This window comes from Nycticebus coucang, chromosome 8, assembly GCF_027406575.1.
Source record: "Nycticebus coucang isolate mNycCou1 chromosome 8, mNycCou1.pri, whole genome shotgun sequence".
In the NCBI taxonomy this organism is placed as follows: domain Eukaryota; kingdom Metazoa; phylum Chordata; class Mammalia; order Primates; family Lorisidae; genus Nycticebus; species Nycticebus coucang.
The window spans coordinates 45,160,848-45,305,026 of NC_069787.1; the positions used below are offsets into that span (position 1 = coordinate 45,160,848).

Sequence of the window (144,179 nt, forward strand, 5' to 3'; positions counted from 1 at the left end):
CACACACCACACAGGGTGGGGAGGGGGTGGTACTCAAGAGGGTCTTAGAGAATAAAGCATGGCAGATGTCCCCTGCTCCAGTGCTACTGCACGTGAGGCCCAGGGACCAGGAGCCTCAGCATCACTCAGGAGCTAGTTAGAAACGCACGCTCACAGACCTCCTGATTCAGAATCCCTGGGACTGGAGCTGAGAACCTATATTTTACCAAGACTGCCAGTGGTTCTGATGCATGCTAAAGTCTGTGTACACCTTTCCCCACCAGTCAGATGTCACAAGGTGAAGAGTAGGAGTTTTCCAATGAGAAGTCACACCTGGAAACAAACATAAGGAGTCTCAAGATTCTTACAGCCTTTATGAAGGCTTTTCCATACTCTGGTGATCGCTCAAGGGACCCTACTCTGTGTCAGGCCCTGAGCTAGATTCTGCAGATCTAGAGACAGATGTGGAGCTCCCTTAGTCATCAAGAACCAGGGAGTTTCAGTCTAGAATGGGCTTCCTACATGCATTACCATATTCTGTTGATGAGACTGTGAATGGATACAAGGCTTCCAGGAGAGAATCAGAAAATATCTACCAGGAATCATGAAAATATGTGTTCTGTAACAAGTCCATTTCTAGAAAACAATCCCATAGGAAGTAAACAGTGATGTAGATGAAAGTTCATGTCCAAAACTTGGTATCATTACTCATCATGGAAAAGAATGACAGCAATCAAAATAGCCGATAATATGAGAAAGGCTAAATAAACTATGATTAATTTACAAAAAATCATGTTCTGGCTGTTTTTTTATTATCTGGGGAAAATGTTACCACATAATATAAAGTTTTATGGACATATGATACAGGCTCTGTCTCAGTTTCCACCTCCCAGAACTCTTTGCATTATTTACTCACTGCTGTGTAGGGAATTACCCACAGACTTTGCTGCTTAGAACACCACCGCTGATTATGTCACTGCTGCTGTGTCAGGAATTCAGTCATCTCAAGACTCAATGAGGGCAGGATCAGCTTCCAGGCTTTTGCTGTCTCTGTGGCTATAGGCCAGAGGCCAATTTCAGTTCCTCATCACGTGGGCCTCTCCCCTGAGCTCAGGTTCACACCATGACAGTTTGTGTCATCAGAGCAAGCAAAGGGCAAGGACGAGTGTGGGTAAGATGGGAGACACGGTCTTTTAGAGCCTGAATTTGGAAGGGACATCTCATAACTTCTGCCAAATTCTATTCACTAGAAGCACCTGCTAGTGGCTGTCCACCCTGGGAAAGTCCTTGTAGGCAGTGTCACAGGTCCTTCCTGGGACGAAGGGTGAGCCCACTGGCCTCTGGAGCCACATTAGCAGATTATACTTGGGATCCACATGAGCTTGCAGAGACCCCTAGATCCAGCCCACATGAAAGAAATGGAGATTCTAGAAGGATGTGAATACCAGTAGGAGGGATCATGGGAGCCACTCCGAACAGCTGCTTCACATCAGTGGTCAGCCGGAGGCCAGCAGGGGAAGCTCACCCAATTTTGCCCACACCTTCAACCATGATTACAAAACAAAGCAGACTCTAAATTGGTTTTCATGGAACCCAAGGCCAGTGAGCATGGGGTAGCAGCAGATACAAACAGTGAAGAAAGAAGGAAACATTTAGGAAGGGAGTCTCGTGTAAACACAGACCAGAGATCACAAATACTGGGCACAGACTAAGCAGCTGCAAGAAATGCAGGTCCCTGATTTGAGGTTAAAACTCCCAAGAACTGGCCAGGCACATGGCTCACACCTCCAGGCCCAACACTTTGGGAAACTGAGGCAAGAGGATTGTTTGAGGCCAGTTCTTCCAGACCAGCCTAGAAACATAGTGAGATCCTGTCTCTACAAAAATTTAACCATTAGCCAAGAGTAATAGTGTATGCCTGTAGTCCCAGCCACTGGGGAAGCAGAGGGAGGAGGATGGTTCTAACCCAATATTAGGAGGCTGCAGTGAGCTACGATAGTGCCACTGCACTGCAGCCTGGGCAACCAAGAGGACCTTGTTTCTGAACAACAAAAAGTCACTAGAAGCAGGGGCTCAGGGCCAGATGACTTTTTCATAGAATACCACAAGAAAGAAAGCAGACACTCAGCTTTGCTACTCAGGTGCTACTCAGAGGCTCTGTGGTGCCCACCAGAGCTCCTTTTAAGTTAGGGACCCCCCCTTGCTCCACCATCGCACACTGCCCACAGGGTGTTTTGCCACTGATGGTAAACAGTGGCCCCTCCTCTAGAGAGTTGTACTCAAGCATTACAAGCCAACTCTCCCAGAATGTCGCATGCACACCCCCACCCAGAGGTGGCTCCTGCTGGGCAGGGGAAAGCACCGTAGTGTGAGTCTAAACCAACCAGACCTCCATCCTTGTTCAGCTCCTTGCCCTCAGCTGTCATGCTAACTCCAGAAATCACACACATCCAAATCCATCTCAAGCCCCAGGAAAACTGAAGTAAGACAGTGAAAAAAGAAGACACCAGGTGCTGTGGAAATGGCTGGTCCTTCAGGACGGAGACCTAGTGCTGGAACACTTGCTCACTAGGATTGATAAAGGCACAGCACCAGGGGTCAGTGCGGGGCAAGGCACAGAGTGGTCCCTAAGGAATTCTTGTTACTGATCAGTGAATTGGGATTATAATCTTGGGTAGGAAAAGAGGGAAGAAAGCTGATCAAGAATGGTGCCACCTTTCTTCTTAGCAGTCCCGAGATGGTAAATAAAAGGACTGATGGATTCCAGAGTATCCAATGGCTGAACAGCCAATGGCTGCCTAGAGCATCATGGCAATATAGTCTGGTCCTCACTTTCAGAGCAGGAAAAGAACAAAAGGTGGAATCAACAGAATAGATCAGTGATATGTGACCTCAGTGCAGTGGGGAAGGCCCACATCTACATGATTTGAACCAGTCATGTCTGCCTGTAGATGTGAGAACTTTGCTGAAATCTGGGAGAACAGCTACTTCCTAGCCCTGGGCCTCAGGCAAATGTTTCTCTCCTCTGTGTTAGTGTGCTCTTTACTATAGTTGCCCGACAAATTCCTGCAAATTCAGTAGCTTAAAACAACACCCAGGTGCTCTCTTACAGCTCTGGAGGCCAGAAGTCCTGAAGTCACAGATCACTCTAAAGTCAAGTCACTGACAGGCAGGGCTGCCTGGAAGCTTGACATAGAATTTCCTTCCTTACTGTTTTCAGGCCCCAGCACCTGCTGTATTTCTGGCTCCTGGCCTCTTCCTGCATCTTCACAGTGCAGCACTCCCATCTCTGCTCACATTGCCTTCTCTTCTGTGCCTCCCTCTCAGAAGGACACGTGTGATTTCACCCATAGACAATCCAGAAAATCCAGGCTGTTTGCCACAAGATCCTTATTCACATCTCCAAAGTCCATTTTGCTGCAGGAAGTATCACTTACATACTCAGGGATGAGGGGGCCTGCCGTGCTCACTTTACTCCTGGTGGGCAGCGAGAATCTGCCCGTCTCCTCAGAGTTGTTGTAATGATTATCACTCTCAAACATAGGCTCCTCTGCCTCCTCATGGGATGAAACTTTGTTCAAATCCTAGCCCCACCATTGCATAGTAAAGAACGTAGCCTTGCCCGGACAGGCTCTGGCCTCTGTCCTTGGCATCCACTTGAGCTCCATAAACAGCAGCCTTGGATCTGAGTCCAGGGAGAAATCTGTTCTGGCCAACAAGCAATAACCCCAAAAGTACAAATTTCTTTGACAAAGTTAAGTGGTCTAATGTCCAGTGTCCAGTATCCAGCAAGTGCTCAATGCATACTTGTTGAAATAGCATGACCTGGAAGTCATTTTTAGTCACTCAAACTCGGGAGAGGAGTGGTTCCTGCAGGGCACCCACCTTGAAACCAAAAGACATTAATTAATTAAACAGACCTGTGACCCAAGCAAAGTCTAAAAGTATGAGTGGAAGTGCATTTTCTATCATCTATGGTTTAGAAAGTGGCCACAGTGAGACATGGAAAGAAGACTGTACTCAGGATAAAAACCTAGGACTTAACCCAGGGCCTTAACCAAGGGGAAGTGCCCATCCCTCAGGAGCACAGAGTGCAGAGGCGAGTGCCTTGATGTGACAGAAAGGCACAAGCCCAAGTTGGGCAGAGTTGAAACCCTGAACCCTGCTGAGGCTTCATGGCCACAGTAGAGTGAGCAGAAGCACGGCCTGGACTTCACCTACCCCTCTCCCCAACCATGGGACAGCCATTGAGCCTGTATTGTGACTCCCGGGCATTTGTCCCCTCTCTGCCTTTTCTTCCATGGTGTGGGGGGTGGGCAAGTTCTTAGTCATCCCATTCCCGTTTCTTACAAATCAGTACAAATAAATGTCAACACAGAAAGCTGAGTCCTGGGTATTTTGCTGTTTTGGGTCCTACCTGCTCAGCTGGGGCTGTGCACACCCTGTTGTAGGCTGCAGGAGGAGCTGAGTAGTTGGAGTTAATAAGAAACACTCAGTGGAAAGGGGCCTGGAGGGAACTACCAAGGTCACCCCAACAGCCACACAGGAGTCTCTGGGCCGTGTGCAAAGCCCAGTGCACACACTCGTGGGTAACCTTTTCACCCTGATGTCACCTGGGTAACATCTTCACAAGGAACGATGGGGACTTGAGATCTTGCTGGCCTGTGTTGATTATCCTAAGTAGTATAACAAAGTTGACTGAATCAGACTGTTTAGGGATTCAGATAGTGACATGGCTGTGGTCTCCAAAGTGCCCTAGGGGATCACTTGTCCTGCGGTTTTCTGACTAAATAGTGTAAGACTTGAACTTTTCTCTGTGATCTTTCCTCCTTTTTATAAAAGTAGCACAAGTGGGTCCCTCTAAGAGGCCTGAGCCAGGCATGGGCCTTTGGTCCCACATAAAACCATTCTTCTGTGTTCAGTCCTTTCTTTGCAAAAACACATTTCCATATTCATAAGCTGTTTTACCTCTCTTTTTATTTCTTTCTTTAAATCCATACATTGAATCCATACATTTGAAACAACCTCTAATATAGATGGTATTATACATGTATTTCCTCAAAAGGGGCATGCTTCATGCCTTTTTCATAACACATCCTCCTCCTTGGTTCACCCCATATGCCAAACCACGTGTATCCATACTCCCAGACTTTCCATCGCCAGTAAGTTTAAAGTACAGTGAAAACTCTAAGAAAGGACATTCTCAATTCTCCTTTACAGAAATTGTTGTACTCATTTGCCACCTGTAAGAAACACTCGGACCCCACTTCATGTATAAATCACATGATGATTTATTACACCCATGTAGGCAGACTATTGCCCTAAAGGGCAAACAGCCCCAAAATGAGGAGTAGGCTGATTTTTATACCATTTTTGTGCTGTGTTGGCAGGCAACCTGGCAAGCTCAGAAGCAGAACGTGGCCAGTTAACCTAGGGACTGGATTACACAGTTGGTTCAGGGGGAGCTACAGCATGGCGGTTGGCACTGGGACAAACTTAGCTTGTGAAACTAAGCTTGAGTAAGCCTTCACCATTGTTTCATCTGTTGCTAGGGGATTTTGAGTACTCAGTGAAGTTCCTTATTCTATTCTGAAACCTGTTCCCAGATTTTGCAGGGAGGAGGGTGTTGAGATGTGCGGGGACTCAGGCTGAGACAGTTAGGGACCTTTAGGCATCCTTTTGCTGGGTATTACATTCCCCACTGGTATTTTGGGGAATCAAATCCTTGATTCATCTCAGAATAGCCAGGGGACAAAGTTGGAGCAGGGACATCCACACATTCATTTCACTCTGTGAATGCGAGTGGGGGGGATCAAAGCCCCCCATTGTTACCCATCTCAGTATTTCTTTAAGCATTTACGTGTATACAATCCCAACCCATTTTTTAACCAGAGCAGCCTCGATTTTAACTGAAGCTGCCAGTTAGCCATAGGAGGCAAACTAACACTCTCCTACATCCTGTGAAGGGAGGTCTAACTCCACCCTCAGAGTTTTCTCAGTCACACCACACCTACACACTCTCACACACTTTTTAACAGACCTGCCTGTGGTCTACTGTGCAAGGAGTTGATTTAGGGTCTTCATATCAGCTTGTTTCTGAAGGTGCTGATATTTTAGCACTGAGGTCTTAGGGACTGTGACTCTTCTTGGGTTTTCTACTTAGGCCTTAATAGTACTGTGATGGTGGGCTTTTTACTTTTTTATATTTTTTATATTAAAAAGTTTTTACTTTTCCATGTGACATTTCCCCACCTTTCCCCAAAGTGCAAAAGTCCAATTAAGACAAGTCCCTCAAGTAGTATCCTCAGGCTTCACTGTGTGTTGGCCAGCCAGCTCTATGTGGCCGGAGCAGGGCAGGTTGGCTGTCTCTGGATGTCATCCTTTAAGTCCAGGCAAGTGGGCCACTTGGCTTCTACTAGCAGCAAACTCAGCAGAGTATACAGATTAGGCACAGTAGGGTGCAGTGTTACAGTTATACCATTAACATTTGATACTATACAAATTCTCCAGTGTAGCTAACAGGTGATCTTAGTTGAGTCTTAAGGTCTCAGAGTAAATATCACTACTGTATATAATTCTATACTCTTTGGCCAGTCTCTTAGCCCCATTGAACAGAATAGTTTTGTAAAAACAATTATGTCTCATTTCATGAGTTGACATTACAGACAAGGCTGGCATTTAATACAGGTGGGTTACAGCCTTTTCTCTCTGAGCTATATTTTTTTCTCTCCAATTTTTCTCTTTACTAAAAACAAAATATAGCATAACTAACTTAGTTGCTAAAATAAACTGTACCTTCAGTATACTAGATTTAATTATTTGCATAGAGTGCAGTAAGAATAACTAATTATAAGTTATCTAGGCTCTTTTTATAAATTTGGCTTTGCTGGAACCTTTTATAAGAAATCTCAGTTGGACTTGAAGCCTTTCACGAGCCCAGGTTTCATTTATGCCATTAGATACCTGCATGCATTGGGTAAATTTCTCTTCTCTTGTGGTCCCCAAGCATATTTGATTCCTGGACCCGTCAGCAAGTGACTTTCGTCACTTACTACAGATCAGGAAATGTTACTGATGGGTATCTGGCCAGTTCCTTTTTTCAAAGGGCTTTTTTATTGGCTTTATAATGTCAACTGTAATTCCTCAGTGCAGTTTGGAAACTTCTGGAAATGCTATTCCAGACAAAGCAGTGGTAACTAGAGTCTTCATTATTTTATACAACAAAACAGATTTTTTTGAACTTATGCAAATAACTGTATTTCCAGAAATTAAGAATACTTAATAGTGGCTTTTAAATTTTGGAGAAATCAAGGAGAGAGAAAAACTACACGTTGTTTCAAACTTTGCTTATAGGTACATACTTGAAAAGCTGTAAATAGCTCAAAAGTCAGAAAATTATTTTCTTGACTTCTAGAAAACAGAACATAGAAAGAATCAACCATATTTAAAATAAAAAGCCGTTAGAAACTAGTCCAGGTCCACATAACTGATTTCTGCTCTGTTTGAAGTTAGGTTAGCAATACTCATAGACATGTTATTTTTCCAATGAAAATTAAAGGAAATACATAGTTAACTGGATTACACGAAAACTTCTTTATAAGTTTTGTTTAACATGCACAGACATTGTACAAATATTTTAGAATTTTTGACCTTTGTCTTGCCTTTAAAGAAGTTAGGTGTTTAACTTAACCTTAACATTCCATATGAACACTATGGGAGGGTAGTTAAACTTTATTTTCCTAGGGGTGAGGAAGTTTTGGAATACACAGGGGGTTGTATTTTACCTTTTACTTCAGAGATGGAGTTAACAAAAGTAGGTTTATTGTCAGAGCCTGATCTTCCTCTGCATGTTCATTTCTCTATTGGTGGGCTGCTGTCACAGAGGACTACCATGGGACCTTCCTGCCACCGTGCTGGGGCCCCCTCTCCGTGTAATTAGTAGGGGAGGGCTCTTAGGGAATGGCGTCAGTCAGGGTGCTGGGGAGTACTCTCATCAGGGAACCCGATGTTACAGGGAAACAGTGAATTAAAACAGACAAACATTTATGCTAACAATATAGAGGAAAAAACCTCTAATTGCTGACAAGAACTAGAACTCAGGTGTCTCAAGTTATAAAATGCTGAGTCCTAGGGAATCTTTTTAAAACTCTTTTATACTTTTTTCCTTTCTTTCTTTTTTTTTGTTTAATACAGGATTGTTTTAGGCTGAGACCAATCTTTTAAGAAACACTGAATAAATGCAATAAAATGACACGGTAGACAAGGGACTGACATGAATAATACCTAAAAGTTATTTTTTTAAAATAAACCAAAAAGTAAAAAACAAACACTTCAGCCTTTAAAATATATTGCTCCTGCTGTTTATAAAATGAGTCTTTTCTTCCATATCCACATTGAGATTCTAGCACATTGATTAAATAATTAAGACTTAAAAAAAATAAATAAAAGATCACATTTACTCTTACACTCTCATATTCTCAAAACTAGAACCAGAACACTTTCTCATATAGTTTTTAACAGGTCTATGGGTGACTTAACACTGCAGGGGTTGATTGGATGCCTGCTTTCATTTTAATGGTGTTTTTGGTGACAGGTGCAAACATACATTTCTGGGAGCCTCCAACTGGCCAGTAGGGTTGAGGCTTCTCATGCTTCTAAAAACATTTGACAGGCTAATAGCCCAGCAACCTGAGGTCCTGGTCTCTTTGGCCTTCCCTCAGAGGCTCTACACAAATTATAACAATTGAATTCAACAATCAGTTACATATTTTTCTAAAAATTCATAAAAAACAAGCACAACAAAAATACCCTGAATAATTAAATTAATGTCTGCTGACACTAGTCAAAATTAGACTTTAAAGTGCCTTACCTCTGGAAGTGGACTCTCAGGTGAATATAGGAGTGATCCTCAATCATTGTCCTGGGGGCTCCAGGTTCTCTAGCGACCCTGGGATGTTTCCAGATGGCACCTCCCATAACAGGGACCACAGCCTGTTCCCCTTCTTGAGGCCACCTTACCATCGGTAGAATGTGTGCCAACTAGAGTTATGCCAAGTGGATGCTGTATTAAAAGGTAAAGAGGACTGTGTTTTGTTTTGTTTTTTCTTTGTCTTTTGTTCTAAATGAGTAATGGACCTTGGGTCTTTTGCTGAATGCTAGCACCTTATGTTAAGACTATTTGTAACATAGCAACCATAGTTTTTTAGCAGTCAATAGGAGGAACAGTTTTACTAAACTTTGTAGTCACTCTTTAATTGCCAGAAAGAGAGGGTTTAAAATGCAGGTGGGTTATTTACACTATAATGTCAATTTAAAGTGAGCAAGTACAAAAGGGTCATGTAAGAAAGATCTAACTCCCACCCGGAAAGCGATGTCAAGAGCAGTGGGAGACATAGAGGATGTAAGAGAAGGTAAACAGGCTAGTTGGCAGGGTGAGGGAGGGGGACAGAATCGGTCTTTCACCAGGGGCTGAGAAATTCTCAGCGGCCATCCCCAGGGTGAAAATTGGCTCTTGTGCTCTAGCCACAACCAGTGGCCATAGCCTGGGTTAAAACAAATTGTACATTGACATGTTGACAGGCAACAAGAAAACAGAGATATTGACACCTAAATTTGGAATTGGCAAATCTTTGAAAGGAATTCTGACAAACCATTGGAAATGGCAAACACAAATTTGACAAACAACTCACACATACTAGCCAAACAAACCGAAGACCCACCCTCCGTGAGTCCTAAGACGACGACGTGACAGACTAGGGAATCACCCTCTGTGAGCCTACAGAAGAGAAAAAAACAGACAAAACAAAAAACCTTCTGTGAGTCCTAACAGGAAGGGCTGACAGACTAACAGATCTACACTCTGTGAGTCCAAAGAAGAGAAACTAACAGACTGGGTACGGAAAAGACTGACAAGTTTCACACAATCTCACTGACATGGAAGAGGGTGTTTACCAAGAGATAGAAAGACAAAAACAAATACACAGTGAGGACTCACATCTGTGAGTCCCCCACGAGACCCAGAACTCACTCCTGTGAACCAGACACAAGACCCAGGACTCATGCCCCTGAGTCAGAAACAAGACTCAGGACTCACTCCCATGAGTCAGACACAAGACCTAGGACTCACTCCTGTGAGCCAGACACAAGACCCAGGACGGGGAGAGACATCTCACCCCCATCTGAAAACAGACCATGTAGTTGCGTCCAAATGGTTTAGTTTCCCCAAAAATACCTCTAGAGTTCCAAACAAACTTATAAAACTCACCTGGATGTTACTGATTAATCACCAATTTAAAAGTTTTGTAAAACTATGTCCTGGCTCCACACATCTGAGGACTCAGGGGTCAGAGGAATGTCTCTCTGAGGACTTCCCCTGCAGATGTTGGGCAGAAGTAGCCTAGGTGGGAAATCTGGCTGGGGCCTCCAGAAATGTTGTACTCATTTGCCACCTGTAAGAACGACTTGGACCCCAATTCAGGTATAAGTCAAATGGTGATTTATTACACCTGTGCAGGTGGGTCACTGCACCAAAGGGCAAACAGCCCTGAAATGAGGAGTAGGCTGATTTTGATACCATTTTTGTGCTGTGTTGGCAGGCAAGCTGGTGAGCACAGAGCAGAACGTGGCCAGTTAGCTCAGGGTTGGGGTTACAGAGTTGGCTCAGGAGGGGGCTATATCGTGGCAGTTGGCACCGGGAGAAACTTAGTTTGGGAAACTAACCTTGAGTAAGCTTTCACCATTATTTTATCTGTTGCTAAGAGTTTTTGAGAACTGAGGGAACATCCTTATTCTATTCTGAAACCTGTTACTGGATTTTGTCATGGCTGGGGAGTTGGAGATGTGTGGGGACTCGGGCTGAGACAGTTAGGGGGCTTTAGAGGTCCTCTTGCTGGGTATTACAAGATAGGTACATGAATTAATATGGACTTGTAATAAAAAATTAGCCTAGGCCCAGGAGATATTAGCCTTCATAAAAATACATTTGCTAATAGAAATCAAGGATGAAGCTGAAAGCTTATGTATGACCCTTTGCTTTCTGTTTTTTCTGACACTTCGAAAATGAAGGTAGCGCTAATCAGTTCTGTCTTCCATTGAATTGTTTGAACCTAATATGCTGACTTAGGACAAATAAGGCCAATGAGTGAGTGCAAGATTTTGAAATTACAAAGGATCTACCTATCAAATAAACTGCTGTGGGAAATGCATAAACTGAAAATTATTTGGGGTTAGCTGTGGACTCAAGCTATGTGTATCTTCCTGTAATGCGTGGTTGATAAATCCATATGTTCAACAAATATTTATTGAGCATATATTATATTCTTGAACTCAAGCATTTGGAATCCTAGGAACATAAAAGTGAATGAAATAGACATGGTCTTCCTAAGGCTTTCTGTATACTTTTAAACATGGGCATTCAGAATAATAATTACACAAACTTTTTGTTACAACTTATTAAGTGATATAAAAGTTGAAAAAATAATGTTTTGAGAATTTGGTGTCTTCATGCAATAGAAGATAAATCAGACTGGCTAGAGAGATAGTTAGGAGAAGGGCCACCTCTGTATTTTCCTCGAATAGCATACCATATGGCCCTCACTAGCAGGGTATAGAAAAATCTGAAGACATTGTATCAGTTTTATTTATATTTATCCAATTCATTAACCTGTGACCTAGGAAATTAGTCATTCACACTAAGAAGACCTACACAAGTAAACACACAAACATCTTTCTCAATGCATACAACTCAGATGACCTGGCTTCTCTCACCCAAACAATGATAGCATAAATAGTTCTACTTATCAAAGATCACACCAAGACAAATCCAGTGTTTTACCCCAACTTGCAGTCAGGAGACATAAAAATGAGCCATTTTTGCCCCCAACCCTTCCTAACCATTCCAGTTGCTCAGGAGGCAGTCTAGTGGGGAGTCCAATGCAAAGCTCCACTATACCATCTTGAACTGACATTTTGTCAGACATTGGGATATGGAAGCTCCTAAACCTCGCTGAGGACTATTATGTTTCCACCTTCCCTCCCCCCTCTCACTTAGCAAAGCAATAATGTTCAAACCCAGCCAAGTCAGAATTAGTGCGGCTAGAAAACAAACACAGAGGCTTGCCCAGGAAAGTTCCAAGACACAAATGTCACAATATCCAGAGGACAGCTTTTTCAGTTAGGGAGGAGGACAGCTGGGAAGCACCAGAGAAAGAGTGAGCTGAACTCAACCAGAGAAGCTGTGGAATCCACACAGGCTTGTAACTTACCTTCCCCATCTCAGAGGTAAGAGACGGAGATTCTACCAGTTTAGGGATCGAGCACAGGGAAACAGGAATCAGGATGCCATAAAAACAAGGTTGTTCAGCCTAATTCCACAAACAGAAAAAGATGGTGTAATTTGAGAGTCAGCTGTACTGGAAGAACCCTTTTCAGGCTTCCCTGGCTTCCCTCTGCCCAGGTCCCAGGGTCCATGCCCTCTACAACTACAGGTCATTGTTGTTCCCTGTTACAGCTGTCTCAAGGGCTGCTCATAATTGTCTGGGGTTGCAATTGCAATTGAGGCACAATTTGTGTAAACACAATCTTTGTAACAATTTCATTAGATCCTCTGAGACAAGCAGAATTTGGTAGCTGAATAATAGTGCTTTCCCAACTACATAATAACGTGGGGTATAATGCGTCCTGCTGAGGCACCCATCAATGTCACAGCTATACAATGAGATGGCAGGGTTACCCAGGGTTCTTCATGTGTGATTTGGAGGGGATGAGTGGGAGCCAGTGTGGAACCCTGCCACTTTAGGCCTTTTCCTTTATGACCATGGTCACCGGGATCTGGACGCCCCCCCTTGGTCTCCCCATGATCGAGGGACACTCCATGCCCAATAACCATGAATTACTCGTTTGGGACAGGGCCACTAGTGCTTCAGGGCTTTCCCCTCCTCACCTTTGGCCTTCTGGGGCTGCTGTGACAGCTGGTGTGAAAAGTGTTCAGGTTTCCCACAAGGGTGGCAGGTCTTTCCACCATCCTCAGGGCACCTTGGAGTGAGTGTCTGGGGAGGACATTACTGCAAAAGCCACTCCCAATGATCTGGCCTTTTGGAACTCCCCTGTGTTACGTATCCTGGCTGTTGAGGACAGAGGACGACACTGACAGTATCTGGGACCTGTCTGGGGGCCTAAGGCCAACTTCTGGAGTTTCCTATGGGTTATCACAATCAGAGGTGTCAATCGTGGATCAATCACTATTTCTGCCTCGGCTGATCTGGCTCCGTGTTGTCCAACTTCTGACAGCTTCAGTGATTCTTTCTCTACATATTGTTGGGCTTTCGTCCTTTCCCTGAACCCCTCTGTTACTTTGGCAAAGTTGAGTGGTTTCACCTGAATAGCTTCCATGTCCTTATAAAACACACTAGCATTTGGCTGTGGAGATGGCATCCTCTTTGACACAGATGGAGATTCCACCCTGGATCCCCTTGAACTGTTTGATTCCCAGGCAGGAGCTTTGACTAGGGCACGGAATTGGTCTCCTTAGAGCTGACCAGCTGTCCAAATCCTGTTTCTCTCATCTACAAACATCAATGTGAGAGTAAGACACACTCATCCTTTCAGGTCAAATCAAAAACAATAGCCAGGTATTCACATTCCTCTGTGAATTTCCCAGGGTCAGCAGATAAACTCCCTAACTTTCATTACACACCTCTAGATCATCCATTGAAAATAGAACACGAACCCTCACAGGATGTCCTATGGGTCCTGATACCTCCTGCAAATGAAACATAGAAGGAAAGCTAAGAACATCCAGAAAGGAAGCTAAAGAGAAGGGGTGGGATCCTATGCTGGTGGGGCTGAGCCTCGCCCGGGGCTGCAGCAGCAGCCACAGTTCTGATCACTCCCTCAAAGTCTTAGGCCTGTTCAAAGGCAAAGAGGCACTCGGATATCTCCCTGCTCCCTTAAGCCAACACTTTCCGGACAAGATTCACTATATTGGGTTTCATCCCTAAGGACCCACCAGCAGAAAGTTTCAGGACACATGTTGTCCAGAAGCTTTCCTCTTCCATTTACTCCAAGGAGTTTTATACTGTTAACTCTTGACATTTAAGTCTTGAATTCACTGGGAGTTAATTTTCTGTATGATATTAAAGAGCACCTGTTTCTCTGTCAAGTGGAAAAGGTTTTTTCACCCATATAAGGAAAGGAAAACCCCACCCTGTTATCCCCAGCCCTGATTGGTCCATTTCCCCCTGCCTCTGACCTCATAGAGAGCCATTGAGGCTGACACCTATATAAGGCCGTGTCTGGGCCTGGGTCTTTGGTCGTTACAGCCCAGGAAGCTCTTTTGGTGACCTGCGGACTTGACCTCAGATAGCGTGTTTCCTTGATCGTAGTTCTTGCAGTTATCCCAGTGAGTAGTTTAGCATAGCGTAGATAGAATTCTTAGCATAGTGTTATTTGTTTTGTTAGCATAAGTTCACCTATTATTTTTATCCTAGTTAGCTTTCATTAGTAGTGTTAGCCTATTTAGTGCCCCAGTTAGTATAGTTTGTTATCTTTTTTAGCATAGTGAGCATTAGTTGTTGTTGTTTTTGTTGATTACTTAGTAAGTGTAGCTTATCTAGCGTAGCGCTAGAGTAGTCAGGCTCCCCATGGCGCCTGGGGTGGCCTCCGTGTCTCTGGACAAGGAGGTCCTCCAGGACTACGAGTTCTTGAAGACCCTTGGCCGGGGCAGCTTCGGTGAGGTGAAGCTGGCTCGGCACCTTCCAACCGGGACCAAGGTGGCGGTGAAGATCATCAGCAAACACCATGCTTGTGCGTCTTCGGAGCCTGAGATCATGAAGTGCTTGGACCATCCCAACATCATTAAGCTGCTGGAGGTCATAGAGGGTAAGGATCAGGTGTACCTTATCATGGAACATGCAGGTGGTGGTGACCTGGCTGACAGAATAGACACATCTGGCCAGATGGAGGAGGGGGAGGCCCGAGCCATATTCTTGCAGATACTGAAAGCCGTGGAGTACCTACACGAAGAGGGCATCTTGCACAGGGATCTGAAGCTTGACAATATTTTGTTAGATTCTCAAAACAATGTCAAACTAGCTGACTTTGGTTTGGCCATTACCTTCACCGAAGTTGAGACGATCACAGCCTTTTGTGGTACAGCCCGGTATTTGGCCCCAGAAGTTTTCCTGAGGCAGAACTACAAGGGACCAGAGGCAGAAATCTGGAGCCTTGGCGTCATCCTCTATACGTTGGCCGCCGGGACCGCCCCATTCTTCGGAAGGGATTCGGAGGAACTGAAAAGGTCAGTCTTAAGTACCACCTATACGACACCTGCTTTCACTACCCCCGAATTAAAATCGTTTCTCCAAAAGATCCTAAACCCTGACCCCAGCAAAAGGCCCAGCCTCCGTCAGATGATGGAAGACCCCTGGATCCAGGCTGGGCAAGACAGCCAGAGGCCACGCACGGCAGTGGCAGACATGCCACCAGAGACAGCCACTCCGCCAATTCCCGGTGCCACTTGTGCCCCCCAGCCTGGTCCGGCGTCCTCTCCCTCCCCCAGCACCAGCCGCCTTAGGGGAGGCCCAGAGGGAGACGCCGGAGCTCAGGCCCGTCCCGGACAAGAGCACTCCCTCCCGGCGGCTGGGCAGGTAGTGGTAGTGGAAGAGGACAGCACTGAAGCGGTCCAGGGCGGGCGGGGGTGCGCGAGGAGGATTGCCAGTTTCTTTTGTAAGATGTTCTGCCTCCCGCTGGCCCAGAAGATCCGCCGCCGCAACAAAGTGGTGCCTGTGACCAACCTGGAGACCTGAGGCCCAGACCAGCCAGGGTGGGGCGGCCAAGCTTCCTCCTTTCATGTCTTACAGTTTTAGCAGATTTTCAATAAACTGACATCGACATTGTATCTTTCTCTGTGTGTACATGGGTGGGGCGCAAGGTGAAGTTCAGGTGCGTGTGGAATGGAGACATAAAGCTAACACCCCCAGCGCTGCAGGCAGATGCAGCTTGCTCTCAGAGATGTGTCGCCTCTGAAGAGCTGACCTCATTGATTGTGACATGAATGGTGCGCGGCATAGGCAGGGATTGGGGGTGGGTGGTCATAGGGAACCAAGTTTCAGAAGTCCTGACATCCAAATGGGAAGGGGCCTCGAAGGAGCTGCCAAGGTCACAGCAACGCCAGAGTCTCTGGGCTGTGTGCAGGCCCGAGACGCACACTCCGTGTGTGGCCTCCCCACACTGATGTCACTTGGTTAAGCTTTTCAGAAGAAACAGCGGAGACTTAGGTTCCAGTGGCCTGTGTTGACAGCCCGCGTTGCACAACAGGGTGACCAGGTTAAGGACAATGTAGGGCACATTTCCAAATGCCTGAGAGCCCACCTTAAATGTCTCCTTGGAGGGCAAGAAGGCCCTGAGCTTATGGGATCCTGAAACACGGTGTGGGAGGTCAGGCAGGCAAGGAGTCCCAGATGGGTGAGGGCCCAGACAAGCAGCCTGAGGCCTGTGGAGGCCCCCTAGCCACAGTGGACTGAGCGGAAGCACGGCCTAGACTCCCCCTACCCACAGCCACCTGGGACAACCATTGAGCCTGGACCGTGACTCCTGGGCACTTGTCCCCTCACTGCCCTTCCCTGCCTTTTCTTCCATGGTTGTGGGGGGCAGGGCGAGAGGGTTCTTAGACATCCCACTCCTCTTTCTTCCAAATCTGTACAGATAAATCTCAATCCGGAAAGCCGAGTCCTGGGTATTTTGCTGTTTTGGGTCCTCCCTGCCCAGCTGGGGCTGTGTACACCCTGGTGTAGGCTGCAGGAGGAGCTTAGTACTTGGAGTTAGTGAGAAACACTTAGTGGAAAGGGGCCTGGAGGGAACTACCATGGTCACCCCAACAGCCACACAGGAGTCTCTGAGCCGTTTGCAGGGCAGTGATGCACACACCCGTGGATGGCCTCCCCACCCTGATGTCACCTGGTTAACATCTTCGCGAGGAACCATGGGGTCTTGAGGTCCTGCTGGCCAAAGTGCCCAAAGGTCCCCCAAGGGGGACCACTTGTCCTGCTGTGTTCTGACTAAATAGTGTAATACTTGAACTTTTCTCTGCCATCTTTCCTCCTTTTTATAACAGCAGCACAAGTGGGTCCCTCTAAGAGGCCTGAGCAAGGCTTGGGCCTTGGTCCCACACAAAACCATTCCTCTGTGTTCATTCCTTTCTTTGCAAAAACACATTTCCACACTCATGACCTGTTTTACCTCTCTTTGTAGTTTTTTTTTTTTTTTTCCTTCCAATGCACACATTGAATCATCTTTGAAAGAACCTCTAACTTAGATGGTAGTATACATATACTTCCTCACTAGGGGCACGTTTATTGCCTTTTTCATAACACTTCCTCCTCCTTGGTTCACCCCATCTGCCAAACCACGTGCATCCAGACTCCCAGACTTTCCATCACCAGTCACTTTATATAGCGGTGAAAACCCTAAAAAAGGACAATCTCAATTCTCCTGTACAGAAATAGGTATGTGAATTAGCATGGACTTGTAATAAAATAGCTTAAAAAATTAGCCTAGGCCCGGAAGATATTAGCCTCCATAAAAATACATTTACTGATAGAAATCAAGGATGCAGCTGGAAGCTTATGTGTGACCCTTTGCTTTCTGTTTTTTCCTGACACTTTGAAAAGGAAGGTAACGCTAATCACTTCTGTCTACCACTGAGTTCTTTGAACCTAATATGCTGACTAAGCACAAATAAGGCTAATGAGCGAGGGCAAGGTTTGGATATCACTCACAGAGGACCTACCTATCAAATCAACTGCTGGGGGAAATGTAGAAACTTGAAACTCTTTGGGGTTATCTGTGGACTCAAGCTATGTGTACCTTCCTGTAAACCGTGGTTGATAAATCCATGTCTTCAACAAATATTTATTGAGCACCTATTATATGTTTGGATGCAGGAATGTGCAATCCTAGGAACATAGCAGTGAATGAAACAGACATGGTCTTCCTAAGGCTTTCTGTTTACTCTTAAAGATGGGAGTTCAATGAATAATTACACAAACTTTTTGTTACAACTTATTAAGTAATATAAAAGTTGAAAAGAGAATGTTTTGAGAATTGGGAGTCTTTGTGCAAGAGAAGATAATTCAGAGTGGCTAGAGAGATAGTGAGGAGAAGGGCCACCTCTGTATTTTCCTCGAATAGCATACCATATGGCCCTCACTAGCAGGGTATAGAAAAATCTGCATACACTGTCTCTGTATTATTTATATTTATCCAATTTATTCACCTGTGGCCTAAGAAATCAGGCATTCACACCAGGAAGACCTACACAATTAAACACACGAGCATCTTCGTCAATACATACAACTCAGATGACCTGGCTGCTCCCACCCGACCAATGATAGCAGAAATTGTCCTACTTGTCACAGATCACACCGAGACAAATCCAGTGTTTTATCCCAACTTCCAAGCAGGAGACCTAGAAATGAGCCATTTCTTCCCAACACTTCCTAGGCATTCTAGTTGTTCAGGAGGCAGTCTAGTGGGGAGTCCCCTGGGATGCCCCTCAACCCCACCTTGCACTGACATTTTGTCAGACATTGGGGTAGGGAAGCCCCGAAATCTGGCTGAGAACTACTATGTTTCCGTCGTCCCTCCCCCCTCTCAGTTAGCAAGGCACTAATGGTCAAACCCAGCCAAGTCAGAATTAGTCGGGCTGAAAAACAAACACAGAGGCTTGCCCAGGAAAGACCCAACACAGTGATACAAATGTTGCAATATCCAGAGGACAGATTTCTAGTTCGGGGGTAGGGCAGCTGGGAAGCACCAGACAAAGAGTGAGCCGAAGAACCAGAGAAGCTGTGGAATCCACAGAGGCTTGTAATTGACCTTCCCCTTGGTAGGGGTAGGGGAGGGAGGAGAGAGACAGAGGTTCTGCCAGTTTAGGCATGGAGCACAGGGAAACAGGAATCAGGATGCCATAAAGACAAGGCTGTTCAGCTTCCTTCAACAAACAGAAAAAGATGGCCTGGGTTGAGAGTGGCCTGTACCGGAGGAACCCTCTCAGCCTTCCCTGGCTTCCCTCTGCCCAGGTCCCAGGGTCCACGCCCTCTACACCTGCAGGTCTTTGTTGTTCCCTGTGACAGCTGTCTCAAGGACTGCTCCTAATGGTCTAGTGTTGTGATTGCAACTGAGGCCCAATTTGTCTAAAAAGATTCTTCGTAGCAATGACATTGGAACCTCTGAGACAAGCAGAAGTTGCTGGCTGACTAATAGTCCTTCCCAACTACATAATAACTTGGGGTATAATACCTCCTGCTGAGGCACCCATCAATGCCACAGCTACGTAAGGGGATGACAGGGTTGCCCAGGGTTCTTCATGTGTGATTTGGAGGGGATGAGTGGGAGCCAGTGTGGGACCCTGCCACTTTAGGCCTGTTCATTTATGACCATGGCCACCAGGCTCGGGACACCCCCCCCCTTGGGCTCCCTGTTATCGGGGGACACTCCGTGCCCAATAACCAGGATGTCCCCATTTGGGACAGGGCCACCAGTGCTTCATGGCTTTTCCCTCCTCAACTTTGGTCCTTCTGGGGCTGGTGTGACACTCTCTAAAAGTGTCCCGGTTTCCCACAAGGGTGGCAGGTCTTTCCACCATTCTTAGGGCACTGTGGGGTGAGTGTCTGGGGAGGGCATTGCTACAAAAGGCACCCCCAGTATTCTGGCCTTTTGGAACTCCCCTGTGTTACATATCCCGGTTGTTGGGGACAGAGGAGGCCACTGACAGTATCTGGGACATGTCTGGGGGCCTAAGGCCAACTTGGAGTTTCCTATGGGTTATCACAGTCAGAGGTGGCAATCGTGGATCAATCACTATTTCTGCCTCGGCTGATCTTGCTCCATGTTGTCCACCTTCTGACAGCTTCGGTGATTATTTCTCTACATATTGCTGGGCTTTCCTCCTTTCCCTGAACCCCTCTGTTACTTTGGCAAAGTTGAGTGGTTTCACCTGAATAGCTTCCATGTCCTTATAAAACACACTAGCATTTGGCTGCGGAGATGGGATCCTCTTTGACACAGATGCAGATTCCACCCTGGATCCCCTTGAACTGTTTGATTCCCAGGCAGGAGCTTTGACTAGGGCACGGAATTGGTCCCCTTAGATGTGACCAGCTGTCCAAATCCTGTGTCTGTCATCTATAAACATCAATGTGAGAGTAAGACGCACGCATCCTTTTAGGTCAAATCAAAAACAATAGCTAGGTATTCACATTCCTCTGTGAATTTCCCAGGGTCAGCAGAGAAATTCCCTAACTTTTCATTACACACCTCTAGATCACAGGCTGTCCTGTGGGTCCTGATACCTCCTGCAAAGAACATAGAGAAGGAACGTTAAGAAAGTCCAGAAAGGGGTCTAAAGAGAAGGCGTGGGATCCTATGCTGGTGGGGCTGTGCCTCTCCCGGGGCTGAAGCAGCAGCCACAGTCCTGATCACTGCCTCAAAGTCTCAGGCCTGTTCAAAGCCAGAGGCATTCGGATATCTCCCTGTTTCCTAAGCCAACACTTTTCCACACAAGATTCACTATATTGGGTTTGATCCCTCAGGACCCACCAGCAGGAAGTATCAGGACCCACGTTGTCCTCGAGCTTCCCTCTTGCGTTTACTCCTACGAGTTTTATACTGTTAACTCCTGACATTTAAGTCTTGAATTCACTGTGAGTTAAGTTTGTGTATGATATGAAAATGTCACTGTCCAGAGAGAACAGCCCAGATCACAAACTCCCAAAGCTTTAGACGCTGACCCAGATGTGGCGAGAAGGGAACACTTTTACATTGTTAGTAAGACTGCAAACTAACGCAGCCTCTTTGGATAGAAGTATGGAGAGTCCTCTAAGAACTCAAACTAGACCTTTCCTTTGATCCTGCAATCCCATTATTAGGCATGTACCCCGAACAAAGAAGAATTATTTTATCATAAGGATATTTTCACTTGATGTTTTATCAGAGCTCAGTTTACAACTGCCCAGACGCAGAAACAAACTAATTGCTCATCAACACATGAATGGATTACTGAAGTCTGGTATGTGAGTATCATGGAATAGTATTCAACCATAAAAAGGTGGAGAATTTCTATCATTTGTATTAACCTGGATGGAGTTGAAACACCTTCTTAGGAAAGTATGTCAAGAATGGAAAATCAAGTACGCAATGAACTCCATACTAATATGAAGCAGTAGGTGAAGTAATACATGCCCAACCAAGAGAAAATCTCAAGTTATGGGGAAGAAGAGGAGAAGGGGAGGCGGGGATTGGTGTGTTCCCAGTGAATGGGCACAATGTAAGGGTACGTGGCACACCTCCCGGGTGTAGGTCACTATTACCACAGGGACTTTACCTAACAAATGCAAACATCATAACTTATTAATCAGAAATAAAAAAAATAAAACTGAAAACCGAGTCTGCTGAGGTCATGTGAACTATCAGCCTTAACAAGCCCTGAACAAGGTTCCGGGAGGAGCTGAGATGGGGGGAACGCACAGACTCAACTTTTGGTTCTGGGGGTTCATGGACGTGCCTTGGTACAAAGTAGCACAGGTCCCAGAGCCAGACAGATGTGCTGCACACCCTGCCACTGGAGCCTTTCCTGCCTAAGACTCTAGGTCTGACCTCCCAAATGTCTGTGCAGGCTTGAAGGAGAGTGGTGAGCTCACAATGAGCAGTGCTCAAGACTGGCTGCAGAGCGAAAAGACACACGAACCAGCAAATACAGGTGGCAGCAATGGCTGTTAGCTGCCTTCCAAGTTTCCACACGGCCCTCTTCCTTAAAAAAGGATCCCCCACTTTTTGGGGGGTATAAGTGTTCCAGGGAAAACATTTCTAGCTTCTCTTGTCTCCTGGTATGGATAATGGGCAATCTTCTGGTCAATGAGATGTAGAGAGAAATTGTTCTAAGCCCCTGGCAAGGCTAATGACAAACAAGTAGGTGAGCTAAAACGTGAGCTTTTTAACTTTGAGGCTATGTGGAAAGAAGATGTGACAGCTGGAACTCCAGCAAGCATTTTAGACCCCGAGTCCCCTAAACTATATATGCCACGTAATAGCACGATGACATAGAAAGACAAGTCTGAACCCCTTATGAATAAGGAACGGCCAAACTACCCCCGTATGAAATGTCACAGGTGACAGAGAAATAAAATTATTGGTTAAGGCGGGGCCATTTTGGGTTTTGTTCCAGTAAGTTGACTTAATTCATCTCTATGTTCATCCAGTCAGGAAGCTGCTAAGCTCAAAACCACAACTACCTTTCTTTCACCCTTACATCCAGATAGCAACAGTGAGCTCAAGCTTGGTCTCTGCTGCTTCAGCCAAGCAGCCAGAAAGGGCCCCGACTCCCTCCCTCCCTCTCCTGGATCCTGGTGAAAAGCTCCGTCTCTGTAAAGGTATGGCAAGGTGTTGCCTAAAAATGACTGCTGGCCTAACTGGGATTTCTATATCCACATGGTAGTGTCTCTCTCTCTCTCTCTCTCTGAGTCGCAGATCACAGGACAAAGGTTTCTGTGTGTTTTCTGCTCTGGGGCATGCCCTGATCTGGAGTAGGGACAGGGAGGTCTCACAGACACGCGCTTCATGAGTTGATGGAGGGTCAGGAGGAGCAGGGTGGGCATCTGCTCAAAGCTGCTCAAAGCTGACACCTGCAAAGGGCTGCTGAGTTTGCTCTGGGGGTCAGGGCGCATTGCTTTCAACCCTGCTGGGTGACGCTAGGCCCATTTCCTCACTTATTCACCCTAAAATCCCTGACATGGGAAGAGAGATTCACAGACATCAGGCAAGGGACACCCTTGGCTGGACTCTGTTCTGTATCTGGCACTATGCCCAGGGCTACAAGTGCAGAGATGAAAGGTCCTAAGGTCACTGAACTGGCCTCCAAAGGGAACACAGGGAAAATAAACATCACACACCGTGGGGACCAGCACTGTGTCACCCTGGATGGCAGGAAATGTGAGGGCTGCCCGGCCCATCCAGGACCTTGGGGGCTCCCCCAGGAGAAGAAAATCCCACCAGCGCGGCCCCTCTGGGCCTCCTGTGGATTAGGCAGGGATCAGACACAGGCAGGGCAGGTCTATCGAACCGCCTGCTGTGCGGGAACCCTTGTGTGAAGACTTCACAACCTCCCTCGGTGGGAGGGCCAAGTCCTCGTCCTCATGTTTTACTCACTGACCCTCACTGAGCACTCACTACCTCCCAGACTGCTTTCTACACCCACTCTGCTTATCAGCTCAGTAATCCTCACCACAGCCTATACGGTAGCAGGGACCTGGAGGCCCAGAGAAGTTCAATGAGCCAGAGCACAGTGCTGCTGTGTGTCAGACCCGGACGCAGTCTTGGGGCTGGCGTGGAGCTCAGCCCGTGTGCTCCACCCTGCACATGCCATGGCCACCTCCCGCCTCACACGGGAACAGGGATTCACAGACACCAGGCAAGGGGCAGATTCCACCCCAGAAACAAGTCTGTAGAGGCCTCAGAATCTAACACACCAAAGACCACTGCCCCGGTTCTGGGTCTCTGTGGGGATTCTGAAGGGACTGGAGTGGACCAGAAGAGCCCCTCTGCCCTGACCCCTGTTGGAACCTTTTCCAACTCTTTGGAGTCCACATTACTGCCGTGGTCACGACAGCCAGGCAGGTCAGCACACTTTAAAGCCTGCCAATCACTGTCCATGTGAACATGTGGCTGTCAGCACCCACTGTCCCCTGCGGGGGAGGCTCTGCTCCTCTACATCAGTTCCTGCTGTCAGCCAGAAAGTCACAGGCAGCGGGAGGCATGCCAAAAGCTATTCTGAACAATTGGGGTTTTCTTAGGAATTCATCAGAGCAAATGAATAATTCACCTCGAGGAAGGAGATGGAAGGAGGTATGGGAGGGGCAGGGCCCCAGCTCACCTTGAAGAGCAGATAGGCAGTGATGGTGATCCTGGCACTCAGGTGGACGTGGCCACGCCGTAGTTCACCAGGAGTGTGCTGGAGCCCTGGCCTCGGCTCTCACCTTGATGCCACTGCAGTGCTTAGAGCCCGGTGGCAGCCTCCCTGCACCAAAAAGGAGAACTACATGGTCACCGTGAACTTGCCCTTGGTGAACAAGGCACGGCAGGCTGAGGGTCCCTCTTTCATTCTAGGCTTGATAGGAAATCTGGTGATTTTAACAATCATTTTTAATTTAAATATACTTCACTAGAATATACAACTTGCACTTTTTATTTTATACGACTTACTTTTTTTTTTTTTGCCACATATTGAACACACCCTGTATCCAGCACTCAGATCAGGAAACAGATTATCAGTACCCCAAGGTCTCCTGGAGACCCCTCTGATGTCTAGCCTGTCCCCTAGGGAAACCCCTACCTTGACTTCTACCATCAAAAGCCTAATGTTGCCTGATGCTATAGTTAAACTCTTCCATACCTGGCTTCCTCGGCTCCACATCGTTCATGAGCTTCCTCATCTGTCACACATTGCAGGTCCCTATGCACATTTCCATATATCACGCCATTGTATGGACACAGGGCAGTAGACTGACCCATGCTGCTGTGCACATTTCCGTTCCTTCCAGTCTGGGGCTCAGATCCACGGGACTGATAAGCACCTTCCTTTCCGAGGGCACGCTTAGGAGTTTCTGTTGGGTGTCTCCCCAAAAGTGAGTCTTCTAGGCCATTAAGCATGCGTTATTATTGCAAAATAACTCTCTCAAAGTGGCTCCACTGATGGATACTGCTCCTAACAGTTGCCCTATATCCTTGCCTTTGTTTTCCATCAATGCCTTAATGACATTTTTAAAACATTCTTTTGATTCTGAAAAAACACACATGACATAGTATCTCCACCTTGCTCCTTTTCCATGTACAGTTCAGAGGTGTGAAGGACACTCACACCGTGTGCTACTGTCACCATTTCTCTGTACAACTCTTTTTGTTCAAACTGAAGCTCTGTACCCAGTAAACAGTAACTCCTGAATTCCCACCACTCTCCCTGCAGCAGTCCTGCCCTACAATGCAAGGAGTCCTTCTGGTTGGATAGAAAAGACACTAGATAGGAACTCACAGCTTGATAAAGAAATAAACATGTCTGGTAAGGCAAATACACCATTTTACATTCCCTCCTCCACCAGTGCACAAGAGTTCCACTTTCTCCACATCTTCACCAACACTTACTGACTTCCGTTGCTGTTTGGATAGGAGCCATCCTAAGGAGTGTAAAGCGGTTTCTCCTTGTGGTTCTGCTTTGCAGTACTCTGATGATTAGTGCTGTTAAGCATCTATTCATGAGCATCTTGGCCATTTGTGTACCACCTTGGAAGGGATATCTATTCAAGTCCTTCGGCCACTGTTACCTTAGGTTATTTTCTTTTATTGTTGTAAACATAGGAGTTCTCTAAATATTTTCCATCTGAACCTATTATCCGGTATGATTTGAAGGTATTTTCTTTTGAAGCACACTCTGTTGGATATTGGACTCTCGGTAGACAGACCTTCCCCCTCACCCCATGATTTTGAATATTTCAACCCATCGATATCCAGCCTCCGAGGTTGTTGGTGAGAAATCTGATGTTAATCATGTGGAAAAATGATGATGAGAATCATCATCCTCACAACTCCTTGACGTTAACAATGGAATTTATTGTGTATCGCACACCCCAAAACACTTCTGCATCGTATTGTGATGACAGCTATTTATGGCATCTTTCTGACCACAACCCAAATTTAAAGAAAAAACATTCAACACTTCCCATATAGACATGATGAGGTCTCTAGAAACATAAAGTTTGTATATATTTTCAAATGATAAGTGATAAGGCCACTGAAATGTTGCACAGGTTTTAATTTCTAATAATTGATTCAAATATCAATCTCTATAATCCATGTAAACAAGAAGCCCATGTTTCACTTTCAAGGGGAAAATGTTTTTGTGCTCATAAAGGGAAAAAAAGGAAAGAAAGAAAAAGAAAGAGAAAGAGAAAGAAAGAAAGAAAAAGAAAAAAAGAAAGAAAGAAAGAAACCCACTCTGTGTTATCCCCATCCCTCATTGGTCCATTGACCCCATAGAGAGCCATTGAGGCTGAATCCTACATAAACCTCTGTCTGGGCCTGTGTCTTTGGTCGTTACAGCCCAGGAAGCTCTTTTGGTGACCTGCGGACTTGACCTCAGATAGCGTGTTTCCTTGATCGTAGTTCTTGCAGTTATCCCAGTGAGTAGTTTAGAATAGCGGAGACAGTATTTTTAGCATAGTGTTATTTGTTTTCTTAGCATAAGTTAACATATTATTTTTATCCTAGTTAGCTTTCATTAGTAGTGTTAGTCTATTTAGTGCCCCAGTTAGTATAGTTTGTTAGTGTTTTTAGCATAGTGTTAGTTGTTTTTGTTGATTCCTTATTTAGCGTAGCTTATCTAGCATAGTGCTAGAGTAGTCAGGCTCCCCATGGCACCTGGGGTGGCCTCCGTGTCTCTGGACAAGGAGGTCCTCCAGGACTATGAGTTCTTGAAGACCCTTGGCCGGGGCAGCTTCAGTGAGGTGAAGCTGGCTCGGCACCTCCCAACCGGGACCAAGGTGGTGGTGAAGATCATCAGCAAACACCGTGCTTGTGCCTCTTCGGAGCCTGAGATCATGAAGTGCTTGGACCATCCCAACATCATTAAGCTGCTGGAGGTCATAGAGGGTAAGGATCGGGTGTACCTCATTATGGAACATGCAGGTGGTGGTGACCTGGCTAACAGAATAGACACATCTGGCCAGATGGAGGAGGGGGAGGCCCGAGTCATATTCTTGCAGATACTGAAAGCCGTGGAGTACCTTCACGAAGAGGGCGTCTTGCACAGGGATCTGAAGCTTGACAACGTATTACTGGACTCCCAAAAGAATGTGAAATTAGCTGACTTTGGCTTGGCCACAACATTCACCGAAGTTAAGATGTTCACGAGCTGTTGTGGCACCCCTGCGTATTGGGCCCCAGAGATTTTCCTGCTGCAGCCCTACAAAGGACCAGAGGCAGAAATCTGGAGCCTTGGCGTCATAATCTATACAATGGCCGCCGGGACCATCCCATTTTTCGGACGGGATTCGGAGGAACTAGGAAGGTCAGTCTTAAATAGCACCTATACGACACCTGCTTTCACTACCCCTGAATTAAAATCCTATCTCCAAAAGATCCTAAACCCTGACCCCAGCAAAAGGCCCAGCCTCCGTCAGATGATGGAAGACCCCTGGATCCAGGCTGGGCAAGACAGCCAGAGGCCACGCACGGCAGTGACAGACATGCCACCAGAGACCGCCACTCTGCCAATTCCCGGTGCCACTTGTGCCCCCCAGCCTGGTCCGGCGTCCTCTCCCTCCCCCAGCACCAGCCGCCTTAGGGGAGGCCCAGAGGGAGACGCAGGAGCTCATGCCAATCCCGGACAAGAGCACTCCCTCCCGGCGGCTGGGCAGGTAGTGGTAGTGGAAGAGGACACCACTGAAGCCGTCCAGGGCTGGCGGGGGTGCGCGAGGAGGATTGCCAGTTTCTTTTGTAAGATGTTCTGCCTCCCGCTGGCCCAGAAGTTCCGCCACTGCAACAAGGTGGTGCCTGTGACCAGCCTGGAGATCTGAGGCCCAGACCAGCCAGGGTGAGGCGGCCAAGCTTTTTCCTTTCATGTCTTACAGTTTTAGAGGATTTTCAATAAACTGACATTGACATTATATCTTTCTCTGTGTGTACATGGGTGGGGCACAAGGTGAAGTTCAGGTGTGTGTGGAATGGAGACATAAAGCTAACACCCCCATCCCTGCAGGCAGATGCAGCTTGCTGTCAGAGATGTGTCACCTCTGAAGAGCTGACCTCATTGATTGTGACACGGATGGTGGGCGACATAGGCAGGGATGGGGTGTTGGGGGTGGTCACAGGGAACCAAGTTTCAGAAGTCCGGACACCCCAGTGGAAAGGGGCCTTGAGGGAACTGCCAAGCTCACAGCAACACCGGAGTCTCTGGGCTCCCCAGAGATGCGCACCCCATGCGTGGCCTCCCCACACTGATGTCACTTGGTTAACCTTTTCAGAAGGAACAGTGGACACTTAGGTTCTATTGGCCTGTGTCCACAGCCCGCGTTGCACAGAGGGTGACCAGGTTTAGGAAAATATAGGGCACATTTCAAATTACCCGAGAGCCCACTTCAAATGTCTCCTTGGATGGCAAGAAGGCCCTGAGCTCCCAGCATCCGGAAACACGGTGTGGGAGGTCGGCCAGGCAAAGACTCCCAACTGGGTGGGGGGGCCAGAAAAGCAGCCTGAGAGGAGTGAGCGGGAGCATGGCCTGGCTTCCTACCCCTGACCATGGGACAACCATTGTGGCTGGACTGTGACTCCTGGGCATTGGTCTCCTCACTGCCCTTCTCTCCCTTTTCTTCCATGGTTGTGGGGCGGGCAAGAGGGTTCTTAGTCATCCCAGTCCCGTTTCTTCCAAATCAGTACAAATAAATGTGAATTCTGAAAGCTAAGTCCTGGGTATTTTGCTGTTTTCCGTCCTCCCTGCGCAGCTGGGGCCGTGCACACCCTGGTGTAGGCTGCAGGAGGAGCTTAGTACTTGTAGTGAATGAGAAACACTCAGTGGAAAGGGGCCTGGAGGGAACTACCAAGGTCACCCCAACAGCCACACAGGAGACTCTGGGCGGTATGCAGGGCCGGGATGCACACATGCATGGGTGGCCTCCCCAGCCTGATGTCACCTGGTTAACATCTTCACCAGTAACAATGGGGACTGGAGGTGTCCCTGGCCTGTGTTGATTATCCTAAGTAGGATAACAAAGTCATGTGAACCGGACTGTTTAGGGAGTCAGATAGTGACATGGCTGTGGTCCCCAAAGTACCCTAGGGGACCACTTGTCCTGCTGTGTTCTGATGAAATAGTGTATGTAACACTTGAACTTTTCTCTTTGATCTTTCCTCCTTTTTATTACTGTAGCACGAGTGGGTCCCTCTAAGAGGCCTGAGCCAGGCATGGGCCTTTGCTCCCACACAACACCGTTCCTCTGTGTTCAGTCCTTTCTTTGCAAAAACACATTTCCACATTCACAACCTGTTTTGCCTCTCTTTTTATCTTTTTTTTCAAATCCATACACTGAATCAACTTTGAAACAACCTCTAACTTAGATGGTAGTATGCATATATTTCCTCACTAGGGGCACGTTTATTGCCTTTTTCATAACACTTCCTCCTCCTTGGTTCACCCCATATGCCAAACCATGTGCATCCAGACTCCCAGACTTTCCCTCACCAGTAACATTGAAGTGCAGGGAAGACCCTAAGAAAGGACATTCTCAATTCTCCTTTATAGAAATAGGTATGTGAATTAGCATGGACTTGTAATAAAAAAGCTTAAGAAATTAGCCTAGGCCCGGGAGGTATTAGCCTCCAGAAAAACACATTTGCTAATAGCAATCAAGGATGCAGCTGGAAGCTTATGTGTGACCCTTTGCTTTCTGTTTTTCCTGACACTTTGCAAATGAAGGTAATGCTAATCACTTCTGTCTACCATTGAGTTGTTTGAACCTAATATGCTGACTTAGCACAAATAAGGCAGATGAGTGAGGGCCAGGTATGGATGTTACTCACAGAGGACCTACCTATCAAACAAACTGCTGAGGGAAACGCATAAACTTGAAATTATTTGGGGTTATCTGTGGACTCAAGCTATGTGTACATTCCTGTAGCCCGTGGTTGATAAATCCATTTGTTGAACAAATATTTATTGAGCACCTATTATGTACTTGGACTCAGAAATGTGGAATCCTAGGAACGTGGCAGTGAATGAAACAGACATGGTCTTCCTAAGGCTTTCTGTTTACTTTTAAACAGGGGCATTCAATGAATAATTACACAAACTTTTTGTTACAACTTATTAAGTGATATAGAAGTTGAAAAGAGAATGTTTTGAGAATTTGGGGTCTTCATGCAAGAGAAGATAATTCAGAGTGGCTAGAGAGATAGTGAGGAGAAGGGCCACCTCTGTATTTTCCTCGAATAGCATACCATATGGCCCTCACTAGCAGAGTATAGAAAAATCTGAAGACATTGTCTCTGTTTTATTTATATTTATCCAATTTATTAACCTGTGATCTAAGAAATCAGGATTCACACTAGGAAGACCTACACAATTAGACACACGAGCACTTTCATCAATACATACAACTCAGATGACCTGGCTGCTCCCACCCAACCAATGATAGCAGAAATAGTCCTATTTATCACGGATCACACTAAGACACATCCAGGGTTTTACCCCAAATTCCAGTCAGGAGACATAACAATGAGCCATTTTCTTGCCAACCCTTCCTAGGCATTCCAGTTGCTCAGGAGGCAGTCTAGTGGGGAGTCCCCCGTACCCCATCCTGAACTAACATTTTGTCAGACATTGGGGTAGGGAAGCCCCGAAACCTAGCAGAGAACTTCTATGTTTCCATCTTCCCTTCCCCCTCTCAGTTAGCAAAGCACTAAAGGTCAAACCCAGCCAATTCAGAATTAGTGTAGCCAGAAAACAAATGCGGAGGCTTGCCCAGGAAAGCCCTAACACAGTGATACAAATGTTGCAATATCCAGAGGACAGATTTCTAGTTCGGGGGTAGGGCAGCTGGGAAGCACCAGACAAACAGGGAGCAGAACTTAACCAGAGAAGCTGTGGAGCTTGTCATTTACCTTCCTCTTGGCAGGGGGAGGGGAGGGAGGAGAGAGACAGAGGTTCTGCCAGTTTAGGGATGGCACACAGGGAAACAGGAAATCAGGATGCCATAAAGACCAGGCTGTTCAGCCTCCTTCAACAAACGGGAAAAGGTGGCCTGGTTTGAGAGTCGCCTGTCCTGGAGGAACCCCCTCAGCCTTCCCTGGCTTCCCTCTGCCCAGGTCCCAGGGTCCACGCCCTCTACACCTGCAGGTCATTGTTGTTCCCTGTTACAGCTGTCTCAAGGCTTGCTCATAATTGTCTTGGGCTGCGATTGTAATTGAGGCCCAATTTGTCTAAAAAGACTCTTCGTAGCAATGACATTTGAACCTGTGAGAGAAGCAGAATTTGGTGGCTAATTGTCCTTTCTCAATTACAAAATAACGTGGGGTATAATGCGTCCTACTGACGCACCCATCAATGCCACAGCTATACAATGAGATGGCAGGGTTACCCAGGGTTCTTCGTGTGTGATTTGGAGGGGATGAGTGGGATCCAGTGTGGAACCCTGCCACTTTATGCCTTTTCCTTTATGACCATGGCCACTGGGATCTGGATGCCACCCCTTAGTCTCCCCGTGATCGAGGGACACTCCGTGCCCAATAACCATGAATTACCTACTTGGGACAGGGCCACCAGTGATTCAGGGCTTTCCCCTCCTCACCTTTGGTCCTTTTGGGTCTGGTGTGACAGGAGTCTCTGGGCCATTTACAAAGTGGTGATGCACACACCTGTGATGTCACCTGGTTAACATCTTCACTAGGAACAATGGGGATTTGAGTTCTTGCTGGCCTGTGTTCATTATCCAGAGTAGGGTAACAATGTTGTGTGAAGCAGACTGTTTAGTGTGTCAGAGAGTGACCTGGGTGTGGTCTCCAGAGTGTGTTAGGGCTGCTTGTCCCTCTATGTTGTCTGAAAAGTATAACACTTGAACTTTCCTCTGTGATGTTTTCTCTTTTTTATCACATTGATATGTAAGGTTCTTCTCAGACGCAGAGTGAGGTGTGGGCCTCCAGCCAGCTGGAGGTAAAAGGGTGCTTCTGGGCCAAACAGACGTCCTAGGGGTCAAAGGCAGAATGGATCCTGGGAGACCACAGTCCAGAGGAATGGCAGGTGGTGGGAAGAATGGCTTTCATAAGACAAGTTACACCTTCTCAGGGCCCTGGTATTTCCATGACAGGTGTAGATCTGTGGTTTCAGACACTCCTGAATCAGCTGCCTCTTGAGGTCCTAAGAATTCTCAGGAATGTGTGGGAAGGCCCCAGCCCTGTTGCATGGACTGGCCCCATGGTGTGAGCAGTCTTTAACATGCAGCGGCCCTGACCACTATAACAGTGAGGGAGATGACTCTCCTGTACCCCAGCAGTGCAGGGCCAGGGGAAGCAAAAAGGATCTGAGGACATGGTGGGAGTCTTGTGGGTCCACTTTGTCCCCCAGAGAGGAATTTCTTTGTGCCTCACAGCCCAATTAGTGGTCACCCACTGTTGTTGCCCTTAAATTCCCCACTGGCTCTCACCCCTTCAGGGCAAGTCCCAGTTCCTCAGTCGATTTTCAGGTCGCTCCATGTTCTAGCCCCTGTTGACTTTTTTCCTGCCCCAGCCCACCCTTTCCACTACACACAGTGAGTCTTCCAGTTTGCCACAGAAGTCATCACACCTCCAGCCTCTGCCCCTGTGGGTTCCTCACTGTTCAGCCCACATGCCGGCCATCTGGCCAAGGCCCATTGGGCTGCCAGAGATGGATCAGACACAGATGCCCACACTGTGAAGACCTTGCTGCCCAGCTGGGAAGATGAGACAGGGACCTAACTAGCTACATACAGCCACCTGTTCACAGGTATAAAAAATGGATGTGCACAGCCCCGCCCATGGTCACCTGCTGTTGAGGGATCAGGGCAGCTTCTGAAGGAGGTGGGTCTGGGGGCTCCTCCACAGGAACTGTCCAGGAGGTATTTTGGGCAGAAGGAAGCCAGGATGGTTAGGACCCCCAGGGCAAAGGTGGCAACAATCCCAGACTTTAGACCACCTCCCCTCATTACTGAGACAACCCCTGCATGGGTGCATTTTGCTTCGGGCCTACACACTTTATCCATCCCCCAGGAGGGTCCTGATGACTGGACATTCTGCTGATGAGACCTTCTCTCTGCTGCTGCTTCAGGCTGGGCTGGGTGCTCCAGTGGCAACCTCTCATGTCCCTCATTAGTTCCACGCTTGGCTTTATGGAGAGTAAATGGTGGCAATCAGGCCCTAAAATAAATCATTAATTTGTTAGGTAACTTGGCTTAAGTCAGTCACAACAGTGCTGGGTACCCAGTATTTACTCCATAAACACTACTTGTCACTCATCCCCCTTCCACCTAGACAAAGACCTAAGCAGTTACCACCTTCAAGAAATATTACACTGTAGGGTGGCGCCTGTGGCTCAGTGAGTGGGGCACCAGCCCCATATACCGAGGGTGGCGGGTTCAAATCCAGCCCCGGCTGAACTGCAACCAAAAAATAGCTGGGTGTTGTGGCAGGCGCCTGTAATCCCAGCTGCTTGGGAGGCTGAGGCAGGAGAATCGCGGAAGCCCAAGAACTAGAGGTTGCTGTGAGTCCTGTGACATCATGGCACTCTACTGAATGCGGTAAAGTGAGACTCTGTCTCTACAAAAAAAAAAAAAAAAAAAAAAAATTACACTGTAAAAAATTATAAACAGAAGAGAAACAAAAATACTAATTATGTAACCTAAAATACATAATAAAATCCTCAGGTGAGGTCATATGTATGTTTTTTTCTTTTAACCTCAGGTATAATTACAAGTAATCTCCCAACCTCTTTCCCACCCAAAATAAAGAGCTAGAGAGTATGCAGATGGCAGAAAAATTGGAGTGCAAAGGATTTAAATACCACATACTTGTTTTGAATGCAACACAACCACCAAACAGCAAATATAGCCTGTGAACTCCTATGTGCTGATGTTTGGTTCCCAGGTCTTACTCTGTATGTGCACTTCCTATAGTACATTGTGTTGACTTGTCTCATATAATCTCTTGTGTCATTCCCTTTGAAAAGAATTCTGCTGCCAAACAACTTTGAGAAATGATTCATAATATATATGTCCCTCAGAGAGTCATAATACACAGTGCAATGCTGAGGACTCTGAGAAGTTCTATAATAAAGGAAAATGGTTGAATGCATTTAACCCAGTTTATTTAAAAAGGGGATACGCTATGTTGCATATCTTTTGATAGTAGAACTTCTGGGAGATATCGCCCTAAAGCACACAGCAAGGTACTAACGGAGACATAGGGAGGAAGAAAGGAAGCACATTTAATCATCACCACAGCCTCAAACGGTAGATATGACTGCCTTTTTAAGAGTTAAGAGTCAGGCTCAGAGAGGTAGAATGTCTATTTCAGTGCTGTTGACCAGCTGGAAAATGATGGGGTTATGACTTGATGTCTTCTTCCTGGCTCTAGGAAGTTGCTGTTCAATCCACTTCTTTCCACTCATTCTAAAAATTTCTTTCAAGTTACTTGAAAGCCTGGTTTTCTGCAGGACTTTCCCCATGTCTCCAGCCACACCTGCTACCCAAGCACCCTCCTCTTGTTCTTCACTCCATTCTAAGTCCCTGGTTGTCACTTTTCTTATCTATTGCTATTAGTTTTGATTTCCAGAGTTCCCATATCTAAGTTGTAAAGAACTTATATATAGTAGTATATGTATAATAGTAGTCCCTATTATGCATAGTTTTGCTTTCCTGGTTTGGAGAAAGGGAGAGAGGGGTTGATGTGGTGGGGGTGGGGAAAGAGAGAGAGAGAACAAATGAAGGCACAGCGGGCATCCACATGAGTTTTATTCCAATATACTGTTATAATTGCTCTATTTTGCTTATTAGTGATTATTGTAACCTTATGCAGTCTGATTGTCTGACTTACATTTAACCTTTAATATAGGTATGCATGTAAGGGGAAAACAATAGTATATATAAAGTTTGGTACTGTCTGTAGTTTCAGGCATGCACTAGGAGTCTTGGAATATATCCCCTACAGATAAAAGGGACCTATGCATTAAAAATTAAATCCTATAATGTATAAAAATGACTCCTAGACAATAAAAAATTGAGATTCATTCATTCCAAGTGTGTAAGGCTTATTCAACATTTCCCAATCAATTAATACAATCCATCGTATCAATAGGCTAAAGGCTAAAATTCATATAATGTAGGAATAGGTACAGAAAAGCATTGACAGCAGCCAACATTTACAATAAAATGTCTCTATAAAACAAGCAATAGAGGGGTATTTCCTCAATCCAATAAGGGAACAAATACAAAATATATGTATTGCTAATATCATACCTACTTAATAGTACAAAACCAAATGTCTTTCCCCTGAGATCAGGAAGAGGTAAGATGTTTATTCTTATAACTCCTATTCAGTATTTTACAAGAAATACTAACCAATGCAATGATATACAATGGAGGGTGAAAAAGAAATTATATGTATACAAATTGGAGTGGGAAAAAATAAAACTGTCTTTATTTGCAAATTACATGATTGTTTATAAAGAAAATAAACAATTAACAAAAAAACCCCTGTATATAAAAACCAATCAAGGCCCTGAGAAGGGCTGGTAATGCTTATAGCCCAGTGACACAGGTTCACTCAAAGACTGAGACCTAATTATAAGATTATAGATGGTTATATTCGCTCCACACCTTTCTACCACATACTAAAGGCCTATATACTACAATTCCTTTACCTGGTCTGCTGACGATGTCTGCTTTTCAACAACATAAATCCACAAAGCATTCTAATGGGTAAAATGCTAAACAAAGCAAAAGAAAAACACATGGTTTGAACATACAGAGCAAGGACCAGAACCAGACCTAGACATGGTAGGAATGTTGTAATTATTAGACCAGAAACTTAAGTTAACAATGGTTAATTTGCTAAGGGGACTAATGGAAAAAATAGACAACAAGAAAACACAGATAAGCAGAAAAATTAAAATTCTAAGAAATAATAAAATAAAATGCTAGAAATTTAAAGCTGTTATAGAAATAAAGAATACCTTTGATGAGTTCATTGTTAGATTGGACACAGCTAAGGAAGAAATCAGTGACCTTGAGGATATGTCAATGTAAACTCTCTGAGGTGAAAAGCAGAGAGAAATCATACTAGATAAAAAAGCAATGGGATTTGCCAGAATTGTAATTGTGACATAACTACAAAAGTTTTTTTTTTATATAATGTGAATTCCAGAATGAGAAGAATAGAGAAATGAACCACAGGAGATGTGAAGCAATAGTGACTCAAATTTTCCAAAATAATGTCAGACTCAAAACCAAGATCAAGGAAGTACAGATAAGACCAAACAGAATAAATGCCAAAATGGTCATAATATTCAAACTGCAGAATATCAATGATAAAATAAAAATTATTAAAGAAGTTTTAGAAAATAAACACTATATCTATGGAAGAATAAGAATAAGAAAATAATTGCCTCAGAAAAACTCCATTTTGTGCTTGCAATCTTCCTCTGCAGACTGACTCACTGCTATAGTTTGGCTGATTCCTGGACCTGCTACATACCTATCACTGGGGATTCTTCTAGATTTGGTCTGCTTTCCTTGGATACTGTGTATTCTCTTTCTTGGATTCATGTTCTATTTGCCATGTATATTTGAAGCAATTTTCCCTGAGATGGCCTATTGATTGGTCTCTGAGTCTGTGTCTCAGAAAATGTTTATTTTGCTCTCACACTTGATTGGTAGTTGGGCTGGGTATAAAATCCCAAGTTAAAATCAATTTCCTCAGAACATGGAAGGGTTTGCTCTATTTTCTCTCTATCACCTAGTGCTGCTAATGCTAGTTTGATTCTTATTTCTTTAAGGAAGTCAATCTCTTAGGAGGTAACTTTGTTCCTGACCAGGGTATTTCAGAATCTGCGGTGGAATATAATAATGACCCATCTATTACATTCTGCTCCAATCGCTTCACCAAAAAGAGAAAGTTGAAGCCCTTACACTACTAGTTTTAAGACTTATAAAGTAAAAGTAATCAAATCAAGTGTTTATGGCATTAAAAAAGACACACAAATAGATAGAAGAGAGGCTAGAAGTGGACTCACATGTAGATGGCCAATTAATTTTTACAAAGATGCAAGGCAACTCAATACAGGAAAGGATAGTATTTCAAGAAATATTGCTGGTAACTGGATATCTATATGCAACATAATATACCTCGACCCATAACTCATAGTAGCTACAAAATTTAATTAGACTGAGTCATAGACCTAAATGTCATAACTAAATAGAGAAAACTTCTAGAAAAAAGATTCTTAATATTCTTAAGCTTGGAAAAGATTTCTTTAATATGAAACTCAAAGCATAAACTCTAAACAACAAAATCTACAAACTGAATTCATTACAGTAAAAAAAGTGTTCTTCCAGAGATGCTGTTAAGAAAACAAAAAGGCTAATCATAATCTAGGAGGAAATATTTGAAAACTATATATCTGACAAAGGACTTACATGGAAAACATATAAGAAACTTTTGACTCAATGAAAACCAGATAAACAATGCAATTCAAAATAGGCAAAAGTTTTGAACAGACGTTTCACCCAAGAAGATGTATTAATACAAATGCTGAAAAAGCACAAAGAAAGAAGTTCAAGATCATTAGTTGCTAGGGAAATGCAAATTACAAACATAGGGGCCTGGCTGATAGTAACATTTGGCAAGACATGATTGCAAGAGGGACTTTACATAACAATTGCAATCAGTGTAACCTGGCTTATTGTACCCTCAATGAATCCCCAACAATAAAAAAAAAGCAGGATTTCTCAATTTTGATTTATAAATCTTTTCCTTCCGAAAGCAGGCCCACAATATTCAGACTATATGGAAAGATCCTCAGGTGTACATAAACATACAAATGTAATATAGGTTGAGCATCAAATTCCAAAAATCTGAAAAGGCCCAAAATATGAAACTTTTTGAGTACCCATAGGAGACTCATCAGAACATTTAGATTTGAGATGCTCAATGGCAAATATATTGTAAATAATCCAGTATCTGAAAAAATCAAAAATTTGAAACAATTTTCTGATCCCAAGCATTTCAGATAAGGGATGTTCAACCTGTAGTGATGAGATAAAGTGTTTTTTTTTCCTTTCTAAGTAAACTCAAAAAAAAAGGAAAAAGGGGAAAAAAGTATTAAAGTAGGTAAGTTCAGCTTAAATCATAATTTTCTTCTATCTCTGTCTTATCAATCTGGTGATTGATAAGAGTATCTATGGTGGCTAAAGTAAACTAATGAAAAAATACTACAGCGATATAAACTAAATGAGGCATAAAGAATTTTGTAATTTTCAAACAGCACCTTTTACAAAGTATTATACTCAGAATCTGACCACTCCTCAAATAGTCATAGCTTGTTTCAATTTCCTGCCAGTTTTCTATTTTAATAATAGTAACTATCAAGTATTGTACCTCCCTCTACTCTATGTTAGTCTTTGTACTAGTTCTAATTCTACATCCTAATATGATCTCATTTTATTCTCACAAAAAGCATAATTTAGGTCTAACTTTTATTAGTAAAAAAGAATAAACTAAGGTGCAGAGCTTGAGAAACTTGCCTGTGGTCACACACCACTCATAAAAATCAAGTAAGCCTAGCTGCAAAATCACATCCTTTTAAACTCTCACTAGTATTTAAAGTAGGGTTAGTATAGTAATATAGGTAGTTTCCTACTGTATGGCATGTAAGGAAAAAATAAAAAAAGAGAGATAGGCAGAAGGATGGCAATCCATTAAGAACTTAACTGGGAAACTGCCTGAAGCTCATTTGAAGGCTGATTTCTAGAATCAGGGAACGTTTTAAAAACACCAAAGTTACTGTCATTTACCCAAATGTGTCAGATGCAATAAAGTAAATTTACATCAAAAATTAAAAAAAAATAAAAGCTGTGTGACAAGTTGGTAAAAAAAAAAAAAAAGATTGAATTGTAGTGAATAAATGGAAACATTCTAGAGGAAACTGAATATTCTACTTCAGAAATTAATATATTCAACTATGTGAAACATTAAAATCTAATCAAATGTTGTACTATCATTACTGCTCTCTAAATTTAAATATATATTTTTTTCTTTTTTTTTTTTTTGGCCGGGGCTGGGTTTGAACCCGCCACCTCCGGCATATGGGGTGCCCTACTCCTTGAGCCACAGGCACCACCCTTAAATATATTTTTTGAAACCATAAAAAAATTACAAAAGGCCCAAACACAAAAAGTACATACTACAAACTGAATTTATTACCAGGAAGCATCTCTTTTCAAATTACTCTAACTGGTCAAGTAGTTTTAAGGACCTAGAAAATGGTTTTGTTTCATTAATATAATGTACCTCCTCCATGCTATGATTAATACCATATTAGTTAGCCCTTACTACTGCAAGTTATCCAATGGCTCTTCCTCTTACCTTGGTATCAGGCTAAGTTTCCTGAAGAGAATCAACTAAGTCTGGCTTGTGTTTTATTTACCAGAACCATATTAAATAGATTATTCTTAATACTCTTACTAAATTCTATTCGATGATCCCTAACCAACAAATTCTTTCTCTAATATGCCAAGTAGAAAACTTTGTATATAAAATAGTTGCATGGTGCCATATAAAAATTATGCATGGAATTTTATTTTAACTTAAATAATTTAAAAACCCGCCCAGGAAAAATTCTGACTGCCTTGATTTCAATAACTAGCAACATTAGAATAGAGAAACTGTGTTTGTTTTTTAAACATGTGATCTTTGACAACTCAAAAAGCTGAACTATGATGAAGAAAAAGCCCCAGAATTAACTTCAAGCTCTGCTGAGTAAGAACATTTACTGACTTCCTCTGAGGTCTTTTTCCTTCTTTGTGATTTTGAAATTTCATTCAAATCCCTAACAGCTCCTATCAAATAATATTAGATTTGTGACCTTATCATAGGAATGCCTACAGACAATTCTAATTAATCTTAGTTTGTAGAATGGATTAATGAATGCATTTTGTAGCTCTTTGCATAGGTTACACATATGTCCATTAATCCATAGTGAGAATCTAAAAATAATTCCTGGAAAATCTACCAAAAAATCTAATGGATGGAGATGACAAGAACCTTCTGACACAGTCCTTTGAGAATGAGCAACCAAGCTAGGCTCTGATTGCTATCATTATCTTCAAAAAGTAAGGTATCAAACAATAGCAAGGAAGAATATATTATTTATTGGCCTCTTTTCCCTAAAGTGTTTAATTAAAAGGCTTTTCTCACTTTTTTTTTTTTTTAACATTTGGTCATTTTATGACATGACAATACACAAAGAAACTGTAAATCTAATGGCAGTACTTATAACTTACAGAAATTCAAACTGCCTTTTTTTGTGATTCTGGACAAAGCTCCCTAACACTCTTTCTTTCCAAAGACTACATATGTGACACTTTTTCAAGTAAAATGTAGGACAAGAAAATAAAGGGGGGGTACTTGGCAACACAGCCACCTCCTAACCTTGTTTCTCCCTGTTATCTCCACAATAAGCAATGGTGCTCTGAGGTGCTTTCATGTTCTCAATGCTCTAGTAGTGTGATGACTGAAAGGCCCCCAGGCACCTCAACCCAACACTGTCACTTCTAGTCACTGCTCAGCCCAGCTAATGCCATGCACGTCATGACAAGCACCAGCCACCTAAAGGCACCACACCCCTGCCTCCACAAAACATACCTTTGAAAAGGTATGAGCCACAGAGGGAACCTGTTTCAAGAGTTGCCAAGGGAAGCTAGCCTTGTCTATAAACAGTAGAGAGGCAGAGAAAGAGAACCCAAAGCCGCAGATACAAGATGACTGTTAGCCCTGAGTGCAAATAATTGTTCTACTTCCTGTACGGATTTGGGGGGGGGGGGGTGGGAGGAGTAAGAGGTGGAGAAAACTACATACTAAAATACAGTTTGACCAGGCCAAAGTGGGTTTAGTTGTCAGCCTAAACCTGCCATCTGGTGTTAAGATAGAGCAGATCACACCCCAGATGTGTTCCTTCAAACAAATCACATCTTTTTTTCTTACCCTCCCCCTTTTTTTTCTTTCTGTAATGAGAGAGGTGCCTGGCAAAGATACAAATCAGCTGAAGTTTGCTTCAAATTTAACACATCTTGTTAATTTAATCAGCCAAATGACTAGGTATGTCATTTCACACACTCACACCCTAAAAGCAATCACTTTTCAAAATGGTACCTATAGATCCGGAGCAGAAAATCATTTGTTTACTGCTCATCAACCCTCAAAGTTGGAGCTACTCTTAGTCATCCACATGCCAACTCATCTGAAAAACAAAATTTACTTCAATGGAGTTCTGAAATCCCTGTCCTCTTCTTTATATTTGTCTTAATATCTCATTCCACGATTGGGGTGGGGAAGGGTTATGCAGTGCTATGATTTGCACCTCATTACATTTGGACTGGAGCTTTGAGAAAGTTGATATTTTCTTTAAATTTTTACAGATGCTTCTAGTTTACCAGTTCATGACTGCACTACTAGAAAAGACTTCCTGCCTCTAAACTGCTTGCTGGCATGTATGCTAAATTTCAAAATCCCTGAAAAAAGTAGACCTTTGTGGTGTTCTCTTAACTTTCTTCCTGAGGGAGGAGGAGAAGAGGGTCACCAAAACCAAAACCAAACCAAACCAAGCAAAAGCTTTTTCTCCCATACAGTGAGACCAAATCTTAGAAATATTCCCTCCTAACTACTGACTGTTCATTTTCATTTGGAAACCGCCTCACAAAAAAAAGTTCATTAACTGAAAGGTATTTGTAGAAGGCATTTTTATCAAATTATGACTGTGACATATTCAGTAAGTTGTGGAAATAATTCAACCACGGACCGACCACCTTTCACCTGAGTATATCTGTGTTTCCTTATATTCGTATGTGCCATTTGAAAAATACTTTGGGACAGAGAGAAGGGACACTTTCTAAACAACCACTTCCCTTTGTTTCATGGCTCCTGGGCTTCTCAAAGTTCAGAGCAGGTGACACCGGTCTGTTCTCAATCTTTACTGTTTTAGCAATGTTAAGGCTGATGATGAGGGACACAAATCCCCTGATGGAACTGAATGCATTCCAAGCTCTCTGACCCACTCAAAGCCATAATCCCCTGCAGCTGGATCTTACTTACCACCATGCACAGCTAATACATTTTTTAAAAGCTAGTCACTGGTGACAAATGTAAACTGGACAGAGCAGCTCCCCCTTCTCCCTGCCTTACTCCCCCACCCCTCAATCTTCCCCTATAACCCAGAGACTTGCTGTTTCTGTGATGGATTGGACCTGCCTTTTAGAACCACCAAGCCTGGATAGTATAGCTCTACCCTAAGTGACTAGAAGGTTTTAAAAGCATCCTCAGCTGTCAGACTGTAACAAAAACAACAGAAAAGTCATCCTTAACACAAACATTTCACAACTGGGAAAACCCTATAAGTTGAGATTATCATTGCTATACTGAGTCCACTATTTATTTAGCTATCACATGCAGGGAAACTATTCTGGCACCCTGGCTATTTGATTGAATTAAGCTGGTTGCCATATTCCTGGGTGTAATAAAATAAACACAAAATAAAATTTTAAACTTAAGATCTTTTCAGATATATTCCTTGGACCCTTTCACTTTTATTCTTTTGGCAGAAACTTGGACTGAAATATAATTAACAAGTACCCTTTTATATTGGGCAAGTATGTTTTCACCATGGATTTTGACCATCTACTTAGGGAAACTGAGTAAACCAAGTGCACAATAGCTTCGCGCTAGGCTAGACAGAATCTCCAAAAACCAGGTCAGCAAACTACAGAAAATCACAACCTAAAGATGGGTAGAATGATGGATGGATACATACACAGAGCTATCTAAATTAAGAACATAAAGTCATAAATAGTATCAAAATTCCACATAACAGATTTTGATAAAGGGACAAGATCACTTGATGCAGAAAAACCAAGGGTTAACATATGGGACTTTTTTGGTTTATTCTCATTCCCAGATAACTGGCAATAAGTGCTGTGATTTAAGTGATATTACCAATTAGACTTGGAGATAGCAACCACAACACTGACTACAAGCTTAAACTGCATTAGGTTTAATTACTGTAAAGTTACACCTGGAGAAGGAAACATAATTTTATACCACTCTCAGCATTCTAACTTGAGCTCAATCCCTGCATGATACATACTCGCCCAAGTAATTGAGGCGCTGAAAGGCACCACAGTTAATCATGTGTAACTAGCAAAAACACAAGAGAGGCGACAAGCAGGTTTCCATGAATTAAATTCATATCTAATAATATGAACTTTCAGTATCCTTCCAGTATTCCTAAGAGCAGGAACTACTAAACAGTCTGGTGACCGGCATCAGTAGAACCCACAGATACGAAATTTGACTAGGAGTATGAGAGGGAAGGGGTATTATACCAATGGAGAAAGATATTAAGAGGCTAGGTGCAGTGGCTCACACCCGTAATCCTAGCACTCTGGGAATCAGAGGCAAGAAGACTGCTTGAGCTCAGGAGATCAGACTGACAAAGAACAAGACTCCATCTCTTCTAAAAATAGAAAAAATTAGCCAGACATGGTGGTGCCCACCTGTAGTCCTAGCTATCCAGGAGCTAAGACAGGAGGATGACTTGAGCCCAGGAGAGTTGAGATTGCAGTGTGCTGTGATGATGCCACTGCACTAAGCCTAGGCAACAGAGGGAGACTGTCTTAAAAAAAAATAAAAAAAGACAAAGTGCTTAGAAGAGTCCACTTCTGATTTTCCTACTTGTCACCACTGTCATATTCCCAGAATCCAGACAACTCAGTCAACGTGTGAGTAATTCAATCAATAGGGAAAAAAAGAAACTCAGTTGTTCACAGAGACTTTAGAGCCTTGAGGCTAAACTTTAAAATGAGGTATGTGCAAGGGAGGGGAGTTTGTGGGTGTTGGTGAGCAAGTAAGAAAAGGAAATTAAGAGAATACTATGTACACACATATGTAAAAAACATTTTGTGGTACATATGTAGAAAAGTGTGTAATACCTATAGTCAGCTACATTTTAAACACTGAATTAAAGTGCAGTAATACCAAAAAAAAAAAAAAGAAAGAAAGAAAAAGGAAATAAGCCCATATGATTTACAGATTTCAGAGTCATGTTCAATGGCAACACATGTTTAGTTTGAATCCACATGATATGTACATTCATTAAAAAGGCATTTAGTAAGGCACGTCTGTATTCTTCATAGAGTAATCAAAGATGGCAGAGCTTTACAGTGTTACCTTAAATATCTATTATAAACTGCAAGGAGTATTTCACTTCAGAATACAAAATGGTTTCAGGTCTAAATTCCCATGTCTGCAATGATATGTTCACACTATAAAGTTGTCTAAAAAGCTACACAAAATATAAAAGACTAAGCCTCGGGACACAAAACTGAATCATAACCAGACGTCTGCAATGTTACTTAAAATGTGATAAAAAATGGAGTTCCTTAATTAATCAAACTTTTTAGTATTAAAATATTATATAATTGTGCCCAACAAAAAAATCACAGGTCCAAATAAATTTATACCTAATTCAGTGAGAAATATTGATTATATTTTATAGGAAAGCCACAAATAACAAATATTTCTCTGAATTTTCAGGAACCAATCCATAGTACTTACAAAAACCTAACTGAAAATGCTAGTCTTGACTTAGCATAAGTCCTTCCAAAGAAATGCATCTAAAATGAATACTGTCTCTTTCAGTTGAAGGATCTGCTATAGTTAGGTAGTATGAAGCCAAGAAAAAGTTCTGAAGTTTAACTCTCAGGAGCAAACAATTTCTACTTGTGAAGTGAACTCTGTTAAAAGACAGCAGACTATGGTCCTACCAGTAAAAACAGGAAAGTTTTCAGCCAGTGACAGCTTTGCCTACAGAGAAAAAAAAGTGTCGTAGACTCACTTTATTAAACCATATGCTCATTGCCCTGTGAAGAAAGCAGGGTCACTAATTAGTTCATTCTGTGAAAGAAGCCCTTCCTGATCCCGTTGACTTTTGTCCCCCTGGTTAGCTCCAGCTATATCTGTCATGCAACTTGAAAATCACTGGAGGCCAGCAGGGTCACTAATTAGTTCATTCGGTGAAAGAAGGGCCTGATCCCGTTGACTTTTGTCCCCCTGGTTAGCTCCAGCTATATCTGTCATGCAACTTGAAAATCACTGGAGGCCCTCTCCTCGCTCAGTTACAACCTAACAATAGGGGGAAGTGGGAAAGGGATGGGGGGGGTGGTGGGTAGAGGGAGGGGGATCGGTGGGATCACACCTGTGGTGCATCTTACAGGGGTATTTGCGAAACTTGGTAAATGTAGAATGTAAATGTTTTGGCACAGTAACTGAGATAACGCCGGAAAGGCTATGTTAACCATTGTGATAAAAATGTGTCAAATGGTCTATGAAGCGAGTGTATGATGCCCCATGATCATATCAATGTATACAGTTATGATTTAATTAAAAAAAAAAAAAGAAAATCACTGGAGAGAGGAAGATCGCCATAACAACCACTGAAATGATCTTGTGGAATGTGTCTAGTGGCACTGGAATAACCTGAATATGTGCTCCAGATGTGTCAGCTGTCGGGAAAAAAGTAAACACATCTGATGGACAGCGTATGACTAGACGGCCTCGAAGCAACACCAGAGGCCTGGAGGGGGAGGGGCCCGCATGTGTGAGCAGGGGGGTGGCGGGCTGGGCAGGCTGGGCAGGCAGAGCAGAAGGGAGGCCAGTCCTGAGCAGCACCAGGCACGGAGGACCTGGGGCCTGAGAGGACAGAGCGCGACTGTTCCGCCCACATCCCTCCCCTGAGTGGCCTCTGCCGGACTGCAGCCTCCTCTGTGAATTTCGCCTGGCATAGACTTGTGAGCATTTGGGAGCAAACTAAAACATAAATGCTGCGAGGAAAGGGGAAAGGAGAGGAGCGGGTTCAGAACACTTTCTGTCTTAAATATTAATGGCAACATATTTTTAAAGAATTCTATCTTCAGGGGAGGGCTGCTCCCTGCCCCTACCCTCCCACTACCAAATGAATGGTTTTGCTTTTTTTCCCTCTATGCATTGGCTGAAGCACTCTTTTTATTAGGTGCCTGAGTGATTACATTCCTGATGTGAAAATGTTGGCTTTTTTGATGGTGGTGGTGTTCCATAGACTTTCACAAGTTGCACAAGTGGATTGGTTCCTAACCCAAAACGTTTTTTAAAAATATTTTTCTAATGAAATATGTAGAAATGACTAGAAAACATGATATAGGCCAAAACACATTTTCACCTTAGTTCCTATTCTCAGGGGTGTTTGCAGAGAACAAGATTTAGACCCATGCTCAGCGCTGATGTTCACAAACAAAACTGTACTTCTACAAACATGTACACACAGTAGGCACTTGTTGAGTATTTGCTAGATGAAATTAGTTTTTGATGTACAGGACTCAACTACAAATGCTACTTGGGTTCTACATATAAAAAGTGGCAGGGATTACTTAAAAAAATAAGTAGCCAAGTTTAAAAATATTTAAGAAAAATAAATGGGAAGTTTATTTCCCCACAGGAACAAAAAATGTCCCCCTAAAGAAAATAGGAAACATCATATTCACACTATGGTACACAAACCACCTACTTGTACATGAAAACATTTTAATGCCTGTTCCTGCTCCAAAAGTTTGTAAAATGAATAAAAATATTCACTACAGCCCTCTCAGAAATGATTACATCTATGAAAAGGCTACAAAGGTCTGTGTAGAAATTTAGAATCTATGTTAAAATCTTTAAGCAACATATTCCAGATTTCCTTTTAAAAACTCCACACAATTGCATTTCAGTAACAATTCTAATGACATAATATAGCAGAAACAAAAACAAAACTTCATTGGTGGGCAATTATTTCTATTATATATATATAATTAAGATATAAAATTGCTTATTTAACATTTAAAATCCTTAAAATTGCTTATGCTTAACATTCATTAAGACTAATTATAGCACCTTGGCTAAGACAAAGCAACACTCACTTGGAACCACTGTCCTGACATATGGAGGGGTGGTTCTAGGACCCCTACAACATTCAAGTCCCTTATATAAAGTGACATAGTATTTGCATATAACCTACACACATCTTCCTGTAAACTCAAAATAATCTCTAAATTATTTATAGCACTTAATACAGTGTAAATGTTATATAAATATTTGTTCTAACTGTATTGGTCAGGGAATAAAGACAAGAAAAATGTCTGTCTGAAACATCAGCAATAATGTAACATTTTCTGGAATTTCTTTTTCCACTATTTTCATCCATAGTTGGTTGAATCTGTGGGTTCTGAACCCCTGGATACAAAAGGCTGACTATACTTTCATTTGAGGTGATTGCCAACTTAAGAATCTCATTTCAATTTCCAAGTATCTAAGTACATTTTCCTCCTTTGATAAAACTCATTTAGTGACTTAGATTCTGAATGTAGATGACCAAAGGAAAAAAGAAAACCGTGAGAAATCATTATTTGAAAGAAGGAAATGGAACAAATCTTCAACTCACTTTTTATTCTGTTATTCACACATTTAACCTGATAGAGGAAAACCCTAAGGATGCTTAGAGGTTGAAGGATTTAAAATTTGAAGAAATCGGTTAAATAACAGCAAGGGTGAATGGCACTGCTTCTGCCTTCTAGAAATTGGATTCCACTGGCAACTGGGTGAATGAAGCCAATAACAGATTCATAGTCTTGGAAAATGTTTCATCCTCTAAATGAAACATCATTATTTCCTTGTAACAGAAACTATACTTCTTGACAAGTTAGGCAATCTAAAATAATCAATGCCAAGGTCCAATTTATAAGATTTGTTTGCAACTTATAAAAAAGAAATAATCTGGGTATTTGCAATTATTTATATAACATACTTTATCATTATTCCAGCCTAATACAGTCTCCCCCAATTAAAAGACTTCAAAAATGGGTGATATTTCTAGATAAAAAGCTAAATAATTTAAAACTTCTATAAGCCAAAATTATAAATGTGCAAATTTGTACAATGAAATGCCAAATATATAAAAGAGCTTCAGTAACCATTTTCTCTTTCTTTTCTTTCCTTCTTTCTTTCTTTCCTTCTTTTTTTAGACATAGTCTCACTCTGTTGCCCAGGCTAGAGTGCATGGCATCAGCCGAGCTCACAGGAACCTCAAACTCCTGAGCTCAAGGGATCCTCCTGCTTCAGCCTCCCAGAGTACTAAGATTACAGCGGGAGTCACTGTGCCCCATCTTAAGTGACCATTTTTATTTGCCTTTATCTTAGTATTCAATCAATAAGTAAAAACCTCATGTAAATTCAAATAACTGGAATGTATCTGTGTTTATGTGTTGTCACTTAACCATCTACAATTTCTTACAATGAACTTACATTTTATAAGAAAAATGACAAGTAAAACATTGTATCTTATGTCAAATGCAGAGTAATGGTTTTTTCAGTTTTTTTTGTTTGTTTGTTTGTTTTTTGTTATCAGGAACATAAAAAAAATTAGAATAGAATAAAATCTGGAATTAAGGTAAGAAGTATTCAAAGACTCAAGAGTTATATGCGAAGTTGCCTGAAAGTATCCAGCCATTATTAATAATATTCTTCATATTAATATTACACAGCTGGGTATTTTCCAGACAGACTTCATAATACCTATATGAACAGATTTGGTGGCTTAACTCTACATAATTAAGCTTGGGCTGAAATGAATCTTCATGTAGTACTCTGCCCTTAGTCTACTGTATGTTTTAAAATTCAAGGCCAGGCACAGTGGCTCATGCCTGTTATCCTAGCACTCTGGAAGGCCAAGGCAGGTGGATTGCCCTGAGCTCCCAGGTTCAAAACCAGAGCAAGAGACCTCTTCTCTAAAACAAAAAAAATAGCCTGGCATTATGGCGGGCGCCTACCAGCTACTTTGGAGGCTGAGGCAAGAGAATTACTTGAGCCCAAGACTTAGAGGTTGCTGTGAGTTATGAAGCCATGGCACTCTACCAAGGGCAACAAAATGAGACTCTGTCTCAAAAGAAAAAAAAATAAAATAAAATTCAAGGAAGTGTTCATGGGTTATAGTTTCTTGGACCCCCAATTTCTCCTTAATGCTTTTGTTTTCTCCACTGAGCAAATAATGTCAATGGTTGTAACATCCACAGACTATCAAATATGCACACTCATCATTAAGATCTAGGAAACATTGGAGAGTCTACCAGCAATTATTTTACCATTCTCTATAGTATTATAGACCAGCACATAACTATTAACAAGTCCAGGAAGGCCAGAAGAGTTGAATACTCAAACCAAAACAAAAACTAAGAGGACAACCAGCAAGCCAATCTATTAGAATTCCAGCTGGCCATGAGTAAAATACTGTAATGCCATTTCCTGGCTGCAGGAGCTTTTTAAATGTCCATGTAGTAGGTTTCATTCACATGGTACTTTTGTTTCAGCAGAAACAATAAAAAACAACAGAAATGAATGAATGAAACCAAAATCTAGATTTAAAACAATGACTTTTTTGATTCCTGTTGAAGAGAACATAGATTCTTGAGAATAGCATTTTAAATAAGACCTTTTCTCAAAAAAAAAAAAAAAGGCATTTTTAAAGAACGTGAACATGAACTCTTTACTGATCTCTTATTAAAACTACAAGGGAGTCTTCAAAGGAAAAATATGAGGCTATTATACGTACTTTAATGCCAAAAGAATAAAAGAATAAAATCCAGCGGTTCTTTGAGGTCATGAGTCGTGTGTCATCCTATCAAGGGAAAAGGAGCCACGAGGAAGCCACAGAATTCCACCGAAAAGCAGGCAATTTGTGAGACAGGAGAACACAGTACATTCTACCCAGTTTTAGAAGCCTAAAAGATTCTCTTTCCAAGAACATAGCTATAACGTTCAATCTGCTTATACAATGGTATCAATTTATGCACAAATTTGTGAAGACCTCCACCCCAACCATGTCCTGACTACAAAACAAGTGAGTCAATGAATCCTAACCCAAGTTTTATAACAAACACAAAATATATTTTTTTAATTGGTCAGGAACTTATTGCTTTATTGCTGTCCTTTATCTACAATATTAGTTTCTCCATTTTCACTTTTTTTTATTAAATCATAGCTGTGTACATTAATGCAATCATGGGATACCACACACTGGTTTTACATAGAATTTGACATATTTTCATCACACTGGTTAACATAGCCTTCCTGGCATTTTCTTAATTATTGTGTTAAGACATTTATATTCTACATTTAGTAAGTTTCACATATACCCTTGTAAGATGCACCGTAGGTGTATCTCCCCCTCCCCTTCTCTCCCTTTCCCCTTTCCCCATATTCTTAGGTTATAATTGGGTTAAATTCTCTTAAGGGATCTGTGAAATCCTCAAAATAAATCACATTAATTTCTAAAACATTTTCCATATAGTATTTAGAGGGAAAAAGAAGACAGAAGTGAATAAACCCTGAGAAAAAGTTCTTTGGTTCAAACTCCTTCTTATTGTAGACCAGGAATCACCCTTATAGAAGTTCACTGATTCACCCTATGTCACATAGCTATGTGTCTGAAGAATTAGAACAAAAACTCTCATGACAATGACACACTTCCTATCAATCCACCCTTCTCTTGTCACCAACTTTACTCCCTATTCTCAAATGACAACTGAGCTATTCATCAGATGATAAATTAAGATCTTCTCTCAGAAGCTCTCTCCATAAAGAAGAGGAACAAGATTAACAAGGGAATCTAAAAACATTCTTTAGAGTGATTTCAACCTTCTGCCTCTATAATCATTTTACCAGGATTGTTAAAAAGTAAAGAAAATTCCCACTTTGAATCTAAATGCCAATTCTTTTTCCATTTCCTAGAACAGTTGCTCTCAAGCAATGAAATGCCAAGAGGGAAAAGAAAAAAGGGTAGACTTAGAAGCTGAGAACTCTTGAGGTCATTAGCCTCCCAGTAGTAACAGCTGACTATATTCATTTATTGCTCCTTTATCCTTAGTTCACTAAGGGCAAAGAGCAATTTTTTTCTGTGTTTTTTCAGTGTTACTGTCCTTCAGTCTCATCACAGGACCCTGACATGCTGGGATTGCTGGTGACTTGGCCACTTGCCATAAGGAATCATTACTATTGCACTGAAGACAAATGGTGCCCCTGACTCCAGAAGGAGAACCACCTCAAATGGATTGACAGGCAGCCAAGTCAACCCTTCAAAAAACTCCTCTGAGCTCAATCCATGCTTACAGCCTTCCGCAGCTGCCAATTTCACTAATAATGATGGTGGTCTACTATAGTCGTGTGTCATCCTATCAAGGATGCCAAGGTTTGCATTCCTAAAACATACCACAGTTATCATTTTACATTTTTGCCTTATTATCTAAATAATATAAGTCTCCCAGTTCATACGTAAACTCCATAAGGTAAGATCTCTAGTCTTTTTTCTCTATCACTGAATCCCCAGAACCCAGTAGAATGTTTGCTATATATTCAGTAAGCATTCAACGAAGAGTTTATAAATAGGATTGACAAAGAGATAGTGCACTATGGAATGAATTTCTCAATTTCCATTTGCCAGTTTTGCTTTTTAAGTGAGATGCTAATACTTCTACAATAGGTAATACATCTTTGGCAGTCTCATCCTCACCTGTGTATAGTTGCTAAACATTCATTCAGAGAATTCATAGTTCACTGAGATAGAATCAGTGACCTCTCTGTGGTCTTTAAGAAAACTAGTCATGGCTCGGTGCCCATAGCATAGTGGTTACAGTGCCAGCCACATACCCAGAGGGTGACGGGTTCAAACCCAGCCCAGGCCAGCTAAAAAACAATGACACTGCAATTAAGAAAAAAAAAAAAAAGCCCGGCATTGTGGCAGACACCTGTAGTCCCAGTTACGTGGGAGGCTGAGGCAAGAGAATCACTTAAGCCCAAGTGTTGGAGGTTGTTGTGAGCTCCGACGCCACGGCACTCTACCGAGGGCGACATAGTGAGACTTTGTCTCAAGAAAAAGCAAGCAAGCAAACTAATCAACGAGTCTCATTCGCTTACATTGGCTTCATTCCACTAGTATCACCAACCTCATGCCATTGTTCAAAAGAAGAAATCAGTTATAGAGTGTGTACAGTTAGCAACATCGCCCTACACAGGTAGAGAAACAATTCATATGGATGAGATGTTAACAACTGCAACTTTATATAACAACAGCAAGTATCATTGCTTTTTTTGAATGTGTCAAAATTGTTCTATACTTATTTTTTTTTAATTGAGATTTGTTGAAGCTACAAAGAATTAGGTTACACTGACTACATTTTGTCAAAGTCCCTCTTATAATTTTTTCCTGTTCCCAAGAGGTGTGCCATACATACGGTGACCCTCCATCGCCCGACCCCTCACCTCTCCCCACTTGCTCATTCCCCTCATCTACTGCCTTCATATTAGAATTGAGTACACTGGATTCTTGCTTTTCTATTCTTATGATACTTTAGTAAGAAAAATGTGTTTTATCTCCATCCAGGTTAACACAGACATCTCTGTCTTTTTAATGGTTTCATAGTATTCCATAGTATACATATACCACAGCTTGTTAATCCATTCCTGGGTTAGTGGGCATTTAGGCTGTTTCCATATTTTGGCAATTGTAAATTGAGCTGCGATAAATTGTCTAGTGCAAATGTCCTTATGATAAAAGGATTTTTTTCAACAACTGATTGACTTTCAGTCTATTGATAGTTGATTTTCTGTATTAAACATGTTTCTAAGAACTTTACATGTAGTAACTCATTTAATTCTCACCACCATAACTACAATTTAGGTTCCATTATTCTCCTTATTTTACAGAGGAAACTGAGACTGTACTGCATTTGTGCTTATAAAATTTTTTATTTATTTAACATCTATTTACCAGAAAACTAATAGGTGCAAGGCACAATTCTGGCATCCTATTTTAAACACGAGGCTAAGTCTCTTGCCAGCAAACACAGATTTAAGCTAAAGAGGTCTGAAAAAAAGTTGTATTATTTTTTTCCAGACTTACCAGTTTTGAGACTTGCTCTAATAGGATAAAGTTTTCAACTACAACAAGTCTTCAGTGAAACGCAGCACCCATCCCACCTAGTTAAGAATCCTGGCACTAGAAATCTATTTCACCCCACTCAGCAGGCTGTAGTACATAATTATTTTCATCTGGTTATAACATAGGGGGGTGAGTTTAATCTCTAAAACCCTACAGGGATTGGTTTTAGCAGTTTTAGAAATTGCCTCTCATGCTACGAATGTGCCTCACAGCAAGATGGTCCTGCTAATGGTTCCCAGATTAGGATCTGGGGGGACCAAAGGCATGATTCCCTTCTCTCCATAATTTTCTTTCCTTTGTGGGCCAAGTCTATGGCCATCTGAGGTATCCTTATGGCCCTGCTTTCAAAAGCAATTTGTTCTGATTTGGAAAAAAGGATTAGAGGTCACACTTTTTAAAGCAATGATTACTATATGTTAGAGTCAAATGAATGCATATATAAAGTAGACCATCAGTAATAATATTCTTAGAATTATAAAGGGATATATGCAAACTAAATAGAATCCAAAACAATGATGTGTCCAAGAATGTGAAGTAATCTCTGTTTATCTTGGTTCTTAAAACTTATTCTGAACTCTTCCTTCCGGGGGGCGGGGGGGGGAAAGTCTAGAAAACCAATTCAAGAATATAATTGAATATCTCTTTATTAAGTTCAACCCACTCATTCAATCCTAATTTCTCCCAGATAGTTATCAGGAATAAAGAAAAGATACTTCAGTAATCAATTTTAAAAGTGAAACTGCTACAAAAACTGTAACTAACAAATCACCAAAATGATTTCCCTCACCCTCATCCCAGGTTTTGGTGAGCCAACCTCAAAAAAAGGAGGAAGGGAAGAGAAGGGAAGGGAAGGGTGAGGAGGGGGGGAAATAGGAGGGAAGGGGAGGAGAGGAAAAGGCAAACATACAAATTAAACTTTCCTGCTTATGGAAGATTTAGAAAAGGCCCTTGGTCTGTCCGCAGCATTCTGAGTGATAGCAAGCCACTTATATTAAAAATGACAGCCACATGTCTAAAAGGTATTCAACTTACACACCTGGTTCAACATATGTTAGAATATTTTGGTTCTGCCAAAAAAATTTTGTCTTATCACAAATTCCTTTCCCACTGTCTCAGAACCTAAGGTTAGGGACTACATATATAAAATCTAAGAGTTAAGCTTTTATAAGCATAGAGAAGTAAATAAAACAGTTTCAAAATTTCAATTTATTTTCATATTATTGGAGCTAAAAATTGACCCACAACAAAGATCTCAGTAACATAAAACTGAAATTCTATGAAACATAATCTTAAAAAACCATAATTCCACCAGACTGGAAAATCCTTGGTAGACTGCCGAGTTCTTGCCACCTCCAGCCTCAAAGGCAATGCCTGGCAAAAAGGAGCTTCAAATGATATTTGTAGAATGAGATAAACAAAACTTCAGAATTACATTGTTTAAAGTACTCTCAAACATGTTAGCACACCAATCCTCCTAAGGTATACAAGACAGGTATTCTTACGCCACTTTGAAGACAAGGAGCCAGAATTTCAGAGCCAACCAGCTCGTCTAGGGGTTGTAAAGCACTGCTTTCCTCTTCTACAATCACCTTTGCCAAACATTAAAAACACGCAGGGTATATGCTCTTTCACTTTTGCTCTGCTTTCCATATTTTATGTTCTGTGGTATAAAACTACCAGAAGTAGAAGGCAAAACCAGATTATTCAGATGCCAAACCTTAACAAGATCCACCACTGCCCTTTGCAGCTACAGCTTAGGCTTCCAGGTATTTAGGCCTACTTAAGTAAGGCACACATAATACTATATTTATGCTGCACACAAGTTTCAACCTCTCACATATTTTTAACCAAAAAAATTTTTTTTTAGAATTGTTTTCAAGCCTAGATCTCTACTGACAGTTTAATTCTAGATAGATTTGTACAGGAAAAACAAAGCAAAGAAATGTAAGATGGAGATAACAACTGGAGGATAATAACTGAGAATAAAAGGTATGTTCTATGCCCACAGAACATACCACACTAACATATATGAACTCTGAGAGGCTAAGGCAGGTGAATTGTCTGAGCTCACGGGTTCGAGACCACCCTGAACAAGAGCAAGACCCCAACCCTAAAAACAGCTAGGCATTTGTGGCAGGTGCCAGTAGTCCCAGCTACTCAGGAGCATGAAGTAAGAGAATCACTTGAGCCTAACAGTTTGAGGTTGCTGTGAGCTCTGATGCCACAGTACTCTACCAAAGGCGACAAAGTAACAAAGTGAGACTCTGTCTCAAAAAAAAAAAAAAAAAAATACACACACACACACAAATTGCAGGATAGAAAATCCAGTGTTTTCAGATACACCAATTTAGACTTCAAAGTAGATACAATTATCACCTGCTAGCTCACCGTTACTTTTAGGTAGAATTATAATTCGGATACTGATTCAACATTTATAGTATATTGTGCCAGACTTAATGTTAGGTTTGGCAATTCAAACATGAATAAAACATGGACTCCTGACCCAGGTAAGGATGACATTAATGGTGGTTGAGACAGATAAAAAGAAATAACAAAAAGGCTGTTGTGGGCCTACATGTGCCACAAATGTTGTTGCTACATATAATTTGTTGCTACATATAATTTATTAAGGAACGCATGTGAAAGAAAACTACTAATTTCACTAATCATAGGTGCCTCCTTGTATAAAGGACTGATACATAAAAGATATAAAAATAGGGTGTTCCTAAAATGGAGGGTTAAATTGGTAACAACTCCAGATAACTTTCCCAGATAAAAGGTATTAGAAACTTAAGAATTTTGTACCTTTAAGTCAATCAGTAATTCTCCAACAGTTTATAGGAGCCTGAGTGACACATGTGAAAGAAAACTACTTCATAACTAGCACTAGTTGCTAAGAACTCTGCATCTTTTAATGCCTTGTTTATATTAGCTATGTATCCATCTGGAAAAAGTTACATGCCATCACCCATTTTTACCAGTCTTCTTACTGTGTGGCTTTAAACTACTACCCAAAATACTACCTGATTTTGAAAGTTATCCTAGAATAAAAATAAATGTCCTACACCCAATATTAAGCAATGATAAATATTTAACTGTAGTTCATTAGATTGCTACCTTTCTGAAGGGACCTATTAGGTTTGATTCATGCAGAACTGCAGGTTAGAAAGGAACACCATGTGAGTCTAAAGCATGTTGTACCCGCTTTTAGCTCTGGCAAGAACCACCTCATTCCTTCCTAGATGACATCACTATATCCATCTCTATTAGGCATCTTGGTCTATGATCTGTAATTCTTTCCCATAGCTAGAAATACACTGGCTTTCAGGCAGAAATACAAAGGCTGATTAGTAGAAATCCTCTCAACCTTACAGCCAAGAAAAACATAATCTCTGGTATGTAATCCTTGAATGTAATTTAAGGATTCTTAAATATGACTGATCAACAAAAGTGGTGTGTGTACTTACATACAAGCATGTTTACCTATAAGCAGACACCCACCACCATCCTCCCAACCATCATCAGAAACTGAATTTAGTCATCAGAATTAATCCCTAGAACTCCTTCCCAATAATCCAAGGTACAATCTCAGAATTCTCTTTTCAAGTAGCCATTACCAATCTATCATTATCCTGAGAGTTACAACCTGTTTTCCATCTTTAATGTATTCTACTCTTCAGATAAGGAGCTCTAAGGAGTACCAAAGCAGTCACATAGATCAAACAGCTAATCAGAGACAGAACCTGGGTTAGAAAAAACCCAGACCTTGTGCCTTCTGATCAATACTACAGTGCCTATGTGTAATGTTTATCACACGCACCCTAACACTTACCATTCCCTGATTTCTCTGTGTCCTGATCATTTAACTTCTCACCATATGCTCCTCTCCCTTTTGCTTTTAAAGAATTCAATGCCCCTAGCATAAAAGGGTAAAGAACTTATTGTCATTTTATATCCTTGCAGCTAATGAATGGCATCTTCCCCATAAGCCATTAGCGGTCACTCAAAAGTTCACGCTACAGCTTGACCTTTGCTTCTTCTCAGAAGTATTTACCCTATTAAAAAGTGTTTTTCCTTGAATGTCACAATAGCAAAATATTGTAGTGGCTGTATGCCTTTCCAAGCAGGTATATTTGTGAGAAACACTTTATAGTTTTGTCACTAAGGCTCAAGAACTTAGACAGTAAGACATATTAAAACCAAAAAAAGAAATCAGTTCAAGTAAAAAGGAAAAACTAGTATTCTTATACATAGTCACCAGTCATAGACACCATATACATAATGTTTATGAATTTGACACCAAATGAACATTTCAATCACATTTAATTGAGCAATTCTATGGTAAAATGAGTCTAAAACTGCTCATCTGAGAAGAGTTCCCTCATACACACATATTCTGAGATTGGACAATTTTTTGTATTTATTACACTTTAAATACCATACTGTATTTTTGACTACTTCACAATAAGCAGGCATAACTGTGCCACAGTAAATATTATACCTAAAAAAATAAATCTTTTTGGTTGAAATCTGACACTACTTCCACCAGTTATATTTCTGCTGCTCTTCAGATTCTACATTTGAACACTGCAATTCTCTACTTCACATACAGAAATGTTCTAGGCAAATAAAAAAAGTTCAGACATAAATTAGTGGGCATCATAATATTAAAGTGTCCTTTATTTAAACAACACAAGGAAATTGGAATGACATCCACCATTTTAATGAGTTTTTATTTTACGTCAGACACTGTGCTGATCTTTACCCAAACTATGTTTTATTTAATCCTCAGTCCAGCCCTATGCAATGACAGTTATTATCCTCCATATTTACAAATGAGGGCATTAAGGCTTAAAAAGAAATGCCGTCCCTTGCGAAACTTCTCACATCATAGATTCAAACTCAAGCCTTTCTGACCTATATGCTTTCTATCCTTAGGCTACTATGCTGCTTCTACTACATTATAAATATTTAGACATTTGTAAAAATTTTGGTGAGGCATTCAGAACCATAACTAACTATTCCTCAAAATGCAGATGGCTAAACAGCATGTCCACAATCAAACCATCTTATCATCAGAAGCTAAGCAAACTCAGGTCACGAGGTGTGTGTCTGTCATTTAAGATAACAATGGAACCCTTAAGATCCTTGGGTGGTTTTACCATATTGTGTGGTATTTACCACGTGTTGTTCTGAAATAAAAAAAAATACAATGTTTGAAAATGTTTAAATAATGATTATATAAAACATGTCAAAAAAGATAAAATACTTCAAAATAAAAGATTAATCAATAAAAGATCTTTATGTATGATGGCTACCCATAGCAAAAGTTACATTTCCCAAGCCTGTGTCTACAAAACATTATTTAACACATGCATTTTTTTTGAGTTTTGAGGCTGTTTTGCCCTATCTCAGTTATTTTAACATACGTTAGGGAATAACACTATCTTGCACTCTGTTGATCTTCTAAACTAGTAAGAGAAATTCATTTTAGAAAAGATACTGGCATCATAGTTTCCAAAATCATTCCTGTAGATGTAAGTATGATATTTTCTGCTACCATGATGCGAAAATAAATGAGTGGATGTTTGGCACTTGCATTAGACAAATAATTATGCCAGACATTTTCACGTGTATTATCTCAAAAACACTCCACTATAAGTACTATTATACCTATTTTGTAGAGGAGAGGTTAAATAGTAAAAGATGCTAAGGGCTACTAAAGAGGGAGTGAATGGGGGAGATACTATTACTGGATAAAAGGTTTTTTTATTAGAGACCAAAAAGGGAAGGGTTATTATTCTGTTTGTCCTGTGATAGTATGGATATTTTACTTGGGTTTATTTTAAAGCTGTACAGTAAAATTAAGTTCCTTTTTTTATATAAATGAAAACTCTACTACTATCAAGTAAACGGGTTTTATTAAACATTTCTAAGCACTTTAAATTTATCTTGTAAGCCTACAAATGTGTGTAGAAGGAGAAGAGAAGGCTTGAGTATGGACCAGTCCATCAAACAGTTACTCCTGGTTGAGTATTATTCAAAAATAAGTGGCCTTATGTTAGAAATTCTCTTCCCAGTCAAAATTTCAGAACTGAGAGTACCATGAGGAATAAAAAGCATGTGAAAATATTTGTTTTGATCAAATTCTGGTTTCTACTCCATCGGGTTTTTCCATTGATCTAAAAATCCTTTAATAGTTTAGCAATTTCTCACAAGGATAACTGCTCTTAAATTACAAAAATAATTAGAGACATGAGCTTCAACATACTTCATTATGTGTGAATTTACCAAATACTGACATATAACATGATGGGCATTTGCATAAATGGGTATATCTGGGTTTGATTGGGGGTCTAGGATGAAATATTTTTAGTATGCCAAGTGTATAAATATCCACATATTTATATGTGGCCAAAGGTATTTGTGCCTTTACAAATTACATTTACACAAGAATGTTAAGAAGTGAAATTTAGGGCAGTGCCTGTGGCTCAGTGAGTAGGGCGCCGGCCCCATATGACGAACGTGGCGGGTTCAAACCCAGCCCCGGCCAAACTGCAACAAAAAAATAGCCGGGCGTTGTGGCGGGCACCTGTAGTCCCAGCTACTCGGGAGGCTGAGGCAAGAGAATCGCTTAAGCCCAAGAGTTAGAGGTTGTTGTGAGCCGTGTGACGCCGCGGCAGTCTACCGAGGGCGGTACAGTGAGACTCTGTCTCTACAAAAAAAAAAAAAAAAAAGAAGTGAAATTTAGCATTCCACTTGTTAAGTTGGTACCTAGTATATGCTTTAAAAAAAAAAAAATAAATGCCTTTTTTTTTTTTTTGAGGCAGTCTCACTTTGTTGCCCTTGGTGGAGTACTGTGGTGGTAGCTCATTGCAATCTCAAACTCCTGGGCTCAAGCAATCCTCTTGCTTCAGCTTCCCAAGTAGCTGGGACTACAGGAACCTAGAGACGGGATTTCACTCTTTTCTCAGGCTGGTCTTGAACTCCTGAGCTCAGGCAATCCACCAGCCTCGACCTCCCAGAGTGCTAGGATTACAGACATGAGCCACTGTGTCCCGCCTGATCTATTTCTTTTTTAAAGAAAAAAAGATGTCAGGTGAGAATTCTAGCGAGGAAAGTATCTTACTTTACTAATATTTTTCAATTTTTATATTAGTAAGTATCCAGTGGTTCCCAGTAGAGATGTCATTGATGTTTTGGGCAAACAACTCACCATTGTGTGTAAATTCTTCTGCAATCCAGACAGGGCAGTGTCCTTGGCCCACTAAATAGCTAGAGGCATCCCCAATTCAGTCATTTGTGACAGACAAAACATCCCGTGATATCTGCCATAATAGGAAGACTTCCAAACACTCAGTGGATCCAGGTGGAGAACCCCCAGGTACAGAACCCAAACAAGCCTCAACAGCTCAGGCCCTCCTATTTCACAGTCATCTACTGAGGGGAAAACTGTTCTTATCAATCAGGCTCGGGTCAGTCCTCTCAGGCACTGCCTGGATGCCCCACTTGTGTAATTACTCTTGCTCTATGTATCCGATCAGCTTCAAATTCTGATTTCCATCATTGGCTATTCTTTTTTAGATGGATCTCACCGTCACCCTGAGTGAAGAACCAGGGCATCATAGCTTATTGCAATCTCAAAGTCTTTGGCTTGAGCAATCCTCTTACCTCAGCCTACCCAGTAGCTGTGACTATAGCCTAAAAACACCCAGCTAGTTTTTCCATTTTTAATAGAGACAGAGTGTTGCTCTTGCTCAGCCTGGTCTTGAATTCCTGAGCTCTAGCAATACACCTGCCTTGGCCTCCCAGACTGCTGGGATTACAGATGTGAGCCATCGCATCTGGTCCTTAAAACCAAGCACATCTGCATTAATTTGACACCATAAAAACTCAAAAAGGAATGGACATTTAGGGCCAGGTACGGTAGCTCATGCCTGTAATTCTAGCACTTTGGGAGGCCCAGGTAAGAGGATTGCTTGAGACCATAAGTTTGAGATCAGCCTGAGCAAGAGTAAGACCCTGTCTCTACAAAAAAAAAAAAAAAAAAAAAAGAGAGAGAGAGAGAGAAAATTGCTGGGTATGACAGCACACACCTGTAGTTCCAGCTACTCACTCAGGAGGCTGAGACAGGAGGATTGCTTAAGCCCAAGAGTTTGAGGTTACAGTGAGCTACAATGATGCTAGTGCACTCTAGCCTGCTGACAGAGTAAGACTGTCTTTAAAAAAAAGAAGAAGAAAGAAATGGACATTTAGAAAATGGAGGGGCTCTTTCATGACTTAACACCTGCTTTTTTATTTTCACAATCTTCAAAAGTCAGATGGCCTAGACCATCTAACTTTTTTAATGCAACAAGTCATGATATATTGATTATAAAGAAACCATTGGGAATTCAGTTTTCAAAACAGAGAAATTATACCAAGAGTCTAAACCTCATATTCCAAAACACCAAACGTTCAAGTTCAATGTCTCTGCATACTTAAGTTGTCCATATGACAGAAACAATGCAGGATTTATAAAAACTAATTTAGAACAAAATTTAAAAGGCAGAGCTAAGTTTGGAACATGGTACTGAAGTTTTATTTTTAACTATGACAAAAGAATGAAAAAAATGAAACTTCAAAGCAAGTAATACCTTAAAATTTAATACTGAAAATGCTAACTGTTGAGCAATTATCAGTAACAGAAATGTATAATCTGTTCACTCTTTTAAAGCAAAGCCCAAAGGGCTTGCTTATTAATAAGAAAAGTCATTATATTTCTTGCTTTAAAAATACTTAATTGCCACAAATTCTGCAGTATACTCTTTCCCTAGTTCTGACTAGACGTTGTAAATCCACAGAACTAGATCACCACACAACACAGCACAACGGTAAATACCACAATCTATCACCAGCATTAACTGCTCCCAGTCCTAAGACTTTAATTTCAACAAGGCTGCAGCTCTCACCAACGATGGGGAGAGTTCTTCAGCAGGCACGGACACAGACCACATATTTTTATACATGCTGGTACACATAGGAAACTTTGTTACCCAAATCATAAGCATGTCCGAGACAAGATTTCTAAATTAGTCCATAAAAATTCTACTCAATGTATGTTTACAGAATAAACCCCAAGTTACTTTAGACCAATCTATGAAGATTAAACGACCAAAGCATCAGCAGTTTTTCCACAAGCCATAATGTTTTGAAAAACTCTAAGTAAAAGGAAATCCCACAAAATTTTGCTGTCACCACACCAGACCATCGATTTCTAATTCAAAGATGAAATATCTCAATGAAAACTGCAAAGATGGTCAGTATTAGTGTATAATTACTGGTAAAGATAGATGTGCTTCTAAAAACACCTGAAACTTTTCTTCCCTCAAAGTACACTATTTCTGCAAAACGCAAAGTAGATGATATATTTAAAATATTACTAACTATTCACAATGTCAAGTTGCTGCATGGTAGAAAACTTGATCTCTGCAGCAGGTCCTCAAGATAAAACTAGATGTTAAGATGTATGCTGCGGTAGGTCTACTTTCCAATTACTAGAAGCAAGCATACAAGAGATATAATTATTTATGACACTAGGACACGCATGCATGTTTCAACACACACACAGCTTAGAACAAAGTTTCTGGCATTATATGACAGAAGACTTAAACCAAAAACTCAAAGAAAGGTTATGGAGTGTATGTGTCTTTTTTTTTTTTTTTAATTTAAAACTTGCCACATCAAATTATTTCTTTTACATTGTGAGCATATTTTGATTAGTTTAAACATCTCTTTAAAGATTTCTCAGGGGGGAAAAAAAAACACCCTGTGGCTTTCATTGAGCTAACAACTTATAGAAGTAGAGTTTATAAAATTCAATTGATTTAAAAAAAAAAATCACCTTCCAAAGAAGACTACATGTTGACCAAACATATTTAGGAAGTCTTAATAGTTCTAGTCATAGGTTTCTCAATCAAAAATAAAACCCTAAATTCTGAAACTACACTATACAAGGCAGCAAAGTTTCATTTTGACAATTAAAAGCTTGTCCAAGATATATCAAGATACTTAAAAACCAAAATCATTACGAAGGCTTTAAAATTTAAAAAATGAAATTATTAAATAAATCCATTAGTAAATCACAATCCCGTTAAGCCCACTTATTCCTTAATAAAGATGGGGAAAAAAATGAAAAGATCATAATAATATACCTGACAATCTACACAGCAGTATTTGCAATAGACCTGCAAACCTGATTACAATAAAGTGTCATTAAGCTTGTAAGAGGCACAAATTCAAGAAACTGGAGGGATCTAACCTTAAGAACTTTCTGTATTCAATCTCAAAAGATTGAAACCAATAGTCCAAAGCATCCCTTTTCAAAGGAAGTGTCACTATTCAAAGATTTTATTAAAATCAAGCCTAAGATGCAATAGCTTAAAAAAAAACACCAAACAAAACTCAAACTCTTATAAGGATACTCTCAGAAACACCCAATATTTGCTGCTTTTTCCCTAAATATCTGATCAAATAATTTCTTTTGTTGAGAAAATTAACCTTAAAAAAGAGGTTTTAAATAGAAAGGTCTGAAATATCAAGGTAAAGAGCAGCCATGGAAATAAGGAGGTAAACTTTAAGTCTGACAGCTTCCACCTCGGAAATCATACACTGTCCTCAATCTGCAAATGAAATTCCACTGATGAAGTCAGGTGTATTGAAGAGGAGGTATTGTGAATGGGTGTTGGAAACATAAAGCTTGTAATTAAGTGCATTCTTGAGTATAATAATCCACCCTGGAACAAGATCCTATCCAATGTAAAGCAGCTAGACCTTATACACTCCCACAAGAGTTACAGTACATGACAATGAATTATGAACCAAATCTCATCTCATGGGCCAAATGGTCCATGAAAATAGCACCCAAGTCCCTCCAAAAACAGCGTTGATTATGCCCTTGGGTTTTAGTCCAGCAGAGCCTTCCACCTTTATAACAAGGCCTGTTAAGAGCCCTCTTCACCTTCACAACTATATAGGAAGCCTAGTATACCAGTTATGTAAAAGCTTTTGGATTAGGCTAAAAGAAAACACCCAGGAGATTTCAGCTAACAAAAGAAAAGCTGACCCTTATATTTACAGGTTGATAATTCCTAATCTAGAATATAGCAAAATACAAAATCTTTTGAGCAACATGATGCCACAGGTGGTAAATTCCACACTTGATACCATTTTTTCCCCGTGGTTCATTGTATCCAAACTTTGTTTCAAGCACCTAATTTTTCAAAATATAGTATAAAATTACTTTCATGTTATGTGTATAAGGGATTTAAGAAACATAAGTGAATTTCATGTTTCACCTTGGGACCTATCCCTAAGATATGTCACTTCATATATGAAAATATTCCGAAATCTGAAAAGCTAAGACTACTGGTGTGCACCACCTTATCTGGCAAATTTTTTTTATTGTAGAGATGGGGTCTTGCTACATTGCCCAAACTGGTCTTGAACTCCTGGCCTCAAGCAATCCTCTCACCTTGTCCTCCCAAAGCGCTAGATTTACAATATACAAGCACAAGCCACTATGCCCACTTCTTTTACATTTTTAGTTATAAAATGATTATGAGACCTGAAGATTACATGCAAAATTCACGTTTTATGCTGCGGAAAAGAGGTTGTAAATGAACTGGAAGGAAGTTTAAGAATAGATTTTTTTTAAGAAAGCATTAACACTTTTCTTAATTAGCATTAACCTCAAACCACAACTTATAGAAATTCAAAAACAAGTCTTAAACTAAAGCACACAAAAAAATCCCAATCATATTCACCTTCAGCAACTACTTTTTCCTTCGATTTCTGTCAATACCAGTGTGGATAAGAACGCCTCGGAAATAGTTTATGTGCACAAATCACCAGCTTTGTCATTTCTAACATCATAGTATTTTTTATGCTCTCACCTAGACTTCCTCAACTAAAAGAAAACATACAACACAGGTTATGTGACAAGCCCTCTAATTTCTAGCCTACAAGCTATATAAAAAAGTATTTAATATCACAAAGCATTAATGTAGTCTCATATCTTAGTTAAAACTTTTCTTGGCTGGGTATAGTGGCTCACACCTGTAATCCTATCATTCTGGGAGGCCAAGGCGGGTGGATCACTTGAGCTTACCAGTTCGAGACGCGCCTGAGGAAGAGAAAGACACCCTCTCTACTAAAAATAGAAAAACTGAGGCAAGAGGTTCACTTGAACCTAAGAGCTGGAGGTTGCTGTGAGATCTGATGACACCATGGCACTCTACCAGAAAAAAAGCTTAAGACTCTGTCTCCAAAAAAAAAAATTTTTTTCTTGATATTCTTTGCTTTCCAAAGCCTTCTCACGCTACAACCTATAATAATTTTATTCACGATTCACAAAATGTACTCTATAGTAGAATTTATCAGGTACTTATCACATAGACTTATACAGGACTATAAAATGACACAATTTGTTCAAGGGAAAGATGTTTATAAACATCTTTGTTTATAAAGACGTTATAAACATACATGTATGTATACATGAATCTATGTATGTCCAAAATCTCATACTAATTCTTATATAAGTAAATGAGTTTTTATAGATTTAAAGACGTTCCATAAGCCAGGCAATGTGGTGGGCGCCTGTTGTCCCAGCTACTTGGGAAACTGAGGCAAGAGAACTGCTTAAACCCGAGTTTGAGGTTGCTGTGAGCTGTGATGCCACAGCACTTTATTGAGGGTGACATAGTGAGACTGTGTCTCAAAAAAAAAAAAAAAAAAGTCCCATAACTGGTGGGGGAAAAAATCAATATGTCAAAGTCGTCACCTCACGATACTGTACTTCTTCCAACAATGTTACCATTGTTCCAAACATTTATAGAATTCATCATTTGTAAATACTTCTAGGGCAGCACCTATGGCTCAGTGAACAGGGCACCGGCCCCATATACCGAGGGTGGCGGGTTCAAGCCCAGCCCCGGCCAAACTGCAACAAAAAAATAGCCGGGCGTTATGGCGGGCGCCTGTAGTCCCAGCTACTTGTGAGGCTGAGGCAGGAGAATCTCCTAAGCCCAGGAGTTGGAGGTTGCTTTTAGCTGTGTGATGCCACGGCACTCTACCGAGGGCAATAAAGTGAAACTCTGTCTGTACAAAAAAAAAAAAAAATACTTCTAGAGCCAAAACTGATGTGAAAAATCAATTTTGCCTTTAAAAAAAAATAAATCAAAAACAGAATTATTTACCTTTATCGTTTTTGGGGGAAACAGTCTCTCAGTCACAGGGTTTGAGTGCTGTAGTGTCATATATCACAGCAACCTCAAATTCCTGGGCTCGAGTGATCCTCTTACCTCAGCCTCTCAAGTAGCTGGGACTACAGGTACCCGCCACGATGCCCTGCTATTTTTAGAGACAGGGTATCACTCTTGCTCAGGCTGGTTTAGAACTCCTGAACTCAAAAGATCCACCTGCCTCAGCCTCCCAGAGTGCTAGGGCTATAATAGCTTGAGCCATTACACCCGGCCCATCTAGCTTTATCACCCACTAAGTTCTTTAGGCTTAACGCCAAAAGATTTCTGAATGATTCAGAAAATCAAAACTTATGTCATAGAAAATGTTCCAGTATCAAACATATGTAAGAGGAATTAGACACAGGCTGTCTGTAGTCAATGTCAAATAAAGAGCTCTGAAAACACTTTTAAGCTATGACACCATTATTGCATGATCTTCTACAATGACTATTTATTATTTATCGAGACAGAGTATTACTTTATAGCCCTCGGTAGAGTACCATGGCATCATAGTTCATAGCAACCTCAAACTCTTAGGCTCACGCAATCCTTCTGCCTCAGCCTCCCTAGTAGCTGGGACCACAGGCACCCACCACAGAGCCCAAGTTTTTTAGTTTTTATTTTTGTTTTCTAAGAGATGGGGTCTACCTCTTGCTTAGGCTGGTCTCAAACTCCTGATCTTAAGAAATCTGCCCACCTCAGCCTTCCAGAGTGCTAGGATTACAGGGGTGAACCACTGCACCCGGCCTTAAAATGACTATTTTATAAAAAATAATATTTGCTTGAATCTGCTTATTTGTGGTTTTCAAGTTTCTTTAGTGTATCTATGTATAAATGCCTTATCAAGTTTATGAATCCTGTCAAACATTTTATTAATAAGCTCTTCAAATGTTATACAAGTTCATTTAACTTGTGGGTATTTAAAAGTAGTATATATGGCTTAGCACCCGTAGTTCAGTGGTTAGGGCGCTGGCCACATAGACCAGGGCTGGCGGGTTTGAACCCAACCCAGGCCTGCTAAACAACAATGACAACTACAACAAAAACATAGCCGGGTGTTGTGGCAGGCGTCTTTAGTCCCAGTTACTTGGGAGGCTGAGGCAAGAGAATAGTTTAAGCCCAAGAGTTTGAGGTTGCTGTGAGCTGTGATGTCATGGCACTCTACCGAGGGCAACATAGTGAGACTGTCTCAAAAATAAGTATATAACTAGACTTCCTTCCAAATTCTAAGTATAATATATTTTTTTTTAATTTCCCTAAAAGTCTTAAAAGTACATATATTAGGACTACAAAATGGTACTTTAAAAGTACACATATTAGGACTAAAAACTGGTACTGTACACTTACTTAGCAGTGAATTCTGTGGTATTGAGTTATCTCAATAGAACTGTTTAAAAAAAATTTAAGTAATGGGAGCCTAAAGAATAGTTTGTCAAAAAGCCTTACCTGTTCAAAATGAGGGGAAAAATAATTCAAAGAATAGTCAAAAAGCCCAGATCACCCCAAAATAGACCAATTAGAAAATTTTCAATTATGTGGTATAGCTCACATACCTCCCATGCATATGTTAGCATAGGTATACAAAGGGCCCCCAAATTAGTGTGCTTTGAACCAGAGACTTAGAAACTCTACCAGAGGTTGAATATTAAGGACTATATATACAGAGAGATATACATACTTTCATCATATAGAATGTCTCACTCTGAGCTCAGGATGAGATTGCATGATTTTCTGAATAGTGGGAAGAGATTTTATACTCTCAACAGTAGCTCCATCACTTTATTAATCAAAATCACAAAATATGAGAAACAGCTTGACTACAGAGATATCTTTTGCTCTAAACAAAGTTAATCATTCTTGTCCAGATCATGCTCAATCCAAAGTCTCAACTTTTTTGACTACACAAGGTTTCCCTCAGATGCGTACTATGATAAGGTGTCATGCACCCTATAAAACACAAAAATAGAAAAAGATAAACCACATTTACAATGTATTTTCTCCCACATCTTATACGATGATTTCTACACACCCCTTGGAATATTCACATCTGTCCTGGAAACCACTATTCCAACTGACCCACACATAAACCATGAAGAAGTACAGCAGCAGATGCCATACATAACTCTGCACAGAACTAAGAGATGACAAACAGTGATAAAGAATCAGTTTATGATCACAAGGGCAATCATACGTGGTATACTCATTGATTTATTTGATACAATGTGTTTGTTGAGTGTCCTCCATGCCAGGTACTGCCACAGGTAGTAGAAATGAAGAAATTAACAAGACAGACTAAGGCTCTATTCTTAAGGGGCTTGCATTCTGGGGGAGTGGGAGAAAAGACAAATAGTAAACTATATAAAAACAATAAATTACATATAAACAAAAAATGTATTGACAAGTGGTAATAAAATGCTATAAAGAAAAAAAAACAGGGTAAGAGATGTGGGAACATGGCAGGAAAGTCTCTTTGTAGGGGTGACATTTCAGAGGAGACCCGAGTGAAATGAAAGAGAATGAATGCCTTGCAAAAGTGTGGAAGAAATGCATTACAGGTAGAGGAAACCCCATGCAAAGGGTGGAGGTAGGTACAAGGTTGGTAAAGTCTAATGAACAGCAAGGTAGCAAAGCTGGAACAGAGAGAGCAATGGTAGGAAACAGTGTTGGAGAGCTGAGCAGGGATTGTACATCTAATATCCTTTTCAGTCATGGAGAGGAGTTGGGATTTCACTACAGCTGTGATGATGCTGAAAGATCTTGAGATAAGGAAGTTATCCCTCTGTGGAGAGTACTCTGGGAGTAGTGGGTGGGGGAAGAGGTACTAGGCCACTTGGAAGATACTAGTACAACACATGAACATGTTGTAGACCAGGGTGACTGCAGTGGAGGTAGTAAATGGATGGTCATTGGAAGGCAGATCTGATAGGACTTGTTGATAGATGAAGGGTACAAGAGGAGACCCCCCCAAATAAAACTCCGAAAAAAATATAATGAAAATGAGTGTTGAGAAATACATAAAAATAAGTCTGATGACACTCATTTTAACTGTCCCTTCGTTTGTCAATGTATCTTTCCAATTACATTTTTATCCATGTTCCACATTTCCTGTGCAATTCTCTCTACAATTGCCCCTCACTTTGTTTTCACTTCAGATACTTTTTCATGTTTAAAAATTGGGGATGTGGGCGGCACCTGTGGCTCAGTGAGTAGGGTGCCAGCCCCATATACCAAGGGTAGCGGGTTCAAACCCAGACGGGCCAAACTGCAACAAAAAAATAGCAGGGCGTGGTGGCAGGCACCCGTAGTTCCAGCTACTCAGGAGGCTGAGGCAAGAGAATTGCCTAAGCCCAAGAGCTGGAAGTTGCTGTGAGCTGTGACGCCATGGCACTATACCAAGGGCAAAAAAGTGAGACTTTGTCTCTAAAACATAAATAAAATAAAAATAAAATAAAATTTGGGACATACTAAACTCAGTAGATTTGAATGAGAAAATTCTCACATTACATGCTAGTACCATGACTGCTCTGAAACTTACATGTGGCCTGAATATATGGGTATGAGGATACAAGTCAGACTGAACCCTAAAGAAACCAAGGCACCAGGTCAGTCCCTGGACTACCAACTTCTATTTTTCTGCACAGTGGCTAGTGAATGTTCGTTCAGTGGCTTATCTTTCTACCTTCTCTCCCTGTAACAAATTATTCTTGATATTAAAGTGTTTTAAAAGGAAAGAAAGACTGAAAGTGAAAAAAATTAAACTGGAAAGTTGCAGGATCAACAAATGTGAAGGTAAAGGCATAGTTTTAACTTTTTAACTCCTTTAACATGCATAAAAAATACAAAAAAAAAAAAAAAGATGCTGAGCATGACGCAATACCAAACACTATTAAGAATCTTTAAAATCTAGTCTTATACCTTATTTTATAATGGAAAAGAAAAACAGAAAGTAACTGAGGAGGCCAGGTGTGGTGGTTCTCACCTGTAATCCTAGCACTAAGGGAGGCCGAGGCGGGTGGATTGTCCTGAGCTCACAGATTCGAGACCAACCTGAGCAAGAGAGAGACCCCACCTAGCCCAGCACTGTGGTGGGTGCCTGTAGCCCCCGCTACTTGGGAAGCTGAGACAAGAGAATCTCTTGAGCCCAAGAGTTGGAGGTTACTGTGAGCTATGATGCCACAGGACTCTATCAAGGGTGACAAAGTGAGAGTCTGTCAAAAAAAAAAAAAGAAAGAAACTAAGGAAATTTTCTATCATACAGAAAACAGATGCAGAAATTAAAAACACACAGCCTCCCTCTTTCTTGACTTCTACAATAGTTTATTCCATTTATACATAAGGCCAATCTCAGATTAAGATATTTATCTATAAAGAATTTAACAAATACAAACTTTCTCTTCCAAGTATTTAATAACTAGTTCCAACATCTTTTTTAGTAATGTACATCCTTTTCTATCATTTTCACCTATCCATATATAAAACATATTATGTGTAAGGTAGTAAGTAGCATGAGGTATCTCCCAAGAAATTTAAAATGAGTGAAATGAGACTGCCATCTGCATGAGATCCATAAAAAACAAACAGATGCAAAGTCACCTTAACAACTAGCTCCCAAGACAGCTGACTAACAGGGACTTGAGAATATTAACAAATCTAAAGAAAAAAAGAATCAGAAAGGGAATAGAGGCAGAAAAAAAGCAAAAGAGGCTAACGTTGTCAGTGCTCTTCCAAGTACAGTCCAGGAAAGGAGTCCAAAAAGTGTGCACCGTTTACAACACAGGCCACTGGGAAGGTTTTCCCTACACATGAAGGAGACCCTGAAGCCCCTCATCCCTACCCTAATATTTTCTGCTCAAATTCCAAGTTGATAAATAAACGAGCAGGCAGAAGGAAGGACAATTGGGGAGATCGCACCTAAGGTGTACCATGTGAGGATGTTCAGCATGCTCCTTGGGTGAAAGGCTCAACTACAACTTGAACTTTACCTTAGAATTGAAAATAATGTGGCTCAGTGCCCATCACTCAGTGGTTAGATGCGCTGGCCACATACACAGTGGCTGGCAGATTTGAACCAGGTCCCAGCCTGCTAAAACAATGACAACTACAAAAAAAAAAAAAAAAATAGCTGGGCATTGTGGCAGGTGCCTATAGTCTCAGCTACAGGCTGAGACTTGGGAGAATCGCTTAAGCCCAAGAGTTTAAGGTTGCTATAAGCTGTGATGCCACATCACTCTACGGAGGGCAACACAGGGAGACTCTGTCTCAGAAAAAGAAAGAAAAAAGAAAATAATGTAAACTGAACATCTGTACCCTCATTTTAATTTGTAAATAAAAAATAAACAAATTTAAATTCCACTTTTAAAAAAGGGGTGGGGGAAAAGAAATGACCAATAAGCTGGGCCCAGTGGCTCACACCTGTAATCCTAGCACTCTGGGAGGTTAAGGAGGGTGGATTGATCGAGCTCAAGAGTTTGAGATCAGCCTGAGCTGTCTCTACAAAAATAGAAAAAATAGCCAAATGTGTGGTGAGCGCCTACAGGCCCAGCTACTCAGGAGGCTGAGGCAAGATGATCTCTGGAGCCCAAAGAGTTTGAGGCTGCTGTGAGCTATGATGATGCCATGGCACTCTACCCAAGGCAACACAAAAGAGACTGTCTCAAAGAAAAAATAAAAAGAGAGAGAAAAACAAATGAGTAATATTTGGATAATATTGATTCCCCTACTTAAATTTTCCTGCAAAGGAGAGAACATGCCAATCATGCAAATATGACTACACAAATATCTCACCTCATATGGTATGCACATACACACACGTTCATATGGCATGTGTGCACAAGTGTATATGGTGTGTATATGTGTAATCTCCATGCCTCAGTCAAACAAACTGAATGAGTTTTTCAAAAGTTTATTAACAAAATTAGGTTTCTAGGCATATGAACACAAGAGGCAGACCATGGACTATGGTTATTCTCTTAAGATAATGGGTATCCTCCTTAATATTAGGATGATAGCTTCTACTTCATCTGTAATACCTATAGTATCTAATAGAGTTACATAGATTTAACAGAAACTCAAATGCTTCTTAAATCATTATACTCTAAAATAATTAAAAGTTATACTTTGCAGGTTAGGTATGGTGGCTCACTCCTATAATCCTAACACTCTGGGAAGCCTTGGCAGGTGGGTTGTCTGAGCTCAGGAGTTTGAGACCAGCCTGAGCAAGAGCAAGGCCCCATCTCTTATAAGAAAGAAAGAAAGAAAGAAAAACTAATTGGGTAGTGTGGCAGGTGCCTATGGTCCCAGCTATTAGAGAAGCTGAGGCAAGAGTATTGCTTGAGCCCAGGAGTTTGAGGTTACTGTGAGCTATGATGCCATGGCACTCTACCTAAGGCAACAGAGTGAGATTCTATCTCAAAAAAAAAAAAAAAAAAAAAAAGTTATACTTTGCAAATGAAGGTACCTAGAATCCACATGTCTATGCCAGATGTACAGATTAAACATCAAAATATTAAAAAGCATCTTCTTTAGTTTTATCAAATCTGTACACAATCATTGAATGCTGTTCCATGCTAATCCCATAGCAAGTTATTCTACATATAGTCAGCAAACATGTACTTACTGGCTGCTAACAGATTTATTACTGTGGCATTTCTATACTTTAGGAATACAATTTGACAGCATACTAGTAAGACAATCAGTATTACACTCACCATCCATAAATATATATATAAAACTACAAAAAACAATGTACCAGCCATTACGTACTACAGTATAAAAGTACATCAATCTCAAGCCCTTCCTTCCCCACCCCGGCAAAATTCAACCATACTCTTTTGCCTTCTACCATCTTCCATAAAGAATTTGCTATATTAGTTTCTTATGAATGCTGCTTCCCTCTCTCACACACACAAACCACAAACACACACATGCAGGCACACTAACTTCATTAGATCTAATTATCATTGCCCTGTGTACACAAAAATATCACGTTGGTGACATTATTGTTTACGAACATAAGTGAAGCTATGAAGACCAATGTACCTTTATGTCAAAATATTTCTATTTATGTATTACTTTAGACACAAGATCTCAATATGTTGCCCAGGCTAGATTTGAACTCCTGGACTCAAGTTATTCTCCAGCCTCAGCCTCCTGAGTAGCTGGGACTACAGTTGTATACATTGCCCTAGCCTTTAATGTGAAAATATTTCTTACAAAGGACATTTATCAGGTGAAAAAATTTGGCTCAAGACCTGGCAGTACTTCTAAGTTTAAAAAGCATTTCTTTACTTGTTCATATATTTTAGAATATACCCTAAGGAAAAATTAATGTTTAAGTTTATCAAAAACTAATTCAAAATGGTATGTTTTGTTTCAAATCACCATTCTGACTGAGAGAAAAACCTCAATTATCATATTGTACTTTCAGAAGACTACCTGTTAGCATATGTGTTGATAGAATTAACTTCCCTGATCCACTAGACAATAAAAGGTATATTACAAGGAGATTAGATACCCCAGGATAAAGAACTGAGTGGGCATTGAGTCACTGTGTTGTTTCGGTTTATTATATTACCCAAACCATATAAGATATCGATAACAAGATAAATGACTTTGTCAGTCCATATATATAAAAAATACACATAAGCACATGTCAAAACAGTCTAAAAAGAACACTAAAGTAAAAATGTTTTGGTCCACGTGATCAAAATAATGACATTTGTATGTAACCAAAAATCACTTGCCTGTTAAACAAAAAATTTTCTGCCCTAACAATTTTTTTAACTTTTATAAATAATTATAAATCCTCTATAGAATTTCACAGGGAAAAAATAAACCCCCCCAATGTGTCCTGAGGTTATCATTTTTAATTGGCTAATTATAATTTATATATATAAACACTTATAAGGAAAAAAATACATAGGTTCCACATATAAATTCCATCAGTTGGCCGTCTAATTAATAGTTGATGCTGACTAAATTATGAAACTTTGGTCTAAAATAACTGGCAAAAAACCAAAAACAGACAATGCAGTTAAGCCAAGAATGGTCCATTAGAATATCAGGAAAGCAATTACTTAGATGAAAATAAATATAGGTCTTTACTGACATGAATAAAGAGAAAATTAGAACTTTAAGGAAACAAGTATTTCATTTAATTCAACAATGATGCAACATAGCTGCCTCCAAATTAAGTTACCTTTCATTTGCTCTCAAGTTTCTCTAATTCAATGTTGAGGTATTTTAATTACAAAATTTCCCAGGTAGACTATAAAACAAGCTCATGTTTCTAAACACCATGCCAGATCTGAACATGGTTATTTATTTAAAACATCTGGACCAGTTATTTGGGGTTTGGAGATCACATAATAATTCTTAGTTTTATCTCTGTTGGTGTTTTTTCAGTCATGACGGGATTCTAGGAAGACAAATTTTCTCAATAATGATTTTTTTCCCTTTCCTTTGGAGGTATTTATAAAACCAAAAACAATTATTTCTGGGTACTTAATTTTACCTTCCAGGGTATAAAGTGTGTCTCTTATCGTATAGAATACCTAGAATGCTTTTAAACTCAGTAAAACCAGGGTGTTTCACAGGGAACTAGGAGCTATCATCTTTTGGCTACCGAATGACATATTTCTCATCCCCTGGAGTACCACCAAGAGTTTTTTACCTAAACAATAGAATGTACTTTCTTAATGTAGCTTTTACTCTTCTGAGGATCAGATAAATCTGAGCTTTAAAAGTAAACTGCTAACGGCAAAAGCAAGAACAGACAAATGGAACTAAATCAAACTTAGAAACTTCTATGCAGCAAAAACAAAGGAAGCAATCACAGAGGAAGAGATAACCCAAAGAATGGAAAAAAATATTTTTAACCATATTTCTGATAAGGGATAAATATCCAGAATATATAGACAAAATTCAACCCCCAAACCCCCAAATGATCTGATGAAAAAATAGGTGAAGGACTAGAATAGACATCCCTCCAAAGATACTTAAATGGCTAATGAGTACATGAAAAAGACCCTCAAGGGAGGGTCAAGACCCTCAAGATCAAGGAAGCGTGAATCAAAACCGCAATGCAGGCCTGTAATCCTAGGACTTTGGGGGGCTTGCGGGGGACGGGTGGGGGGATCACTTCAACACAGGAGTTTGAGACCAACCTGGGTAACATAGAGGGATCTCATCTCTACATATTAAAAAATTAGTCAGGTGTGATAACACGTGTCTGTAGTCCCAGTTACTCAGGTGGCTAAAGAGACTCAGTGCCCATAGCTCAGTGGCTGGAGCGCCAGCCACATACACCAGGACTGGCAGATTCGAACCCAGACCAGGCCTGCTAAACAACAATGATAACCACAACCAAAAAATAGCCAGGTGTTGAGGCAGGCACCTGTCGTCCCAGCTATTTGGGAGGCTGAGGCAAGAGAATTGCTTAAGCCCAAAAGCTTGAGGTTACTGTGAGCTGTGACATCATGGCACTCTATCAAGGGCGACACAGTGAGACTCTTGTCTCAAAAAAAATATCGCTTAAGCCCAAGAGTTGGAGGCCAGCCTGGGCAACATAGCCTGACCCTGACCATGTCTGGTGTGTGATGTGTGTCTGCAGACCTAGCTACAAGGCAAGTTGAGGTGGAAGGATCATTTAAACCCAGGATTTAGATGTTGCAATGATCTATAGTCACACCATGACTTTGTCTTTTAAAAAATTACAAATAAAATTTTAAGCCACAATATCACCTCACACTTGTTAGAACGGCCACTATCAAAAAAACAAAAAATAACTATTATGAAGATGTGGATAATTGGAACCCTTTGTGCTCTACTGACAGAAATGTAAAATGGTACAGCCACTAGGGAAAATAGTATAAAGGTTCCTCAAAAAATTAAAAAGAGAATCACCCTATTATCTGGCAATCGCACTTCTCTTGTATTTATCCAGAAGTGAAAGCAGGATCTTCTAGAGAGATTTACATACTTATGTTCACAGCAACACAATTCACAATGGCCAAGAAGTGGAAGTGACCTAAACATCCATCCATGAATGAAAGGATAAAGAAAATGTGGTACACGTATACATACAGTGGAATATTGTTCAGCCTTAAAAATGCAGACAGTTCTGTTATATGCTAAATGATTAGTTACATATTAAATATAAATGAGGAAAATATGCTAAGGGGAATAAGCCAGGGCAAAGTTGTGAGACTCACATTTCTCAATTGCAAAACTTCATACAAAGCAACAATAGTCAAGACAGTGCAGTACTAGCACAAGGACAGACCTGTAGATCAATAGAACTAACAGAGGCCGGGCGTGGTGGCTCATGCCTGTAGTCCCACAGCTGTGGGAGGCCGAGGCAGGTGGATTGCCTGGGCTCGGAGATTCGAGACCAGTATGAGCAGCAGTGAGCCAGAGTGAAACTCTGTCTCTAGTAACATCAAAAACAGCCTGATGTTGTGGTGGGCATCTGTAATCCCAGCTACTGGGAGGCAACAAGAAAGAGAATCGCCAAAGGAAGAACAGTAAAAAATGAAACAAAATAAAAAAAATAGAACAGAAATTTCAGAAATAAATCCTTACCTTTAATGGTCAATTTTCCACAAGGATGCCAAGACAATTCAATGGAAAAAAATTGTCTTTTCAACAAATGGGAAAAACAGATACTTGCACTCAAAAGAAGGAAGCTGGATCTCTACCTCACACTATGTAAAGGTTTACCCAAATGTATCAAAAATCTATGGATCTGCTATGCAAGAGCTCAAACTGTAAGAAACTTAGAGGAAAACACAGGAGTAAACTGTCATGACCTGGGATTAGACAATGCTTTCTCAGAGAGCATGCAAAAACACAATAAAAGAAAAAACAAGTTGTACTTCACCAAAATTTAAAACTTCTGTGCTTAAAAAGCCACCATTTAAAAAAAGTAAAAAGACCACCTTTACAATGGCAGAGAGCATTTACAAATCTTATTTTCTAATAGAGGACTTATATTCAGAATATATGAAGAGCTCTTAAAACTCCACAATAAAAAGACAAATAAGCCAAATGAAATATGGGCAACAGAGACAATGCTCTATTCTAATGAGAAAGTACACAAATGGCCCAGTAAGTAGATGAAAAGCTATTCCACATCACTTGCCATCAGGAAAATGCAAATAAAAACCACAGTGACATACCATCACAGCTACTCAGATGATTAAAATAAAAAGATAGACAATAACAAGTGTTGACAAGGATATGATGGGATTGGAAGACTGATATGCTATTGGTAGAAAAGCAAAATGCTACAGATGATTTGGGAAACAATTTAAAAGTTCCTCAAAAGTTTCAAGACAGAATTACCATATGACCCAGCAATTCTACGCCTAAGTATATACCTGAAAAAAATGAAAATATATGTCCACAAACAGCTTCTACATGAATTTTCAGGGCAGCCTTACACAAGAAAAAAGTGGGAACAACCCAAATGTACATTAATTTGTTGTATGAAAAAGTAAGAGATGGCACATCCATGTAATGGAGTATTTTTAAACGTATATTTTAAGTGGGTGACTTATTTGGTATATGAATTATACTTCAATAAAGCTAAAGAAATAGTAAACTGCTATAATTACATAGTCCTCTCACATAAAATACAAAATGTACCAATTGGAAAGGAACTTAGAAATTACCTCATTTGTTTTACAAATAACAGAATGCAGGCTTTCAAATGTAGGTGGGATAGAACTGGGCCTGCATAGATCCCTAGGCCCAGGGATGTTCTCAGTCTTTAGTAGCCAATGATACAACTGTCTTCCAAGGAGTAGTCAGCCAGCTGCATGACTGGATGCAGCACAGGTGCAGGATATCTGCAGAGTAGCTACTGTCATGTATTCCTTTCTCTTTAATTATCACATAGCACTGGACTATTTTTTCTAGTTTGGGATTTTTTTTTTCTTTTAGGTGAGAGAGGGAAGTTATTTGTCATTACAAGACCTTCTTTCCTACTACTCTCAACACAACCATAGTGAATGAAAATGGGACTATTAGGAAAAGGAGAGCTAAGATACTTGCGTCCTGTCTGTGAGAAGGCCATCAGTTCACTTCAGATAACCTGATCAGATTCATCTCAATACAATCGACACAGACCTTTCACTCACTGGCCAGGAGGCTGGGGGACAGCCCTAGGCTGGCTGGGTACCTGGCTGCCAAACACTGAGTAGCATTTCCCTGGAAGGAAACATCCCACCTGAGGAAAAGAGTATGAAAAAATAGCTCATCTCCTTTTCATGAAACAAAGATAACTGATCTAGATAATACTTTCATAACATATCAACAGAACCTTACCAGAGAAAAGTTTCAAATACAACTACCAAAAAGTTAGCCTGGGCTAAAAAAAGGCAAGGTTCTAGAAAAACCATAAATAACTTTATAGGGATTTGGTGATAAGTCATTAAGTATACTTAAAAAGTTATTAGAGTGCCTCAAAAGAGTTTGGGCACTCAAACTGACAAAAACTACTGAAATTAGGAAGACAAAAATATTTTATACATCCTTGGTAACAAAGACTCTCCTAGTTAAAAAAAAAAAAAAAGATAAAACTTGGCTAGAGGGACAAAGGTACATGTATTGTAATTTACCATTTCTAATAAAATGTTTTGAGAATTCTTAAAGAAAGAATTCTTTTAATCTTCTAAAATGTTGAAATAATATTTTCTAATTCAAAATCTGCAAATATTGTATTTGTTATGATTTGAAAATGAATGCATGATCAACCTTTTTCTCCTTTACCTCGGGCAACAGGGCAAATGCATTTCTAAAGAAACAAATGATAACACCAGGCTACAATAAAGGGAAATCAAAACAACATAGAAAAATTAATAGGCTACATTACTTTCACACAGATTTTAAAACATACAGTATATGAAGTATCTTTTCTCTGAAATATCTTCTATATTCTACATATGTAACAATTAAGATAAATCATTAATAGATCCATTCATATACATGATTCAGTCAGTAGAAAAATTAATATAACACTAAATACTTACGAGAAATATTGGTTTTGTCCTCTGAAAATTTTTTTAAAAAGGTAAGATCTTTCGTCACTGTCAAACGTATTCAATTTTCTCCTCAAATGAAGTTTAGATGAAAACAATGTGACTGACAACTTCTGCACAGGCAAATCTTGGCAGCCCTCAACTCTGTCTATCTCCTTGGCCTGTTAAGCAAAATTCCTTCACAAACTGTTGGTCTTTGCAATAACTCCTACAAAGCTCATTACTGCCAGCCTCCGCCTGTCCCCCATGTTGTGCATTTATCCCTGAGATGCATATCAACATGTGGCACATGTCCTTGACATGCACAGAAGAGCTGCACCCCAGGACAGCAGCATGCACGACCATAGTGTGGACTCTTACTTCTTTATGGTTGCTGGGATGTAACCGAGAAATCTAATAACTGTGACAGTGGGGCCTTTCGGTTTTTCCTTGCCTGCACAGACACTAATGAAAGGTTAAATGAATAGGAATGGTTGACAAGAGGTACAATAAAGAAGGAGCTTGGTAATCCACAGACACTGAGCAGAGATCCTTGGCTCAAGCAGAGAAAGGACAGCACATCGTCGAGTCACAATATTTAAAACAGCTTGCTATACACAGAGGCTTTTGTGTCTGGGTACACGTCTGGCTTTGGACTAAAAAAAAAAGATACTGAAAAGGAATTTCAGCATGGGGCACTTTGGCAAATGTAAGGTCATAATAAGAGAAAAATGTTTTGTGTGGGTTGTTACATCTTTGTACTAAACACAAAAAAGCAGAGACTATGAACTCATGAACCACAAGTTCCAAGACAATACTGTACATTTTGACAACTATTAAATACTGTATCTAGAAGGCTGACTTTATGCAATTCCCACTGGTAAGACACACATGGAGTGAGTCACTTAGGAGTTCCACATTCTGCCTTCCTTATGGAAGAATTCTCACTACTTATCTCATTACAGTTTTATAGTCAAGTACTAGTCTTAGTGAACATGATTTGGTACAAATACAACAAAAACTCTCTAGCCATCTTCCACTCATTGCAAAACTTCCCAGCAGTTACTGCAAGGAAGCAGAATTCATCATGTTAGAATCTGTGATGTACAAGGCAAACTTTTTGTAATTTCAGGCGACCACAACTATGAAATAACCTCAACTAGAATTCGTAATTACTGAATAACCTCAACTAGAATTCGTAATGATTTTTCTCTCTATACCTTAAGGGAAGGTTGTTTTCCTTAGGTAACTCAGTTTAAATCATAACAACAAACCAATTTAAATTACCAAGAAAAAAATGTTCCAGAATGTCAAAGAGAAAATAGAGAAAGCAGAACAAAACTGACAATGTTTTGTAAAGATATTTTTAAAGGCAAAAACTTCAAGAATTATGTGTCTGTGCTATAGTTCTTATGCATATGCATGACTTACAATATAGGTTCACAAAAAATGGTAAAAGCATACTGAGAACATGTTTTTAAAACAAGGGAGGCTCTTTGAACAGCCAAATTAAATTATAGCTGAACTCGGAGTGTACTGAGGGTTCTAACAAGCAACAAATAAAGACTTTTACTGGCTAGTAACATAATGAGAGCTACTGTGCAAGAGATTAAAAAAAGGACAAATCTGGGTAGTTTATCTCACTGGATTATATTATTTACTTAAATGGCAAGTAAGTTTGTCCAAAGTAATGATGCTAAAAACTAGCATACAAATATTAAAGAGCAATTATGATCGATGACTCTAACATAAATGTATCACAAATGTTAGTGGAAAGACTGATAAACAGATGTGAAATTACCATACATGACAAATACTGAATTTAATACCGCTTATATTCTATTTCTCTTATTTGAACTTATCTATTGATCCGTAATATATCAGCTTTATAAATGGCTTACTCTTTGTGCTTATAAGATGAAGCATTTATTTTGAAGGAATTTTCTCTCCAGAATATGGCAGTTATTATGTACAACTATTTTATAAACCTACATTTATAAAAAGGAGGTTGTCTTGAGTGAATTCAAAAGTACTCCACTCCTCAGTGATTTGGTAGGAAGTTATTCTTAATACAACTTTGAAGGTTGTGTTACTCTCCTAAAATGAGAATAATTCCTTCAATTGACAAAACAACAAACAGTAGTTAGGCAAACCAAAATATTTAAAATACAGTATTTGGTTGCATTTTGCCTGATCTCCAAATCATCAGAAAGGTAAAAACCTAGAAAACTTCACCGGCTCTGTGACTGTTCTTGTGTGAAGTTCTTTGGCTTCTATCACTGCTTTAACAAATATATAATAACAGCACCTCCAAGCCTAAAAACCGGGCCAGTATTCATTACCTACTCTTTTAGTACAACATTCTGATTGCCCAAGTGTTTTTTTTTTTTTTTTTAACTTTAAGTCTACCTCATAAAATCATGAGGCTCCCTCTAGCTCTTCAGAGAGGAGTTTACTAACCAATGATCCTACATAATTCCCATCCAACAGGAAAGATTTGAGGAGACTGCCTCTCTTTCCATAAGAAATGTTTTTAACTCTGTCTCTTGTAAGAATGTAGATGTTAAATGAGACCATCTGCTGAGAAATTCAGAAAACACTGCTCCTTATACATCCACCATGTTAAGATTCCATTAATTGCTTCCAACCCAAGCTTTATGTACAAAATTCTATAGTGAAACTTTAATCTGTTTAACTATGCATACATTCCAAAGTTAGATTTAACCACCTTGTCTCAAATTAATTTTAATCTCAAAAAACAAATAACATTTGTCTTATGTGAGTTTTAAAAGCATACATTTAAATGCAGGGTCTTAAAAATAAAGAAAAAATCTTTAACAGTGTATCTGTGGAATTTATGCAAAAAAAAGATGCTGATGGTAATTTGTGGAAAACATTTTCAGGAGCCATAATATTTATACACAACACTGGTATAATGACTTTTTTATTGTTTAATCTTTTCTGTAATTTGGTATTGGATATTTGGGGATTGTAGTTATTTAGAAGACCATAAATAATACAGTTGTATTATACCATCTTACAATAGCCATAAAAACCATATAAGTTGACTGGCAAATCATTTTAAACAAGTATGAAAAATGTTAAATCAAGATCCTCATACTCACAAAAACCATCTTTCAAGTATTTGAGGAGTATTTAAAATAGAACTGAACCTTAACTCCAAAATTAAAAGGGAAAGAACTAACTTCAAGTCATCACCTATTTTGGATTCTCTTAATATAAGAAATAGTCCCAGGAACAACAAAAAGAATAGCTCCTTATATCCCCCCCGCCCCCACCTCTTTTTGAGCCAGTGTCCAATTTCTTCTTTTCTGAACAGCTGTATTATCCAACTTAAGTTGCTCTGCTAATTTCAGTCCCACAAGGACTAACTTGGAAGGCAAAAAAAAATACAAGAAAAGATCAATTTGCTGGGAAAGATCAAATGAGAAAACTGTGGGGACAGCACCAGGTCAGCGTGTGGAGAACTAAGCAGACCTGTTCTTCATTAACTGCGGCTCTCTGGGGGTGTCACACACTACCTGTCCGTGGGCTTTATTGAATCGCCTAACCCGCCTTTCTGTTCCATTCTTCTGGGCCCAAGTGAATCATATCCTGCTGCTGACAAGTTAGCAGGGGACTGCGGCTGCAACACGAAAGTACTTTTCTTTCTTGTCTAAATCAGGCAGATTTTTGAAAAGACGACACAGCATTGACTCGTGACATGGCAAGATGAAACGAGAGGTCTGGGCCGGGTCTTGGAGCTGTGCACATAAAAGTAATCAAATGACACTCCTGGAATGCAAATTGGCATTCTTGACTGCAGCAATTGCACAACCATGAAACATCCCTGACAGCAAGCAAGATTAGGACAAAATGTTATGTAAAGCACTGAACTCAAAAACTCTCACTTGAAAATTCAAACTGTAACACTTACATTTTAATATAGCAATAGTCAGCTCTGCTTTTGTCTGCTTCTTTTTGTAATCACATATCTGTATCTGACAGCTATCTTACATCTCAGGAAAAAAATCCGGTATTAAGAATGTACTACTGCTATCAATAACTTCTTAATATCAATTTTTAAATATCACGTGAGGTTTATTCTTATTCAAAGTTTTACATGCCAACACCACCCAACTTCATATTCTCCAGGGAAAATAAAGGCAGTTTCACAAGACACTCCAAGCAGAGTTCACCTTCAGGCTCAGTATTACTTCCTTCAGGTGAAGATACTCCCCTACTTTGGTAAAGTAATTAGCAATCTGGATTTTAAATACACTGCTCTCTGGGAACAGAAAGAGTAGCTTCAACTAAGAACTTCATTAAGACTGAACCGTTTAAATGAAACAGCTACAAATACAATCTAAAACACAGATCCTCCTAAAAGTTCACAAGGGATTTTTTTTTCTTATTGGGGGCTGAGGGGGGGGGCGGAGAGAAGGTGGTTCCAAAGGGTAAAGTAAGTTCTGTTAACTTGTACAAGGTCTCACTACTCAGGCACATCTTCAGATGAGAGGCACTAACAGTGCCAGAAATAAATTCCCCCACTTAAGGCATGTACGTGTGTGCACAGTAACATTTGAAATTGCAGAATGAAAGAGTGGTAGACAATTGGCTTAGACACTGTCCAAAGTGATTAGTATACAGGAAGAGATGTGTAGACATATAGTTAATATAGGCTATGGGGAAAAGGAAGAAAAATACCTGCAACCGACCTTTGCAGTATTTTTGTGTAAAGTGCCGTTTGAAGAAAAACTCTAGGGCTCTAAACAGATATATTTACTATTTTGTTTTTATGCCTCACTTAAACGCAGATACCAACAATTGCCAAGTGTCCACGAAGTACATAAAAAATAATAAAACGGGTCACTTTCTGCCACTTTAATCCTGGGTACACAGGATTATTTTAGGATGTCTTTTGTACATCAGTTTTACAACAGCTTGACTCCAGGGTAAATGGGAACCATCATAAATCGCACGCTGCTTTCAAAACCACTTTAATTTCTGTCAACGTTACTGTAACCACAGTCCTGGGCGCACGTTTGTGTATGTGTGCGTGCCTGCGTTTGACAGTCGCATCTCCTACACTCCAGTTGTGACTTTGATCACTGAAACAAGAGATGTCACATTAGGGGGAAGGGAAGAGGGAAAAAATGCCAACCCGCTATCACCCTTTACCTTACATATTCCATCTATATATGGAACGCAGTATATCAGATCCCCAAGTGGGGGTAACAATAGCAACGCCGGGTGGAAGCAAACTGAAAGGAAGGGAGTGGTCAGGCCCCATTTCTTTCTTTATTTATTTTTTTTATTAAATCATAACTGTATACAATGATATGATTATGGGGCATCATACACTCACTTCATAAACCATTTGACACATTTTTATCACAGTGGTTAACATAGCCTTTCCGGCGTTATCTCAGTTACTGTGCCAAAACATTTACATTCTACATTTACCAAGTTTCACAAATACCCCTGTAATATGCACCACAGGTGTGATCCCACCGATCCCCCTCCCCCTACCCACCCCCCCCTTTCCCACTTCCCCCTATTGTTAAGTTGTAGCTGGGTTATAGCTTTCATGTGAGAGTCCCAAATTAGTTTCATAGTAGGGCTGTGTACATTGGGGGGTCAGGCCCCATTTCTAACAAATCACTTCCCCGAAAGAGGACAGAGCGGCTCATCACCCGGCGAACTAACTGCACGCTGCCTCGCTGCAGAGAAGCCGCTCCGCGGACAAGGACCGGGCTGAGTCTCGCTTCGCAAAGCCATGCCAGTTCCCTCCTGCACTTACACTTGGGGCTTCTTAAAAACCTTAGCCTCACCTCACAGGGGATTTCACCTAGTTGGGTTATTTATTATTATTATTATTTTCTTTTATTCTGCTCCTTCCCCGGGCCCCAAATCCCACAGTCCAGTCAATGTGTTGAGTAAAACAAATCGGCTCCTTTAGAACTGCACCTGGAAAATACGTGTGGATCCCTCTCAGGCGAGGAGTGACTCGCCTGCCCCGCGTTCTGCACTTCGAGGCATTTCCTCCCACCTTTCCTTACAAAGGGCAGGCTCGGAACAGGCAGAAGGAGGGACGAGCCGAGGAGCCGGGCCGGGCGGCTGCGCCCTCGCCGCCGCGCCGGGCACCCACGCCCAGCCGCCCGTCCCTCACGGCCCGCGAGTTGTAAAAGTTACCGGAGGTCCCAGCCGCTTTCCTCTCCGCCCCAGCTCCTTCCAGCGTTCCATTCGTCCCCCGCGTCCCTTCCACCTCGTCCCCAACTCCTGGGAGCCTCCCGCTCGCCAGCTGCTCACCTCTGCTCTGAAGCCGCGAGCGCGGCCGAACTTGACTGAGCCGCCCTCACACACACACCCTCCCACCTGGACTCGCCTCGGAAACTTGGGGCCAAGTTTAGGGGCAGACTGCGGGAGCACAGCAGGGGCCAGGTTGGACTGGGGTTTTCCTCTCCCGCCCGCCCTCCTCAGCGCCCCCTCCACCTCACGCCGCCGGACTGAAGGAAAACACAGCCCCCGGGCGGCTCTGGTGGGCTCGGGCGCGGGAGTCATTTCTTACGAAGTCTAGAATAAAAAGGAAAGGAGGGTGGAAACTTCTTACCATCTCGGCATGCTGGTTGTCAAGGGCAGCCCCCGCCTCTTGGTCTCCTCTTAGCGGCCGCCTCTCGCTCCTTCCGTCTCGGCCTTTCCTTCCCTCCCCTCCGATTTCCTCCGGGCCGCCGCACTCGCCGCCTCCGCCTCTCCCCGCCCGCGCGCCCGCCCGCGCGCGCCCTCGCCGCGGCCCCTCAGCGCTCAGGTGACTGATTTACACGCGCGCCCAGGGTCGCGCTCCTCCTCAAGTCCAATCCCGCAGAGTTCCCCCGGCTCCTCCTCGGGACAAAAAAAAAAGGAACGCACTGTCCGGGAGGGGGCTGCTCGCGGGAGGAGGGGGAGACTGCGGGCGAGGTGACCCGGAGCGGCTTTCCAAGCCCCACAAGTTTTTCCTCTCTCTGCAAAATTGTCGTGACTACAATGTTGCTTCCCTTTTGCAAAATAAAAGTAGCTTAGTTTGGTGGTTGTTCGCCCTCAGATTTCTAGGGGTTTCAAGAAGGAGCATGTATATTTCTCCCCCTCCCACCTTCTCGGTCTCTTTCTGGGGATGGAAAACAACTCCGGCGCCCCCCGGGGGTGCGGCTGTGGAGGTGGAGGTGGCCGCTAGCTCCCAGCTGTCAAAAAAGAGGGGGAGGAGGCAGGAAAGGCGAGGAGAGAAGGCTGCGAATCGCCGAGGAAAGGGCGCCAACTTTATTCCGACGGCAGCAAACCGCGGCAGCTCTTTCCTTTCCGGGCGCTCGCGGGTCGCGGTCCCCTTTGACCAGTTCCTCCTCCCGGACCGCCGCCGCCGCCGCGTCCCGTCCTGCCCTGGCCATTGCCCTGCTCCTGCGTCCCCGCCGCGGCTGCCCCGGCTCCCTCGCCCCTCTCAGCCCAGGTCCGCCGCGCGCCGCTGTGGAGAAAGCGAGGAAGGCGGAGGGAAACCCTGGGCACAGAAACTCGGGACGAGAACGTGCCGGGAGGAAAGGCCAAAAGTTGCGCGCAGCTGGGGGAAAAAGTTTCTGGTGGCGGCGTTTTGTGTGCCGGCCCAGACGCCGGCTTGTGGCGAGAGCTTCCGTCCCCTTCCCCTGGTCTGGGCCGCAGGCTAGAGAGGAAGGAGGCTGTTGCCTCCGCGGGCGCCCGCGGGGGGGAAGACCGGTCACATCTGTGGATGACACTCAGCCGACCCAAGTCGCCCTGCCCTGCCACTCAGAAACGCTGGCTTCGGGCGGAGCGCGCACACGCCAGCAGATGAAGGACGTTTCTTAAACGCAGGCAAAACACACTCCGTGGCCGCCAGAAAGGGCCGGTGGGGGTGGGGGGACTTCATCGTCATCATCTTGGGAACGTACACTTAGTGCCAAAAACATATCTGCGTAGTGCAGATTTATCAAAGCTAGAGCAAACTTTCTGCTTATCTGACGGGAGGCAGGCAGAGGTTTCAGGCCACTCCCAGAGCACTAAGAAATCAGAGAATGGGGAAGACTGACTTGGCAGAACAACAGGTTTGGTTACAGGTTCCTACTGAAAAGTGAAAATCCTCCCTTCTTCCTTGGGGTGAGAGAGAGACTGCTTAATTGCAATCAGAGATCACAATTAAATAAAAACGTAGCCTTGAAATTAAGGCGTTTTATTTTCTTTGATGCACAATCTGGTCTTAAGTTTAATATAAATTTTCATAGTAACCTTCAAAATTCTTTCGGGAGCCACTGACGAGAGACTAGGTCCCAAGTACCCACAGCTGTCTTGAAAATGTGATTAAGCTTATTATTCACGTGGATCCAGCGTTTTAACTGGGGGAGAGGGACACACAGCACCTGCAGTTCTGTGTACTGATTGGGTCCAAATTCCTGGCTGTTTCTAGGCCCTTTCAAAGCTGATTTCAAGACACTCCGTTTGTGGATTCTGTGCATCATTTTGTTGTGGAGGAATCTGTCTAGTAATCACATCTCCCATATTATTTACAGTAAATAACCTTAGAGTTCTAGACACGTGGTCCATCTAGAGGTTTCCAGTGAGACAAGATTTCTCTCACTGTGGTATAATTAAAGCAGAGATACCAGCAACTGTCCATATATATTTAAATACATGTTCTCTTGGAAGGGTCATCTTTAGATGATTTGAATAAGGTGTAACTGTAACATCATCTTATAGTTTGTAGAAACTGATTACCGGAGGGATAATGATGACCAAATGTGCATTCTGAACAACTGAGGATCATCACAAGACTTCTCCAGAAATGAGCCAAGTTCGGATGTGTTTTCCTCTATCATGGAGAGATGAGAAAAGCTAGCTGGTAATTACAGAGTCATTACCCATACAAATCCATTCACACACTTAGCACTTTGGACAAGTGACAGACCAGTAATTGCCAAACAATTGTATTCACACAGTTCATTTTGGCTGTGCACCTACACTGGCCAACATGCAGAAGTTAAGGCACATCAAGCAACCTGTAATTTACATTCTCCTGATTGGTTCCAGATCTATCTGTTTTGGATGTTAACATACAAACAATTTATGTGAGGCAAGATGTGTCTACTTGGGGTCACATGCTTTTCTAAAGCATCATCTTTATAAAGATGGGGAATGTGTTGGCCTGTAAAGCAGTCCTTGGAGAAGGTGGGAGAATTTACAGAAGGCAGCAAAGCCTAGCTTATAAGAGAAGTGTCTTACTTCCTCCAGTGATTTGTATGACAATGAGAATAAAATGTTAAGTCCCTTTTGTGGCCTGCAAGACCTTAATGAGCTACAGCTGCTTGACTCCACTGTTTTAGTCCATTTGTTCATTCCCCTTGTGGACTAAACTCAAGTCACAAATGCTCTCCATTCTGTTCCTCTCATTTGCCAAGCTTCTTCCTGTGGTTTACCCCTGCCATTCTCTCTACCTGGAATGTTCTCCCAAGTTTTCCAGTGGTTCTTTCTTACCGTTCCTGTCTCAGGTCTAATATCAATTTTCCCTACCACCAAAACACCCCTCACACTTACCTCCCAATACTTTTGTTCCTTATCAGTATCTGAAATTGTCTCATTTATGTGTGTATTGTTTTTCTTCAACTAAAACGTAAGCTTCATGAGGACAAGGACTTCACAGCAGGTCCCTTTAACAGCAGTAGTTGATCAGAAAAAAATCAGTTCCCAGGTGGGGCCGATGTCTGTGTGGGATTTGCATACTTTCCCCTTGTCTGTGCATTTTCTCTCTAGGTACTCCAGCTTCCTCCCACATCCCAAAAATTACAACTGAGGATCATCACTATTAGGGTACCTATGGTCCCAGTCTGAAAGAATATGGGTGTTTGTGGGACTACACCCTGCCAAGTGAGGACTCAATGTATACACCTTATCTTAGCCCCTGAAATAGTGCCGGGCACAAAATGAACTCTCATAAATATTTTTTGAATTAATGAAGAAATGTCCAAATCATTACACTATATTGATACAAGGGCCAAACAAATTCCCTGTAAAAATAATGGAATAAAAGAGTTCATTCTTTGGGGTTATGTAGCAAGTACAGTTGACTTCCTGTACCATCAATCCTCAAATATGAGCCTAAGTGTCCCAAAGACTCTTCTAGGAGGCCCATGAAGTCAAAACTATTCTAATTAAAATTCATCTTACAAGGGTACATGTAAAGTTTACTAAATATAGACTACAAATGTCTTAACACAATAACTAAGAAAATGCCATGAAGGCTATGTTAACCAGTTTGATGCAAATATTTCAAATTGTATATAAAACCAGCACATTGTACCCCATGATTGCATTAATGTACACAGCTATGATTTAATAAAAAAATATATATTGGCAAGTTATTTGCCTTTTTCACTCACATTTACTCCTGTGTGTACAGTGGGTGTTTTCCAAAAGCAATCTGACATGTGATATCACAACAGTTTGAATGCAGAAATAGATGTGAGAAACCACCTGTCTTTTATTATATCAAACGTTTAAGAGATTGACCAAAAATGTAAATCAATGCCATACTTCTCAATAAATTTTGTCTTGCTTTGGAAAAGTTATTTCTCATTTTTAAATATATGTACATATTTGTTACTTTTTTTTTTTTTTTTGATATAGAGTCTCACTGTTTTGCCCAGGCTTGAGTGCCCTGGTATCAACCTACCTTACAGCAGCCTTATACTCCTGAGTTCAAGTGTTCAAGCAATCCTTCTGCTTCAAAATCATGAGCAGTTGGGACTATAGGCACCTACCACAATACCTGGCTAATTTTTCTATTTTTAGTAGAGATGGGGTCTTATTCTAGCTTAGGCTGGTCTCAAACTCCTGAGCTCAAGGGATTCTCCAGCCCAGGCCTCCCAAAGTACTGGGATTCCAGGCACGAGCCATCACAACCAGCCTGGAATTTGCTGTTATGTGACATAATTAACCTCCTTATCATTTAGTCCATTTTGAGGTTGCATTTCTATTTACGGTACTTGCAGCTTAAAGTTTTCTGAGATTACAGAGAAGTGGCATGTCTGTTTAGAGTTTTCACGTAGGAATTTCCTCCTGTCATTTCCCACTAAATTTGTATATTTTTTCCAAATTCTGATAAAAATCTGTGAAAAACAGCAAAATGCAAAAATTCTTAAATCATAATTCTCCTATGAAAATTAAAACTTAAGCATCAATAGAGACATTACTAGTTAAACTGAATGTGAGAGCACAAAATGCTGACACAGAGTTGAAAGTTAAGGTTACATTTCCAGAAGAGGTTACGGTTTAATCAGTTAGTTTAGTTTGTGGTTGTGGCCACACTGTAAGTGTGTATTCATGATCCTGTCTACCACAACTGATGAGTCATTTTTGCAAATTAAGTAAATATAAGCTTATTTGCATAACATATTCTTTTTCTTTTTCTTTTTTTTTTGAGACAGAGTCTCACTTTGTCCACCCTGGTAGAGTGCCCTGGTGTCATAGTTCACAGCAACCTCTAACTCTTAGCCTCAAGGGATTCTCTTGCCTCAGCCTCCCTAGCAGCTGGGACCACAAGCATCCACCCCAATGCCCGACTACTTTTAGAGATGGGGTCTCGCTCTCGCTCAGGCTGGTCTTGAACCTGGGAGCTCAGGCAATCCACCCACCTCGGCCTCCCAAAGTGCTGGGATTACAAGTGTGAGCCAAGGTGCTTGGCCTGCATAATATGCTCTTTACAAATTTTATGTGTGTGTTCCAAGGAATAACATGTTTTAAAAACAAAATAAGTCCTTAAATTGATCATTTCAACACATGATTTTGAGTATTGCTGTTTACCTTGGTAGAAGATCCTGAATATTATATTATTCAAATGCTACTCAATGTATTCATAATAGATGACTGTTCTATGTGAATACAAAGGACAGGAAATATAAATGTTGTGGAAAAATATGAACTTAAAGAAAGCAATATAATTTCAATATTAAAACCAACATAAAGGCAGACAAAATATTTTCATCCTAAAAGAAAAAGAAGGTGGGTTTATATGGAATAATATATACGTTAATGCTCAACTTTAGGATGCTTTCAGACTTACTGTTATCAATTTGATCAATGTCAACAGCAAATGAAAGAAATTTCTCTACATAGGGAAACTTTATCATGAAACCGAGATTGAGATAAAGCAATTAATGTTTTCAAAGTTTTAATTTAACTTAGTTTTAAGTTTAATTTTATTTTAAACATATTAAAATACTAAATATTTATGGTTTTAGCTTACAATTTTTAAGTATATTTCATTGTCATTGATGTTATATTAATGTTTCCTATATTTTAGTGTTTTCTATTAAGTATCCTTATCAGGTAGAGTTAATTTTTACATGTTATTGAAATATATACTCTTATACAATACACTGATTCATGTACTAAATCATACTTGACTAAAATGGTCTTTGAAGCTAGTGAATGATGCCCCATGATCATATCAATGTACACAGCTATGATTTAATAAAAAAAAACCTCTGAGAATTTAGTATAACCGTATCACAGGAAAATGAATTACTATGTAATTACGATCATTCAATATTATTATTTAGAAAGATGTAAGTGAAGTGTCTTGGAAAATACAAAATACATTTTTATTTTGCGAACCCCCAGGAATTCTAATTTCTTATTTCCAAATCAACAGATTAATTATCTGCCAGACTTTTGAAAACATTAAATCTATATTTGCAATATCAAAATATTTTAAAAATTTCCTGCCATTAACATATTTTTAGAAGTCTGCATTATTTTATAGTTATCCATTATTCGTTTTGTGAACAAATGCAGTAGTATGTACCCCAATCCTATTCTCTTTGACTCTCAGATATTGTGATACTGATGATCTTTCAAAAATGAACACTCCCCTCTAGTGTTCTTTCATGCTTTCCTATGCTGGCTCCTTCCTTTCCTTAACATCCTCTCCCACCCCTGCTGCTCAAATGGTCAAGCCTCACGGTTTTTCTCTTCTCTTTTTGTTATGGTCTTCAGCGTCTGAACCCCAAATGCAACCTGAACTCAATATGCATTTCTATTTTCCCCAAATTCTCATTCCTTAGCTTACTTTCTCTAAATGGCTCTTGTTAATAGAATATTCAATAACTAGCTCTTCTTCATCTCAAACTCACACTGATACTGAAACCATTCATGACCCTTTCAAATTTCTTTTTTCAACTTTCCTTTTTCTGTCTTTACTGTTCTTCCATTCATTTCATTCATTTAGAGGCAAACCTTGTATTCAATGTTGAACCATCTTTTCCTTGCTTTCATCTCCCAAATCATTTTTTATTAATTCACAAAGAAGTTCCTTCAGTTTACTCCTCACATTTATCCATGCCAAGTTTATTTATGTGACCACCATTCTTTCAGGTTAACTATTGCAGCAATGTTTCAATTGTGCTCCTTATATTCACCTTCCACTCCCATTCTCATCCATTTGCTGCCAGACTTTAGCTCTTTTAATTCTATTTTTATTTTATGTCCCTCCCCTGCTTAATAAGTAGCTAAATAAATATCTTCAATCTTGCTCTGCTTTCTACCATGCCAAGGCAAATTGTAATATCTCCTTTTCAATGCTCACCTTTTTTTTTTTTTTGAGTCAGTGTCTCAAGCTGTTGCCCTGGGTAGTTCCACAGCTCTTATCACAGCTGCAATTCTCTTGCCTCAGCTTCCCAAGTAGGTGGGACTATAGGCACCTGTCACAACACCAGCTATTTTTGTTGTTGTTGTTGCAGTTGTCATTGTTGTTTTAGCTGGCCTGGGTCAGATTTGAATCTGCCAACCTTAGTGTATGCGGCTGGCACCCTATCCGCTGAGCTGCCGGCACGGCCCAAGGCTCACCATTTTTCAACTCCTATACCCTAGTACAGTGCCTGTTACCTACTTATTGTTTACTAAGTTTGTGTTGAATGAATGAATGATTCCTCCTATTTATACAATGTTTTTCCTCACCAAGGCATGAACCCACAATTCTGGTTGGATAGCGTTCCTAGAAATGTGCATAATCACTTCTACATTTTTCTCTTGACTCTACAGCAGAATGCACTTTGCACTTGTTTTTTTGTTTTTTGTAGAGACAGAGTCTCACTTCATCACCCTCAGTAGAGTGCCTGGCATCACATAATTCACAGCAACCTCCAACTTCTGGGCTTAGGCGATTCTCTTGCCTCTGTCTCTCAGTATGCTTTTATTGCAATTTGGCCAGGGCCAGATTTGAACCCACCATGCTGGGTATATGGGGCCAGCACCCTACCCACTGAGCCACGGGTGCCACCCCAAAATGCACTTCTTTCTCTTTACCTATTTGTGCCAACTTATTATATCCAACTTCCAAAGGTGAGTGGAAGTCCCTCACAACAGGGACACAACTACATAAGACCATTTATAATTATAGTTAAAATTTACTTAGTACCTACTATATGTCAAGTTATTTATCGTTTTCTCTGCATACATTATTGAATCTTTCCAACAGACAGAGCTAGGCATTATCATCACTCTTATATGGATGATAAAGAGACTCTGAAACTTCACCTTGCCTAAGGAAATAGTATATAGATGTTAAAGCAAATGTTGCATCCCAGGTCCATCTTCGGCCCTTAAATCCCATCCATCTTTCAGGATTTGATTTCACATCCTTCATGGAGCCTATCTTTATTTCTGAGAATACTCATGCTTTCTCTCTCTCTCTCTCTCCCCCACCCCCAGCTCCTACTGCATTTATAGCCTGGGTCATTGATTTATTACCTAATTACATACTGTTATTTAATTGTGGTTATTTTATATGTGTCTAATTTATCTCCTTAATGAGAAAGCAAGCTCTTTGAGGAGACACTACATATTAAACTTTTCTTAATTTCCCCATTATCCCTGATAGAGTAACAGGCACACAAACAAACAAACAAAGGATTATATGAAATAATTTATGAAAACAAAGTTCTAATTCTTTGCCATAAAATAATTTCATGTGAAAACCATATTTCTATAGAAATTTAAGTCCTTTATAGTAGGGTTTATAAGGTTACATATGCATATGATAAGTTTTGACTTCATTTGTACCTGGTCACCTGGTCGTTGGGACCAGACTACATTCTGTGTGCTTTGTTTCTATTGCATGCTGTTTTGCTATCTTAACTTATTGCTTTAGCTATGCATTGTGTCTGCTCTCAAGTATTATAGATTTTGTTAAAGCTCCATATCGCCTGAGCTATGTATATGATTGCAATGTAATTGTGTCAAACAGAGCCCCCCTTGCATATCTCTTTCATCTCCTTTGTTCTATGCCCTTTATATACAGTCAAGTCCCCTCTCTCCTACCATCAAAATATGTATCTTATTTATGCACCACATACTTTGTGCTCCATTTGTACATAAATGTTTATGTTTATTCATAAAGAAGTAGGTTAACACTCTTTTTTTCCCTAAAGATTTTAGTAAAATAAGCATTGACAGTGTTACTATTTAGGAATTTTTTTGAGAAATGGCTTTTGGTATGGCAGACAAAAGTGATCTGGTGGCTTTGTGTGGTTGCTGTTCACACTTGGTAATGAGTAAATTCTATTGGCCTTTTTGGAGGAGTCAGAAGGGAATCTTGGTTTATTAAAGTTCTTGTCTAAAAACACTGAGCCAGCTCATCCGTGCTGCTGATCTTGTGCCCTTCCTTTGGCAAACCATGTGTTGGATGTGGTAGGGAAAAAAAAAAAAAGAAAAATCTCCCTTTCAGCAGAAAATGTGTGCAAGCTATACCATAAATTATTCCATGATGACCTTGCAAATGTAACACATGCCCTTGTGACCACAAGGCCCGATGACTGTAATTTCCTCTGCTTTTCATCAGGGCTCTTCTGCTGCCAGAAGCAGGCACAACAGGCTAGGGTACAGCTTTTTCCTGACACCCAGGACACCTGCCCTTCATCCTTTACTACGTCATGTAAGTAAAAGATTATCCAATAGGAAGCTGAATTCATCTTCTTGTGAACAGTGAAGGCTGGCTAATGTTTTCTGGAAGCCAGCCTATACTTTGGAAATATTACCTAATGTACTTGCTGAAGTCATCCCAAAAATCATTATTAGGTGATTTCTTAGAGCTATCCATGGAGTTGCAGAGGAATTTCCTCCAGTGACATCACTAATGGATGTTTCATTTATACAACACACATACTTAGCCCTTAATAATTGCCAAGTAATTTACATGCTGGGGGTAAACCCTTGACTAGGGTAGACAAGGCCTCTATTTGTCCTGAGCTTACTATCTAGTGGAGAAGATAGACAATAAAAAAGTTAACAAATTAGAGTTAAGATGATGATAATTTTTTTTTTGTTTGTTTGTTTTTGTTTTTTTGGGTTTTTTTGGCCAGAGCTTGGCTTTAACCCACCACCTCCAGCATATGGTACCAGTGCCCTACTCCATTGAGCCACAGGTGCCACCCGATGATAAATGTTTTAATAAAAATAAAATAGAACCTAGGCATGATAGTTCAAGTCTGGGAGGCCAAAGCGAGAGGATAACTTGAGGACAGGAATTCCAGAGCAGCCTGGGCAACATAGTGAATCCCTGTATCTACAAAAAATAAAAATATTAGCTGGTATCATGGTGACACATGCATTTAGTCCTAGCTATTGTGGAGGCTGAGGCAAGAGGATAGCTTAAGCCCAAGAGTTCAAGGTAGAAGTGAGCTATTATCTAACCATTGCATTCCTGCCTGGGCAACAAAGCAAGACCCTGTCTTGAAAAACAAAAAAATAACCTAGGCACAAAAAATGATACTTGCAAAGGCCCTGAGGTATGAAAGGAATGTAAAGTTTAGTGTGATACGTGTGCCCAGATGGAAAGGGAAGAGTGGGATAGGTTAAAGTTGGAAGGAGAGGCCAGGCAGAGAGAACATATATATTCAATCAAAATGCTATGAAAATGAGGAAAGAGGGCAGTGCCTGTGGCTCAGGGTGGCCAGCACAGGCCAAAATGCAACAACAACAAAAAAATAGCCAGGCATTGTGGCAGGAGCCTGTGGTCCCAGCTACTCCCGAGGCTGAGACAAGAGAATTGCCTAAGCCCAAGAGCTAGAGGTTGCTGTGAGCTGTAATGCCATAGCTCTGTACTGAGGGTGACAAAGTGAGACTCTGTCTCTAAAAAAAAAAAAAAAAAATAGGAAAGATCCCAAGATACCTTTCATTTCAGATGAGGTCAGAAAGATTGACCAAGTAGAGTATCCACTGTCAAATGGGGTGACATTGTGATCTTGGGTATATAGGGGGAATCTCCAGTGGTTTTCCCTCTTCTGAGATATACCGGGAGGCCAGAATTTCCACTCTTTGCTAATTCTGATACCCAGTTATATAATTTGACACCACTAGCACCACCTTCATTTTGTCATTGGTGTCATTTTAAATTTTAGCATTTCCTAGGAGTTTAAATGATGGTTGTCTTTTTAAAAAACTTTATATTGTCTTATCATTTTGTTTACATTGTACTCAGAGTAAGAGATGAACATACAGGACTAGATATTATCCATAAATGCAAAGTGGCTTGACATTTAAAATAAATATCCCTAAACCCTGTTATGTATTTGCTAACCACATGTTTTCTAAATCTTATTGAAAAATGTTCACTCAAACTTCTAGGATGTCATTGGCCCTTATTCTGATTCTCTGAGTTGCTCTCTGAAGCTTCCCCCTGTGCCTTCATCCTCCCAGAGCTAGTGGGTATCCCCTCCAAGGAATGCTCTGTGGCCTCATCAGCAAGAAGGCAACATACCTGTGGTTTTGTATAGAGTGAACTGGGCCAGGAATCTGGGGAGCAAGGCTTTATTCCCATCATTTTAGTCACTCTGGGATCTTGAGCTAATCAAATCCCCTCTGTGTTTTAATTTATACCCATGCAAAATGGAAAACATAATTCTATAACATGTGCTGGTGCTCTGATCACACACAGCCAAATCAGATGAAAATAAAATATTTGGGATGTTTGATTTGCTTCAAGTTCACAGACATGACCTAGAAGCCCCCAGTCACAGAGACTAGGAACTTTTAAGGGAGACTAACATCAAACAAGATGGGGAGAATTTTGATTCCACCCTATTTTGATTATGGGCATTTAGGTCTGGCCAATCTCTTCCTTTAGAGGTCTGTGATGAAAGGAATGTTGGAAAAGAGTTAACCAAAGGCTAGCTTGCGTGAATATCCCCTACATCTATAGAAAGTCTTAACATTCATGTCCATAATGTCACATTCAAATATAACAGAATGCAGCCAGGCATGGTGGCTCACGCCTGTAATCCTAGCACTCTAAGAAGCAAAGGTAGGAGGATCTCTTGTGCTCAGGAGAGTTTGAACCCAACCTGAGCAAGAGTGAGACCCCCCATCTCTTCTAAAAATAGAAAAAATAGCCAGGGCTGTGGCAGGTGCCTGTAGTCTCAGCTACTTGGGAGGCTGAGACTGGAGCATTAGAATTGCTTGAGTTTAGGAGTCTGAGGTTGCTGTGAGGAAGGCCATGGCACTCTAGCCTGGGCAACAGAGTAAGACTCTGTTTAAAAAAAATGAATAAATAATAGAATCCGATGTTACTAAAACTCTCTTTTTACTAGCTCTTCCCCAGAATGGAAGTTTCTATTTCAAGGAAATTTTTCAAATTCTAACTTTAAGTGGGTCTTGTTCTCCCTTATGAGGGATAATTATAATGTGGTTGCATACCATGTATGAGAAAGATGCGCACAATGAGCTGGGGCGAGAGAAATGCCATCAACAAAACCCAGATAAATATCTTGGTAAACCCAAGGGGAGGACACTGTTCTTTGGGTTGGAAGACTAAGTAGGAAGTGGTATTTGAGAAAGGCCTGAGAAAGGCAGAGGGCATAGACAACAGGTAGAGGAAAATGAACATACACAACGCAAGAAATATTTGGTTGGGATAGGGGAAAGACAAGTAGTACATGGTAAGAGTAATTGTTCCCAAATCTGGCTGCACAACAGAATTAACTGGGGAGATTTAATAAAAAACACAGTCTTCTGGGGTCTTTTCTGGGCTTTATGAATGATAATTTTTGATTTTTGATGGTGGAAATTGAGATTATGTTGGCTTTTTTCTTTTTTAATGATTTCAGTTCTCGTAATGATTCTAATGTGCAACCAGGTTTTACTATCATTGGAGTAGGTTTTATCAAACTCTGAAGAAACTTGCCATATTTGGCCATGCTGTAGAGTCATGTTTGCACATCTATTTAGTGAGTCATCACATTTTTTTTTTCTTTTCTTTTTTTCCTCTGGGGGAGAAGTGTTTCAGAATATCAGAATGCATTTCATATAGTGACAGTGTGAACTTTTTGTGAAAGATATGTTTTCTTGTTGAGTGTGTATTTGCTTATGTACATAATACATGTTTGCATTTGGGGTAACACTATAAAATGTGAATTCCACTGATGTCTGTGTCAAAAAAAAAAAAGATGATGTCAGTACATTTTATGCTGCTATATCAGGATACAATAGACTGGATAATTTATAAAAAGAAGTTTATTTGGCTCACAGTTCTGGAGCTTGGAAAGCCAAGAACATGATACCAGCACCTAGAGAAGGTTATCCCATGGCTGAAGGGCAGAAGGTGGAAGTAACTATGTCAGAGAAAAAAAGGGGACCTAACTCCTAAGATAACAAATCCACTCAAGTGATAACAATTCTAATCTACTCTTGAGTGCAGAGCTTCTATGACCCAAACTCCTCCTAAAGCCCTCACCTCTCAACACCACCAAGATGGCAACCAAGTCTTCAACACACAAACTTTTGAGGGACACATACAAACCACAGCATATGGAAAGATCTTGGATTATAGAAGATTGCATTTACTTTGGTTGGCAATGGGAAGTTATCGAAGCTTCTGAGCCAGAGAGTGACATGATGAGATTTACACTGTTAAAAATTATTCAGACAGCAATGTATAGAGTAGATTGAAATGAGGAAAATTAGAAATGAAGGGTCAATGAGAATCTTAATCAACTGCCAATTTTAAGAATCAGACTATTTAAATTACCTATAAATTCTAAAATTATTTGTAATTACCATCATTGACTTTTTTTGTTTTGTTTTGTTTTGTTTTGCAGTTTTTGGCTGGGGCTGGGTTTGAACCCACCACCTCCGGCATATGGGGCCAGTACCCTACTTCTTTGAGCCACAGGCACCACCCAACTTTTTTTTTTTTTTGTAGAGACAGAGTCTCACTGTACCGCCCTCGGGTAGAGTGCCGTGGCGTCACACAGCTCACAGCAACCTCTAACTCTTGGGCTTCCGCGATTCTCTTGCCTCAGCCTCCCGAGTAGCTGGGACTACAGGCGTCGACTTTTTTTTTTTAATTAGGCCAGATGGCACATCAGGATTGACCAGGATTTCTCCTTATTATGAATAGCAATTATAACTGTGCCTCTATTAACCCAAAGGTTATGATAAAGTGATACATCTCTTTGAATGAATTCTAGAGGGGAAATATAAAAAGAAATACCCAAGGATGTGGGTTGTGGTCCAGAATAATCATTAAATTGTGGACAATGTCTTAATCCCTCTGTGCTACTACAACAAAATACCACTGACTGGGTATTTTACAAAGAACAGAAATGTATTTTTTATTGTTCTGGAGGCTGGGAAGTCCACAGCCTCCAGTCAAGGTGCCAATATTTGGTGTTCGGGAGGGGCTCCTTGCTGCATCTTCACACAGCAGAGAGAAGGAAGGGCAAAGTAAAAGAAAGGGAGAAGGCTGTGTCCTCATCTGGCGGATTAGCAGAAAAGAGTGATCTCACTTCTTCAAGTCCTTTCATCAGGGCACTATTCCATTTATGAGTGCTCTGATGTCATGATTTAATCACCTTTAAAGGCCCTACTTCTTAATATTATAACATTGGTCCTTAAATTTCAACACATAAATCAGATCATAATTCACATAATTCAGACACATTCAGATCATAATTCACATAATTTCACATTAATTCGTCAGTGAACAAATTTGAATAGACATTTTTCCAAGAAAGATAGACAAATGACAAATGAGCTTACTTAACTTTGTTGTGCACTAGTGGGTTTCTGCATCTGAAAATTAGTAACAATAATAAAGTCTACCTCATGGGGTTGTTGTGAGGATTAATGAACAAGTCCAAGAAAACATTTGAGCACAGAGCATAACACATTGTAAGAGTTCAATAAATAATAGAGGCTTTCTCAATATTAAATGCTCTTTCAAATATCAAAAATGCCAAAAAAAAAAAAAAAAGAATACCATATGCATTAGAAAGTGATGGAGTAGAGAGAGTTCAAGAGAAAGCAAGCGAAAGAGGGCTTATGAACCTTGTAAACAAAAGGAGAGGTAGCTGGTGAAGCAAGCTCTTTAAAGTAACATTTTCTCTGACACCCAGCCTGCTTGTTCCTCTTAGCACCTGCTACCCCTGACATTAAATGTTAATTTGACATTTATTTTTTCCCAGCAGAATGTAAGCTCTGTGCATGTTGGACTTTGATGTTGTTCAGTGCTCTTCCTGGCACCTAGAAAACAGTGCCTGGCCAAAGACAGGTGGTCAGTGGTTGAATATACAAAATATCAAAAATGAGAGAAGGCAACAGAGGAGACCTATGTTGAGTCAATTTTGGGTTCCCATTCAAATCTGGGGCCAGTCTGGGTTGCTTCACCATCCACAATCTAAAGCTAAGCCTGGGAACTGCATTCTTACCCATTCATCATAGGGTTTGCCTTGGACTGAATTACATCTCCCCAGATTCCTATGTGAAGTCCTAACCTCCAATGTCATGGTATTTGGAGATGGGGCTTTTGGGAGTAATTAGGACTAGAGGACGTCATGAGAGTGGGACCCCCATCATAGGATTAATGAATGCCCTTATAGGAGGCATTCATGAATGCCCAAAGCTCCCACTCTCTCTCTACCATGTGAGGACACAGAAAGAAGGCAGTCATAAACAAGAAGTCCTTCGCCAAGAACCAAATCTGTCAGTGTCTTGATCTTGGACTTCCCTATCTCCAAAACTATGAGAAATAAATAACTTTCATTTAAGCCACCCAGTTTGGTATCTGTAAAGGCAATCCAAGCAGTGTAATATAGTAAAGACAGGGTGAGAGCTAAGGGGTTGAAAACTGTCTTTATAGTTACTTTCAGATATAGTATCAAGAAATAATGAAGTGGGTGGCGCCTGTGGCTCAAAGGGGTAGGGCACCGGTCCCATATGCCAGAGGTGGCAGGTTCAAACCCAGCCCTGTCCCAAAACTGCAAAAAAAAAAAAAAAAGAAAAGAAAAGAAAAAAGAAATAGCGAAGCACTTTGTATTCTTGATTTTTTTCAGAGTGGAATGCATGCAAATGCAAGGAAACGTCAGATTTTGCTATCTTGCCTAGGATTAGATCTGCTATGTTCCATAGTACTTAATAATTTAAAAATGTGAAACTATGCACCATGCAACTTAGTACATGGGAAGGTTAATTTCTCAGAAATATTACAACTGCTTCATTTGACTGCTGAAAATTATGATTCAGAGGTGAAAGACTCGGGTTCCATGTCTGATTTTGTTCCCTATTTGTGGCATGATCCTTGGAAAATTATGATAATAAAACCTAAGCCACTGTTGTAGGAACTCAGAATAATGTCAAAGTATTCTTTCTAATTTAAGGCATTATAGAAAAGCAACTTGTAACAACAACTTCTAAAATGAGTAAAAGCCCATTGATACTACCTGCCCAAAGGTGTTAGGAGCAGGCACTTTCATGCATTGTTGGTAGAAGTGTAAACTGGTTCTGCTACTAGAGAAGATAATGTGGTGATATTCATCAAAAATTACAAATGCATATGTACTTTGAACTTCTATGAAATTCTAGGTATACTTTGAAGAAAGTGACAGCAATCTACTGTGGCTTTGTTTAAAATAGCAAAAGATAAGAAACAACCTAAGTGTCCATTCAATAGGGAACTGGTTAAATAAATTATGGTACATGGAATACTATGTAGCTCTTAAAAATCAAAATACTGAAATGGAGTGAGATATAGCAAGGGAAAAAAGCAAGGTAAAGAACACCATATATAGCATATTACCTTTTGTGTAAACAAGAAATATCTCTATGTATTTGCATGTGTGTGGATAAAATATCTCTATAAGAACGCACAGGAAACTGATAACACTAACTGTCAGAGAGGGAGGAATGAGTGAGAGTAAGGTTTTTTTTAATGGTAAACTTTGGTTTTTGTACATTTTTTGGCCCTTTTTAAAATTTCAAAATATTAAGGGGATACAAATGTTTTGTTATATGGATCACTTTTGAAATGCTTGAGTCCCAGCTGTAGGTGTGCCCATCAACTGAATAGTGTTCACTGTACCCATTAGATAGGTTTTTGCCCTTCCCTTCCTTTCCTCCTCCAACCCCACTCGATTTCCACTGAGTTTTACTTCCCACTGTACACACGTGTTCTTGTCAATTAGTTCCAATTTAATAGGAAATACATGTGGTGTTTGTTTTTCCATTCTTGAGATACTTCATTATGAGAATGGTCTCCATTTCCATACAGATTGTTGTAAAAGGTGTTAACTTATCTTTTTCATACCTAAGTAGTACTCCATGATATACATATACCATTTTGTTAATCCACTCATGAATTGATGGACACTTGGGTTGATTCCACATTTTTTCAGTTGTGAATTGTGCTACAATAAACATTCAAGCGCAGGTATCTTTTTGATGAAAAGTCTTCTTTTCCTTTGAGTAGATACCCCAAAGTGGGATTCCTGGATCAAATGGTAGGTCTACTTTTAGTTCTTTGTGGAATCTCTATACTGCTTTTCATAGTGGTTGAACAAGTTTGCATTCCCACCAAAGCATGTATATGTTCTTTTCTCTCTGCAACCATGACAACATCCATTGTTTTTGGACAAGCCATTCTAACAGGGATAAGGTGATATCTCATTGTGGTTTAAATTTGCATTTCCTTGATGATTAGTGATATTGAGCATTTTTGATATGTTTTTTGACCATTTGTCTTTCTTCTTTTGAGAAATGTCTCTTCAAAAAGTATCTTTTGCCCACTTTTAAACAGGGTTGTTTCTTTGCTTCCTTGTGATTTGCTTGATTTCTTTGTGGAGTCTAGATATTAGCCCTTTATCAGATGGATAACTTGTGAATATTTTCGCCCATTTTGTATGTTGTCTATTTGTTCTGTTGATTGTTTCCTTATCTGTACAGAAGCTTTTTAGTTTAATCAAATCCCATTTACTTATTTTTATTGTTGCCATGATTGCCACTGGGGTCTTAGTCATAAATTCTTTTCTTAGGCCTACATCTAGAAGAGTTTTTCTTCTTTTCTTCTAGAATTCTTCTTTTTTTTTTTTTTTGGACAGAGTCTCAGTATGTCACCCTTGGTAGAGTGCCATGGCATTACAGCTCTCGGCAACCTCCAACTCTTGGGCTTAAGTGATTCTCTTGCCTCAGCCTCCCAAGTAGCTGAGACTACAGGTGCCCGCCACAACACCCAGCTATTTTTTTGGTTGTAGTTGTCATTGTTGTTTGGCATGTCCGGGCTGGATTTAAACCCTCCAGCTCCAGTGTATGTGGCTGGCGCCCTAGCCACCGAACCACAGGCACTGAGCCTCTTCTAGAATTCTTACAGTTTCATGTCTTAAATTTAAGTCTTTTATCTATCTTGAATTAATATTTTTGAGTGGTAAGACGTAGGGGTCCTGTTTCATTTTTCTGTATGTGGCTATCCAGTTTTCCCAGCACTGAGAGTGAGACTTTTGATGGGATACAACCTTTTGTATCTTTTGAGTTTTGAATCATGAAAATAAAATAACTTATTCTGAAAATAATTTAAATAAACAAATTGCAAAGTCAACATAATTATGAAGAGACATTTCCAGAGGATCTGGGAGTCAAATCCCAGTGTTTTAATGTGTACACAGCATTCAATAACAGAAAATAATATAAGTAAATATATTCCACATACAGAGCACATCTGAGTTTGCCATACAATTAATAACTTATTTTCTAGAATAAAATGTTACTCTAGAACCTATTGTTTTTATTAAAATATATTCTTTAAAAGTTTAAAGAAGACAATGCCTTCAGACTCAAAAATTAAAAGCAACTGAAGATAAATAGACTTTAACATTGGGAAACACAAAGTTAATTAGTTCTTCTTTGTTTTCAGGGCTCTACAATTATCTCCCTCTGGCAATTTTTAAAGCATAAGTGGTAGCCCACTATTTTCTGAATACTAGGCCAGATACTTGAACAGTAAAATCCTGGATACAAGTCTTTTAACACTTAAATATCTAAAATTGATAAATATCTAAAATTGATAAATTCCTAAAATTGATAAATATCTAAAATTGATAAATTCCTAAAATAGGGAAAGGAACCTGTATAAACCTAAGGTATGAGGAGAGCTTTGTTTTGATCCAATATTTATCATCTACAGCAATAGAATAGAAGTGCAAAAACAACTCTTGTGAAGAAATAATTTTTACATAGGAAGCGTGGTAGTTTGCAAAACTTGTCACAAATTCCACCTGTGAGGACCACTTCCCTTCAGCCCTCTGAAAGTTCCCTAGAAATAAACTGACAATAGTTAGATTAATAGTAGAAAAAGACATATAAATATATTTAATGTACATAAGAATAGAGGAATCACAGGAGAATAATTACCCAATAACCCAATGAAGTCTGGATGCTTATATACTCATCTACATAGGAAAAGGGGAGGTGGGAAGAATGCGTATTTCGAGGGGTAGCAAATGATTTTTAGGGGGAACAAATGGTCTCAATGCTTAGATGATGATTAGTAAATAATTCCTTTTGGAAACTGAATGGTACCTAAGAATAAACAATAGTCTGGGACAAGATTCATCAGGGTTTTAAATGTGGTGTTAATTTTAAGTAGTTTCCTCTGTAAATTTTTTTTTTTGAGACAGAGTCTTACTATGTTGCCCTCGGTAGAGTGCTGTGGTGTCACAGCTCACAGCAACCTCAAACTCTTGGGCTTAGGCGATTCTCTTGTCTCAGCCTCCCAAGTAGCTGAGACTACAGGTGCCTGCCACAGCACCCGGCTATTTTTTTTGTTGTAGTTGTCATTGTTGTTTGGCAGGCTGGGCCTGGATGCGAACCTGCCAGCTCCTAGCCGCTGAGCTACGGGTGCTGAGCCTGTAATATGAGTTTTAATCTTCTCTGGTTAATAAAATGTCAGGGGGAGGATCAAAGTCATTTATGTCTCTTTTTGGTGGGTCTCATTTCTAAATAGATCAGGGAACTTCGAGTACATCCTTATCCTGTACTTTGGGAGAGACAGAGGATGGGAGATGATGAGGCGTCAGAGAGCCCTTGATGCGGCTTCTTTAGTTCAGGAGGTAAAGGTGCCATATTTTGGTGCCGACATTCCCATCCTGGTATGTGTTCACTTTTTAAATGTGAGTTTGCTGCTCCTGTCATCAGAGGTGCAGTCTGTTTCCCCACCCTGTGAACCTGGGTTGGCCTTATGTTTTGCTTTGATCAGTAAAATGTGGCAGACATGATGTTATGCAATTCCCGAGGCGAGGCTAGATCTCAACAGGCCTTGCAGCTTCCGCTTTCATCCTCTTGGAGCATTGCCCTGAGAACATGTAAGGAAGTTGGTCTGCCCTAAGAGGGGATGAGAGGCCACCTCAAAGAGAAGCAAATGCTCAGCCCACAGCCAGAACTTACTGCCATTCATGTGAGTGAAGCCCTTCCCATCCCGTGTCTTTCAAGCTGGACATCCTCTGAGCCCAGGAGAAACCAGCTGATAAACAGCTCAGCCAACCCATAGAATTGTTGGAAATAATAAATTCTTTTATGCCATTGTTTCAGGGTTATTTGTTGCCAGAAAATAGTAACTCAATTAGTAAGGTACTTTCATTTTTATTTAGCACAAATTGTCTGCTAAGATATGTTCCTTGTTTGTTTTATACCATCTCTGACGTCCCTACCACTGTGCCTATTATAGTCTACAACACATACCATAGGCACTCAATAAATACTTGTTAACTAGCCCCAACATACATATTATCTTTTGGGCATATTTATATTTCTTTTTTTTTTTTTTTTTTGGTAGAGACAGAGTCTCACTTTATGGCCCTCGGTAAAGTGCCGTGGCATCACAGCTCACAGCAACCTCCAACTCCTGGGCTTAAGCAATTCTCTTGCCTCAGCCTCCCGAGTAGCTGGGACTACAGGATCCCGCCACCCTCGGTATATGGGGCCGGAGCCTTACCGATTGAGCCATAGGCGCCGCCCCATATTTATATTTCTAAATGCACTAATTTACTAATTTGCAAACGGCTGAAAATCAACATAATTATCGTCAACAATTTGTATTGCTCTCATATCACAAGTGAAACAATAGAACATGTAATTGGGATATTGGTCCCTGGCTGCGGTGGATTATAACAACTGTCATAATAATGCTGGCAAGATTATACAGCAAGTTAGTCTTCAAATGCGGGTTAATAAATGAACCAGTGGACTTCTGTAAGTGAAACCCTAAGACGGTTTTTAAAATTGCCACTAATATTGTATTGGCTAGGGTCATAATAAACAGATCAATGAATCTTGGCAATGGACCTGACATCATTCTACTGATAAACTAATAATGGCTTGCAACTTGTTTACAAAGCTGTCTCACTTAATACCAGGATCACAAAAACTGATCCAAAATAACAGTAAACATGCTCTTCAGGAAGGAAAGCAAAAGCAAATGAGGAAATTGGAAAATATCAATATAAAATCAGTTATCTCAGTGATAAGGAGCTCCACAGATGCTAGTTCACTCTTGCAAGTTGGCTATCATTCCCACTTTGATATCGAATCGGAAGACACTTGGCATGTCACCAATATTATTCCAGTAATGGAACACTAATGTGCTTGACCAACGGAGTATACACTGATGCTAAAAATACACCAAGCTGAACTGCAAACTATGTATATATGTATTTATTCCAAGAGGTTTTCAGATGTATTGCCTCTTTTCTTTTTAATTTTTTATCCACAGAATGTCAGGGAAACCAGGAACAAGATTTTGGACAGGTCTATGTAGTTCAAGGAGTCACTATTGGAGCAGAGACTAGAGTGAGGCATCCACATTCAGGTTATCTGCTGTTTTACTGCAAGATGATGCGAGGAGGAGTGATCCCAGAGAGCACAGCTGGAGGTGGAGAAGTCAGGTCAAGTACTCCGTGTGGTTTTCCTTCACCTGAGAGGTGCAGCCTCAGCCAACCCACCCATTAGAGAAAAACTCAGTTTTCAGGTATGGTGTGACTGGCATGTAGAGCAAAACAGCATTAACAAGAAACGAATTCATTTGTTCTAAACTGGTTACCTAAAGGATGCAAGTTCTCTGAGGAATCAAAGAACCTTCTGTTCAGCTGGCAGGTAAAGTATGTCCTCAGAAAACCTGTATCAGCAACTTTCATGTACAAAATTGGAATGACTTGAACCATAAAATCCTCCAGGCTAGCTGTGTCAAAACCTCAGACTTGCAGTAAAAAAACAAACAAACAAAAAAGCACCTCCCCCCATCCCCCCCTCACACACACACATTCTGGTTCTGGTGCTTCCACGCACAAACTGTGATGCTGGCCGGTAACTGAACCTTTCCAAGCCAGATTTCCATAGACCAGTTTTGAATCTCTCCCTTTGCCTCACAACCTTGCCCTCCCACCCCAAATCCACCCTGACTTAAAGATGTTATACCCACACACAGTCTCTCTTTTGATCTCAAGGAGAGATGCAAGACACGTAACTTAAAGAATAACTGGAAAGAGAGAGCCACCAAAGCAAAGAAAAGCTGGAGTGGGTAAGTGAAGAAATTCTGAATTATGAAAGCTGTCTGTCTCCCTGGGTCCTTTTACATTTCTTCCATTTTAAGTATTAAGATATGAGAGGTACTGTTGGGAGCTGAGAGCTGCCTTTCTCTCTAGAGAATATGTTTTTTTAATCTTTTAATTGGTAAACATTCTTTAACATTGAAGAGTAAATATGCTCTGGATTTCCAAGTGAAAATATCACAGAATTGTAAAATACAGAACATAAGTCACTTTAATGTATACTTTACCCCTGCTTCTGTTAATATTGGGGTACATAATCCTGATTCTGGAGAAAAATCAAGATAGGAAGCTAAGACCTAACTGATTGGGGCTGGAAAGAAGCTTTGAAGAAGAGGGTGCAGGCATTCCATCAGTGAAACATTTTTATATGAAAAAACTTTAAAATTGTCCTTATACATTTGCACTAGATTATTTATCCCCACTCAATTTACAATTATTAAGATGTGGAAAGAACCTAAGTGCCTGTCAAGCCATGAATGGATGTGGTAATGTATACCATGGAATACTATTCAGCCATAAACATGTGGAGATTTTATTTTTTGTATTAACCTGCATAGAGTTGGGGAACATTCTCTTTAGTAAGTATCACAAGAATGGAAAATCAAGTTTCCAATGTACTCAATACTGTTATGAACCCAGTAGACCAACCAATACATGCCCACACAAGAGAAAAATGCCATTTAATTCAAGTGGGGGTAGGGGGCAAGAAGTGAGGTGGGGAGAAGGGAAGCAGGAGAGGGGTTGGTGGGCTCGCACCTAGTGGGCACACCTCCTGAGTATAGGACATAACTACAGCAGGGACTTTAGCTAGCAAATGCAAACACTGTAAATGGATTTTTTTATACCCTCATATTAATCTGAAATTAAAAAGTAAAATTGTCCTTATATAAACAAATCATTGCTCAGAATTAAAGACAGTATCTTTTCTCAATTTTCAGGTCTCAAAGCATCAAATGTTCAGGAAATACTATTCCTGTGATAAACACAGGGATGCTTGAGCCAAGATCCTTACCTACAAGAGCCTATTTGTTTCACTGGGAGAAAACAAGATACAGAAAAGGACTTAATAAAATGTCACAGTACAAGTTAGCTATGGATCAATACTAGCTTCCTATTGTCCTGGAAAGAATACAATCTGTGTTGAAATTCAGGTTCTTCTATCAACCAGCTGCATAACCTTGAGAAAGTTAGGTAACCTCTGTAATGTGGAGCCCTCCTCAGGAAAATGGCTTACCAACACTGGCTTCCTGAGGTTGAAATTATTAAATTAGAAAGGAAAAGTGTCTAATAAAACTAGTTAACTTCCATTGATTGTTGTATGTCGAGTACCATCCTATCAATATTTTACCTTTATTATAATATCCATTCTCAGAAGAACACATTGAGGGTGAGAGCAGTTGATTATTGGTTTGAGGTCACACAGTTAAGGAGCTTTGGTAGGGCTCTTCCACATCTATCTAAATCCAGAGTAGGTCTTTAATCCTCACATTTCCTGCCAACAGTTTTTCATCTAGTAAGAGAAATAAGGATAACACAAATAATAATCCACCATAAAATACAGTAAATGCTATAACAGAGATCAACAAGGGCAAATGAAAGAATAGGGTGATTATTTCTCATTAGTGGACCTTCATGACAAGGATCCTGATAAGATCTGAGCTCAACCGAAGAAAACTGAACAATGTGTGGGTTCCTGTAGTAAGAAAAAGTACATTACGTAGTTGGCAATCTGGGGAAAGCCTGCACATTGCCATTCTAATGGACCCTCATGCCAATTTTCTATCCCGAATCGTATAAAATTCTTGTTAAAATCAATAGCAAAACTTCAAAACCTTGGAGAAAGAGTCAAAATGCATTCTTAAGATAGTTAAGGTTCCCCCCCCCCAACATGCCTGTGAATTGGATGCATTCTATGAGCAACAGAGTTTTACAATAGCCATGACTCTTAAAAGTAGTAATTTTTCCTCTCTTCTGATTCAGGCTTGATTAGTCCAGGTTAACTTCTGGTTGCAGGGCTGGCCCAGAACAGTATCCTTCTATCTCTCTATTTCAGTGTTTAGTCCTCTTATCCATTCTCTTCATCCTTTCTTCTAAAGTTTGACTCATACTGCTAAGATGATAATGCCCAATACCTGCCCCATGTGCTAGCTCTCAAGCTAGTAATGGGAAACGCTTTGTCATCAAGGGCCTTGTATAAGCTCACAAAGTGCATCATGTAGGCAGCTATCTGTCCCATAACCATATGACCAATACTGATCATCAAAGACATAGATTCTACCCTCAAGCAATACAAAAAATCTATATGGCATTGGCTGAGGGTTTTTTTTTTTTTTTTCCTGTAAATAGTCCACAGCAAATCTTTTTTTTCTTCTCTTCTTTTCCTTTTTTTTTTTTTGTAGAGACAGAGTCTCACCTTATCGCCCTCGGTAGAGTGCCGTGGCGTCACACAGCTCACAGCAACCTCCAAATCCTTGGGCTTAGGCGATTCTCTTGACTCAGCCTCCCAAGTAGCTGGGACTACAGGCGCCTGCCACAACGCCCGGCTATTTTTTTGTTGCAGTTTGGCCAGGGCTGGGTTTGAACCCGCCACCCTCGGCATATGGGGCCGGCGCCGTACCCGCTGAGCCACAGGCGCCGCCCGTCCACAGCAAATCTTGACATCTAGTCCTCTCTTCTCAAAGGACAAACTAAGAACTGTCTAATATTAAAAATGGAACCACTGGGCAGCACCTGTGGCTCAGTGAGTAGGGTGCCGGCCCCATATACCAAGGGTGGTGGGTTCAAACCCAGCCCCGGCAGAACTGCAATAAAAAAATAGCCGGGCGTTGTGGCGGGCGCCTGTAGTCCCAGCTGCTCGGGAGGCTGAGGCAAGAGAATCGCGTAAGCCCAAGAGTTAGAGGTTGCTGTGAGCCGTGTGACGCCATGGCACTCTACTGAGGGCAGTAAAGTGAGACTCTGTCTCTACAAAAAAAATGAAACCACTTTGACATGCACTTTTTATTTCACTGGCCTGTAAGCTACTTGAGAGTAGGGACCCTGCTTATTACTCTCATAGCTCTCATGCTTAGGACCATGACCCAGACATAGTAAGCATTCAAACAATATTTGTTTTTTGTTTTTTTCATTTTATTTTTTTGTATATATTAAGTCTTTTGTACATAGATCATAAATAGATTTATGCCGTTTTCAATGTGTTGATTATTTGTACAAATTGGAGTGCTTACATCATACTAATCAACATAGCTTTCACCTCATTTACCCAATTATACCATTAGGACATTTGTGTTCTACACATGATAGATCCAACTTGTACTTGCAATGTGCTCCATAGGTGTGGTCCCCTTACTATCCCCTACTATAACTCCCACCCCTTCCCCTCAAACAATATTTGTTAAATGAATAAATTTTGTTAGCAAGTATTCTTAGTTTGTAAAACTCTATGCTTTTTTTCTATATGAAATAACAAAAATGAGAAGGTTCTCTGAAATCTCATCTACTATATTTCAACCAGGTGTGTTTAGCTTATAGGCAATAAAAAACCCATTACACATGTTTATCTCTCGATTATTTTTGTTTAGCTACAGGAGATTGAGAAACCAGTTACGTACTGTTATGGTATACACAGAGGAAGGGGCACCATAGATATATAAATTACTCAGAGACTTGTCAACTCACTTTGAAGAATCCATTTCTTTTCCATAAGCCTGTTATTCATTAATTTATTCAGCATACTTGAGATCTTAATACTTTTATACATTATTATTTCTTTTTAGGGTGGAAGCTGTGTTTTTGACTGAGACAATTGAAGATTACTGCCTCTGGCAGAGACAGCTTATTGTCTAGCAAAGATTTGTGTAACCCACTTCCATGGTGTGCAGTTGTTAGTGAATAGTGGCTTCCAGACCAGTGAGCACATTTCCCAGCCCTTTGCCCTAGGTGAAAATGTGATTCCACCCAATAATTTTAAAAAGTGGGCATATATTATGTTCTCTGCCCTCTCTTTCTTTATCTGCCGGCTCAATTCAGGAGAATCTGAAGCCCTAAAAAATGGCAGAGCCACAGGATAGAAGGACTCTTGTCTTGGAGTTACCATATAGCAGAAAAAAGCCAACAGTCCCCCTTCTGTTATGAGCAAGACACACATTTTTATTGCATGCAGCCACTAAAGTTGACAAGTTTGTCTGTCATAGCAGCTAATGTGACTCGTGTGTGATGTTTTTCTTCTATCCACTCCCTGGTGGAGGCGCAAGGGAACAATTCTGACACTTTGTCTAAGGCACATTGTTATTAGCTCCAAGACCAAAAATGAAATATGGAATGAGGAGAGAGCCAGATTGTCTATGTTCAGGTTCCAGGAGACAAGTTAAATGTTGAAAAGTTACGCTGTGAGCTAAGGGTGAGAGAGGACATGAGCTAACAGGGGAAGGGAGTTGCTAGGGTGTAGGTGGGGGGAGAACAGAAGAGGTTATCTCAGAGAGTACATTTTAGAGTCCAGATTTTGGAAGGAGGGTTCCAAACTGAAAGGAAAAGCGTTAAGGCCAGCCTTCAGACTTACAGCTGGAACAGAGGGAGCGTTCTCATTGTACTTTAGCAGCACAACTAAGGCTCTTCAACTGAGTCTGGCTGGAGGAGAGGCAGAAACCAGGCAGATGGGACCTGAAACCTCTGAGAGCCAGCAGGCATACAGAATCCCAGAGACCCAGAGGGTATACAGAAACTCCAGGAGGCTTAGATCCCTGATCAAAAAAGGCCAGGCATATATGGCTGACCTTCTGGTGATGTTATTTAGGAACTTTTTATCTGATAATGCCATTGAAACACTAGACTCTGGCTTCAGCTCCTGGGCAGAAAGTAGAAAATGATGTTTATATGCTTCTGAAGTGAGAGCCACAAGCATGTGTTTGGCAGAACTTTACTAGCTTCTAGGAAAGGAAGAGCTGTCTTCTCCTGGTGTTTACTGCAAATACTTGGGATGGCCCTGTGTCCATAGTAAAGCTATTTGGCTGGGACCTTGAAGAACTAGTTAAAGTCCTAAGATTGAAGCAAGCGTTATTGTACACATATAAAATATTTTCTGTTCCTTTGTTTACATACATGCAAATGTATATTTGCAGCAGACTTTGTTAAAGATTTGTGAAGATGAAGGAGAATAGTTATCACTAATGTATGGAAAAACCAATACTGAGCTTTTCTGCCTGAGTTTTAGCCTCTTACAGTGATGCTCAATTTCTTTTTGTGCTTTTCTTTCTCAGTGTCTGCCCCCATTCCAAGCCCATTCTAACAATTTACAACTTTATTACATGATGTAGTCAGCTCCTTACAGCTCTCCCTGCTTAATCCTCTGCCCTCCCTATGCAGTTATGTGTACCCCAAGCCAGTCTGCCACCTTGAGCTGTCTGCTCTGGGTCTCATGGTTTAGTCCCAACCAGACAAGCTTCTGCAAAGGAAGGAGGCAGTGTAACCAGTCTTTTTCCCACTAGGGTTGCCAGAGTTAGCAAATATTAATAATAATGCATGTTGGGGGAAAGGGGGAAGATGGTTAGAGAATTTTTTAGGGTAATGAAAATACCACATATGATTCTATAATGAAGGGTGTATGTCACTATACCTTTGTCCATAATGTGTAACACCAAGAGCGAACCCTCAATGTAAACTATGGATGGTTCATGTAGGTTCATCAGCTGTAACAGATGAACCACTCTGGTGGGAGTGTTGATAATGGGGAAGGCTATATGTATATACAGGCAGGGGTATGTGGGAAATCTCTGTACCTTCCTTTTAACTTTTCTGTGTACCTAAAACTACTGTTAAAAAATAGTCTTTAAAAACACACAGAATGTTCAATTAAATTTGAATTCCAGCTAGACAATAAATACATTATTTATATAAGTATAACCCAGATATTGCATGAAACATACATGTAATAAACTGTTATTTGTTGTTTATCTGAAGTTTATATTTAGCTGGACATCATGTATTTTATCTGGCAACCTTATTTCCTTGATGTCTTTAATTCAGCCTGCTTCCTTCTAAGGTAAAACTAGTTATATTAATTTTGGGCTGAAATGTATTCTTTTTTAAAATTAAACTTAGTACCTAGAATATTACCTAGCTTGTTGTAGTTGCTCAATAAATAATAGAGAATGAATCACTTGAGGTAGGTTACAGTGTTAAACAATTTGCCATTTATTTATTTATTTGACACAGAGTCTCAAGCTGTCGCCCTAGGTAGAGTGCTGTGGCGTCACAGCTCATGGCAACATCAAACTCTTGGGTTCAAGCAATGCTCTTGCCTAAGCCTCCAAAGCAGCGAGGATTACAGGTGCCTGCCACAATATCCAGCTATTTTTTTGTTGCAGTTGTCATTGTTGTCCTAGCTGGCCCGGGCTGGGTTTGAACCCACCAACCTAGATGTATGTGGCTGGTGTCCTACCTACGGAGCTACAGGCACCACCCTAAGCAATTTGCCTTTTAAATGCTAGAGATAGGAGGCAAGGCATGGTGGCTTACACCTGTAATCCCAGCACTTTGAGAGGCCAAAGCTGGAGGGTGGCTTGAACCCAAGAGTTGGAGGCTGCATATACTGTGATCATGCCACTATACTCTAGCCTGGCTGACGGAGCGAGACTTGATCTCTTGTTTAAAGGAAAGCTAAAAACTGAGGTAGTTGGGTGGTGGCGAGTGTATGAAGATAATACAAAATGCCCTGCCTTCTCTCCCAATCTGTTTTCTAAAATTTATAATTTGGGATTAAGCTACTGTCATATTATGAAAGGTTTCATTTTCTGGTAGAAGAAAGACTTGGGAGGAATTTTAAATTTTGACCACTTAAGACATCTTTGATAAAGTTTTTAAATATCTTTTTTGTTAAGGTAAATGTATCAAATAAGTCTTTGCCTTCACTCAGAATATAATTTCTTATATTCTGAATGTCATATTTGTCAGATTATTAATTTCTAAATCTAAATACAGATTTCTCATTTCTTTTTGTGTCTTTTTTTATTATTATTAAATCATAGCTGTGTACATTAGTGCAGTCAAGGGGTACAATGTACTGGTTTCATACACAATCTGAAATATTTTCATCGAACTGTTTAACATATCCTTCATGGCATTTTCTTTTCTTTTTTTTTCAGGATTTATTTATTTATTTATTATTATTAAATCATAGCTGTGTACATGAATGCGATCATGGGGCACCATACACTGATTTTATAGACCATTTGACATATTTTCATCACACTGGTTAACATAGCCTTCCTGGCATTTTCTTAGTTATTATGTTAAGACATTTATATTCTACATTTACTAAGTTTCACATGTACCCTTGTAAGATGCACTATAGGTGTAATCCCAGCATTTTCTTAGTTATTGTATGAAGACATTTGTATTCTGCATTTAGTAAGTTTCGCCTGTACCCATTCTAAGATGCACCATAGGTGTGGCCCCACCCATTATCCTCCCTCCACCCTAACCCCCCCACTCCCTTCCCCTTCCTTGGCCCTTTCCTCATAGTCTTGTGCTATAGTTGGGTTATAGCCTTCATGTGAAAGCTATATATTAGCTTCATAGTAGGACTGAGTGCATTGGATACTTTTTCTTCCATTCTTGAGATATCACCTAACTCCAGTAAGATTAGCCCACATAACAAAATCCCAAAACCAGAGATGTTGGCGTGGATATGGAGAATACTCAGAAATCTTTTTGTGTTTTATAACTGCCAAATAAGAGGCATTAAATTTATGTTAGAAGAAGTAATGAAGAAAGGAAGGAAGGGAAAAAGGAAGGGAGGAAAGTAATTCATATGGAAAAAAGGAGAGAAAAATCAAATCCTTATAATTTATATTGAATGCTGTTTTAAAGAATAGTGTCTGTCGGGAGGCTGAGGCAGGAGAATCGCGTAAGCCCAAGAGTTAGAGGTTGCTGTGAGCCGTGTGACGCCACGGCACTCTACCCGAGGGCAGTACAGTGAGACTGTCTCTACAAAAAAAAAAAAAAAGAATAGTGTCTGAATAAAGACAACCCAACAAACCATAAAAAGTGAATTCTCTTATTTCAGTGAACATGAAAGTCTCAGCAATTCAATTCAGAACAATCTATTCTAACTCATCAAATGTTTCTTGAGCACCCACTCTAGGCAAAGCCACTGTACTAATCAGTGTTACATAGGTTGTTAAAAGATAGATACTTTGGGCGGCACCTGTGGCTCAGTGAGCAGGGCGCTGGCCCCATATACCGAGGGTGGCGGGTTCAAACCCAGCCCCGGACAAACTGCAACAAAAAAATAGCCGGGTGTTGTGGTGGGTACCTGTAGTCCCAGCTACTCGGGAGGCTGAGGCAGGAGAATCGCCTAAGCCCAGGAGTTGGAGGTTGCTGTGAGCTGTGTGATGCCATGGCCCTCTACCAAGGGCAATAAAGTGAAACTCTGTCTCTACAAAAAAAAAAAAAAAGATAGATACTTTAAGATTTAAAGAGTTTATTTGAGCAGATGGTGATCTGGCAGCATCTGACTACAAAGGGGTTCAGTGCCCCACTGAAGGAACTCACAGGGAAACTTTAAAAGGTGCATTCAGAAGAAAGACCAAGAAAATATTTTATTGGCTAAAGGGGAACAGCGGTCTTAAAGTCCCTCGTAGAGGTTTGTTGGCCTTCTCTGATTGGTAACGTCCCTAGTAGAGGTTAGTATTGGTTTCCAAATTACTCTCAATTACTTTTTTGTAATAAGGGGAAAATAAAATATTGTCCTTCAAAAAAATTTACTGATTAGTTTTTGGGGGTGGAGGAAGGGGAAGAAAGGAGGCAAATGTACTAATGAATAAGCTTAATTCAAAGTAAAGTAAAAAGAAAATGAAGGAGATCAAATCCGGAATTCAGGAGAAGGTTTACCCCTTGAATTAACCTTGAGAGAAAGAAGTACAAAAGGAAAGTATTCTAAGTAGAGAGCACAGCTTGAGTAAAGACAAAGAGGTGAGAAAATCCAAGGTCCATTTCTGGAAAGGTGCAAACATTTTAGATGGATAATATAGTGATAATACTGCATACTTCTAGATACAGCTCAAAGAATTACAATTGAAAAATGAAATAGATTTAATAGACAACTAAATATAACCATCTGTCAGTCCATTTTGAATGAAACCAGCTAGAAATGAATTCATGCATGTATGTCCTCACGCATATAGACATACCCACACAAACATACATAGATAATATCTTTTAAAAGTGTCCTTGTTCATTGTTGAAAGTGGCCCAACACAAAAGCCCTTCGATATCTTCCTGCCAGTCATATCTGTGAGCTCCTTTATAGCAGTGGAAGTTTAACTCATATAGGAACTCTGCAGTTGAGTTTTGGGAACATCTTCCATGTGTCAGAATATCAAGAGAACTGAGTTACAATGCTCAGCACTGGAATGCTGAATCTTAGCTACATGTGCCTCCCAGCTACAATTTCATGTTTTTTGAAAGACTAATCCAGGCATTACATTATTGTCAGTGCCTCTCAAAATATTCCTTGCCAATTATTCTGCTTGTTTTCAAAAGTTCTCTTAGTACAGGTATTTCCTGTTTTATTTCAAAATTAATGATTAATGATAGGCTTTTGAAGGTTTAGAGAATTAATTGTGGTCAGAGAAACCTTTTTTATTATTGGATAGGCATTGCCTACACTGTTCCAACAATTTTCCTTCTCTCAAGTTGAAGAGGTAACTATTTTTTCCATAATCATACATTCTTTAGTACTTAAAGAATATATTTTGACAAGCTTATTTGCAGAATTTGTTTTCAAAATGCAAACATCATGATACTCTTTCCCAAAGAGTAAAAGTCTCACTTTTGTGTTTATTCAGTTTTGAAGCATTTTTTCTATAATAGCTACCAGCATAGTACTTCATCATTTATTAGTGCTTTTATTCTTCCTAATTGCCAAGAAAACTTAAAAGAGGAGCAATATTTCTGAATTAACAAATACTCATTTTAGGAAGAATTGGTGAAATATTTTTAATGTCAACATTGGTAGTGATGAAATATTCTACGAAACTTCAGTTTTCTTTAAGGAAGTGATAGTATTTCAAGAAATTATGAGATCAGTTAAATAGTACAGTTTCCACTGTTAAGGGCTACCAGTAGAAAACCTGTAGGGCAAAGAATATTCTTGAAATCAATCATTATAAAAATACGCACTTCATACAAAAAATTAACAACTTTATTCTTTGTCTGGGTTAATATAAGAAAGACTTTTCTTTTGATTCTGATGACATTTTATCTTATCCTTCAAATAGTACCTTGAACTCTCCCTTTTTCGTAGCCTTTTTCCCACTATTACCTCTTCTGACTCAGATTATGTGGCCCAAAGTGTACAATCTTCTCAAGACCAGCATGCTCTTTTTAGCCAGGAGTGGATGTGACTGGTGCCACTTACAATCTGCAAACCTGGGCAGAGAACCAGAGAATCACACCTGGCACTCTGGGCTTGTCTAAAGAAGATGAAAACAGGGCATGCTCAACTTCAACTGCCGATATGACTAAGGCTACCAGCCTTCAATATGCCTTTGTTCTGATCCTGAAAGGTCACAATGACCCATAGTCACACTGAAATATGAAGGAGATCTTCTCTTTTCCTCTGGGTCATAGTAACTGCCTTCCATAGGTTATGAAAGTTAACCTTATGTTCATAGCACTTTTTTTTTTTTTCGTAGAGACAGAGTCTCACTTTATCGCCCTTGGTAGAGTGTCATGGTGTCACAGCTCACAGCAACCTCCAGCTCCTGGGCTTAGGTGATTCTCTTGCCTCAGCCTCCCCAGTAGCTGGGACTACAGGCGCCCACCACAATGCCCGGCTATTTTTTGTTGCAGTTTGGCCAGGGCCAGGGTTGAACCTGCCACTCTCAGTATATGGGGTTGGCGCCCTACTCACTGAGCCACAGGTGCTACCCTCATAGCACTTTCTTTGACTACCAGTTCTATTAGATTTGAAAACAATGTATATATGTATATTTGTGGATACACACACATGTGCACATAAACACACATTCAGATATGCATATGTATATTCTAAAAAAAAACTTCTCCCCAAATTATTTTCAGAATGTCATAGGGCGGCGCCTGTGGCTCAGTCGGTAAGGCGCTGGCCCCATATACTGAGGGTGGCGGGTTCAAACCCAGCCCCCGCCGAACTGCAACGAAAAAATAGCCGGGTGTTATGGCGGCGCCTGTGGTCCCAGCTACTCAGGAGGCTGAGGCGAGAGAATCGCTTAAGCCCAGGAGTTGGAGGTTGTTGTGAGCTGTGTGATGCCATGGCACTCTATCGAGGGCCATAAAGTGAAACTCTGTCTCTACAAAAAAAAAAAAGAAAGAAATTTTAATACATTGGCAATAATGATGTCCTTACATTTATTGAAGTAATTGAGTTGCTTGTCACAACCACCCGGTAGGTTGGCAGTTAGGTTTACATGCTAAGAAGTAGAAGGAAAAGTAGTAATGATTAAAAATACATTTGAGTGCTACTCTTGACTCTGGCTGGTTTACTTTGGACATCATAAACTTTTTTTTTTCAGGATCTAATATTTGGGAATATGCTTGAGAAAACAGAGCTTCAGGAAAAGCTAAAAACGACTTCTTTTTGGCTGACTCATTCTGACTTTAAAGTAATATGTCTTTATAGGATACGGTAAGAGTTCAAAGTCTGCTTTTATATTTTCCATATTTCTTTCTTTTTTTTAGAGACAGAGTCTCACTTTATGGCCCTCGGTAGAGTGCCGTGGCCTCACACAGCTCACAGCAACCTCCAACTCCTGGGCTTAAGCGATTCTCCTGCCTCAGCCTCCCAAGTAGCTGGGACTACAGGCGCCCGCCACAACGCCCAGCTATTTTTTGTTGCAGTTCAGCAGGGGCCGGGTTTGAACCCGCCACCCTCGGTACATGGGGCCGGCGCCCTACCAAGTGAGCCACAGGCGCCACCCCATATTTTCCATATTTCTTATTACAGAAAAATAATACTGTAACCCATGCATTTGTTTAATTTCTGCTTTTCTTTCAGTGGGGTCAGCACTGCTTCCTTTTGTCATGAAGGAAAATGTGGCAGATAGCGTAGTTCCTTTGGTAAAGTCTTCTTCTTCTTTTTTTTTTTAGAGACAGAGTCTCACTTTGTGGCCCTGGGTAGAGTGCCGTGGCCTCACACAGCTCACAGCAACCTCCAACTCCTGGGTTTAAGCGATTCTCTTGCCTCAGCCTCCCAAGTAGCTGGGACTACAGGCACCCGCCACAATGCCCGGCTATTTTTTGGTTGCAGTTTTGGCCGGGGCCAGGTTTGAACCCACCACCCTCGGTATATGGGGCCAGCGCCCTACCGACTGAGCCACAGGCGCCGCCCTGTTCAAGTCTTCTTGGTGTTCTTTCAGCCCCATAAGCTATAGAAGGGGAGTTAAGGTTTTCTGTTTGTTTGAGACAGTCTCACTCTGTCACCCTGGGTAGAGTGCTGTGGCATCATAACTCACAGCAACCTCAAACTCTTGGGCTGAAGCAATCCTCTTGCCTCAGCCTCCCAAGTAGCTGGGACTATGGGCCCCTGCCACAGTGCCTGTCTAGTTTTTTCTTTTTTTAGTAAAGAAGGAGTCTTGCTCTTGCACAGGCTGGTCATGAGCTCTTGAGGTCAAGCAATCCATCAGCCTCTGTGTCCTAGAATGCTAGGATTACATGCGTGAACCACCAAGCCCACCTGGAGTTAAGGTTCCTATTAGACAAATAGTGTCCATGAATCTGGTCTTAAAGAGCGTAGATAAAAACACAAGAATATTCTCTAGTGGCAGAATATTTCAGAAGAATATATGCTTGGATTAGAAACATGTACAAGATTTTTAAGTTTAAGTTTCCCCCTAAAAATAGTGATAATGTCGGCCTTGTGGTATCTTCATCATGATTAAAAATTATTGTGACTGTAAAACCACTCATATGTATTTTCTAAAAACTTCTTTAAAAAATTAGGTGAGTATTATTTTAATTTATTTTGTATTTAGCACACAGTAGGCACTCTAGAGCAAATTGGTCCTCTGTATTCACAGGCCATTTTTAAAGTGCAAATTTTGTTTTCTGCAATTTCCCATTTCAGATCCTACTGTTAAATTAACTCAAGATTTACTGATCAGGGCTTCCTTGCTATTTTCCAGCTTGCCAATCTTTGAACCTGGTTAAGTTTTCGAAATCCCGCTTTCCAATTTATATCATGCAACTCATGACCTTGGACTCACAAGGCCCCACGGCTCTACTTTCCTCTGATGCTTTCTTGCTTCCATGGCAGCAAAAAAAACAAACAGCTCCCTGAGTCAAGTTACCTTCTCAGTATCTCTGGACTGGTTCTCTAAACTGGCTGAGTATTGGAAACCCCTGAGAGGCTCTTTAAACATCAAATATGCGCTGACTCTGATTCACTAGCAAACCACCAAATGTGCATGGTGATGTGTCACACATTTAGCTAGACTAAGTCACCCCTAACCCCAAGACATAAGGAATAACTCATTTTTCCATTGTTTCACTTTGTATGTCTTCCAAGGACCTCTTTTTCTTCCAGCTTACTCTAAGTCACTGTATATAATCTCAGTCTTCTTGTTCTTCAAAGGACTAACTTCCTTGGTTTTTCCCTAGAGCTTCCAGTATGCTAAGTCTTACTGGTTCTCCAAAAACTTTGCTAGTTTTCATGCTCCTCCCTCTTCCATTTCTTCTCTATAAACCAGAAGGAACTATTCATTCTTATCCCCCCACCCCATCCCATGCCCTCCAGTCTTCTCTTCTAATCAGGTGCATGGGAAGGGCCCTCTACATTCCCGTCTCTGTGCTATCCTTAGTGCGGTCACATTCTCCCCCTGCCTTGACATTCCTGCTGGCCTTTGTTGCTACAGTAATATCTTCTCCCTGGTTGGCCTCCAGCTGCATTCAAAACCTAGTACTGGTTGCCTGTCTCAGCTCCAGCCCCGGCCTGACCTTTCTCCCTTTTGGCAGGACTCCCCTCCAACAGGGTGTGGTGACAGAGGGCCTTGCTGTTGCCATCCTTGCCTCTGCCAGCTGGGCCTGCCAGGGTTGCCATAGAATCTGGCTGCTAAGTCCCAGGCCCTGGAAAGGCTGTGAAGCACTCTGGCCTCTGCACCCTGGTCAGAGGCAACTGCCAGGGCAGTTTTGTGCAACTGATGTGCACCACCTGACAGCCTTGGACATGGGGTGAGGGCAAAGGCTTTGGGCTGCAACTTGCCAAAGTTGTCAGAGCTCCCAGGAGATCCACAGAGCAAAGGGGTCAGGGAAGAAAGGCTGGCTTGAGGGCTAATGATGCTTTTCTTGTGACCGGATTGTCATCTCCATGAGAATGATTCCACTCTCCCAGTCCTTTCTTCTCCCCAAACTAAAACTGGTGGTTTATAGCCAGCCTGCTGGACAGGCTTTGCCCTTCCCTCTCCCCATGCCTTGCTTTAAAACTAAGAATGAATAGTTCCTTCCTTATCATCTCTTCTCCAAAATCTATCACCTACTCCACACCTCCTTATGTTTGTCAGTAATTATTTCTCCTTATTGCCCAGGCTTGAAAACATGGATACATATTGTTTTTTCCATCTCCTCTCCACACAGCTGTTGTTGACCAATTCATTTTGTTTTATTTTATCTGATTTCTTTTTATTTTTCGAGACCAAGTCTCACTCCATCACCCTAGGTATAGTGATGTGGTATCAGCCTAACTCACAGCAACCTCAAACTCCTGGGTTAAAGCGATCCTCTTGCCTTGGCCTCCTAAGCAACTGGGACTACAGGCAGGTGTCACCATGCCCGGCTGGTTGTTTTTTTTTTTTTTTTTTTTTTTTTTTTATTTTAAGTAGAGACCTTGCTCTTGCTCAGGCTGGTCTCAAACTCCTGGGCTCAAGGGATCCTCCTGCCTCAGCCTCATGAGCATCTGGGTGAAGCAGCTGGTACTACCTGTTCCTGGCTAATTTTTTGAATTTTATTTAGAGACGGGATCTGGCTATGTTGCTTAGGCTAGTTTGGAACTCTTGGCCTCAAGTGACCCTCTCACCTTAGCCTCCTAAAGTGCTGCGATTACTAGTATGAGCCACTGGGCCCTGCCTCTTTCTGGTTCTTTTATTCAATAAATGTTTGAGTTCTTTGGGTGGTGCATTCTGAGGGCATCATTTAGCAAACAAAGCTACCAACATTTCTGTTCCCCGTTGTTGATATCTACCCCACTGCCTGGCCTGCCTTTCACTCTTGGTTTTTATCTCAGGCTTAAGTCGAACTTTTTTTCCCAAAGCCTTTTTCAGGCAGCCTCAGGACTCTGGCTTCCCCTGGTCTCTTTAATCCTATTTCTCCTAATATCTCCATTACTTGTTGGTATCTGCTTTCTATTCCCTTTATTTTGCCCTTTTCTTGATGAAGACTTTGTATAAATATCTTTTTTACTTAGATGTCTCTCTAGAGGTTTGTCTCTGTTGTTTTGTCAAGAGTTCTCAAATTTTGGTCCTTGAAAAGCAGCATCAGCATCACCTGGGAACTTGTCAGAAATGTAAATATGCAGGCCCCATCCCAGAACCGCTGACTCACAATTCTGGGGCTGAGGCCCAGCATCTGTGTCTTAGCAAGCCCCCTAGGGGACTCTGATGCTCCTTGAAGTTTGGGAACCACAGACCACCCGGCCATGGATTTGAGATTGCAGAACGCTTTGTCTGCCTGTTTATTCCCTAAGGATACTGCAAGATACCTGGGACCTTTATCCTTCTGATGATGTGCTTAAACGACTTGGAAAACTCTAAGGCTTTTGCAGTGATTCATTTTTACCCCATCCCTTTTCAAAATTATTTGAACCCACTTAGATGATAAAATGGAAAATTAGAATAAAGGGAAGGAAGAGGAGGCAAATACACTAACCACAGGGGTTACTATTGTTCTCATATAGTGTTCCTGAGCTTCCCAGCAGCAAGGAAAATAAAGAAATTAATGTCTTTCTTGTCTCATTCCTACTAGAGGTGGTCAAAATGCAATTTGTAAAGTCCAAAAGAAATTGTCCATGTGGAACCTTCTGGAGTGGCCACTTAGAGAACTAAAAGATAAAATCCACAGCAAAGGTTTTATATCACATGTACCAAATTTTTGCATGCCTGGTTTTGGTTTTTATCACCATTAGAGAATTTGAGCCAATGCTTGGTGTAAAAGGAAGAGGAACTATTTCTGAATCTGTGACAAGATCACATTCTGCCATTTCTCATAATTTGGTGGCTAAAAGGAAGGAGTTAATTTTCCCCAACAAGCCAGGCATAAGAAATTGGGCGGCACCTGCGGCTCAGTGAGTAGGGCTCCAGCCCCCTATACCCAGGGTGCCAGGTTTGAACCCAGCCCTGGCCAAACTGCAACAAAAAAATAGCTGGTTGGGGTGGCACCTGTGGCTCAAAGGAGTAGGGCTCTGGCCCCATATATCAGAGGTGGCATGTTCAAACCCAGCCCCAGCCAATATATAGCCAGGCATTGTGGTGGGCACCTGTAGTCCCAGCTACTTGGGAGGCTGAGGCAAGAGAATCACCTAAGCCCAAGATTTGGAGATTGCTGTGAGCTGTGATGCCACAGCACTGTACTGAGAGTGACAAAGTGAGACTATCTCAAAAACAAAAAAAGAAAGAAAAAGAAATAACGCAGAATGTTGTCTTGGATTGTGATTCATTCTGGCTAGACACTTGGAGACAGGAAAGGTGCGTGAAGGGTGGGCCATTATCCACTAAAAAGAGCAAACATCTAAAGGATGGCAGCCCTGTGCGAGATCCGAGGCTCCATCTTACTAGCCCCATGGTCCCTGAACCTGAACAAGGTAAGTTTGGGCTGGCACACAGGGTTCCACATTAAGTAGAAGCCAAGTACAGAGAGACTAGAACTAGAAGACAAACCATCTAAGAAATTAGATAAATCTCTTCTGAGTGCTGTCTACCATGGAGAAGAGTTTACACAAAACCCCACAGAGGGCCAGGCACGGCAGTTCATTCCTGTAATCCTAGCACTCTTAGGAGGCCAAAGCAGGTGGATTGCTTGAGGTCAGGAGTTTGAGACCAGCCTGAACAAGAGCAAGACCCCATCTCTACTAAAAATAATAATAAAAAAAAAAATAACTAAGTGTGTGGTGGCACACATCTGTAGTCCCAGCTACATGGGAAGCTGAGGCAAGAGGATCACTTGAGCATAAGATTTTGAGGTTGCTGGGAGCCATGACTCCATAGCACTCTAGCCTAGGGCAACAGAGATAGAATCTCTCCCAAAACAACAAACAAAACAAAACAAAAACAACACAAAAGCTTTTTTTGTGGGGATGAGATGCTTTTGTGTGGTGCCTGATAATAATGCTCATAATAAGGCTTTTCTGAAATTTGGGGTTTAAACCAACACTGCTACATAAAGTCAGGGATGATTTTACGTAGGACTGGTATGCAAGTGAATTCATTTTCGGTAAGTCCCTGTCCTCTTCAGCTGTCTGTATCCACGATCTGGATCCCCTTCTCTTGAATTTGACAACCTTAAGATACCTGGACATCAGTGGGGGAAGAGGGGAGCCTAGTTTTAAGTGCCAAGGAATTCTTGACTATAGAGTGTTTTTAACCATCTTTCCTTAGTAATCTAACACAGCAATTTTCCTGAAGACAGCACTATGAAGAGTCTCCAAATATTTGATAGAATAAGTAAGCAATGAAGAAGAAAGATCACAGAATTTAGAGTTAGGATTCTAGACAATGTCATTTACCAGCTGTGTGGCCTCATCAGGGGAGATAATGCATTAAAGTGCTTTAGGAACTGAAAGCATGTTGGTTGTTATTCCTTGTATATGGCTAGGGAAATTAATCTTTATTTTTATAATTTCAAATACAATTCACACTTAATTATGAGAAAAGGGGTATTTCAGGGGAGTTGTAAGTACATGAGCTGGTCTGAGCCACATTTCTCATATCTTGTTCAACCCTCAGCCCTCATTACGTGATAGTGTTTACTCAGTGTCTATCACTTGCCAGCATTATCTTGTTTAATCGTCACAACCACCCTATGAAATGAATATTAGTCACCCAGTTTTATAGTTGAGGAAACGGAAGTTCAGAGTCTTTAAGGGATGTCTTTGAGGTAATTCAGCTGGGACTGAAATAAATCCTTCCTGGAGATACTGGTTTTTCACTATGTTCTACTGCCTCCCAGAGTAGAGGAGAAATAAGAACTGTCACATTTCTCATTCCCAAATCAGCAAATTCTTTAATATCAAATTTCTGGAAAAGTTCCTCCCTAAAATGTAAATTTAAGTACTGAAAATAAAGCAATGATTGTGGTCATTACTCTGGAGGTTTCTAAGGTAATTTAGGCTTATATTAAATGGAATATAAAACTTCTCATGATCTAGAGTATTTTTTTTTAAATCACTAACTGCATTATTCTCTTCATACCAGAATTATTGTCTCTAATATAAAAAACAATTTAAATTTATCATTCCTTTTTCTGATCCTTCTTTTACATGCTCTAGGATACTATAATCACGTTCATATAAAATGAGCAAGGTGAAGGAAATAACCAAGGTGAAGAAAGGGAATCCTTTTGCTCTCTGGAATGTTTTTGGCCTGATTCTGTGAAAAGAATGTATAGAGGATTAAGTATGTTTTCCCCCATAAATTGTGCTTGTTAGTTCCTACCTCCCAGCAAGACTAGCAACATAATTTGTAGGTCCCAGTGCAAAATGAAAACTAGGGCACCCTTGTTCAAAAATTATTAAGAATTCCAGGACAGCAACAGTAGGCCACAAGTGGGCACGCAGGCCCATTTACGTGGGACTCCCTCTGCAACTAGGCAGATCACAGGCTCATGCCACCAGCACTGCCTCCCAGCACTGTTGCGGCTTCCATGTAGCCAGGGGATGAATATCTTTGGGGGACAATCAGTTGGTCCTTTTAGTGTTATCCAGCTAAGGAGTCCCTGAAGGTCACCTAAGGCATTTTGTCTCAGAAATAAAAGCTCATGTAGGTGCATATTTGCTACAAGATTTTTCCTTTTTAAAAGCCATTGAAGTATTTTATCTAAGTGAATAATCATACGGAATGTTTCAAAAGTAGATATAATAACAGAATAGCAGAATTGACTTTTTATTTTTAATTTTATTTATATATTTTTTTGGCCAAAGAGGTGTACATTTGGCTAAGAACGTGGTGACTATTATTGCTGAATGAATTAAGAAGGGGACTGACACAGAAGACCAAAGGGGACTGAGCAGGAGATGGAGTAAATCACCTGCCCTGAGATTTTTTTTTTTTTTTTTGAGACAGACTCTCACTTTATCGCCCTCAGTAGAGTGCCATGGCATCACACAGCTCACAGCAACCTCCAACTCCTGGGCTTAGGCCATTCCCTTGCCTCAGCCTCCCAAATAGCTGGGATACAGGCGCATGCCACAATGCCTGGCAATTTTTTTGTTGTTACAGTTCGGCCGGGGCCGGGTTTGAACTCGCCACCCTCAGTATATGGGGCCGGTGCCCTGCCCACTGAGCCACAGGCACCGCCCCACCTGCCCTGAAATTTGACTCTGCTTTTGTGCATTCTACATTCATCTATAAAGCAGAGAAGCAAGGAGAGAGTTGGGGAAAGGGGCCCACCAGGAATAATATGTGTTGTCTATGTAAGAAACCACACACATACACCCCCAGGGATGCCAAAAAATGTGTATACATTTTAAGCAATGTTATGTATTACTTTTCAAAGTTGAATTGAATTATGGTAGCAATGCATAGTGTGGTGTTCACTCTAACGATGGCATTAAAGGAAAATGGTGTAACTACAACTGTGGTTCAAGCAACACAAGACTATTTTAAAATGGTATTTGAAATTCAAGAACATTGTCCAACTACAACAACAATGGTGGTGTGACTAGGCAACAGAACCTCCAACACACCTAACAAGTGCATACGTTTGTGATAAGTTTGAGATTCAAGGTCCTGTACGTGATGTGCACAAGGGAAGATCTTGGAGGCCTCACACAGCCACAAGTCTTGCTGCTTCTGCTATGGCGTTAGAATTACACGCTCACCACAGAAATCTACCAAACAATGTACACATGAGATGGGAGTTAGTTACATTCTTAAAACAGCAAAATGAAAAGTTTTTATCTCAAGATTATTACATGCAGGAAGACATGAGAGCTTACCTTGATGAGAATTTCCCAGGACAATGGATAGGATGAAAAGGTGTGGCTGAGTTTCCACCAAGTTCTCTGGACTAAACACCCCTTGACTTCTACCTCTGGGGAAAAAGAATGTAAGAAATGTAATCACTGAACTATCTCTTCTGCACTCTCAGCTTCCATGTAGATTTTCATTCAGGGTCCTGAAAATAGGCAAAGAAAAATTTAAACAGAATAAACAAAACAAACCCAACTACACAAAAACAACATTTAAACAAGCCACAGCCTAAAAATGTGAAATAATAGACTCTCGGAGCCCTGAAAAATAACTAATCTGTCAGCTCTGAAGCTTTTAATTGAAGTGACTAGGTTTCCTTGGGTGGATTTTGGAGTAGAAGAAGTAGAGAGAAAGAATTCTTTTTTTTTATTTTGGAGACAGAGTTTCACTTTGTTACCCTTGGTAGAGGGCCCTGGTGTCACAGCTCACACCAACCTCAAATTCTTGGGTACAGTGATCATCTTGCCTCAGCCTCCCAAGTAGCTTAGACTACAAGGTGCCCACCAGAACACCTGGCTGTTTTTAGAGACAAGGGTCTCATTCTTGCTCAAGCTAGCCTGGAACTCTTGAGCTCAGGCAATCCACCTGCCTCAGCCTCCCAGAGTGCTAGGATTACAGGTGTGAGCCACCATGCCCAGCCCCGATCTCTTCTTTGGAAATGAATTTCATACTGAGATTGGATAATGGTCAAATCTGCTTGTTAAATGGTACCTTTGAAAGCAAAAGTTGTCTTCAAAAGTATGGAATACTGTCAACACAACAAGCAGTGAAACAACTATGAATTTTCAAATTTACTGAAAGAGATAGAAGAAATAAAGGGCTATATTTTAGAAGCAAGGTATAGGGAAAGTATTAGCTGCATACCACAAAATCATACTGCTTAGGGGAAAAAAAACTAATACGTCACTCATAGAAAACACAGTTTAGGGGAAAAGATTAGTGGAAATATATTAAATATCTTAAGAGTTAGATTGGGTGTCTCCACAGGTATAAAGTGTAGAAACATTGGCTTAAAGTATTCAACAAAAACTGATGTTGAGTCTTTAAATGCAAACTGAATTTACATTTTAGATAGTCAAAATTACATACCTTAGTGACTTCACTTTCTGTGGGTTGGATATAATATTTACCTTATATATGTTTATTCAACAAAACATTCATTGAGCGTGTAGTCAGTGCTGGGCACTGAGCTAGGCTCAGGCACATGAAGGGGGCACGTGACATTCAAAGATGTAATAAAAAGACAAGGTGGCAAGTGCAATAGCAGAGGCATGCACGTGGCATTGAGAGGGAAAACTTATCCAGAATTAGCTACTAATGCGTGTGTGGAGAGATGCTCTTCGGAAGACTTTCAATAATCTCCCTAAGTGATAGGATGCGTGGTGAAGGATGAGGAAGGAGTTGGCCAAGCTGGGAGTTGGGGTGGTGGTGGAGAGGTGAGCAGAAGTGACATGCAAAGGCCCAGAGTTGAGAAATGCATGCTGATGGTGTGAGCTTGGAAGCATGAGCAGCCTGCTAGAATTGTCAGACAGAGACTCATGGGGTGTGTTCTTGGTGAAGTACCATGCACTTGGTGATGTGGAGCTAGGGAAGGGTGTTAAACAAGGGAGAATTCTGCTGAGATTTTTTTCATTTTGTCAAAGAAATGAAAAAAGAGCCAAAGAGCTTGCTTTGGCTGTGTTACTGAGGGTGGATTTTAGTAGGATTTGTTGGAAGGTGGTACCATAATCTAGGAGACATGAGAGACGGCAAGTCCTAAAGAAGACAAAACCAGCAAAGAGGCAAAATGGGCAAGTCTTGGTAAAGGGTAGACGTGGGAGTTGGGGTGGTGAAGGGAGGAGAAAACAGAGTGATACTCCCAGGTTTAGCTTTGGTGACTGAGTATTTATGCTGCTGCTGAGTTAATGAATACCGAAAAAGGAACATGTATATTCTGGTCAGGGGATCCATGGGGAACAGGAATCACATCAGGCTGGGCAATTTGAGGAGGGCTTAATAAATAAATTATTTACACAAAATTGTGGGCAGGGTATTGTATAAAGAATCCATGAGTACTAATGCAGCCCCTTGGAGCTAATTATAGTGGGGTGGAGGAAAGAAGGCGGTTATCAACCCAAGACCTGAAGAAACCAGCTACTGGGAGCTGGAGACAGATGGCTGTGTGAAGAAGGCTGCCCGACAAGAACTACGATTTCAATCAAGGGATAGGGAAGCAGGAGTGCTGCTGCAGCCCTGTAGGGAGCTGAAGGAGAGCGAGAAACACCGTGACCTCATTCTAGCCTCTCCCTCCAATCTCCTGCTGTGATTACTCATTGGCCAAACCCATGCAGCAGTAGAGATGGAGAGAAAGGAGGCCCACCAATGTAGTGTTAGGGCAATAGTGGATCTGGGGGCAACGTGGAAGTTATGCAGCTCAACATTTGCCAGTTCAATTATAAACAGGTTTTTAAAGCATACGTAGGAGCTATGTTGCATAATGTTTTGGGAAAGAATAGGTTCTGGGGGCAGAAATTCCTGTATTTGCATCTGTGAACCCCTTACTGGATATGTGAACATAGACTCATATCTTAACTTCTCTGTGCTTCAATTTGCTCATCTGTAAAATAGAGGATAGTAAATAAACTAAAATAGAGAATAGAGCCTGTCTTATAGAGCTGTTGTGGATTAGAAATGAACCGATACACATGAAGTATTTAGTGTGGTGCCTGGCACACAGAAAGCACACCATAAATGTCTGCTGTCGCTAGCTGTCACCCATATGGAAATGGTAAGCTGGCAGGTGAATATATGAATCTGTAGATAAGGGAGAAAGAGAGATTAGATTTACATAATTTTAAGGGCAATATGATACTGAGTGAAATCACCCAGCGAGAGTAGCCCTGTCCAATAGAAACACAAGGCACATATGTACTTTTAAAATTTGAAATTTAGAAAACAAAAAACCTGTTACTTTAAAAAACTAGAGAAACAGGTGAAATTAATTTTGATAATGTATTTTATTTAACACACTATATCTAAAATGTTACAATTTCAATATACATCTAATACTTTAAAAAATCTCACACCTCTAATCCTAGCACTTTGGGTGGCCAGGGTGGAAAGATTGCTTGAGCCCAGGAATTCTGACAACACAGTAAGACCTCACCTCTAAAAAAAAAATTAGCCAGGCATGGTGGCATACACCTATAGTCCTAGCTATGTGGGATCTGAGACAGGAGGAGTGCTTAAATCCAGGGGTTCTAGGCTATGGTCTGGGCAACAGAGTGAGACGCTGTCTCTATAAAAAACAAACAAACAAAAAATTAAAGTATTTTATTTTTTTATGTTTTGAACTAAATTTTTGAAATTTGGCCTGCATTTTCTGTTTACCATACATCTCTATTTGGATTAGCATATTTCAAATGCTCAATAGCCACATGTGGCCAGTGAATATTACACTGGTCAGTGCTCTAGAGTCAGGAAAACAGGATGATTAGCCTGAAAAACACTTCTCAGTGAGGCTGTGGGATTGGATAAAGAAACTAGAATGAAAAATAAAAAATCAAAAGAAACTGAAGAGTGCCCCAGTCATCCAGGGCAAGAGTTGTTTTTTTTTAGAGACAGAGTCTCACTTTATGGCCCTGGGTAGAGTGCCGTGGCATCACACAGCTCACAACAACCTCCAACTCCTGGGCTTAAGTGATTCTCTTGCCTCAGTCTCCCGAGTAGCTGGGACTACAGGTGCCCACCACAATGCCCGGCTACTTTTTGGTTGCAATTCAGCCAGGGCCGGGTTTGAACCCACCACCCTTGGTATATGGGGCCAGCGCCTTACCGACTGAGCCACAGGTGCCACCCGGGCACAGAGTTTTTAGTGGAGCTTTAGAGAGTTTCAGATCCAGAAGCCAGTCTAGTAAGATCAAGTCTATCAAATGCCCACTGAATTTGCTAGTGATCTGAGAAGAAATTGTTTTCTTAATGAAAGTGGTGGCCAAAGGATGGATAGGAATAAATTGTCTGGTTGTCCTGGAGGAGAACTGAGGTCAAGGGGGAATTTTACAATTATTATTATTTTTCTAAGAATAGGAGTGTCTTGAGCATATTTACAGGTAAAGGACATTCAGATGGATAAAAATGTCAAAGAGGCATTTCAAAATGTATTGGAGGGGAAGAGCACACACCAGTGCTTAGCTACATCTTTAAGAAAGGACAAGCTCAAAAGTGTCATCCACTCACTCGCTCATGCTGTGTCTACAGTAATGTTCTTCTAACACCACTTCTCTTCTGGTATCCTCCTTACTGATCTCATTGTCTTTCATCTTATAGTTTAATTCACCTCCTTTACACTTGTACCAGAAAGGTTATATTGGGTCACAAATATCATTAGTGCTAGAAATTACTTGTCCCTTAGCAGACATTTATTGGAGCCAATGTGTACACTGTTTACTCTTCACCATTCAATTTCTTGTATCAGCAGATAAAATGCCCTCGAGGATGCAACCAGACAAATAGGCAAGGCCATTTCTTGGAGGACACTGCTGACCTCATATAATTACAATACTCAGGCATTTGAGTCGTTTAAAGCCATTTCTGGATTTCTAGAGTCTTTCTAGATGAAGTGCAAGACACAGAGCAGAGTCCAGCTGTCCCTGGTCTGCCCTTTCGGCATTTCTATTTTACAGATACATGAGCATACTAAACTGGTTCTTATTTTTACAGTACTAGGTTTGGATTCCTTTGTTATATAGCAGTAGATGATTGGAAGAGAATTTGGAATTTCCATTAAAATTATGTGACAGGAATTTTCATTAAAATTATGTCACAGGAATTTTAATTTCATTAAAATTATGTGAAATCTTTCCTCTGGTTGCCTAGGCAAATCCTCTTCTTAACCTACAAGTCCAGACTAGAACTCTGCCACCTGAGTGAAGTTTTTCTTTAATCCCTTAACAACCTTATTTTTTCTTTCTTACAATAAGGCTAACTTATAAATTATCTTGAAGAAGCTGTGATTGCACTGGAGTATATTCTCCTTGGGGATAGAAATCATGTCTTTTGGCTTTCTATTCTCAGGTCTGGTCACGGTATCTAGTACATAGTAGGTGTCCAAAAAATGCAATAAAATAATATTTTGTGCCAGAGTGTTATAGAGTTCAAGTGTAGCACTGTCAAGAACTGTGAAGGATCTGAGGTTTTAATCATTTGCAAGCTTGTCATGATTTCATGAATATTGGCAGAAAACATAAGATTCCTAGATCAGAGAAAAAGGAATAGTCCAGGTGATGCCTGAATATGCGGTGGGTTGCATTATGGGAGAGAACCTGTCAGTCTAGGGAAACTGAATATTTTATGATGGTCAGTGAACTTGCCTGTACTTTGCTCTAAAAAGAGACATCTTTTATGAACTGGACAGTAAACAAACCTGCCCATACTTCTGGAAGTAAACATTGTCTCCATCTTCCAAGGCTATCTGTTATACAAACATCCTAAAAAGATAATCTGGAACTAAATGAGTCATTCTACCAGAAAGATGAGCAGAAATTTAATAAGACTCCTGTGTCTCCCAGAAAATGCAATAAAGAGAATAGTTGTATTTGTGATTTTTTTCAAACCATCACCTTCAAAGAGGAGGTGATATTTAAGCTGAAACTAAGTATCCGAATAGGCATTCACCAGGCATATAGAATTATAGGACATTTCATGATGCTAGAGAGAAGAGTGGAAAACTGAAGATAGATTGGTTTGGATAGGGTATGAGGGAAGTGGGGGTCTAGAATGAGATGGTTGAAGAGGTAGGTCAAATGCAGCTCACAGAAAGTCCTCTACATCAGGCTGAGGAGAGTGGACTTTATCCAACAGTCAATAGGGAGTCAGTGAAGGGTTTTACTGAGTCATGTGATCAGATTTTAGAAATTCACATTTAGAAATTCTGTCTGGGACAGAAAGGGCATTCAAGGGAGGAGGAGTAGCATGCATAAAATGGAGACATTAAAGTGCCCAGTAAATGAGGGAACCATAGCAGATTTTTGAACATGTTGGTCAGTGCAACACTCATCAAGGTAAAAGTTTATTCACAGTGACTTATCACCTTTCAGTCAGTTACCAGGTGCCAACTGTGAAGCTGGGGCATAACCTGGGGAAGCCTAGGACTACGGCATGTTAGATTAGGCTAAACCAATTTATGTCTCAATAATCCATAATGAAAGAAGAGACTTGGGTTGGCCATTAGGTTTCATCTTACCTGGCATCTTCGATTGATTATGATGGGCCATCTGGAATGTGCTGTTAAGTATTTTCAGCCCATTTCTAGGTTTGACGGGAAAGAGAAAAAAAGTTACTTAGTTTTGTCTGTTATGGGCAAAGAGTGGTGAATAGCAACACACTTGCTGATCATAGCTAGGGAATAAGGTTTAGTCAAAGCCTATTATTCAGAAATAGAAACCAAAACAAGGGCTAGGACCTGTGGCAGGAGTTGTTAAACAGCTATGGGATGGTTATGAGGATAAGTGCGAAGGCAGGAGGGCACAAACAAGATGGAAACAGTGAGGATAGGGTTTTAAAAGCCAAGCTCTGCTTCTCAAATATTAATATAAGGTAAATGAGGCAACAGTCAGGTTGGGGATAGAGATGCTATCAGGTCACCAAAGGGGTGAGTTGTCAATGAAAGACTTTTTTTTAAAATGAGGTGACTTGGATCATCTTGCCCTAGTCCTAGCAATTTGCTCCTGGCAGTTGATAGTAATAGAGATGAAAGTGATACAAGACAAGGATGTCAGGGTCAGTCAGTGCCCAGGGAGCAGAGAGGAGGTTTTCTTTCTACCTTTTCTGAAGAGTGAGCACTATCACAATGTAGGATTTCTGTATTGTTTGACAATTCTGTTATAGGGGACAAGAAAAACAAATGGAATGAATTAAACGCATAAGGTGCATTAAGTGTAGATACCCAGTGACTTGTCAGACATATAAAATTAATTAGATGATAAATAGTGAGTTAGTTAACTATTACACATGTTAAAGATAGAATGCTTGTATATAATAAAAAGGATCTGAAACTATTACTTCTACATATTAATATATAAAGGGATAGGAGGATCAACAGGCACAAAATATTCATGCTATGCTAAAACTGATGTGAGGTACATGAGCACTCAATACTCAATACTGAGCAAGCAATATTAAGGAACTCAGTATTAGATTGGTAACATCACTCTGACCCTATGTTACCTCTGTCCATATAAGCTGTTCATTAGGCTGGTTGGTATGTTATATACTTTTCCTAGCATCTCTCAAACATGCATTGGTTCTAACTACCTTTTCTCTTGGCTTCAACCTAACTCTTGTCCTTCACACTTACACTATCAATGGAGAGGGCTGATCTTGCAGACAGATGAGACATATGAACACCATAACCTAAGATGCACATAGTGTGATCTTTTCATACTGTTTGTATCCTATACTTTCAAAACTAATGTACAGATCTTCCAGACAGAAAGTCTATAAGAAAGCATCAGATTTAAAATATATTGTAGTCCAAATGGACTAACATGAATATACTATTTTGCCTACTTCTTTACTTGTATTCAACATCATACTAAAATTGCTGGTCAGAGAAATTAGACAAGAGAAAGAAACAATAGACATCTGGCGGCGCCTGTGGCTCAGTGAGTAGGGCGCCAGCCCCATATGCCGAGGGTGGCGGGTTCAAACCCAGTCCCGGCCAAACTGCAACAAAAAAATCGCCGGGCATTGTGGCGGGCGCCTGTAGTCCCAGCTGCTCGGGAGGCTGAGGCAAGAGAATCGTGTAAGCCCAAGAGTTAGAGGTTGCTGTGAGCCGTGTGATGTCATGGCACTCTACCCGAGGGCGGTACAGTGAGACTCTGTCTCTACAAAAAAAAAAAAAGAAAGAAAGAAATAACAGACATCTAACTTAGAAAGGAAGAAATCAAATTTTCCCTCTTTGCTGATGACATCATAATATTTGCAAAGTATCCTAAAAACTCCCAAAAAGCTGGTATATCTTTTGTAAAAAACAGATGCAGCAAAATTGCAGGACAAAAAATTAACATACAAAAATCATTACTTTTCTATACACCAATAATGAAATATATGAAAAAGACATAAGAAAACAAGTTCATTTACAATAACTACAAAAATGCTTAAGAATAAATTTAAACAAGGAAATTATAAAACATATAACTAAAAACTATAAAACACTGATAAAAGGAATTAAAGGTGACATAATAAATGAAAAGTACCTCATGTTTATGGATTGTAATAATTAATATTTTATTAAACTGTCCGTACTACCCAAAACCATCTACAGATTCAGTACAATCCTTATTGAAATTCTAATGACATTTTTTCCCAGAAAGAGAAAAAAATAATCCTACAATTTGTCTTGAACCACAAAAGTACCTGAATAACTTTGTTCTTTCTGAGTAAAAAGAACAAAACTGGAGGTATCACACTATGTGACTTCAAAATATATTGCAAAGCTATTGTAATCAAAACATCATGATACTGGCTTAAGAACAGAAACATAAATCTATGGCACAAAACAGGTATCCCAGAAATAAATACACACATTTATGGTTAATCAACTTTTTAAAAAATTATTTTACATATACGTGCATTTATTAGGTTTCCACTTTTTGTCTTCACAAAATTAAAAAGGCTTAAAATTTAATAATAATAACAATGTTTAAGATAAGGACTAGAAACAAAAACCTCGTTAAGAACAAACGAAGATAAATACATTCAGGAAAGAAATCCGACAATTGCTGCATCAAAATATTAAGCAATAATATAATAATTATTATGGCACTTATTATTATATTATTGCATTAATAATTAATAATATGATTGCATTAATATTAATGCTTTATTTGCATTATTATTATTAGTCAATCAACTTTTAACAAAGGTGCCAAGAATACTCCATAAAGAAAAGACAATTTCTTCAGTAAAGAATGTTGGAAAATGAATATCTACAAGCAGAAAAATTGTATCCTTATCTTATATCCAAAAAATCAACTTCAAACTTCAATGAAACTGAAACTGTAAAACTTGTAGAAGAAAATGTAGTGGAAAATCTCTGTGACATTGGTCTGGGCAACAATTTTGTGACTATGACCCCCAAAATTCTGGTGATAAAAACAAAAATAGACAAATGAGATTACACCAAACTAAAAAGATTCTGCACAGAAATCATCGGAAACAATCAACAGAGTGAAGAGACAACTTAACAGAACAGGAGAAATATTTACAAACCATACATCTGCTAAGGGCTTACTATCTGAAATATGTAAGAAACTCAAGCAATTCAATAGCAAAAAAACATTATCGAGGCTAAAAAATAGCCAAAGGACCTGAAAACTTTTCTCAAAAGAAGATTTACAAACTTACAAAGATGTGGAATCAACCTAAGAGCCCATCAATTGATGCATGGATAAAGAAAATATGAACACACACACATATACACATACACACCATGGACTACTACTGTGCCATAAAAAGGAGTGAAATAATTTCATTTGAAGTAACTTGGATGGAACTAGAGAACACTGGCCTGAGCATCTCAGGAATGAGAAAAAAACCCGCATATTCTCACTAATACATTGGAGCTAAATGTTGAGTACACATGGTCATAAAGTGGTGCAAAGGGCACCAGAAACTAAGAAGGATGGGAGGTGGAGGGTGAAGGATAAAAACTTACATATTGGGGTGGCACCTGTGGCTCAGAGGAGTAGGGCGCAGGCCCCATATACCGGAGGTGGCGGGTTCAAATCCTGCCCCAGCCAAAAAACTGCAAAAACAAACAAACAAAAAAAAACTTACATATTGGATACAATGTATAATATTCTCACTGAGAGCCCTGACTTCAGCATTATTCAATTCATCCATGAAGACCCCTTCAATTATACCCCTCAATATTTTGAAATTAAAATTATTTTTTAAGAAACTACAATGATAGAGTATAAGGGATTGAACACAATTATTAAGAAAATGCCATGAAGGCTATGTTAACCAGTCCAGTGAAAATATTTCAGACTGTATGTGGAACCAGCACATTGTACCTCATGATTGCATTATTATACACAGCTATGATTTAATAAAAAAAAAAAAAAAGAAACCACAATGAGATTTCACCTCCCACCTGTCAGATGGCTATTAACAAAAAGACAAAACATAACAAATGTTGGCAAGGGTGTGGAAAAAAGAGAATCCTTGCACACTGTAGATGGGAATGCAAATTAGTAGAGCCATTATGGGAAACAGTATAGAGGTTCCTCAAAAAACTAAAAATAGAACTGCCATATGATGCAGCAATCCAACAACTGGGTATATATCCAAAGGAAATAAAATTAGCATGTTGAAGAGAGATCTGCATTCACATGTTCATGCAGCATTATTCACAATAGCTAAATAGGGAGATCAACCTAAGGGTGTATCAGTGGATGAATGAACAAAGGAAAGTGGAATATATCCACAATGGAATACTTTTCAGCCTTAGAAAAGAAGAAAATCAAATCATGTCATTTGTGGCAGCATGGATGAACCTGAAGGAAATAAGCCAGGAAAGACAAAGATGTTTAAATATGCAATGTGAAAGAGTCAAACTCATAGAAGCAGAGAGTAGAATGCGGAAAGGGTGCTGGCAAGAAGTTGGTCAAAGGATATAAAATTTTACTTAGGAAGAATAAAATTAAGAGATCTATTGTACAACATGATGATTATAGTTAATAATAATATATTCTTGCAAATTGCCAAAAATAAATTTTGTGTTCTCATTACAAAAAATGATAAGTTGGGAAAGTAATGCCTATTAATTAGCTCAATTTAGCCATTTCACTATCTATCTATCTATCTATATATAGTATTATTATTTTTTTTTTTTCTGAGACAGAGTCTCACTTGTCACCCTTGGTGAAGTGCCATGGCGTCATAGCTCACAGCAACTTCAAACTCTTGGGCTAAAGGGATTCCCTTGCCTCAGCCTCCTGAGTAGGTGACACTACAGGTGCCTGCCACAATGCCTGTCTATTTTTAGAGACAAGGTCTTGCTCTGGCTCAGGCTGGTCTCGACCTGTGAGCTCAGGCAATCCACCTACCTTGGCCTCCCAGAGTGCTAGGATTGCAGGCATGAGGAACTGCACCCGGCCTATCTATATGATTTTAAAACATCACATTGTACATGATAAATATTCATAGTATATAATTATCTGTTAATAAAAAAGAATTAATTAAAATGTTTAATATGTCATTCTGTTGTCTTTGGGCTTACATAGTATCTGACAAGAAATGTGCAATTCTTTAACCCTTATGTACTTTTTACCTCTGACTGCCTTCAAGGATTTATCTCTTGTTATTGGTAGTTTGAATATGAGGTGTGTGTGCATGTATGTAAATTGTATTTGTCTAGTATGAAGTTCTCTGAAATTGATGGTCCTGTGGCTTGGTGTCTTCAGTTAATTTGGAAAATGCCAAGCCGTATATGTTCAAGTATTTCTTCTGCTCTAGTTACTCCTTATTTTTCTATTGGAAATATGTATGTTACACAGTTTGATGTTGATCCACAGCTTTAGATAGCATATTCCTTTAAAAAAAATTTTTTTTATTGTTTGGGATTCATTGAAGGTACAAAGAATTAGGTTACACTCATTGCATTTGTTAGATTAAGTCCCTCTTATAAATTGTGTCCTGCCCCCAAGAGGTGACACTATGACCCTCCATCCACCTTCCTCCTCCTCTCCCCACTTGCTCATTCCCCTAATCCCCCTTGTATTAGCTCATGTACTGCCTTCATATTAGAATTGAGTACATTGGATTCTCACTTCTCCATTCTTGTGATGCTTTACTAAGAAGAATGTGTTCCACCTCCATCCAGGTTAATACAAAAGATGTAAAGTCTCCATCTTTTTTAGTGGCTGAATAGTATTCCGTGGTATACAGATACCACAGCTTGTTAATCCATTCCTGGGTTGGTGGGAATTTAGGCTGTTTCCACATTTTGGTAATTGTAAATTGAGCTGCAGTAAACAGTCTAGTCAAATGTCCTTATGATAAAAAGATTTTTTTTCTTCTGGGTAGATGCCTAGTAATGGGCTTGCAGGATCAAATGGAAGGTCTAATTTGAGTGCTTTGAGGATTATCCATACTTCCTTCCAAAAAGGTTGCATTAGTTTGCAGTCCCACCAGTAGTATAAAAGTGTTCCCTTCTCTCCACATCCATGTCAGCATCTGCAGCTTTGAGAGTTTGTGATGTGGGCCATTCTCACTGGGGTTAGGTGATATTTATTTTTAACTTTTTTTCTCTTTGTGTTTCAATTTGTGCAGTTTTTATTTCCCTACCTTTAAGTTCATCGATTCTTTTTTTAGCTATGTCAAGTGTGTCAATGAGCTTCTCGACATCATTCTATATCTCTTTTATGGTGTTTTTCCCCTAGGATTTCATGTAATTGCTTCTTGTGGTTTCCATCTCTATGCTAAAATTTTCAATCTATGCAAGTTGTATACTAGAATTGTGGTTATTTTAAATTATCTGTTTGACAGTTACAACATCTGAATAATATCTGCATTTATTGATTGCTTTGTCTCTTAACAGAATGTTGTGTTTTTTTTGTTGTTCTTTGCTTCTTACTAGGAAGTTTTAATTGAAAGCTGGACATTTTGTGTAGCATAGTAGTATACTGAAAGTAGTGGACCCGCCTCTTTTTCTGTTAGCTTTTTAGTGTGGGGTGTTGAATCAATTAATCAGGAGTTGAACTGGGGTGGGGCCTTCTTTTCTTTTTTTTTTTTTTTTTTTTTAGCCGGGGAGAGTTTGAACCCACCACCTCCAGTACATGGGGCTGGTGCCCTACTCCGGCCTTCTGAATGCTTTTTCTCCTCCCGCAAGGGTAAAGGTGCTCTAAAGGACCAGAAACTTTTCAGGTCCCTCCCCTAAGAACAGAAGGTTTGTGGTAGTTGTTTTTTTATTTTTTTGTTTCCTCCAGGTGCCTGGGTGCTCTAATGATGACAGTTTGTGACTCTTCCCCCAGTGGCTTAATGATTCTATTCCTCAGGGGAGAAGGGATTAGTTTGGACTTTTTGCCTTTTTGGAAGTGGCTGCTATCCTCCCCCAGGCCTACATTATCTCTTGTCTTTCCTGCCTCCAATATTTTTTTATGGGCACTGAGTGAGATCCCAGAAGAAAGAACTGCAAGTCTGTGAAAATTCCTCTTCTGTCTATGGATCCTAGAGGTTATATCCTTCCATACTAGTCCACATTCAGCCTTTAGCAGTAAAAATTGTTAGCTAGAGGAAAATCTTCTAACTAGCTTATATGGCATCCTATAACTATCTCAAGTGAGCAAGTGCTTATATCCCATCTCTCCTCTTTCATTAGATTTTGGGATGGTTGCTTGTCATACAAACTTGACTCTGAGGTATTCAAGAAGTGATTTTGTAGATTAGCCATTTTTTTTCTGATTATAAAGTTCTCTTAGGGTGGAAGCTTGCACCCTACCCTAAGATTGTTAAGCTACCTCATCATTTTCCCCTTGCAGAACCATCGTGTATTTTAAATTAATTTAATCAAATATGAGATTCAAGCATCTTAATTTAATCTGTGAGCCTCTCTGTTCCCTAACGTCTGTGAGAGTTTGCTTGTAAATACTTCTAGGCTATTATTACATCAATGTAATTTTCCACACAGCCATTATTTGCTTGGTGTGGACAAAGCTCTTCGCTGATGAAATTATTTCCTGCGAGCATGAGTTCTGCACTAGGGCATTTCACTCATGACTTTATAGATGTATTGAAGAGCAATAACAATTTCACACACAATTTCTCATTAAGGCAATATGTAACACACATGGACAAACATGTAGAAGAATAAATAATATTTTTAAGTTATGATAAACTGTATCTCTGCTCCTAGTTTTCTGACCCCAGTTTCTTGAAATTAGAGAGTCTTGAGGCTCTTCATTAAGATTGGAAAATTCCCAGCCATTATATTTTCAAATATTTTTCACTTCATATTTTCCTCCTGAGATTCCTGTTAGAAGTATGTTACATGGTTTGATATTGATCCATAGCGCTTGGATGATCTATTCTATTTTTTAAATCCTTTTCTCTTTATATTTCAATTTATATAATTTTTATTTCTTTATCTTCAAGTTCACTGATTTCTTAAAGGACCTCAAGATTATTTTTGTCCAAGTTCCTTTTTTCATGGTGAGGAAACTGAGATCCAGATTGGTTGAGTGACATGGCTAAGGTCATAGAGCACTTACATCTCAGATCTGACCTCTGTCCCTTTTACCCTGAGACTTGGGGGTTTATAAAAGATCCCCAAAACTAAGACATTAGCTCTAGTGACAAAGTGGCAAAACAAGCAGCTTGTATTCCCCCTAAGAATTGGAATAAGACCAAGATGCTCAATGTCACCACTTTTATTCAACATAGTTCTGAAAATCCTAGCTAGAGCAATCAGGAAAAAAGACATAAAGGGTCTCCAAATCAGCAAAGATGAGGTCTAAACTATCATTGTTTGTCAACCTTGTACTTAGAAAACACAAAAAACTCCACCAAAAGACTCATAGAATTGATAAATAAATTCAGTAATGTTTTAGGCTAGAAAATTAATGTACACAAATCAATAGAATTTCTATATTCTAATAGCAGTTATGAATTCGATACTATGTATAGTAGCTATAAAGAAAATAAAATACCTAGGAACATCCTTAACCAAGGAGGTGAAAGATTACTACAAGGAGAACTATAAAAAACTAGTGAAAGAAATCATAGATGATACAAACAAATGAAAAACATCCCATGCTCATGGATTAGAAGAATCACTATTGTTAAAATGTCCATACTGCCTAAAGTGATTTACAGATTTAATGCAATTTCCATAAAAATTCCAATGTCATTTCTCACAGATCTAGAAAAAATAAATCTAAATTTCATATACAACCAAAAAAGGCCCAGAATAGCCAAAGAAATCTTAAGGAAAAAGAACAAATCTGAAGGCATCACATTACCTGACTTCAAATTATTCTGCAAGGCTACAGCAACCAAGCAGCATGGCATTGCCATCATTAGCAGGTATTACTTCATGAAACAAGACGTCTAAAGTCGGTGGGTGCTGCAAGTATAACTGGTGAACAATGTCATATTATGTATCTCTCTCTTCCTCTGCCTTCCTCATATGTTGGCTGTTTATCCTTGGGCCTATTGCAAATGGTTGCAAGGTGGCTACTACAGCTCAAAACACTACATCCTCATGCAACTTTGTGCAATGTAGTAAGAAGAGACAGGTCTCCTTGGCCTTTTTCTTTTCATAAGGAAGTAAAATTGTTATTGGGAGTCCCAAGATCAAAGTTTTTCTTTTTCTAAACCAGAACCGGGTCACATGCTCACTCATGAACTAATTATTAGCAAAGGGTTTGTGGTTACTAGGCTTATTTTAGATTTATTTAGACTTATTCTAAGTCTAACCTGTATGTAGATTAGTCATAATCTAGTCTGTGGGGTTGGCAGAAGAGCCCTTCTCCCATGTGGCTTCCTTGGGTTTCTGTGCTAATGATAAAGGTAGGAATAGCTATCAGGTACAGCCAACAGTGCCTGACTCAGTGATTTCAATTAATGGTGTTTTGCTGCATTAAAAGTAACCACAATGAAATAAAGAAGAAATGACCAGATTTGGAAAAAAGTAATAATTATTCCTTAAATTTATGAAATATTTCCAACTTATCAGTTAGAGGTGCTGTTTTACTATAACATAGTCCCAGAAACTAGACCTGGCCTCTTCACATTGACTACCATGATGAAAAATAAAGCGAAGTGGAAATTAAAGTTAGATTTGCATTTATGATGTAATTACATTGTCTAACATGCCTATCATGCTTTCAAGTAAATCCCGGGAAAAAATAAGATAAATTTAAGATGAAAGTACTATTAATATTTTTAAT

General features: G+C 40.4%; 1 long non-coding RNA gene across 1 annotated transcript; it reads right to left on the reverse strand.

The window, feature by feature from the left end:
• Positions 1 to 8,468: 8,468 nt before the first annotated feature.
• LOC128592258 (uncharacterized) lies at positions 8,469 to 110,796 on the reverse strand. The gene is made up of 3 exons (XR_008381821.1): positions 110,761 to 110,796; positions 8,849 to 8,886; positions 8,469 to 8,704 (listed from the first exon to the last, which is right to left on the reverse strand). It is a non-coding gene; the product is annotated as an uncharacterized LOC128592258 (long non-coding RNA).
• Between the last annotated feature and the right edge of the window lie 33,383 nt (positions 110,797 to 144,179).